Here is a 144,179-nt window from a genome sequence, read left to right on the forward strand (position 1 = left end):
TGGTACTATGCAGAGTAAACTTACTTAAATGAGATTTCATACTCTTGTCAGGTGGCTGTTGCAAGAGAGGATGAGTAAAGGAACTCACCAGAATTACACTAATCTTATCATATCTATACAGAAACATCTACATATTCAGGGACTTAGCAGTGTATACAAAAATGGCCATGCCATTTTCTAAGTCATAGTTTTGGGACATATGATAACTATTTTACTTCATAATGTAAAATCAATCATATTCATATGATATCCATTTTATTATTCATAATCAAATGTCATCATACCTTTTAATCACACACCTAAAAGTTAGACATAAGCTATCTCTATAAATTATGATTAATTACACAAAGAATCACAATAAATTAATATTATGGACTTGTGATTAAGCTCTACCTTTTGAATTTTCTATTTTATTTAAACAAAGTAGATAAATACATGCACCAGTTATGAATAAAATTCACCAGGAAAATATGACTTGTATTTCAAATAATAGGAGTTTGAATATTACCCTCACTGAATCATCAAGTCAATATAGAAATTCATTTCATGCTTCAAGATAAAACAAATTTAAGATAAATACACTAGAGTTGTCTCTAACAACAGCTTAAATCCTGAAGCAATATTAATGTATACACATGTAGAACTGCATCTTGGATGACTTTTAATATGAGATATATATTTTTCAATGTAATTTAAAGTCCTGTTCAGAGAAGAATGCTAGCTGTGTTTGTCTTGCCTTTTCTGAGTCAATCATGAAATCACCTCATGAATTAGCTGAGCAATAGTAAGAATGAGGAAATTGTTTCTTTCTGCTCTGCTCAATAGAGATAGAAAGGTGAGTAAGTTCTTTCCACCAAATGGCTCAAATCACAATGCCATTTCCTGCTTCATGCTGTGCCCATTTAGTAAAACTGAATTGGTCATCATATTCTTAGCATTGCTTTTCAGAGATGTCATACGCACTGCAGAAGAGCTGGGAAGGTAGCTGGTTGATCTCTCTTGATAGGACTTCCTCCTACAGCAGAGCTGGCTATTGAAATGCCTCCTGAAGTTTTCGCTGAGTAGATAAAGAGCAAATGGATTGACACAAGAATTGCAAAAGCTCAGAACACGGGCAAGTAAGGTGACAATCATGTGGCCTAGAGATGGGTCAATCTCATTATAATTGAAAGACCTATACATGTAGAGAATGTGATTTGGAAACCAACAGAAGACAAAGCAGCCCACAAAGACCAGCACAATTTTAGCCAGGCGCTTCCGTGTTTCCATCTGCAAATACAAGGAAACAGTCCCATTGGTTAAAATGAAAATGGAACCATCTGCATGCAAAACATCATGGTGCAAAAACAGTAAAACTTACCATGGCAAGCAAATGCATCCAAAAATACAAAAGTTATTTTCCTCAAAAAAGTGATGATTTCAACAGTTTGACAAAGCCTATTTTGGTCACTATACACTTTCATCTAAAAATACGTGACAGCCTCTACAAGACTGGATGATAAATTATTAATAAATGGCTATGTCTTCATGTTAAAACTGTGACCTATGAAAATTGTCTCTTATTTTCAACTACTTTCCTGTTGCTTACAGTCTTAGTGTGTTCACTTTAAATATAAATCATTTGTTTGTATTAAATCCACTGAATTAATGAACCACACAATATGCTTAAGATTAGATTTTTTTTAAATCAGGGTAATTGAAATACAGCATGACTTTTTAAATCCTTATTCCACAAAAACAAAAACAAAAACTTGGGATTTAAACTTCTGACTCACATAAATCAAAACCATCTGATGTAACTATCAATCCTATAAGTATTACTATGTTAGAGACCTTTAAAAATATAAAGACATTTTCTTTCTTTTCATAAACTTTACATACTGTGCTTACTGTTTTATAACAAAATCTTCAGGAATGTGATAGACAAAATTCAAATATTGGAAATAAATCTTTTAAATCTAAAAGTCATCTTCTAACATCTAGAGTCCAAGGTTTAGCTCATATTTGTCTTATTTTCTTAAATATTTAAATAAGGCCACATGAGTATGAAAACTTAATGTACCAAAGGATATTGATAGTAGGCAGAATGATATTTTCTGAGCTAAAACTATTGATAGTGAGTTAGAACATGCCAAAGAAAACTGTAGGGAGTGGTGATGCGAGAAGCAAATAGAGGTGTAGTAAAGAGGAGGCAAGCAAAATGTGGTACCCCAGATGTATCCTGGTGGCATGAATTAAGCAACCTGGCAATATCAAGGAGCTCAACTGTGAAATTTGTATTATGAAGCAGTGTCCACTCTAGCAGGTGGAGGATGGTGCAAGAACTTCACGGCAGCCTATACTTGGAGTCTCAAATGCACAGGCAGGCTTTTGGCATTGAGGTTATTTCTTAGCTGATAACAAGCCTAGTTACCCAGCCAGAGTTTATAAGTTCTAATAAAGAAATTCACAAAAACAAGGCAGCACTAAGGCCACTTTAAAACACCCAAGTGGAGGTGGGAGGGTAAGAGGAACTCAATTTTAAAAGCCAAAGCAAAAACTCAAATACCCTAATTGAGATACAAATTGGATCACAGAACAAAGGAACAAGCGCAGTGAGCTTATGACCTGAATTTTTTTTTTTGCTTCAATGATGGTAGATATTTAGATAATAAATCTATAAATTTATCTGCAAGTACTTTAGTGATTGGTTGATTTTTTAGCTTTTAAAGATGTGGATTTCTGATGTTGATGGTCATCAATAAATAGAAGTTACCTTCTTGAAATGTGATAATTTTCTGGTTTATTTGTGTTGTTTTTTGCATGAACATTTGCAGATAAGGAAAAGCCTTCAAAAACATTAAATTTTAATAGCTCTAAGCCCAGATGGGAGATAAGCTGGACTTCAGTGGACCTCTACACAGCTATAACATGGCGGCGTATTGCACATGGCTCCCCTCCTCCTCTCGGCACAACATCCCTTCTAGTTCAGGCTAATGCAAATCCCAACGCCCTGTGACTCTTCTAATCTTTCACGGTATTGAGAACCCACGAAATAGACCAGAAAATACCAGTTACTGCACCTGACCGACACACCCAGAACACAAACACACCTACCATGCTTACCTGTTTTTTAGTATGTTCATTGCATTCTCCAGGAAGATTATGTGCACTTTTAATTAAGGTCTTTGCAATATGATAATAATAAACGCTAATAACAGCAAGTGGTATGAGGAAATAGACCAAGAAGATGAGCACTGAATGAATCTTTGGGTGTAATTCATCCGTCTGAGGGTAGGGTATACATGCCGTGAAGTTGCCATTTTCCAAGCTATCGATGCGCGTTACTTCCGAAAACACGGCTTCCGGAACCGCCAGCAGCAGGGAGATCACCCAGATCCCCACCGCCTTCACACAGGTCCGCAGCACCGCTCCGGATGTCTGGATGTCCATGGGATTGACAATGGCTCTGTACCTGGAAAGACAACACGCCTCACATTACTCTCTTAGAAGGAAAATGTAAGGGGAGGGAGAAAGAGAGAGGAAGGAAGGGAGGAAAGAAGGAGGGAGGGAGGAAGGAGATCCTACTTGCTAATATTCCATTATCCCTTAGCTGTTTTGTAGTGTATGGAATACTTCAGATCTCCGATGTCTGTCTGTCTACAAGTCATTCCACTGCTTATTAGCACAGAAGACAGGAAGAGAAAGGGAAAGATTTTAAACTGTCATTCCCCAAATTGCATTGATTTGCTTACCTCTTTCACAAATCTTATTCTAAATCAATAATACTACAAAGTATCATCATTTATTGAATATTTTTATTTAAATCATTACATTTTCCAAAAAAAGCTATCACTACTGAAATTGCTATAATATACAATAACCCTAAAATATAAAATGTCTACAAAATAATGTTACTAAGTTCTATCTTGATACTCTTCTTCAACTTTTGAGCCTGAGTCACCCACATTTTTTCCTGAGGACATCAGTAAATCTTATAGACTAATCTAGACTGGGATTTCTGCCGTAATTCAATCACAAGTACTGAAAGAACTGAGGACGAAGTAATGTTCTATCTTTGCAGCTCAAATTTATTTCATTTTGAGACCTCATGAAATCTTCTCTTCCTATATAAAACTGTTGTAATGGTACAAGGAACCACACTCCAGGACACAGGGCTTAAACGATCCAAACGGCTAACTCAATCACACACTTAAGGGTAATAATAATGCAAACAAACCAAAATTATATGTGAACATCAAATCATTTGTATTTTTCTGAAAGTATTTCAGGTTACAGTGTACCTAGAAGGTTAACACAATACAGTAAAAAGTGATTTTAGTCAAATCTGAACCATTGTCTCATCTCTGATATCCTTTAGAAAATCACTTAAGGTCTTCTTCATCTGTAAGGTGGGGAGAAAACATTTCTCTTGAAGTTTCTTGATTATAAAAAAAAACAGGAAGAGCACCTCTTACTGTGCCTGCCAATTAGCAAAATAGTAACCATGCCATGATTCTATACCTTCTCCTTATTTACATTTGACTTAGTCTGGTGTCCTAAAAAATTCAGAATATTTCAAGTACCATAACAAGCAGGTAAGATCTTCTGAGGTTCTGTAAAGCTATTTCCCATTGCCCACAGGAAAGGAACAGCTCCCAGCCTGAGGGGAGCCTGTCTTCCTCCTCCCTGACTGGCATCAAGTGTCCTTCCCAAGCTCTCAATAAGAGAAAGTCCATATTTTTATCTAGAGAATCTTCTCATGTATAACAAGAAACATATAAATTTTAAAGTAGAACAACAGCAAAGGGCCTCAACACCAAATTAAATAAAGTAGCATGCATAATGCGTTTATTTTACCCAGACTTTGCACACGGCAGAACGTAGTAGGCATGTGTTCCCTCCCCATTCTGCTTAATTGTATGTTCTTAAGAAAGTAAAAGGAGAATTACAATCAGTAACTAGAATGAGCTATTTGTTTCTGTTTCTTTTAAATTTTTTATTAGATTAATACATTCAAAGAGGTTTTTGTTTTGTTTTGTTGTTGTTTTTGTTTTAATCAGAGAGCACTATGAGACGATAAAGAAAAATAGAAGCCCCTGATTTCATTTCAGGTCCTGCTCCTGGATTGAACCAATTTCACATCATTACCTCCGTATGTCTAAGAAATGTCCTTCTGCCACTGTCTCTTGAAATAAATATTATCGACATTTGTCTTGACATCCTGTTACAGAAGTGGAAAATTTTCTCTCTTATACCACCTCTATTCCTCCCATTACCAACTTCCTGATTTAGTATGCTATATTAAACGTTTATAAGAGAGTCACTATATTGTTATTATGAATAAACAAGTATCTCTCACTGCAGGATTAAGTAATATATTATGTTATCTTTCTTAAACATGTCTCTGATTTACCTAGAGTTGCTACTTGATCATTGCTTTGTTTGCACAATTTTCCATGTTCCTGAATTTACTTTTTAAAAAAATGTTCTTCTACCACCTTGCTGAATAATTGGAGTCCCAGTGCTTGAATCTCAATTCCTCTTTCTTCGTTTTTTTACTTTAACAAGCTCAGCTCCAACTTCTTTTTGGTTTTACTTTCTATGATAATTTATTAGCTTTAGCTTCCATTCTTTCTTCTGATTCTTTAAATTTCTATTCTCATATTTTTATTTTCTAGAAGTTCTTGTTTTCATGTCACCCTTTTGCATAGGTCCTATTCTTATGTTATGAATATATGTTCTTATTATATATGTATGGAAATAATTCAGAAAATTTTGTTTACTGCTCTTTTATAGTATAGTTTCAATAATAGCTAACAATAATAGTAGCACAGCTTCTCCAAAGTTTCAAGCAAAAAATTTTTTTTCTCATAATAAAATCCAAGTGAATAACTTGATCAATTAACTAGCTTTCCTTGTTAGATTGTTAGAAAACTCAAAGAATATTCTGAACTTTCCTTTATGGATTTTAAAAGGAGGAAAACAGGGGCACCTGGGTGACTCAGTCAGTTAAGCATCTGCCTTTGGCTCAGGTCATGATCTCAGGGTCCTGGGCTCAGGTCATGATCTCAGGGTCCTGGGCTCAGGTCATGATCTCAGGGTCCTGGAATGGAGCGCAGCATCAGGCTCCCTGCTCAGTAGGGAGTCTGCTTCTCCCTTTTCTTCTGCCTCTGCCCCTGACTCATGCTCTCTCTCTCTCCTTCAAATAAATAAATAAAATCTTAAAAAAAAAAAAAAGAGGGAGAGGAAAACAAATGTCACTCCCCTCCCCTTATTCCCACCCCATATCCAACCAGGTAAACATAAAGCATGTTAGGGAAACTGCGAAGAGGAATGAAAGTTATAACTCTTTCATTCTGACAAGATTGCCATAGTAGAGCTAGCAACAGGTCTAGAATTCTTGATTTAGGAGAAGTAAGAAATCTAGTGGGGGTGTAAGACATGGGTAGAGAAGGCCTTTCCAACAGGGATGATTCCTGGTCATGTCCTGCAAGAAAGGGAAATAGACTTTGGATCTTCCCCTAAATAATATACATGTGATGGAAAGGGGAGTACTGACAATTCTCTAAAGCCAGAAATTACAGTTTACAACAGATTACTGAAGTGTCATTATTAGTACTTAAACATCACATAATTGTCAGAGAATAAGTTTTACATTAATGTTTCATGTGCATCTTTGAAAGGAAAAAAATCAAACAATACAGTACAAATTAGTATGGACATGTTTAATCATTTTTCCTTCAAATACTTATAAAAATGTAGGAATGAAACAGTCCCTCAGTTTGCAAACTATGTCATTAAATTTAGTAGCATAATACATATGTGTGAAAAGTTTTTTTTTCTTTCAGATAGTCTCAGAAAGTTATCCCTAATGGAAAATTAGAAAATAATTAATCAAAAGGGATTAAAGAAAACATAATTACCATTCATGTGTTAAATATTAATAAATAGATATGCTTCTTCATTAATTTCTGTTTTGAATCTTGCACTTATCACATCTGTGTATAGTCTAAATTTAATGTAAAGGGATAATGGAATATAATCATATTATAAAATATATAATGAAAATTAGATCATTTTAGCTTATATGAAGTTATCTAAATATTTCAAAATCTCCATCTACACATTTCTATAAACCTATTAGTTATGTTATCCATAGTTTCTTTTCTTTTTCTTATCATACTTTCATTTATCAGAGGCCAACAAAGAGTTAAACGTGAACAATCTGACAAAGGCGAAAAGGTGTTGTGGAAGCAAGAGAAAGAGAAAATTTCAAAAAGAAGTATAGACCCTCTGTGACAAATACTCTAAAAACAAAAACGGAAACCTCCTTTTGCTTACCGTAGTATCTAAAGTGCCTAACACAATGCCTGACCCATAGGCATTTCTCAATGAACATTTGTTGAACTGATAAGGAAACGTGGTCTAAGCAGCAAGGAGATCACTTATGAAAAGCAGTTTTGGTAGAGTGCGGTGGTCATCGGATATTAGGTTAAGGGGAGAATGGACATTAGAGATGGAGACACAGTCTAGTCCAATAATGCCCAAGCTGGATCAATATTCAGAATCATCTAGAGCTGAAAACAGAGTATTAGGTTTCTCCCCAAACTTACTGGCACAGAGTCTCTAGGATGCAAAAATGTGAGGTTTTGCATTTTACTAAGATTTTCAAATGATTCTGACTATAAACCAGGTTTAGAAATCACCTTTCAAGAACATTGACTGTGGCAGTGAGCATCTTTCCACAAGACCCTTGTGAGCTTGTCTTGTGCAAAGGACATACATTCATCAATGGAGAGTATCTGGAATCTAGCGAAAGTTCAGTGTTAAGAATTAGATGCCTGCCTTTTATAGTATGTCACATCATGTTTTCCTTTTTTAAAAGATTTATTTGTTTGCGAGAGAGCGAGAGCGCATGCAAGCAGGGGGACGGGCAGAGGGAGAGGGAATGAGAGAATACGCAAGCAGACTCCCTGCTGAGCTTGGAGCCTGACACAGGGCTCCAACCCAGGACCCTGAGATCATGACCTCAGCCCAAATCAAGAGTCGACCATTTAACCAACCACCCAGGTGTCCCACATCATGCTTTTTTTTAATTTAAATTCAATTAGCCAACATATAGTACATCATTCATTAGTTTTTGACATAATGTTCAATGCTTCATTAGTTGCGTATAGCACTCAGTGCTCTCACCACATCATGTTTTAAACATATTTATAGCTTATAGCAATAAAACTTATTGTGAATTTATTATTTAAAAATATCTATTCAAGATCATAACAGAATGGCTAAAGCAATAATCTTTTAAACATAATGTAATAAGTGGGATGTCACTTTGGAAAGGATGAAAAATACCATATTCAATTACAGAGGGCTCAGCAATTCCATTTGTTCTCTACCCCTCTCCCCCAATTATTTTGTTCTTAACCCATTAAAGTGTATGATTTAAATGACATATGAAAGTGTCGCAAGAAGGAGAATGACAATGACAGATAATGTTGTTGAAGGCAACAGGTTGGAACTAGCCAGTCTATGATTAAAGGAATTGGAGAAGGCCTATACAAGGTAGAGAGCTCATTTTCATTCATTTTACAATAGGCTCATTTTGTTCTCCACTTCAGTGCCTATTATCTAATAATTAACTGCGTATGTGAATAAATATTGGTTTGAGTGAATGGGTTATTTGTCATCCTGACACACAGTTGACATAGTATAAGTAGTTACACAGCTACATACTGTTTAAAAATGCATATTATGTCATTTGATAAAATTATCCCGTGCAGTAAAATTAATTAAAGTACCCATTTTACAGAAAAATTCATTGAGATTAAGGGATTAAATGATGTTGAAATGATAGCCAGTAGGCAGATGACTCAGGATTCACACAAGACTATCTTGTGACTTCAGAGTCTATATTTTTTCAGTTTATGGCACATTGCAGAGGAAGCAACTGAAAAATTAAGTGCTTTATCTATTCTACTTATTTTTAGACATTTGATCTCCTTGTCCTTTAAAAGTCAGTGGTATTTTTAAATGGAAAGTCTTGACTTATGTCTGTAATCACGTTTTCTCAATTTAATGATCATTTTTATGGGAGAAACTAAGCCTCAACAGTACTAGCAAGTAACAGTTCATTTTTTTAAAGATTTTATTTATTTATTTATTTATTTATTTATTTATTTATTCGACAGAGAGAGAGAGAGAGCACAAGCAGTCAGAGCAGCAGGCAGAGGGAAAGGGAGAGGGAGAAGCAGGCTCTCTATCGAGCAGGGAGCCCAATGACGTGGGGCTTGATCCCAGGACCCTGGGGATCATGACCTGAGCTGAAAGCAGACGCTTAACCATCTGAGTCACCCAGGCACCCTCATTTCCTATTTTGTGAGTCATCTCTAAAAACTGCATTTTCATCAAATCCATGTAAATACCTACAGTCATTTCCAGGTCTACTCTCATAATCTAAAACTGGCTTCTCGTGAGATGTTTAATGCTTGGTTGTCTCTTAAAATGTGATTCTCTTCCAAAAATTAATTTAAATTAAATCACTTATTAAAATGTTTGTTTTCAAAATAATCCCCCTTAACTTCCACAAATAATAATAAAAGTAAAGAAGGTCTACATTGAAAGTTGAAACAATATTCTTAATGAAAATCTGCAGAAGACAGGAATCAAAACCTTAACGGCAAATAGCTGCATCAAGGGAAGGGCTAGGGATAAATAAGTGGTTATCATTTATTCTTGTTCCCCTTGAGGATCCATGAGTAACTGGAAATAGAAAATACTGCCTAGAAATCTTATCCAGCAGAGGGAACAAAAGATAAATAAATATTTCTTTTAAAGTTGCAAGGTGGAGGGGGCCGCCTGGGTTGGATAAGATAAGCATCGGACTCTTGATTTTGGCTCAGGTCATGATCTCAGGGTCTTGAGAGCGAGCCCATGAGCTCCGCGCTCAACGGGAAGTTTGTTTCTCTCCCTCTCCCTCAACCCCCCCACCCCGGCTCATGTGCACACACGCAAACTCTCTCTCACTCCCTTTCACTCTCTCTCTAAAATAAATAAATAAACCTTTGGGAAAAAAAAAGAAAATTAAATACTGCCTAGAACCTCAATAAATCGTAGCACTCACAAAGATAGGCTATGAACTTAATAACAATGAATATTTTGTATAAATAATTAAAACAGTAAGTTAAGAGATAGCTCATTAAGTTTGAACCTAGCAATATTAAGCTGGTTCATCACTTTGAAGCCTGGATCGAAACTGAAAACAACATTGATCAAACAGAAACAAATAAGGATACAGGAACAAAAACAACAATAAAAAGAAAAGGAAATATAATGAAGACATGTAACTTTTTGTATAGAAAATAAAGGAATGAACTTTCCAAATACCAGTGGTCAGTATATTTGGGATGTGGGTGGAGTTCTCCATAGAGCTGAAAATAATCTACTGGTTACATAAATATTATCTAAAACCTACATATTGATTCTAAAGTAAACATAATAATGAAAAGTAAATACACAACTATAGCATATAACTATCTTGTACTGAATATTGAATCAACTCCTTCCAGAAGGGAATCATCTACACCTCATATCAATATCTAATTTTCCAGAAATACAATAAATAAGCCAGTCAGGACTAATTAAAAAAGTGTAAGAACTTATTGAATGGAATATTATACAACCACAATAAAGGATAAGATCACGCCATTTGTGACAACATGGATGGACATAGAGGGTATTACACTAAGAGAAATAAGTCAGATTGAGAAAAACAAATACCATATGATTTATTTCATGTGTGATCCTGACAAACAAAACAAATGAATAAAAAAATCGAAATGCAGAATCAAACCTACAAATACAGAGAATGAGCTAATGGTTGCCAGAGGGAAGGGAGGTGAGGGGATGAGCAAAATGGGTAAAGGAGGGAGATACAGCTTCCAATTATGCAATGAATGTCACAAGAATAAAAGAAACAGCATAGGGAATATAATCAATGTTACTGTAATAGTGGTGCATTGTGACAAATGGTAGCTATGCTTGAGGTGAGCATAGCATAATATATAGAGAAGTTGACTCACTATGTTATACATCTGAAACTAATATAACATAGTATGTCAACTATACTCAGGTTTTAATTAAAAAAAAGGGGGGGGGCGCCTGGGTGGCTCAGTCGTTAAGCATCTGCCTTCGGCTCAGGGCGTGATCCCGGCCTTCTGGGATCGAGCCCCACGTCGGGCTCCTCCGCTGGGAGCCTGCTTCTTCCTCTCCCACTCCCCCTGCTTGTGTTCCCTCTCTCACTGGCTGTCTCTCTCTCTGTCAAATAAATAAGTAAAATCTTAAAAAAAAAAGAACTTTCCGAGAATGAGAAAGTAAAAATGCAATTAAAAATTTTAAAGACCTTGGAACTGGTCAACCCTCCTGAGGAATCAGCAACTGGAAGAACCAAAGTAAATTGTCATTTTTGTTCCTGAAACACACAAACAGGAACCATACTCCTGAGACAACTAACAATATGGGGAGTGCTGTTGAACTTCCCTATCTGACTTCCTGGCTCAGCCGGAGTAGATGGGCCCCTATTTAAATGTAGCACCACAGGCAAAAGACTGACAGGTACATCTTAGAGAGTCTTTGTTTCCACTGAGAAGTGGGTCCAATAGAATCAGCATAAATTATTAACTGAAAGTCTTGTCTGAGATGTTGCAACATGGAGTAGAGCGATAGGTAGAGCCCCGGAGACAGAACTCACTATCCAGCTGCCTCACCAATACTAGTGTCCCTTCCCCCTTTTTGATCTTTCTCCCTCAATATCCAGGTAGGGAAATAATAGGATCCCAGCTATAGACCCTCAGCTCTACAGTTGAGGACATTATTCTTAATTTGCAAATGAAGAAAATAGCCGCCTTATGAGCATGTGTTTTGCACCATCTTATCATCTTCTCCAACTAGAACATCTGAACTCAGCAGATGCAGGACTAGCACCCACATGCCTGGTGCATTCCTTCTTACTTACAGTGTGTCCCAAAAGTGTCAGATCAAGGTGGATGAATAATCTTCAAAAACTATAAAGTAATATATAAATTATGGCAGTAGTGTGAATATTGTAAAAATTACACAGTACCTCCAACGTGCGGGATTCCTTCTAAAGAGAAGGAAAAAGAGACATAAGCTAGAAGCATTTGAGACCAATGAATAAAAAATATCTGACTTATTGGAGTCAAATATAGCAACTTTTGTTAGTTGGTTAGGCGTCTGCCTTTGGCTCAGGTCGTGATCCCACAATCCTGGGATCCCATTGGGCTGCCTGGTCAGCAGGGAGTCTGCTTCTCCCTCTGCCCTTCACCCCCCTCATGCTCTCTCTCTTCTTTTTTTTTTTTTTAAGATTTTATTTATTTATTTGACAGAGAGAGAGACAGCCTGTGAGAGAGGGAACACAAGCAGGGGGAGTGGGAGAGGAAGAAGCAGGCTCCCAGCGGAGACCGCCGGGATCACGCCCTGAGCCAAAGGCAGACGCTTAAGGACTGCGCCACCCAGGCGCCCCCTCTCTCTGTCTCTTGCTCTCACTCTTTCTTGAATAAATAAATAAAATCCTTAAAAAAAAATCATACATATGAATTCAAATTAAAAACTAATAATGAAGAGCAGGTTATAATTTACCCTGTTTTATGACTTGATAAAAATAACACTGAGCACTTCTTATGGACAAATTGTCCTTTCTGCATCAGCAGCTAGAAAACTTGCAGACAAACCTGTGACTAAGAGTTTGTGATAGTATAGGTTACGTCATAGTCCTCAACTTTTATTTTTCCTCTACCTGGGTTTCGTCCCTTTTTTATTTCTCTCGTATGTTGTTTGCATCTTTATTTTTAAGCTCCCTTAAATTCTTTTAGAGCAAGTAGACAATAAGAAAGTCCTCACTCTGGTAAAATGCGTTATCTGTAGGGCAAGTGGGGAGTATTCTCTTAGGGAGGTATGGCTAGTCTGAACTCTCCAGAAGAGTTTAGAAATACACTCAAAGTGCTACGGTACGCACAGAGAAGCAAGGGCTTCTGGGTATACTACCCAGGGCTCTAGACCAAAGAAGAAGCATCTGCAGTTGGGGCCAGCTGGTCAATCAGTACCTGAGCTTCAGTCAGGAGTTTGGGTGAAAACCCTGGAAACAGATCATGGCATTCCTCCCCACCTCCATCACAGGACTGAGACTCATAAAAATGCTTCTGGCAGCCTAGAAAGTGTTAGATCCAGGGCCTACATTTGATCTGTTTCACTATTTTAACAAATAATTATACTGAAGAGAATATCTGTTTGCATGGGTATAATATCCAAGTAATGTTATTGATTCAACTAGCTCCATTATGGAATTAAATCTGATTATCTTAACCAGCAAACAAAAGCTTAAAACCATTTATATATTAGCACTAGAGTCAGATTTGGTGCAAAATTATTTTTGCATTCAATCCAACATTGCCTATTTAATATCAGAAAAACAACATAACCGGATACATTAAATTCATATTAATCTCACTTTTATTAATTTATAGATTTGTAATATTTAATTTATAAATGCATTTTAGTTAACACATAAAAAAGAATAAGAATTGATATCTAGTTTTACATTTGTAAATATATAAAATTATAAATAAAGTTTACAGTTCAGCGCTAAGAATTGAGAAATTTTTCCTGTAAAAGAAAAAGAAGAATTCATTCTTAAAAGTTATTTGCATTTTAATTAGGGGCTTTTAGAGGCCAAAGGTCTTCAAGAATCAAAGAAATTATATTCTAAGCTTGGAAATGAAGCTACTGTAACAGACAGTGACGGAGAGATCGAAATGCCAATCATAATTATGTTCATGGGACTTCACCCCCTCGGTATCACAGCACACATGTGAGGGTGTGAGAGTGTGTGTGCGTGTGTGTGTGTTTTGTTTTGTTTTGTTTCGGTTTTCCTGTTGCCACAACTACTACTGAATTTTGACTTTGAGATGTTTCTTTTATTTTACAATCACATTTTATGATGTTCTTTGCTTTTGTTGAATCTAATGAATCAGCTTTTGCAATCATTTTTTCTTTTTTACTCTTGGGTGCTTTGTTTCAAACTGAACTCAGTCTACCATTAGTAGGAAAAATCATTAATAATTTCTTATATTTAGAAAAGCAATAATGTGGCTTAATGGTGAAGAGTATGGGCTTTGAACTGAGCTCAAATGCTGGCTCCATCATTGTGAGATCATTAAAATGTTGCTTAATTTCAAGACTTAGTTTTCTTTGCTTTAAAATGATATTAATATTAATACCTCCTTCATAGTGTTGTGAGGGTAATGAACTCCCATACAAAAGCACAGTGCTAAGGGAGATTAGTCTTCTACTTGTTATCAAATTCACAGGAAATCAAAACATTTGCTTAAATAAAATGTGAGGAGATCAAGTACTTATCAACACTTAATTACTATGTTCTTTTTTTTTTTTAATAATTTTGTTCCAAGATTTTATTTATTTATTTGACAGAGACAGCCAGCGAGAGAGGGAACACAAGCAGGGGGCATGGGAGAGGAAGAAGCAGGCTCCTAGCAGAGGAGCCTGATGTGGGGCTCGATCCCAGAACGCCGGGATCACGCCCTGAGCCGAAGGCAGACGCTTAACAACTGCGCCACCCAGGCACCCCTAATTACTATGTTCTGGAAGAAAAGTACAAGTGTAGACAATATATAGGAAAACATTTCCAAACCATTTTAATTGAATATTGGAATGTATTGGGTCGTTTCATCACCAGTGATTCCAGTTCCTTGATTTATAATTCTAAAACACACACTAATAAGCAAGAGTAGAATCTGGACCAAGTAAAAGAGGCAACCCACCTTTTTTTATCCTTAGTAAGTTAACTGTGCTGCATTTACAGAGTACTCAACACACGTAACAAACCGAAAAAGTCAGTAGGTACACGAGGAATAGCAAGTTCTCTCAGCTTGGTCAGAGCCAATTTACCTGTGGGTCTCCATGATAATAGATTGAAAAAAAATGGTGTGAAATAAACTCAAGCCTTGGATCTTGCTACTCATAGAAATAAAAGCACAATGATAGTAATTTTAACTACTGTTAGTGATGACTATTCATTAAGTTTTATTCTAATCATTAAGTAGAATTTTTTTAACTTTCTAATTAAAATGGGTCCTATAAGGAAGGGCAGTTAAACTAAAAAGTCACATTTTAATTATAGGATTCAAAAAAAGACTTCATAAAAGTTAATAGAAATGGTATCATATTAGCAAGCTGAGGTGCATACATAACCCAAAGTCAGCTATTTTTATAAGAATGTGGTTTTTAGAAAGAATATGACACACACCAAAAAGCTGATAACACTTGGTTTAAAAAGACAGAAGCTCTCAACTCCCCAGTGATCATTGTCTTTCCTTCATTGAAAAATGGCTCTTCAATGCCAGAGTGATGGAAGGGTATTGTTACAAATACCAGGAAATTTAGATGGACTCATTTTCCATTAATAACAACATGTAAATTGAAGAAGAGGAGAGTGAACAACACCTTAATCATCCAAGTCCAGTTGTTTGTCTAAATAGCTGAAGTTCATACCCTGACCCCAAGGGAATTAGACCAGGGCTCCATGCACAGTTGCCTAATTGGATATTTTGTCTCCACCCCCATCCAGACATCCCTCCTGCTTAAATGCTTGAAAGCATGATGATAGGGAGACTGAGGTAGGGGCAGTGGACCAGGAGTCAGCAGGCCTGGATTCTTCTCTCTGTTCTGCCAGGGTAACTTACATTCCCTGGGCCTCAATATCTTCACCCAGAGAATGACATAGTTGAAATTAGCTGATCCACAAGGTAGGATAATGGACACTTCCCATGATTAAAATATGCGAAAAGCAGATTTGATATCAAAAACGTATTTTTGCAACACCATTTTAAGACACTAAAATTTGGTACCTACCTGTTGGGGGGGGTCACTTGACTTGAGGTATTAAAACAAGAATGTGAAGTCATCTGTCTGAAGAGCATTTACTATTGTAGTTGTTTGACTTCAAATAAATAACAGAATTTAGTTAATAAGTGTAAACGATATTTCCCCATTTGAAAAAATCTCAAAATCAAACATCTCCCTAATATTAAGTCAAATATTCTTACCAATCAGGTTATCAAAGTACTGAATAAGGAAAGTGCACTTCTAAAATTCTGGCACACAAGAAAAGCTTCTACATAATATTTGCACTGTTGCCCAATTATTCTAGTTTTTCTATGAAATAGATAACAAAGATTTCCAAAGTGTGTGCAGGGAAGGAGGAAGACTAGAAATGTGCAATCCTAAAACTACTTTCCAATTTTAAAAAAACAATGTTAATTATTTTAAAAGTAATAATTTTCTTATATACTTTTTCAAGCTTCACAGCTCAGTCCGTTTTAACTCCTTTTACTCCAATTCCCACATACACTCTCTCTCCCTCTCTCCTTGCCCCTCCCCAGCCTTTCCGAACTCCCCTTTTTCCCTCCAGGGGCACTCCTACCCTTCTCCACCTCTTTTCCAGACCACACCACCACCACCTGCGCCCTTACCTGTCGGCGCTGAGGGCAGTGAGAGTGAACACGGAAACCCCCACGGAGGTGAGCTGGATGACCGGGATCAGTTTGCAGCCCACCTTCCCGAACATCCACTCGTCAAAGAAGTAGCGCGAGGCATCCACCGGGACGCAGGTGAGCAGCAGCAGCAAGTCCCCGGCGGCCAGGTTAGAGATGAAGATGTTGGGGACGCTCCTCATGGCGCTGTTGGTGATGAAGATCTTCACCAGCACGATGTTGCCCAGCAAGCCCACGGTGATGATGAGCAGGTGGAGGGACGGGATCACGCAGCGGATCGCGAACTTGGCGCTGGTCCCGTCGGAGGCGGGCAGGAAGTCCCGCTCATACACCCCGGGAACCAAGACGCTGGGATTCTCGTCCGCGGTCTGGGAGAGGTTGCAAAGAGACTTGGGGGGCATGTTCTCCTTTCCAGAAGAGTCCACTGGAGTTTTCATGCGCCTGGGTGCCCTGAAAAGTGCAACACGCACTTGGGCTTAATCAATTTCCCTCTCACAGGAACAAGTTTACTGCCTGGGGAGAGCTAGTCACACTGCCGCGTCCCAAAGAGGACCGGGCCTTGGTGAGAAGTCCGTTCACGCTCCGGAGCTTCACTTCTGGAAGGGGCGCATTGGCGCCTGCTGGCTCCAAATTAAAAAAAAAAAAAAAAGGCAAAGCAGTTGCGTCTTTGTTCTAATCCTCAGTGGTTTATTTTCCTTTATAGCTAGGGGAGAACAGTCCTTTTGCGAACAAAGTTTTATCCCTCCGGAATTAATAAAAGTACCTGTCCGACGGTTCTCAGGGAGGGGAGGAAGTCATCCTGCCGCTGCCCAGCGAACCTCAGCTGAAATCCTGGGAACTAGCGGAGGGGCGGCTGGCACTTTGCTCTTTCCACAGCTTTGCTCGTGTGTCTGCAGCTCCTGCTGGAATGTATGGAATTGAAGGGGATCTGAGTCCTCTCTCTCACTCTGTGCCCCTGCATAGTTCCATCCTTACCCGCCTCCGAGCGGGAGGAGCCCCAGTGTGCGAACCTCCGAATTCAGGGGCTGAGCTGGCAAGGCTAGAACACTGAATTTGGGAAAGAGAATGAGTGACAAAGGATGGAGCAAATGAATGGAATTCCCTCCCCACTCTTCTTCCTTGATCCAATTTTTTCACCCTAAATAGGGAAACTCTTTCCAACATCTGGCATATTAGTTTTAAACATATTTTATTGAAATATAGAATGCATAAGGTACACAATTCTTCGATGTTTAGCTTAATCTAACCACCATTCAGAACCTACAATCTAACCACTATCCCTTGAAGTGACCACTATTTATTCTGCCTTTTATCATCTAAGATTAGTTTGCTGCTTTTGAGCATCTTATAAATGGAACCATTAAGTATTTAATCTTGTGTCCAGTTTCTTTCACTCAACATTATATCCTTGAGGCCCACTCGTGATTGTGTGTGTGGCATTTTTCATTGCTGCAGAATATTCCAGTATAAATGTACCACTGTATTTATCCCTTCTAAAGTTGACATTTGGATTCTTTACAGTTTTAACTAATTTGGACGATGTTTCCATTAATATTCTTTGCCTGTCTACTGGTGCACATTTGAATCCCAGGTGTAGATTTTTTAGATCACAATGATTGAATGTGTTTAACTTTAGCAGAAATGGACAATTTTCTAAAGTGAATTCCAACTATTTTTCTTTTGGAAACTTGCTGGACAATATCTACTAAGGCTGAACATATGAATGCCCATGACTGAGCAATGCTACCCCTAAATATATACTCAGTACAAATATAATGCACTATTTTTTTAGTTTCAGGTGTACAAGAGAGTGATTCAGCAATTCCATACATAACTCAGTGGTCATGATGATAAGTGTGCTCTTTAACCCCATCACCTGATAACGCTATTTTAAATAGGATGTTCCCAAAACCAAAATGACTTTCCAAATTAACACCATCTGAGTTTAATGTAAACTTCTCAGAAGTAGCACAGTTCTGAAGTTAGCCAAATAACACTCTTCATTAGAAATGACATTAGGCTGGTTCTTGGTTAATAAAGAATTTGTGTGATAAGAAAATTAGTCAAGAACTACCTACGATGATCTAGCCATGAGCTGATGAAGTGTGCCAACCCATTTCTAAAATATAAGCAATTTTTCAAATATTTCTGGCCAATAACAGCATTTAATTATCATAGTTTCATTAGACAAGATTTGCACTACAGTCAATTTTATATTTTCTAACTTGATTATAATTCCTTATCATAGTCTTCTTGGATTTCATTACTTACTTTGCTATTAGGTTAAGGTTGGCTAAATGTAGTTAAGTTTGAAAATATGTATATAAATCACTTTTATATATATATCAAGGCAATTAATATTACATATAAGTTGAGAATTTCTCCGGGAATTTTATCTTCAAAGTTATTTAAATTGTATCTTTTAACATCCATTCTTATTATGCAAAATAAGTTAACTAGCAAATCAATCTTCTATATTATGAAATCTCTCACTTTCAAACTGCAACTATCCCATTCTAATCTTTTTTATATGAAAACATATCGTAGTCTAAATTGCTGTATGAATATCTGTATTCTCCTCTGACTGTGTCTGATGATCCTAAGCATTTAGATGAGAAAAATGTTTAGTCTAAAAACTGGATTAATAAATATCCAATTGCTTGGCATTGTAGAAATGAGGTATCTAGATTATTGAAATTTTTGCATTTTAAGTGAATCCATATGTATTTACTCAAAGTCTTAGGTTCATGAGATTGGAGAGTGTAATGAATGCTTTAATAATAATAGCCTTACTGATATTTTATTAAAATATTATAAAGTTATTATACTTATGTATGTATTATTTAGATATATCACAAAATTACATATAGGTGCACGGGTATTGTCTCATTTGTATGGGGACAATTTTTTTTTTATTATAGTCAATGTTCTATACATCACATTAGGTTCCTTAGAGTTACATCTAATTTAACGTTTATAAGTATTCTATGAGGTACATATTTGAGTCTTAATTTTACATATGAGATGATCAAAACTCATAGAGGCAAGATAACTTGCTTAATTTCCTAAAGAGTTTAGTAATACTGTATTTTGAAGCTTATTAAATTTGACTTCAAAGTCCACTGTAACTCATTCTTCCAAGAGAATAAAGTGTGGGAAAAAATGTGATTTCTATATAATTGAGGGACACCTTTTTAATACTGAAGAATTCAATGTTTATAAAATATATAATATACATTTCATTGCCCTAAAATGAACAAAATCTATTCGGAAGTATATATAAACATTCTTTGTTATTTAAAATTCATGCAAATAAGCTGGAAATCAGAACCAAAAAGAAAAAAAGAAAAAATCAGTCAATGGAAACTAAACCAATAATGATACAGATGATACAGTAAATAGATAAGGATATTAAAAATGTAACTAAAACCTTATACCATGTGTTTGAGAAGGAAGAAGAAAACATTAGCATTAACACAGAGAAATAGTGACTATAAAAAGACATATTCAATTTCTACAGAGGAAAAAACAATGTCTGTGATGGGAAATAAATTTTATAGGATTAAGAGCAGATCAAACACTGCAGAAAAGATCAGTGAATTTGAAATGTAGTAATAGAAATTATCCAAAATAAAATACTGAGAGAAAAAAAAAAACTGGAAAAAAAAAAAAAAAGAACAGTGTATCAATGCACTGAGGGAAGCATTCAGTGGCCTAATCTTTCTGTAATTAGGTTCCTGAAGGACAGGAGAGAAAAAAATTAAAATAGTGGCTCTGTATTTTTTCACATTCGATGAAAGCAAATACCAGGCGGAAGAAACATGAAGAAAATTCTACGAAGAAGAGAAACTGGAAGCTTTCCCACTAAGATTGGGAACAAGGAAAGGATGATCTCTTTCACTACTTTTATTCCACATTGTACTGGAAATCTTAGCAATGCAATAGGGCAAGAAAAGAAAATGAAAGGTATACTGATTAGGAAGGAGGAAATGAAACTGTCACTGTTCAAAAATGGCAAGATTATATAGACAACCCAAAAAATTCAGCAACAACAAAAACTTGCAACTAAAAAGCAATTGTAGCAAGGTTGCAGGATACAAGGTTAATATATAAAAGTCAATTGGTTTTTTATATACTAGCAGTGAATAAGTGGAATTTGAAATTAAAAATGCAATACCAGTTACCCTAGTATCCCCAAAATAAAATACTTGTACAAATCTGAAAAAAGATATATAAGATCTATATGAGGAAAGCTATAAAACTCTTATAAAAGAAATCACATAAATAAAGGAATGAAATAAATGGAGAGATATCCACATTCATGGATAGGAAGACTCAATATTTTTAAGATATCATTTTTTCCCAACTTGATCTACAATGCAATATCAGTCAAAATCTTAAGTTAATTTGTGGATATTGACAAAGTGAATCTGAGGTTTATACAGAAAAGCAAAAGACCCATAATATCCAACACAATATTGAAAAAGAACAAAGTCAGAGAATTTACACTACCTGACTTCAAGATTTACTATAGAGCTACAGTGATCAAGACAATATGGTATTGGCAAAAGAATAAACAGATAAATCAATGGGATAGAATCAAGTGTGCAGAAATAGGTTCACATAAATATAGTCAACTGATATCTGACAAAGAAGCCAAGGTAATACTATGGAGCAAAGATTGTCTTTCAGCAAATTGTGCTAGAAAAAAAAATCCATGTGCAAAAAAAAAAAAAAAAAAAAAGAAAAAATCAAGACGCAGACCTTATACCCCACACAAATTAACCATCAACCTAAGTGTAAAACATAAAACAATAAAACTCCTAGAAGTAACATAGGAGAAAACCTAGATGACCTTGGATGCAATAATTTTTTAGATACAATATCAAAAGCCCAATGCATAAAGAAAGAATCAATAAGATTGACCAAATTAACGAGTTGAAATCATATACTTCTGCTCCGCAAAAATACAGTCAAGAAAATGAGAAGACAAGCCACAAACTGGGAAAAAAATATTTCTAAGACATATAGCTGGTAAATGATTGTTATCCAAAAATACTTAATACTCAACAATAAAAAAACCAAAAAACCCAGTTAAAAAGTAGGCAAAAAATCTGAACAGATAGCTTTTCCACCCACTCCCCACTCCCCAGCACGCCTTCTGGCTGCATACCACTTACTTCCAGCTGTGAGCTCCTGCTAGGCTAGCACTACCATCAACTCTCTCCAGCCATTGTCATGATCATCTACTGGGATCTTGTCAGCCATGATGAGCTGGGTTGTGCCTGGAGGTGGAGGGGAATATGGCCAGTAAGACAGTAACTCTGATGAGTCGCTCATTGGTGAACCTGCCTTCACTGCAGGCCCCAAGGGCAAACGTACCCAAAGCACAGGAATCACTGGTGTTGATATTGTCATGAACCATCACAAGGAACCAGAGTCACAAAAGAAACCCCCAAGAAGTACATCAAAGACTATATGAAATCAATCAAAGGCAAACTTAGATTAATGACCATAGTGAGTAAAACCTTTTATGACAGGGGCTACAGGACAAATCAAGCACATCCTTGCTAATTTCAAAAACAACCAGTTCTTTATTCATAAAAACATGAACCCAGATGACACGGTTGTTATCCTGGAGCACCATGAGGATGGTGTGACCCCATATGTGATTTACTTTAAGGATGGTTTAGCTGTGAAAAAATGTTAACACATTTGGCTACTACTTTGGATGTTATCACCTGTTGTCATAACTGACTGCTGCTTTTCATCCACACAACACCAGGACTTAGACAAAGGGACTGTTGTCATCTTGAGCTCTTCATTTATCTTCACCTTGATTTATTCAGAGCAGAGGCATTGTTTTTAAGGGGAAAAAATGTCATGTAGGTTGTCAAAAAATAAAAAGCACTTAAATTCAAAACAACAACAACAACAAAACGAGATACCAGTACACACCTATTAAAATGGCCAAAACCCAAAAAACTGATAACACCAAACAATAATGAGGATGTGAAACAACAGGAACTCTCATCTATTGCTGCTGGAAATGCAAAATGCTCCAGCCACTTTGGAATACAGTTTGGACTTTCTTACAAAACTAAATATGTTCTTACAAAATGTATCAGTTGTACTTCTTAGTATTTACTCAAATGAATTGAAAACTTAATGTCCACACAAAATCCTGCATATGGAAGTTTACAGCAACTTAATTCATAATTGCCAAAACTTGGAAGTAACCAAGATGTCCTTCAGTAAGTGGACATATAAAATATGGTATATACAGACAATGGAATGTTATTCAGCCCTAAAAAATGAGCTATGGGGGCACCTGGGTGGCTCAGTCAGTTAAGTTACTACCTTCGGCTCAGGTCATGATCCCAGGGTCCTGGGATCAAGCCCTGCATAGGGCTCCCTGCTCAGCAAGGAGTCTGCTTCTCCCTCTGCCTCTCACCCTGCTCATGCTCTCTCTCTCTCTCTCAAATAAATAAATAAATATAAAAAATGAGCTATCAAGCCAGGAAAAGATATGGAAGAAACTTAAATGCATCTTACAAAGTGAAAGAAACCAATCTGAAAAGGATACATATTGTATGATTCCAACCGTGTGATATTCTGGAAAACACAAAACTGTGGAGACAGTAAAAGGATCAGTAGTTGCCAGAGGTTACCTTATGGAGGATGGAGAGGAAAAGAGGCAGTGCACAGAGACTCTTGAGGATGGTGAAACTACTCTGTATGATATTGTAATGGCGGGTGCATGCCATTATACACTTGTCAAAAGCCATAGAAAACACAATGCCAAGGGTGAACTCTAATGTAAATTATGGACTCCGGGTGATAATGATCTGTCAATATAGATTTATTAATTATAACAAATGTATCAACCCATGCAGGATGTTGATAGTGAGGTTGTGCACACACGAGGGGAGGGAATGTAGAGAAAATCTCTGTAACTTTCAATTTTTGTGTGTGTGAATCTAAAGCCACTTTAAAAATTGCTCTTAAAGGGGCTCCTGTGTGGCTCAGTCAGTTGAGCGACCAGCTGTGGATTTCAGCTTAGGTGGTGATCTCAGGGTTATGATCTCACAGGTGGTTAGATGGAGTCTTACCTGGGGCTTTACGCTCAGCGGGGAGTCTGCTTGAGATTCTCTCTCTCCTCTCCCTCTCCCCATCCTCCTCCACACTCTCACTCTCTAAAATAAAGAAAATAAAGCTTTTTAAAAATTGCTTTAAAAATAAAGTCTTTTTAGGGGCGCCTGGGTGGCACAGCGGTTAAGCGTCTGCCTTCGGCTCAGGGCGTGATCCCGGCGCTATGGGATCGAGCCCCACATCAGGCTCCTCTGCTGTGAGCCTGCTTCTTCCTCTCCCACTCCCCCTGCTTGTGTTCCCTCTCTCACTGGCTGTCTCTAGCTCTGTCAAATAAATAAATAAATAAAATCTTTAAAAAAAAAAAATAAAGTCTTTTTAAAACAAAATAGGATAAAATCGTATTTAGTTATAAAGTGTTGCATGTTACGTAGATACTTATGTTTGTAAGAACTCCTTGATCGAATTATCTGTTCTATATTTTAATGTCAAAAGAAGTCTTATTTGGGATTGTTTTTGTTTTTTTAAATAAACCCTACTTATGACTTCAAAAAAGGTACCAAGGTACATCATAATCAAAACAGCATTCAGTGAGAAAGAGATTTTGCACAAGGAAGAGAGAAGCTATGAAAGCAGAGAAGCTTTCCCTAAGAGAATTTACTGTATCAGGAACAGAGTATGAGGAAGTTCAAGCTGAAAGACCCTGTTGAAAACAATGAAGCAAAAAAAGTGAACCTGACAGTAGTTCAAATCCACATGAAAAATCAAAGAATGTGGGTAAATTTAATTAGAAAGGACAGCACATGCATAGTCCTTCCTTTTTCTTCTTTTAACTTATTTTAAAAAGCAACTGTACACAGCAATACGTATAAAATTGTATTGTTGGGCCTATAATATACACAAATATAGTAATATTTGACAATTAATGCACAAAATAGGTGGGTGGGAACAGAACTATATAGGAGTAGGAAAAAGACACCAGACAAATCCGTAAGAACAAATAAAGAGAATCCACAAAAACAACTGAAAAGAACCAGGAATGGTAAATAGGAAAGTTACTGTAACAAACAATATTGACATACTTGCTCTTTCTTCTTCTCCCAGCATCTTTAAAAGGAATAACTACATAAAGTAAAAATTATAACAATGTTATTGTTGGTCTTTTACTACACATAAACTGGTATTAATTGAGTATAAATCAAAAATAGATTCTGATAAGATATATATGGTAAGGCCTAGAGCAACCACAAGGAAAATAACACAAAACATATAGTAAAAAAATATTGAGTAAGGGGCAGGCGGGGCTAGGTAGGGAGGGATAGATGGGGGGTTTTTTGCTCTGGGTCACAGAAATCCCAAAAATGTGGAGGTGCGGGGGAAACCAGAGATAAGGGAACAAAACGGACCACCCTACCCTAGGTGTGTGGGGTGGGTGTCTTTTTTCTGATAATCACCAGTGACCAACAAAGAATAGCCAGACCCTAAAAAGGAAGTAAGCCATTGAAGGTATTATCATTAGTCCTTGCTCAATGTCATGTTAAAAGGATTTAAGTTCCCTGGTTAGTTTTCTATAAAAGACCAAGCCTAAAGGCCCTCAGAGGCAATGCAGTCGGGACCCCTCTCACTCGAGTGCATTTTGTTTATCTTCACTTAATAAACTTCCGTTGCTTTACTCACTCTCCTTTGTCTGTGAGATTCATTCTTCGACTCCATGAGACATGAACCCAGCTCTCCTGCATCATTATTTAAAGAATTAAAATGTCAAACTAGAAAATATTTACTATATACAAAAGAGAGCAATAAAAGAGGAACAGAAAAACAAAGAAGTATGAGATGCAAAAAACAAAAAGAAAAATGTCACACAAATCCAACTATATCAGTAACAACATAAAAGGTGAGTGGATTAAACAATCCAAACAAGGGGTGCCTCAGTGGCTCAGTCATTAAGTGTCTGCCTTCGGCTTAGGTCATGATCCCAGGACCTGGGATTGAGCCCCGTACCGGGCTCCCTGCTCAGTGGAAAGCCTGCTTCTCCCTCTCCCACTGCCCTTGCTTGTGTTTCCTGTGTCTCTCTCTGTCAAATAAATAAATAAAAAAAATCTTAAAAAAAAAAAAAAGTCCAAACAATAAGCAGAGATTGGCTGAAGAGGAAAATTGCCCGGAGCAGGCCCCAGAAGATGCAAAGTTACTAACAATAAGCTAGAGATAACCAGAAGCCCCACTGGGAGCAAGAGATAACCAGCAGTTTCCGCGTCTTTAGGCAGGCTTCCCGCCACAGGCTCCCTGGCTACTGTTCCCACCTAAAGCAGCCCTGGCTCCCCCAGTTTAAACCCACCTACCAACAGTCAGCAAGCCCTTGGAAACTGACTATCTGCAGTCCTCTTTAAAAGCCCTATAACCCTGTTGCTCCGGGCCCAGAATTTCAAGCAGGAGCTTATCTGGGTCCACCAGCCTAAAACAAATCCGAGTTCTCCTACTTCTCCGAGTATCACTTGTTCTCTCGTGGGTCTGATTTTTATTTTTCCGCAACAGGCAGACTGTATTAAAAACAAGATCAGGGCATCTGGGTGGCTTAGTTGGTTAAGTATCTGTCTTAAGGAACAGAGTATGAGGAATACAATTTTTAAGCAGGGAGTCAGCTTCTCCATCTCCTTCTACCCCTCTCCCTCTGCCCCTCTCCCTCTGCCCCTCTCCCTCTGCCCCTCTCCCTCGCTTGTGCTCTCTCTCTCTCTCTCTGTCTCTCAAATAAATAAAATCTTAAAAAAAAAAAAAAGATCTAACTCTGCATGAGACAGACGCACTTTAGATTAAAAGGTACACATAGGTTGAAAGGAAAAGAATGGAAAAAGAAATATGCAAGCAGCAGCCATGAGAGAGCTGGAGTTCTATACTAGTTTCAGACAAAATAGCCCTTAAAACAAAGAGGTTACTAGAGATAAAGAAGGACATTTTGTAATGATAAAAGGGTCAATTCATTAAGAATATTTAACAATTCTAAACACATTTGTACATAACAATCAAGTCTCAAAATACATGAAGCAAATACTGACAGAACTTAAGGGGAAAACTGGCAATTCAATAGTCATAGTTGGTGATATTAGTATCTCGCTTTCAATAATGGCTAGTACAACTAGACAAAGGCGCAACAAGGAGCTGGAAGACTTAACACTGTAAACCAACTAGACCTAACAGACATCATTAGAACAGTCTACTCAGCAACTGAAAAATACATATTCTTCTCAAGTACATATGAAACATTTTCCAGGATAGATCATATGCTAGGCCACAAAACAACCTTCAATGAATGTAAAATTATTAAAATCATTAAATACATTAAAATGTTTTCTGACCACAGTGGAATAAAATTCTAAATCAATAACAAAGAAATTTAGGAAATTCACAAATATGTGGAAATTAAACAACATATTCCTTAGTATCCAATGTGTCAAATAAGAAATCACAATGGAAATTAGAAAATACTTTAAGATGAAAATAAAGATACAACAAACCAAAATGCAACCAAATTAGTGTTTAGAAAGAAATGTATGGCTCTAAACACCTATATTAAAGAAGAAGAAAAATCTCAATTTAATATCTTAATCTTTCATCTTAAAGCATGAAAAGAACAACCTAAACTAATCAAACAGATGGAAGGAAATAATAAAAATTAGAGCAGACATTAATGGAATAGAGAATAGAAAAATGAGAGTGAAAATCAAAAACATTAAAACTTCATTCTTTGAAGAGATCAAACAACTTGATAAAAATTTAGCTAGACTGACCAAGAGCAAGAGAAGACTCAAATTGCTCAAATCAAATATGAAAGAAGAGCTTCACTTTTGTGCTTTCCAGAACACCATCAAGAAAGTGGAAAGACAATACCCAGAACAGAATTTATAAATCATATATCTAGAAGAGCTCTTACAACTCAATAATAAAAAGACAACTCAATATAGAAATGCACAAAATATCTAAATAAATCCAAGGAAGATGCAAAAATCCAAAGAGATCTCCAAAGAAGAGATATAAATGGTCAATCAGCACATGAAAAGAAGCTCAATATTATTAGCAAGTGGGGAAATGCAAATCAAAACACAATGAGATACCACTTAGTACCTACTAGGAGAGCTATAATCTAAAAGACAAACAGACACAAGTGTTGGTAAGGATGTGAAGACATTCAAATGCTTATACATTGCTGGTAGAAATGAAACATGATATAGTCATTGCGGAAAACAGGCTATTCCTCCAAAGGGTACAAAAAGAAGTACCAAGCAATCTACTCCTAAGTATTTGCCCAGCAAAATCATATATTACACAAAAACTTTACGATCACAGCATTATTCATAATAGCCAAAATGTGGAAACAACTTAAAAGTCCCTCAACTGATAGATGAATAAATAAAATATATCCGTACAATGGAATATTGTTTGGCATTAAAAAGGAATCAAGGACGGATACACTCCACAGTATAAATGAGCCTTTAAAATATTATGCTAAGAAGCCAATCACAAAAGACCACATACTGTATGATTCCAATTATATGAAATGAAATGTATAAAATTTATATGCAATGTCCAGAATGGGCAATTCTAAAGGGTTAAAAAATACTTTAGTGGTTGCCTAGGACTGAGGAGTAGAGGGAGGGGGCTGGGAGAAGATGTGTGGAAAGGTTGATGGGTATGGGGCTTGTTTCGAAGGTGACAAGTTATTTTCAAATTGATTGTGGTGATGGTAACACAACTGTGAATATATTAATAATTTAATTGTACCCTGTAAATGGATGAATGATATGGTGAGAATTATATATCAATAAAGGTGTTAAGAAGAAGATGAAGAAAGGAGAAAGTAGAGGAGTCTCAGTAGCTTACTGTGTTTAACACTTAAGAATGTATAGAAAATCTATGGACCCCCCCGAGGCACCTGGGTGGCTCAGTCTTTAAGTGTCTGCCTTAGGATCCGGGCCTGATCCCAGGGTCCTGCTGGCAGCCTGCTTCTGCCTCTTCCACTTCCCCTGCTTGTGTGCCCTCTCTCCCTGGCTGTCTCTCTCTCTGTCAAATAAATAAATAAATAATCTTAAAAGAAAGAAAAGAAAAGAAAATCTATGGACCCCCTAAATTATGAAAGTTTCTAAATAGGGCAGGTAATTCACATCAATCTTCTTGACAACTTGGCTCCCATGGATAGCTCAAAATAAGTCATGTTCAATTAAGGAACTTGTGGAGACAGGAAATACATTAAGTTTTTCTCAGATAATCCTACTAAGAAATTAATTGGCTGTCTCAGCAGACTCCTCCCATTGGGAAACCATTTCAACTTGACCCTGTAACATGATCAAAGATCCTGGCTATGCCCACAAAATACGTGAATTCACTGATGCATGGCCTTTGGTTTACATCACTGTGCATGACAAAATCTTGGACGTGGTAAGAGGTCATTTTTGTTGAGAAACGGCAATGAACACAACAGTCATAATCTCTGATTTGTTGATAAAAATCAAAGTTAAATGCCTTTCCTAATGAGAAGGGGGAAAAAATGCTCTGGTTATATAATAACGTGATTTCTATGAGTTTCCAATCATTAATGTTACTTATAAAAAAAATTAACTCAATTGTCCTTTATGTAGCTAGAAGTCTCTTAAACCTTAGTCATTTAGAGGGAAGTTTTTTGTATGTATCGCTAGTTTCAAATAGGATTCACAAAAATGTGAAATTGATCACTTTATTAAAATTAGAACACAGAATTGGAATGAGATTGGTTTTTATTGGAAGAAAATTGAACTTTGAAAAACTGTGGATAACAGAAATGTCAATGACCATATAATCTGTGTACAAATGTGACTTCAGAGAACATGCATTAGTGTGTTCTTAGTAAACTCCGCTGAATTCCCCATTTGAAATGCAACTCTTTCTTTCTTGGTGAGATACCTCGCAAATAACTCGCTCAGCAACCACCAAGGTACTTCCTAACACGTGAGCAGATGTTAGTTGTGTAGCATAATTGCTAAATTGACAAAATAAGCAAATACTTCCATCCTTTCTAATTAAATAGCATTTCCTTATCCTGAAAAATTCATTTTTCCTTTATGCCACCGTATATCTGGTTTTCATTCTGAATGTTTAGTAGAGCTACAAAACAAAAGGAATTTTCTGCCTTGGAAGGCTGGGCCAATGTTGGTCTGGTAAGTAGTCTGCTAGGTATTCCCCAAAGATAAATAGGATTATGATTTCTTGGGAGTTAGTAGCTCCTAAGAATCTCTTTTGAATTTCATATTTTGTGCTTGAAGGAATAACCACAATGTGATTCATTTTGCCCCCTCCTCCAGCATTTGAAAGGAAGGACGTTCATACAGGCAAATGACTAGGTTTAGTTTTGAAGTGAAAGAACGTACTCTATTTTTTAAAAATATTATGAAGTAGGCAAGAAAAAATAAACATTATCTTCAAACTCAGTATAAAGAAGGGTTTGAATAAATCTCTAAAATCATTTGATGTGGCATCAGCACTTCTCAAATGAGAAACAATGCAATCAGGCTGTTTTTACCCCCCAACATCCTTATTACTAAACTACTAAATCTCTGGCTGTTGAAGTTGACAATTCAATATTTTGTGTCTCATTAGCGCCACCTGCTGAGTGCTGCTCACACTTTGTGAATCTCAGGAATCAACTGCTTATAAACACAAAAAGAACAAAATCAAAATGACAAAAGAATGACAATAGAATTATTATATCTCCAGCGTTTTCTTTTTAGCTGTGCTATTTGAGTATAGGTACAATAACCAGAGCAGTGAATGTCAGGTCAGAAAAAGAATCAGCTTTAAATTTTATTTAGAGTAGCATGATACTTAATTTGATTAATAGAGGCTTTACCTTGGCAAAAGCAAATATTATTAAGCCAAAGCTGCCTAACCCATGTCATGAATTTATAATATAAATTATATAAAATAATGCATGTAAAAATATTTGCAAACCACAAAACATTAACAATGTAAAGCATTCTATACAATCTAACCCATAATGGAATGGCATTTTCAGTTTTAATTATTTTTCAAAAATTTTTAAAATGCCATAGTTGAATTTATGATCCAAGCTAGGCTACTACCTTAGGTTCAGTTGATTCAAGCATTTGGAAAAGCTGAAATATTTCATTTCACTGAAAGAGATTTCCTACATTTGATGGTTTGGAACTCCTTTCTTCTAGCTTGTCACTTCTAAAAACAAAAGTAAAGGGGTTAGTCTTATAGCCTAAACTCGTATTTATTTTTCAGTTCTGAAAATGCATTGAATCTCACACACTAAACATGCATGAGAAGGCTTCCTTATCGAAAATGGAGTTGGTAATTCAAACTTCTGATTTTGTTGCAACTACTGAGTCATGAAGCCCATGAAGAACTGACTGTAGTTAAGCACTGGATTCGTTGACTTCCGACTGTTCATGAGTTGTATGAAACAGAATGATTTCATGTAAGAAAAGTTCCTCTCACAAACTTTAGTTCTTTTACCATCTACCTGTGCATCATGTCTGAAGTAATAAAATAATAAAAAACAAAACAGCATAAAATAGTAATTAATAAAATAAAATTGAAATAATTCCATATATCTGATTAAATGCATTCATTACACTCATTTTTTTTCAGCTAAATACATAGTACAGGTAAAACACCAGGATTGAGGAATGAAACAATGCTAATGTTGTTTACTTTCTTATCCACAGTATCCATTTATCTAACAAGCAGCCAACTGAATTTGGAAGCATTTAAATATTTCTAAACATTCAAATATTTGTTATTTTTGCTTAAATTGTCAATTTTTACTTGAATGTTTCCTTTTCCCACGGAGGTTTTCATATTTAATAAATATAAACATAACCTAAATATTGAAGTCACTTACACTCTCCAAATGCAAATATATGAATGTTTAACATATACCTTCTTTTGGCTCAATTCCCTCCTACATTCACATCTTCCTGGCTGTCCCTCTGCATCCCCCAGTGGTTTCTCAGCATGAAGAGCCCAATTACGAAGTAGGAAAAGTTCCACTCAAAGCCGACACACGCCGTTACAAAGAGCTCTGGAGAGGTTAAAAGACTGATATGAATTTGGTCCACCGAATATAACCTGCAGGAATATTGCTGGAGAAGACAAGAATTTGAATGAGCCTAGGTTGGGAAAATAAATTACTTTGTCGCCTTGAAGGCAATCTCCATGGGTCAAGGCTAAGGTCTTTTTCTTTGGTGTTGTATGGAGAATCATCTCTACCGCTGTTTTTTCCAGATAACTAGGTGGTTTTGACATTTTTGTGGTCAGTAATCTGATATTTTTTCACAAATTGTCTTTCAGAAAATGGAAAGTGTTGTCATTAGTTGAGTGGGAATGTTTGATCATACTAACAAATGCCTTTCTCAAAATGTATCATAACTTTAAATCAAGGTCAGGGTATTAATAAGACTACTACCTTCCTTGTATTTATTTTCTGTCTCTGGTCTTGTATTTCTGTATGTATCAAGCTAATGTCAAGAGCAGGAGAAAATAACATCTTGGTTCAAGAAATGTAGTCTTGTAAATATTTATTCAGGAGGTACTGACCTGACAAAGATCATCAGTAAACATTTCAGTCAAAAAACCAAAAGTGCATTTGTGTCTACAAATATATTTAATTTCCATACCTGAAACTTTAATTCAAGGAGAAAAACAGACTAGCCCTGAAACTAAGGATGGTAGCATAAAACATAGTAATTATAAAGGTCGTTACAATTTACTGATTAGGGTTTATATGCCAAATATCCAGCTAGACAATCTACATTCATTATCTTATATATTATTCTTAGCAATAGTACGAATTTCATATTACTTATCCCCATTTTCCAGGGAAGAAAACTACATCTAGAGAGGTAAAATAATATACTCAAGGTCAGCCAACCAGACAGTGACAGAAAAGAGAACTGAAGGAAGTCTGCAGAATCTCTGTTCATTAAGACCCTCATTCTGGTGAAGAGCAGCATCTGCAAGGATTAAGAGGTAATTTTTCCTACTTCACTTAGAGTCATAGTCTGCTCACCATGCTCTGTGCTTATGGGACTATATGTCCGAATGGAATGGGTTTTTCTAATTTGTTCAAAGATGTCAAGTGGCTAGAATTAGCCCTGTGCATTGCCAAATGTTTTGAAAATTCAGAGAGAACATTTGCTGTTAGTTCAGTTGATCAGGGATGGAATCATAGATATAGGAAATTTAAATTTAGCCCCCCAAATGGGTAGGATTTATAGTGGGGAAAAAAACAGTATGGTGGAAAGATAAAATAGGGCATTTTTAGAAAACGCAAAGGATATGGAAAAGAAACAAGGCACATTTGAGGTATAGGAGATGGTCTGGAATGGCTGAAGCATAGCTTCTTCTAGAAGAATAGAACAGACTGAAAAAGGCCAACTTGTGGAATAATCAAATGCTAAATTAAGGTGCGTTTTCTATAGTCATTAAAATTTGGGAAGCAAAGATGATTTTAGAGGGAAACAACAAAACCGTACATAGAACAATCACTCTGGCATTGGGTGTAGAAGCGTTTGAGCCAGTAAAAGAAGACGGTCTCAAACTACTGATTCCAGACCTGAACTGCACTAGTAGACGTAGAGGAACAGGAGAGGAGAGATAATCAATCACTAGCAACGCATTATTGTTCTTTCTTCCTATGCACACTTTTTTTTTTTAAAGTTCTTAGTTCTAATATTTTTTCATGTAGGCATCAAGTTAAAACACTGAGCTCTTTTGGAATTTGACATGGGGTAATGGCTGTGAAAAATTATCCAAAGATCTTGAATTGTGATTTCACAGAAATGTTAAATCAAAGAAAGAACTTCAATACCCATTTCTCTCTGCAGTCCCTTAATCTCACACACACACACACAAAATAACGCTTACCCAAACGCATATACTTTTATCTACACAAAAATGTATCTTCAGCCTACAATTACTATAAGAAGCAGTAGATAGAATATTTGGCTCCAAGGGGGTGTGAAGAGTTTTAAAATCTTGTTTGGATGCAGAGAACTTCAAGTATTTCTATATTTACAGCCTTTTATAAAGGACTCGAGGATAAATTACTAGAACCATACATCCACTAACAGTCTTGAAACCCTAATACATTGTTGATGCTTTTGAGTTCTGACAAATCAGCAATCGATGGAAGGTCTCTATAGCATATCTGTGATACCATTCAATTCCAAATTGCTCTGTCTACTAACTCCAGGGAATTTACCCTAGGAGGATCTTGCTTTTTCACAAGATCTTTTTGTGTCATTTGATAACTGATGAGCAATTTTCCACTGGGTATTACTGAGATATTCTTTTATTTTCTTATCCATTTAAGTTTCTATTCATAATTCAGTGTTATGTATTTTTCACAGATCTGTTGGCACAAAATCATCTTTCAGCTTATTGTTACTGTAAATTTTAATTGCTGGTAGCCAAATAATCCCATAATTATTATCTTTGTCCTTAATATAGTTGCTTTTAATAAATCAACTTCTAACATCATGATTAATATTACTAGAAACCTGCTACCTCACCCAAAGTAAGAAGTCCCATATTAATTTTGCAGATAAAAAGTGCTATTAGAAACTTGCAGCCACACAAACTCATCTTAAACTATTTGTATCTCAATAACAAACAATAAAAAATGGGATTGGTTTCCATTCACTGGAGTGTCCAAGAATGCTTATGATGACAAGTTCATTAGATATTCACAGGATCTTTAAATATATCTTGAAAAGTTTATACCCCTAGCGTATAAAGTTGGAAAAATCTCTCCTTCTGAAACTATCAGAGAATATGCGATGATTTTACTTCATATGACTCATAAAACTCAAATAATTATAGTTAGTAACATATTAATAATGTCATCTCACATATGGTCTCATATTTTACTAGCTCCAGTACATTTCCATCCCAAGATCTATATTAACATTTTAAAGATAAATTAGCACATTCCAACACTTAATAAGTAGGAATTCATAGAAAAATATCCGTTAAATTTTCTTTATAAAAAGAAGCAAAGGTGGCTTATATATTAGGTGTTCAAAACAGAGAGAGGCATTAATCAGCTTTCAAAAGCTAAATTTGTCTCAAGCTCATTATTATTCAAAGCAATGAATTTTCCCTGGTAACATGTCACAAAGGGAATAAGGAATGGAAATTCTAATGATAGCCCAGCAATTTAGCACAGGGTTTTAATTCGGTAATCTGGAGTTTGTGCACATAAGACTGAATATATGCAATGAAGTTTGATTCTATAAGCATTTCATAAATCAAAGGAATGCTATGTATTTCAAAAATACAAAATATAATTCAACATATACTAAAATTAAGTAACAGAGTACACCACCTTACCAAACATCGAATCATTAATTTTTCCTATACTAAAGCTTATGACAGAAGTATTTACAATTTCTCAGGGTGTCCAACATTGAAAAATTACCAGTTGATGACTTATGGAACTTATGTTGATGAAAATTGGAGTGAAATAAGGGATAAGCACCAACAAAGAGTAGTACTAATCATGAGCTTTCTGAGTTTGACTTTACAGCAAATAATTTTACAAAAACCATTTGCTATCAGGTATGTACCTCCCTACAGATACCTGGTTTACAAAAAATAAAAAAATAAAACTTGGGATGCACAAATTTAAGTTTTTTTCAGAAAGATGAAAATAACCCTCCAACTAATAAATCTAAAGCATCCAGTTATAATGCCATAATATTCACTAACTCTTTCAGCATTGAAATAATTTGCAATCACGTGAAAACTTGAGCATGTTGAAAGGCTATGCTAATGCTCATATTTGTAGTCATCACTAAGTTATTACTGAGAATATTAATTATGGGCACATAGCCAATCCTGATGCAAAAGTTTTTCATTTGCTAATGGCAATTTGTGGTAACTTCAGATAAGAGCCCTCCAAAATCACGTTTATAAGATGCAGGTTATTTCATAATGAAGAATCTATTCATTGAGAAATTACCATAATATCCCTTCAGGTTTATCTAGGAATCACTCTTAGGAGAAACGCCTATGCCTAAAGATCTTTTGGGATATAATGACTATTTAAAAAGTGTCAGGTGGCCTAGAAGCTTTTGGGGAGTTAATGTAAATCTGACGGCCAAAAAATATTCCATCTTCTGGCATGACTGAGGGACAAACACTTAGGCTGCCTACAGTGCTATTTTTTTTAAATGTTGGGGGATGAGTTGTTCTAACTACTGCCTCCCCTTCTACCTTTTTTCCATATACTTCCTTCCTCTTTAAGGTCAGGTGCATCAGGCTGGAGATTATTCAGGAACACATGTTCAGTTTAAAAAGATAAAACATTTCCACATTCATTTGGGTGGCATAATATTGTAGTTAAGAACCACAGGAAAGGGTGGCATAGGAAACCATCCGAGCAGTTTATACTGTAGCCCTTGCTCTCAATACTCCCAATTCAGACGCTTGTGTCAGCTCTCAGAGAGCCCCTGAGCAATGGGTTTTCTGCTTTAAGAATACAACAACTTCCCATTTTTGTCTGTTTCGCACTCATGTTCCGCTAGCGTCTTAGGCTGGGTTCCATAGAAACAAATTCTGAGATGATGATGTGTATGCAGGAGGTTTATTGAAGAACGCTTTTAGGAATTGACCCCAGAAAGAAATGCGGAAGACAGGACTGAGCAGATGAAGAAACTCCTACAAAATGGTTGCACTTGAAGGTTCTATCATCCCAAAAGCTGGGATGCCCTTCACAGTTGTTCTGAAATGGAATGGGAACAGGCCTTTTAGCTCTGCATTGGCCAGTTTCTGGCCCTGTGTCACCTTCTGGAAAGGAATACAGGCTCAGGTGAGACATTTCCCTGCAGCAGAGGACGATGCTCTGTGAAGGACATAGTTGTACCACCAGCAGCCAATATTCCTAGCAGTGGGGGGCAGGGGGTGGTATGTGGGAAAAGCACCATAGCCTTTATCACACCAGGTAGGGAGATGTGACTCAGCCAGGCTAATCCCATCTAAATAAGTAGACCTTCTCAGCCTTGACCTTCTGAATCAAGCCAGTCCACGGATGGCTTTGGCTGGTGCCCTAAGAGCTGGTCCCGTCAGTTGCAGCCAAGTTAATTGGTCTGCTTTCATCCAAATGGTAAAGCGCAAAGAATTTCCAGGGACTCTAGCATGGTGGGTAGTTAGAGGCTTATGGATTCATCTTCAATACAACAAATGAACAGCTCCTCAAAAACAATCATATCAATGACAACGCAATAATGTTTTATGTTAATTTGGCACTTGCAGTGCAGGATATTATGTTAAATACATAATCTATCTCATTTGATCCTAATAGCAACCCTATGAGGTGTGTATTATTATTTTATTTACAGGTGGGAAATTGAAACCCAGGGGAAAAAGCGGAAATGTATCCAGTATGACACAATTGATCAGTCACAGAACTTGAAATGAAGCATTTCAGACTCCTGCATTCTAAGCAACTGTACTAAACTATCAACACAGCCTGACTTATTGCTGACCCTATGCTACTTGACACTTCAATAGAATTCTGTTGACTTCTTAATTTTAAGTGTAAAGTAAGATCTACTGTATTATAAATACTGCAAAGCTGAAATTATATTTACTCAGAGATCCCTTGATCTTTACTCTTCAGAACATTATTGAGAACGATGAAACTAGTTTTAAAGGCTTTTGTGTTATGGTAGAAATAGAATGATACAAATTGGATGGGGTTTTTTTTCTGTTTTCTGCTTTAAACAACTAGAAAACTGGACCAAAAAAAGTAGCAATCATTGTAAAAGTTGGGGCAGCCATTGGAAAACAAGCAGCATAGGACTGAAGTCACTGAGAAGAGAGAAATAAACCAGGCAAGCCCAGAATGCATGAGCTTATTCCCTAGAGGCAGCTCAGCACCGCACCCCACCTCCCCCTTCCAGTTCAGGAAAGGGAAACCCTAACATCACTCAGTGGCCTCACTGAATTGAGGAATCAAAAATCAGTGTTTGAAGAGACAAAGATGGCTAGAATTTGGAGGGCAGAGTACTATAGAGCCAGGAGCTAAACAGAGAACTCTAGAGATCAGAGGGGCATCCATGTGAGGCTTTGACTGAGTACTGATCTGCTCCTGCATAGAAGAAACTTCCCCAGGGGCGCCTGGGTGACACAGCGGTTAAGCGCCTGCCTTCGGCTCAGGGCGTGATCCTGGTGTTATGGGATCGAGCCCCACATCAGGCTCCTCCGCTATGAGCCTGCTTCTTCCTCTCCCACTCCCCCTGCTTGTGTTCCCTCTCGCTGGCTGTCTCTATCTCTGTCAAATAAATAAATAAAATCTTCAAAAAAAGAAGAAGAAGAAGAAGAAGAAGAAGAAGAAGAAGAAGAAGAAGAAGAAGAAGAAGAAGAAGAAGAAGAAGAAGAAGAAGAAGAAGAAGAAGAAGAAGAAGAAGAAGAAGAAGAAGAAGAAGAAGAAGAAGAAGAAGAAGAAGAAGAAGAAGAAGAAGAAGAAGAAGAAGAAGAAGAAGAAGAAGAAGAAGAAGAAGAAGAAGAAGAAGAAGAAGAAGAAGAAGAAGAAGAAGAAGAAGAAGAAGAAGAAGAAGAAGAAGAAGAAGAAGAAGAAGAAGAAGAAGAAGAAGAAGAAGAAGAAGAAGAAGAAGAAGAAGAAGAAGAAGAAGAAGAAGAAGAAGAAGAAGAAGAAGAAGAAGAAGAAGAAGAAGAAGAAGAAGAAGAAGAAGAAGAAGAAGAAGAAGAAGAAGAAGAAGAAGAAGAAGAAGAAGAAGAAGAAGAAGAAGAAGAAGAAGAAGAAGAAGAAGAGAAGAAGAAGAAGAAGAAGAAGAAGAGAAGAAGAAGAAGAAGAAGAAGAAGAGAAGAAGAAGAAGAAGAAGAAGAAGAGAAGAAGAAGAAGAAGAAGAAGAAGAGAAGAAGAAGAAGAAGAAGAAGAAGAGAAGAAGAAGAAGAAGAAGAAGAAGAGAAGAAGAAGAAGAAGAAGAAGAAGAGAAGAAGAAGAAGAAGAAGAAGAAGAGAAGAAGAAGAAGAAGAAGAAGAAGAGAAGAAGAAGAAGAAGAAGAAGAAGAGAAGAAGAAGAAGAAGAAGAAGAAGAGAAGAAGAAGAAGAAGAAGAAGAAGAGAAGAAGAAGAAGAAGAAGAAGAAGAAGAAGAAGAAGAAGAAGAAGAGGGTCAGAGAAAACCACTCATAAAAAGTTGAAGTGCAAACTGGGTTGAGAATAGTTTGTGTCTCCACAGCCAGAGTGGAAAGACTTTGTAATGGAAAGACTTTCTACAGAATACACAGGATACATACTTACTTTGGTTTTAAGCCTAGATTTTTCCTACTACAAGCTAATCTAAATCCATCTTAACATGCTGAAATCAAGCTTGAAAGGTAGCCAACTGATTAATCTTCCTGCATGCCAGGATAAATTCTAACATACATAATATGAATGGGAATGGGTATGTTGCAATAAAACCTTATTTTACAAAAGGGGTAGCTGATCCATGGGCTACAGTTCACTGTCCTTTGTCCTAGAGATAAATATATACTATCACAGATGAAAAATGCTCTGAGTGGGACTCACTTCAGATGAGACCCTGTAGATGAAAATATCAGTGACATTAACACAAGAACTATTCACAATGAGAAAAAACATTTAGAGAGAGGATCAGGTACCATATCAAGCACTCTAGCATCTATGTAATTGGAGTACCAGAATAAGAGGGGAAAAGGACCGAAAAATATTTGAAGAAATAATGGCTGACTTTCCCCTAAATTTCTTGAAAACAAATTCCCAGATCCAGAGAGGTCAACAAATCCCAGCAGTTGAGAAAAAGGAGGCTTTTTGTTGTTAGCTAATTTTCCCAAGGAATTTTCATCACAAGCTGTGATTCAAATCGATGTTCACTAATTTAACTTGAGAAACATTAAACACTGTAACCTTCAAAAAAAAATTTCTACAAATCGATGTTCACTGATTCAAGAACCCAAGTTTTTACCTATTTGGTGTACTTCCTCTCAAGTTTGATACAATGAGTCTAGCCTCCATAATAAGAGCAAAATCAGTATTTATTGAGATATCAACTATGTGTCAGGCATTGTGCTAGGTATTACCTCATATATTCTCTCATTTAATTACAACATCTATTGGGTAAGAGTTGTTTTCCCCACTTTACAATTAGAAAAACTAAAACTTGCAGAGTTAACACAGAATGTTTAAATAACAACCATAATCGTAGAATAAGACACAGATTCAGGTCTTCTGGATTTATAGACTATATTCTCCTATGGGGCTGGATTGTATGAATGGAGCATCTGAAAAAGAAATAAGGCATATGTATTACATAACTAGAAATCATGCAATATAGGCATCTTGAAAATATGGAATGTACAAACTCATTGATGAAGAAGAAAAATGAGGCCTTCAATTTAAGGGATTACTGGTAACATACAAATCACTCACAATAATTCTCACAGCAAGTATAATAACTCCAAATGGTTATAAGACTTAGAATCATAAAACCATAATTGTGAAATTATTTACAGATTGTGGAATCCAGCCTATTCCTTTTGGAGAAACGGAAATGCAGCCCAGCAAGTTAAATCATTTGCCTAAAATAACGTGATTGGTTATTGACTCTTTCTGCTAAAGCATCCCCAGTTCCATTCCAGAGAATATAAATTATTCATGCAGAAAGACAAACCCAATTTTGGCAGGTCAGAGATTTCAGTGAGATGCGAATTGGTTAGGGATTGTGATTTATGAATTGAGGCAGCTGTCCAGATTGCCTTATCTCAGCTGTGCTTCTGTGAAATCTACTACTGGGAGTACCTGAATTGATCTCTATTTCATCCCATTCAACAGTCATTGGATATCTCATGAGGAGGAGAGTAAATTAAAGTGACACAATGCAAAACTCTGAGAATCAAAGGATGCCAGAGAGGAAACATAAAGAGATTATTTCTCCTTGTTTGCCAAATGTAGAGCCGAGATAGTTTGTGACCATACTCTGAAGGATTAAATATAAATCATGCTTTATTTTAAGCAAAATATCCGCACTGTAAATGTCAATCACATACATTTATACATACATACACTCATATTTATACACACAAGCACACACGCTCTACTATAAGCCCGATGAAGGCAGGGGCTCTATTATTCTCACACATTCCCAACAATGTACATAGCAGTTGATATTGCAGATACTCAATATTTACTGGGTGAATGAAAAAAAATGAAGGTGAATAAGCACAAACACATAGAAAAGCATAGCTCTAAAACAATACCTGTGACTAGATTTAAAGTATTAATTTAGAGCAGATTATAAATAGTAATATGAAAAATATTTATAGGTTGATATGTGTTAGCCATCCTGACTAGTGCTTTTCTACACTGTTATTTCATTCGATCCTGTCTTGAGTTCTGTGCAAAATCAAAGGTTTGTCCCCTTTCTGGGCTAGACCACACAAGTTTTAAATGTTTTTAATCTCAGAAATTTTAGGACTCAAAGAATATCTGGCAAAAGATTATACATGACTCCCTTAGTTTAGAGTAGTACTGGAAAAATGTAGTAATCAATAAATGCCAGCAATTTGTGTATGCATGTATGTGTGTGTGTGTGTGTGTGTGTGTGTGTCTATGTGTGTGTGTAAGCAGTGGTAGTAGTAACAGTTGTAGTAGAAAAAGATCTGAACCTGTTTTCACTCCTCTGCTGAAGTTAAAAGCTTTAAGCAAGTTTGAGCAAGCAAGCTGGTACTATTGCCTCAAATTTTGGGCCATTTACTCAGGAAATTGGTGGAGGTGACCTGGTCATTTTAAAATCTTTGGAGCTGGGAGAGAAGAGGTATGTTTTAGTGATTAAATTTACCCAAAGCTTCCCACTAGTCTTGGCATCTTAGTAGACTCTAAAGGAAGAGACACTCCCTTCTGAAAAAGATTAAACAGTGACAGAGGAGAGACACTGAAAATAGACATGCATATTTCAAAGTTGCTGAAAGAATAAATCTTAAAAGTTCTTATCACAAGAAAAAAATTTTTGTAACTATGTATGGTAACAAATGTTAACTAGATTTATTGTGGTGATCATATTGCAATACAAATATCAAATCATTACATTGTACTCCTGAAACCAACATAGTTTCAATTATACCTCAACAAAAAAATTTTTTTTAAAGTGGGATCTGCATGTTATTCATTCTTCCCAAAAATGTTCTTCGTGGCCAATACAAATGTTCTTTATGTTGAAGAAAGCAGTGACTCTTACTTGCTTAAAAATGATTATTAATTTAACATTCTGTTGTCTTCATAACTAAGAAAAAATAATAGAAAATAACAGATGATTCAGGGTCCCATTAAACACAGGAGGAATGTTTTCCCAAATACTTTAATAATCCTCATACAACAACTCTGTGAGGTAAATACTACCATCATCCCCAGTTGGAGAAACTGAGATTCAGGGATGGTAAATAATTTTCCCAAGATCTCAGATCTAACCAAGTGGTGAAACTAGGGTTCAAACATAGGTTTTCTGATTCCAGAGCTCATGATCTGTGATACCATGTGGTCCTTCCTCCTCACACAGATACCAAATGGGAAAGAAATTTAGCTGACTTCATTTCTGTGGAGTCCTTCACATTTCTCAAGTACTCCCCTGGCACATATTACACAGGGTTAGTTCTCTGCTTGGCTTTTCCTCTTCACATTGAGATCAGGCCAGGAGCATGGGAAAATGGCCAACCTCCACAGCACCAATAACCCCTGAACTTTTTGCTGGAGAAAATAAGAAAGTCTGGACATATTTCCCCTTAATTCCTCGTGCTTCAGGGTCCTAACAATCAGTGTAATAATACCCTCATGTGCCTCCAGCTCACCAGTTAACAAGAACTTCATTCACGATCTTTCACTACCTGGTTTTGCCACCTATTAACTATAACTTTGGATAAATTACTTAAATTCTCTAAGCTTCATCTGTAAAATAGACCAATAAGAGAACATATCTCACAGAGTTGTAAGAATTCAGGGAGATAATTTGTTTAAAATACTTACTAGCAAATAGAAACCATTCGATAGGCTAATATATTATTATTGGATTTTTATTATAGGAGAGTTTTTTCCCATCTGCCTAGTTCTTCTCACATCCTTTTCACATCAGGAAAGAAGGGCTCAGTGAAAGCAGACAAGCATGGCCCCAAACTTTAGTTTTCATTAACTGATTCTTTAGGAAGAATGCACATATCCTTGATTCCCAAATTGCATTTTGAAACAAGCAAGCTTCTTGAAAAGATTTCCTCACTTAATGCCCCCAGTGATGGGGTTGATTGTAAAATCACTACACATTCTTCACCTCTCCACATCCCTGCCATTGGAATGCAACTTCAGATCTTCCTACTAAGAGCTGGAATCCATCTGAGGTTGCCACGAGACTTGCTTTGGCCAGTGCGACATTAGCAACTCTGAAGCAAGCAGACGCTTGAAAAGCTTTTGCACTTTTGGCCTTTTGAACTCTCTGTTTTGGAAACTCTGTAATTCCCACCACAAGCAGAAGTCTGGGTCAGTCTCCAGAATGACAAGAGGCATGTGCCTTGGTCACTCAGATCACTCTGGCCTGAGTCCGCCAACCTCCAGACATGTGACTTAAGTCATCCTGGATAATCTGCCTGGCAGCTGACCTGTTGACTAACCACATATGCATGCAAGAACCCAGCAGAAATCACTAAGCCAGTCCAGACTAGGAACAATAACCTCTTAAACCATGAGCGAAATAAATGCTTTCTATCTTGGCCATTAAATTTGAGAGTGGCTTACTATGAAACAATTCTTAACTGATACAGATACTGGTATCAAGGGTCAGGCACTACTAGAACAAAACCCTAAAATATGACATCATCTTTGGAAAAAGGCAGTAGGCAGAAAGTGGAGAAGTAACAAAGAAACTATTACCAAAGGCAGAAAAAGCAATGCCAAACTATTAGTGAAGGCTGGAAAAGAGGAAACAATTGTGGTAGGCTAGAAATATGGTGACTCTTATGGTATAATATGAAGACAATTGGCATAATAGTCACCTGAAATAACATGAAAGATAAAAAACATACTAATGAAAATTTGGATTTGGCTAAGAAGCAATTCAGAAAGAACTCTAAAAGTAACAGTTTGGTACTCCTAGCCACATTTGATAAGGTATAAGAAGAGAACAATGACCTAGTGAAGGGACCTTGAGATGAGATTGCAGGCAAAATTTGGGGAAAATATAGAGGGATCAGGACTTGCTACATGGGAATTCCTTTTGTTTTGTTTTGTTTTGTTTTCATTTCTAGCGTCTCTGGCAAGTAAAAATTCCTAATGCAAGACTAAAAAGCAAATCAACAGTATGACTACAACATCCTTTGATAAAACTCAAAATATTTAAGACATGACTAATGACCATCTCATTAGACAAAAGTTTCCTAAAAATCTTTAAAAGCATGGTCTCAGAGAAGCTTAATCCTTTCTTTAAAATAATTGTGGGTATAACTCTTTTTCAAACTAAGTGTGCTAAAACTGATACATTGGAAACTAAGGAAGAAGAGAGTTGTACCAGCCAACAAAACAAATGAAAGCAAAACAACTACTAGTTTCAATCAAATGGATATTAGTCAAGCTGTAAAAAAGACTCCTGGTCCTCCAAATTTCTAGCAGGGAGCGGTCTGAGGAAGTCACTCAGCTTCAAATGCAACCATTTTTTAATGAAAAAGGTCAGATGTTTTTAGCTAAGAACATAGAGGATGGAGCCATAGACTATTGACAACAATGCACCAGAAAACTGCTTCGATGGAGAAGTACAATAGAGTAGACTGGGGAGCATCTTTCAAGGAGTAGTACTGTGCCTTAATCATGGGATTTTCTCTGCCTTCAGAGTAGGGAGAACTGGCATTATGTCCTATGCAAAATTTCAGAATTGCTATGGACCAGTGACAGCAGCGTGCCTCCTGTTCTTCCACTTTGGAAGTGGAATTGTCTGTGAGAGTTCTCCTATCCCTGTATCACTATTGTGCATTAACATTGTGTGGAAGATAACGTTCTGTTTTGTTTCTTTAGATTCTGGATCACAAGGAGCCACATAACAGCCGCATTCAGATTTACATGTGATGCAAATCACAAAACCTTGGACTTCAACCCTAATGCTATGATTAGATGAGACTTTCACCATTCTGGAATGAGGGTGAAAACCTGTGGGAGAGATATGAATATAAGTGACCAGAGGGCATATTGTGATAGAATATAAAATTAGTCACAAGTTTTTCCTATTTCTGTAGCCATACCTCTGCCATGTGACTGCAGATCCACCAAGAGGTCATAGATGTTTCTTGAATCTGGATTGGCACTGTAACTTTCTTTGCCTAAGGTAACATTAGCAAACATGAAGCAAGCAGAGGACTGAATAATGCTTGCACATTGGGGATTACCCTCTTTTGCTGCTTCCGATACCCTCAGCTGTTAGCATGTAAAAGGCTCAGGTTGTCATCCTAATCAACAGCCCTACCAATTGCCAAACATGTGAGGCCAGAGTCACTACAGCCACTGTCTTAGCTGGTGAGTATACCTTATATTTGGAAGGCAAAACTGAGCATTCATCATTTACTTCTTAGCATTTTTCCCTTGGAAGCCAGTTGTCCACAGAGATCAGCAGTTCTACTCTGCTCTTCTCATGCATAAATCTTAGAAAGGCAGGGAGACACTCCATGTGGTAAAGGCAGCCGTGATACAGCATTCATGAGGCCTGCATCTGTGTCTGCCTAAGAATCACACTTTCCCAAAGAGATAAACCACGTCCCTCTTCCAACATAATCTTTAGGGTAATAAGAGTATAATAAGGATAATATTTTGGCCTCCATATGCTTTATCCTTTTGTCTTATGACTCAATTGGGGATCATAACCTATAAAGGGAAGAGCAGTATTATTTATTTGGTCCCTTATAGATCTCAACAATGAAAACAATACTGCGTTTCTCCCATCTACACATGCAATTAAGGTTCAAGCTAAGCTTATTCATCTCTGAAAAAACACAGGAAGACTTTGATGATTTTTACATGTCTGACCCTAGCACATAATGGTCTAAACAAACACATTCATTGTTGCACATGGTAGAAATCAAAGCAGGATTCTTCCTGTGCAAAAGATAGCTTTGGCTTTTGGATACCCCTTCATAGGAATCAATACATAGCAAACCTGGAATGCTGTTTCTGAGAAGATGAAAATATACAGCAATTTCTCTCATCCAGCGGCTCTGAGGGATCATTACATTGTCCACGTTTATTTTCCCTATCCAGTGCAACACCTTGATTCAACAAGGCCATGGCCCCTTGCCCATTGGCTCCAATTGCATGTGTTATACAATCACTTCTCTGCATGCTAAGGAGAGCCGTGAAGTTGTCTAGAGTTACAACTTTTGCAAATCACAAAAAAAAACAAAGATGAGGAAGGCAGATGAAGTAGCAGATTTGACCCATCATTGGCTGTATGGAAGTATAGGTGGGTAGAAGACATTACACAGATATATCAGTTGGAAGGTATCTCCTTGTCTGTTTTGGCCCCTGCTGATCCCAGCACCCATAACAGTGTCTAGCACTTGATGTGCTTATTGAAGGACAAAAGAAAGAGAAGGCAGGATTGTTGACATGATTTGTGTCAGATCCTGGCCTCATCTTGGTTGGCAGTACACTATCTTTTCACTCAGAATAGAGATCTAACTTTAGATTTTTCAATGTCCACAGTAAGCATTCAGCAAAAAGACAAATATAGCAACATATCAGTAATATCAGATGTTGTAATAGCTATCATAATCTGTGTTACAGTTTCTTAAATGTCCCAGAAATTAGTCCTATTCTATAAAAGTAAACAAGAAAGAATCAGGAATATTTCCCACGTAATTATCTTTTCAGACATACCTACATGGAGCGTGGGGGGAGATCACTGGACATTTTGGAGAAAACTCTAAGCTTAAGAATGCCCTGATTTACATATAGGCAATTTTCAGGTAATTGAGAGGCATTGAGTGTTCAGAGCCCTTGTTGGACTGGACTCTTGCTTTGCTGGCACTTCTGTCTGTCTGGCTGGCTCTGCTGACAGTGTAAGTCAAGGGATTATTACATTGACCACATGCCCTCTGCTTTTCTTTGTTTTTGTTTTGTTTTGTTTTGTTTTGGGACAGAGATAGGAAAGTTGACTGGGGCCCCAGAGATCTACGGAAAAAAAAGAAAAAAGAAAAAAGAAAAGAAAAGGAGGAGGGGAGAGAAATTTGCAGTGATAAGTGTTTTCGTCTGTAAGAGTCATGAGAGAATATGAGTCTGATCCTGGCAGAAGCGAAGTGGCAATGTGGGTCAAGAATTAACCCACAGGGATGCCAGGCTAACAACTTCTGAGACATGTCTCTAAATTACATCAAAAACTTCTATGAAGGATGTGTAAGTATTATACAAACAAACAAAAAAAAAACAGTTGTTTGAGTCTTGTCTTGTATTTTAACCTGATTTGCATAAGTATTGATGAATAAGAACCTCTACATATATGGAGAATAATATAAATATCAACTATATGATTTAGGATATTCTGAATTTAAAACTATAACTAGAATAATTCAGGAAGTACTTTAAGCTGTTAGTGTTTAAAAGTAGCTCACTCTCTTCTCAATCTGATAATTAAGAAGTGGAAAATAAGCTGTAATGACAATTAAATAAACATCATTTGGTTGTTAAGATAGTGTGCATACCAATGAGTTTAATATTAGATTTGTTATCTAATTTTCTAAAAGAGGTCTTAGATATTCTAAGATTCTCTTGACTTTATTGAAAAAGAATTACAGGGGTAGGAGGAATAGTCATTGAATTCAGAGCTTTTTAAATATTTCCAAGATTATACATTTGATTAGCAACATGTCCTTATTTGACTGCTGCATTTCATATTTTCAGAGTGCAAAGGCGTGAGCAATCTCATGATGCAGAATTTACATTGGGCTTTATGAGGTCTAAAGTTATATCTTGCTTCAAAAACTCATAAATCTTAAATATTTTAAAATGTGATAATGAAAACATCCTTTAAAATGTACTTCTTTAATGTTTGTTTACAAAACATTTCTTTCTCCTAAAACCATTAACAGGTGAAGCCTCCAACCGTGATCGGTCAATTCCACACCCTTTTCTTTGGATCAGTGAGAATGTTCTTCCTTGGGGTGTTAGGCTTTGCGGTCTATGGGAATGAGGCTTTGCACTTCAGTTGTGATCCAGACAGAAGAGAAATAAATCTCTTCTGTTACAATCAGTTTAGGCCAATCACTCCACAAGTAAGTTTTTCTGTGTTCACGTAAACCTTCCTCTACCCTGGATAAAAATTGTTTTCTTTTTAAATGTAAAATAATGTCATAATAAGATGAAGAATACCCTAATAAGTATTATTTTCTAGAATTATTACTTGTTTTCTAACTGGCTGTTTATTTCAGGTAAATTAACTTGAGTTGGTCAAGAGTTTCTTCCATCTCCAGAATTCTGTTATCTATTGATGTTAGAATTATACTCTAGGCCTGTAATTAGAAAATGGAAATTAGGTAGCTACTAAAATAAAATACTTCATTATTATTTGTAATTGGTAGGTGATGACAGCAAAATAGGACTACATTTTTACAATTCACAATTTAAAAATTTAAACATCTTAGTAATATGCTCAACGTTACTATCTTCATTATATTATTTTTATTGCTCATAAGACTTATGAAAGTTAGAATTGTTAAATTTGCCTCTGTTGAGAGTCAGTCTCTTTCGTGTGTTTTTGGTAACATGTTGGCCGATTTGACTAAGATATTTCTGACATACTTTAGGTGTTCTGGGCGTTACAACTAGTGATTGTCCTGGTTCCAGGAGCTATTTTCCACCTTTACGCTGCATGTAAAAGCATCAATCAAGAATGCATTCTTCAAAAGCCTATCTACACTGTGATTTATATCCTCTCTGTTTTATTAAGAATTAGTCTAGAGGTGATAGCATTCTGGCTTCAGATTCACCTCTTTGGTTTCCAAGTTAAAGCCCTCTACCTGTGTGATGCTGGATCTCTTGGGGAAAAATTTACTATTATAAAATGCATGGTGCCAGAACACTTTGAGAAGACCATTTTTCTTATTGCAATGTATACATTTACTGTGATTACAGTAGTACTATGTGTTGCTGAAGTTTTTGAGATCATATTTAGAAGATTTTGCTTTCTAATTGGGCAATGACCAGAAGGCTAATTATCTATTGTCATGCCACAATTCTTTCTCAATCATTCTTACTTAGTTTCGTCTTATTCAGAGAGTATCTCAATTTCAAACATAAATATCTGTTCTTTAAACTTACCTCAGTGTGTCTGAACTTCATGTCTGATATAAAATATTATACTAAGTTCCAAGGCAGGTTCTCGAACAAACATTTCATTCTACTTTAATTTTGTCACACACTAGAAAATATCTACAGAACTAATATTAACTCTTTTTTAAATAGTACTTTTACAGAGTTCTCTCACACAAAACATCTTAAATAATCACAGTATTTTGTGGCCAGAGAAACTTTTATTATCTCTTTTACACAGAGTGGAAAATTGAGTCTCAGGGAGGTAATACATATGCCCAAAGTCATATAACCACATCAGGATTCAGATCTCCTAAAAGTAAAGTCTGAAGCCTTTTGGCTAAACTTTGAGGGTGTAATTATATTTGCATTCACATAAAATGTAACTTAGTTAAGCACAAAAGTTGTAAATTAATTATTAAAAGTCATTCTATAGTTTGATCATTAACTTAAAGAAATGGAGTAATTACATTTTTAATATTATACTGTTTTCTTAACATTTTTAACATTAAATTATATGATAATATAGCCACCAAATAAATTTAAAACGCTATGGCAAATATTGTGAATGGTTTCCTTGTTTCTTGTTGAAAAAAAAAAAACACCTCTCACAGATATCCTAATAACTATAGCTTTTATGTTCAAGATTATTGAACTGGAAAACTATATTTATATTAAGTTAGACTTCCTGAAAAGCTATGAAATTATTTCAGAGAAATTTATATCAGTTCAGTGTATTCTTTTTAATCTGCCTATCTTAACAATAATCACCTTAATTGATATCATTTAAAATCTTTATGTATGACTGCCTTGTACTGATGCCTTATTAGCAGAGAGAATATAGTCAGTCAAATATTGAGGTTTTCAATTTTTTCTCAAACATTTTTCAGCCTATGTTTAATATCATGAATTTCTAGATTTAGGATTTTAAATCATTGAAGCTTTCTCCACATAGAAAGTATAGGAGAAGAGCCAACTTATTTTCATTCAACAAAGTGCTGCTAAGTATCTGTTATTGAACATGTACTGCACCAAGAGTTCATAGACAAAGATAATCAAGATTTAGTACCCTTATGAGATATGTAGTGAGTGGTCCAGTGGCATCTTAAAGAGTGGGGGCTGTGGGAATAGCCCACCCTGCAAGGAAGGAATATTTATTCACTTTGTTTAGAATCACTGGCCCTACGTCCTAAGCAACAGTGACAACTTTTAGTCCACTTTATTATTATTTTTAAATTCTCTATATATAGCCCATCTTTTATTGCCTGCACCCAGGGTGGATCACTTTCACCAATCCTCCCACAAACACAAACACGTTTATCTTGGATCTATTCTCCTGCACCTTTGGAAGTAATTTTTTTATTCGATGCTAGACATTGTGTGTTTTACCTTGTTGGATGCAGGATATTTTTGTCTTCCCATGAATATTCTTAAACTTTATTCTGGGGCACAGTTAAGTTACTTGGAAATGGTTGATTCTCTGTGCTTCCTTTTAAGTTTTGTTAGATGGAAACAGCTTAGCTCTCACTGAAGGATTAATTTTGCCACCTTACTAAGGCAAATCCTTTCTGAGTACTCTATCAGATAATCCTTTGGTATTGTGGAAATGTGATGTTTCCACCACTCTCAAAATTCTATCCTCAAGCTGGTTGACTCTTAGTCCATTTGGACTGTTATAACGAGGTACCATAGATTGGGTGGCTTATAAACAACAGAAATTTATTTCTTACAGTTCTAGAGGCCGGAAGTCTGAGACCAGGGTGCCAGCACAGTCAAGTTCTGGTGAGATCCCTCTTCTGAGCTACAGACTTGTCCTGGGTCCTCACATGGTAGAAAGAAGGTGAGGGAATTCTCTGGGGTTCCTTTTATCAGCGCACTAATCCCATTCATGAGGGCTCTACCCTCGTGATTTAATCACCTCCCAAAGGTCTGACCTCCTATTACCACCACATTAGGTGTTGGGATTCTAAAATGTGAATTTGAGGGGGGACACAAACAGTCAGTTTATTGCACTCATGGTTGCTACATAAATTGCTGTAGCTACTGGAAACAGGTCTGAATTTCCCAAAGAAAGAAGGGAAATAGGTCTCTATTTCCCAAAGAAAGAAGGGAAAAGTAGCACAGGACATTCTCTTGATTTGCCTCTTAGGATGTTTCTCAGGGAAGACCTCCTCCGCACCTACTCCCAGAAAACAAAAACAAAAACAAAAACAAAACCCAGCAGCCTCCCTCTTAATATCATTGGTTACTTATAGACGAACACTGATTTATTCTTATTCTGATTCATCCTCTAGTACATTGTCAAAGTATGACTCTTTGTAAAGAGATTTTTTACCTTGGCTGTTGGGAAAAGCAACAAGTCTCAATCTTGTGTGAATCTTGGATAATGTTTCTTTTAATCTTTTCAGTAGTTCTTTTCCTTGAAAAATATTTAAAGATGTTACACTGAGCAGGACTCAGCTGGAGACCCTTTAGAGATCTCTGGAGCTCTCTTGCTTTGCAATTCTCCCCTCCAAGGTATTCTGCCCTGCAAAATCTAGCCTCCTTGGTTCCCATGGACCGTATCTCCCCCTGGACAGGCAATGGCATTTCTGAGCCACCATAGAGACCCTGCTTACCTCTGCTTCTTTTCAGCAAACAGTACATGTTGTTATGTTTAAAGATACAGATCCAGTGAGAGTTGGCTTGGATAATCTTTTTAATTCTTTACAGATCCACTATTTTATGATTTCATTTTGTTGGTAACTATATCAGGATTGTTAGCACACAGTTATATAGTCCTGAATAATATATGATATATATAAATATGACATTTACAAAGTGTAAATATAAAATATTTATAAAAACTGGCTTTTCCAACTAAAATGCAAATGTAGTAAAAATTAATAAGACTGTCAATATTTCATAAAAGCTCATGGATCAAACAAGGTAATTTAAACTGTAGTTTTTCTGTATTTATAAATGAATAGCAGTCAGAATTCTACATATTAAAACCCACGGGATAGGACCAAGTCTGTAGTACACAGAAAATTGACAGCTGAAAATACATTTATTATTAAAAAGAAATAGTAAATGTGATTTAAAAAGTAAAAATAAGAACTTCAAAATAAAACTAAAAAATACAAAAATAATCTAATAAGGATAAAGGCAGAGAATACAGTAATAAATTAGAAAACAAACATAAAAAACAAAATAAATATTAATACAAAATAGTAAAGAAAAACAATAATAAAATAGACAAATTTGGTGAATCAAATTAAGTATGGAAATATACTATTATACGATTCTTCTATGTAAAGTTGTATATTATCACTTGAAGTATACTGTGTTAATTTAAAGATGTGTATTTTAACATATAAGATAACTGGTAAGCAAAACAACAAAATTTGGGCTAAAAAGCCAACAAAGGAAATTAAATTAAGTCATAAAATTAATGAACATTCAATTAATCAGAAGATGGGGAAAAAAGAGAAAAAGGAAACAAAAAATAATGGGGCAAATTGAAAGCAACGACAAGGCAGTAGACCTAAATCTAAAAATATCAATAGTAACAATAAATATAAAAGGCCTTAGCACCCTAAACAAAAGCAAAGATTGGATGAATTTTTTTTAAAAAAAAAAAGCTAAACCAAACAACTAACAAGAACAACACTTTAAATATTTTTGAATAAAGATTTAGTGTTTAAACCATTCAAATATTTTTACAAATAGATAATGAGAAAAAATGGAAAAAGATAAATCAGGCAAAAGTATAAGACAGCTGAAGTGGCTATAATATGAGAAAACTCAAGTAGGTTTCAGGGCAAGGGTGAATGACAGGGATAGAAGAGACATTTAATAATGATTAAAGGATAATTTCATCAGGAAGCATAACAGTTCTAAATGCGTATGTCACCAGTTACAGAGTAGCAAAATACATGAAGCAAAACCTGACAAAATTCAAAAGAGAAATAAATTCAGTTACAATCAGAGATTTGAACACCCCTCTCTCATAATCAATTGACAAAGTAGAAAGTATATCAGAAAGGAGATGGAGTACTTACGCGTTACTAATAACTGACTTGTACTGAATGATATTTTAGAGAACACTTCTCCTAACCACAGCAGATTATACATTTTTTTTTTTTCATGTGCATGTGGAACATTCACCAAGAGGGACTTTTTGCTGGGTCATAAGAAAGTCTGAAGGAATGAAATCATACAGAGTATGTTAGCTGGTCACAATGGAATTAAACTAGAGATTAACAAAAATAAGATACCAGGTCAGGAATATGCCCAAGTACTTGAGAAACTAGCAATACCATTCTATTAACCCATAGATCAAGGAAGAAATTATGTGGAAAATTGGAAACCACTGTAAACAAATATTAATGCAAACACAGTTTCTCAAAATTTGTGGAAAGCAGCTAGAAGAGTGGACGACAGAATATTAAAAGTGATAAATATTGTTAGAAAAAATTAAGTTATAAAATGATTTAAACATCGCACCTTAGGAAATTATAAAAAGAACAGTTTAAATACAAATTAAATAAAGAAATAAAAGGACAAAACCTCGAAGTAGAAAACTGAAAGACAATAGAAAAAAATCAATAAAACAAAAAGTGGTTCTTTGAAAAGATTAGTAAATCTTTTCTCACTGAAATACATTTCTCACTAGACAGGTTGGGATAATAAAGGAGAAAATGAAAATGACCCAGACCATAAATGAAAAAAGGGGACATCAAGACAAAATATTTAAATGATCATACGGGAACATCATGAACAACATTATGTCAATGTTTGATACTTACATAAAATGAACACATTCCTTGAAAGGCACATATTACTAAAAACTTAACAATTAAACAGAAAATATGAATATCTTTATACTTATTAAAGAAACAACATTTGAAATCAAAAGCCTTCCCATGAAGAAAATGCCAGGCCCATGTAGCTTCACTGGTGATTTCCATCAACGCCCTCCCCTAACTTGCCAAGATTTAAGTCCCATCCTGGAGGGTGATGTGAGAGAGCTGGATGGAGGAGAGTTTAGGTCTTTCTTCATAATAAGTTCTTCATTATAAAACATCAACAAGAAGAAACAACCTGTTATTAATATTTATTTTCTTTCGCACCATAATTTTAATGTGCTGTTAAGCTAACAGTCTCTGTTACTTTTCTTCTTCGTATCGATACTCTTCTCATGACAGGAGTACAGTACTTGGAAAGAAGAGAGCATGTATTGGTAGATGGAGTAAAATCCATTTCACTTGCTTATTTTGCCCCTTTCCTCCTAGAACACATGCAAATGAGAAAGGGACCTAAGCAACCTCTAGCCCCAAAGGGAGAGATCAGGAGAATAACAGGAAGGTTCAGCCTTCACTAGGAATAGAACACATGATTTTCAGGGGCACCTGGGTGGCTCAGTCGTTAAGCGTCTGCCTTTGGCTCAGGGCGTGATCCCAGCGTTCTGGGATAGAGCTCCACATCAGGGTCCTCCGCTGGGACCCTGCTTTGTCCTCTCCCACTCCCCCTGCCTGTGTTCCCTCTCTCACTGGCTCTCTCTCTGTCAAATAAATAAATAAAATCTTAAAAAAAAAAAAGAACACATGATTTTCAGCCATAGGATCATTCAATAGGAAAAATATAAAATACAAGGATATATTGGTATAGAGAGGCAGTAAAGTCAATAGTGGTTAGATTCACAGGCTCTGAAACCAGAGCACATGGATTTTAATATCAAACACTCATATCTACTGGCTGTGATCGGCTGCAAGTTACATAACTTCTAAGTGCCTAATTTTTTTTATTTATAAAATAATGAAAATGATAATACCTTCTTCATAGGGTGTGGTAAAGATTAAATGAGTTGATATTGTCCCTAGAAACATACATAATTCATAATAGATTCTCAGGAAGTGCTAGCTAGTTATTATTACTTTGTTGTGGCAGAGGTGAGGTAAAACAATTCATATCTCATGACCTTAATCTCAATATCAGGATTTGCAGCTTCTGATCAAGGCAATCAGGGCAGGGAGTCTAGCTTAAAGAGAGTGGAAAAGGCTTGAAACATGAGCTACATATTGATGATTCACTGGGGCACTGGTCCTCAACCCTGGATAAACCATTAAAATTTCCTGAAGCCCTATTCAAAATACTGATATTTAGGCTCCAGCCCAGAACAATTACATCGGGGGGCCTGGGGGTGAGACCTAGATATAAGTCTTTGGGAAAAAAAAAACAAACTTCTTAGGTGAACATTAAGAACAACCACAGTTGACAATCAAGAATAGGAAAAGAATAAATGAGAAGTCATAAGGACAGAGAGATGACATTTACGGTTATCCCACTCTGCTTTAGTTCCTCTACCAATCCAACTATTCTGACTGGAAGATCTGGTTCCAGCACAGTCAGGTTCCAGTGAGACTGCTCTTCTAGGCGTAGAATGTTGCTTTCTTATTGTATCCTCACATGGGGGAAAGGCCAGCTAGCTCTCTGGGGTCTCTTTTATAAAGGCATTAATCTCATTTGTAAAGGCTCTGACCTCATCACTTCTCAAGGACTCCACCTTCTAATACCATCACATTGGGCATTGAGTTTCAACATATGAATTTTAAGGAGACCCAAATATTCAGTCTATAGCACAAACGTCGTCATGTGGTAGTGAACGTTACTGAGATTGGGGAGAATACAGAACTCAGTTTCTTGTTGGGTACAAAAAAGGCAGACCCAGAGTAAGGTAATGGACTCTGCAAGCACAAATAGACAAAAGATGTGGAGTAGGGCTAATAATAAGGACACAGAGCAGTTTCTGCAGGGGTAGGGGGGAATGGGGAAGATGGTTTGGTGATTAGAGAATAGCAGGCAGGACAAATTTCAGAGGTTGAGATTTTCTTCCTCGGAGATGTTGTGATTTCAATGAAAACTAGTTTTAAGATGAACCCTCAAAACTAGGAATTGAGAAAATAAAGCAATAAAGAGGAAAGGTTATTGGAGGAGGCAAATAAAGTGTAAAGTCCTGAAAAATGACAGAACGGGATGGAAAAGAGAGAAAAAAAATTGAAGTCACTGATGGCAGAAGGAAAAGTTGATGCCTACAATGGTATGAGTGAAAATACTTGGCAAATTATTGATCATTCTCCAGAAACAAATGATCTTCAGATTATTCATTCACCAGTTGAGCACAAAAATTCAATTTTCTTTAAGCTTAATGTGCTTAGTATTTAAGTTGAAAAGAGTCTGGTTATTTTATCCAATGTGTCATTATAGAAGAATTCAATATAAAATTTAAACACATCATATCTCACCTTCCACAATAATTGAATTTAAATTTTCCAAAATCAGAAAGGCTCCTAAGGACGCTATTAAAATAATCTGAGAAACTGTAAGTGATAATTTCTGAAAAATCAACATTTCTCCCAATCAACAACATTATTCTCTTCTTGCTTTCCCCTTTCTGTTCCATTTTGCGGAAAGAAGGAGGAAGGAAGGAAGGAGGGAGGGAGGGAGGAAGGAGGAGAGGAGGGAGAGAGGAAGGGAGGAAAAAAAAAAGGCATGGGGGACGCGACAAGGTAAAACAAAACAAAAGCTCTTTTCCCTCCCACCCGCAGCCAGCAGAGAGCGCTAGTGCCACAAGCGGCACAACCGCGGAGTCGCTTAACCTTCTCTGGGCTCTAACCTCCAAGAGCGAGGTATACTGAACTTGTCCCTGTTGGGAGCCCGTAGTTGACTTGCTGTCGCTGAGCAACGGGAGAGTGGGCGGGATTTGCCGTTCGCGTCCGTGCGCGCGACCTACCGGCCGGAAGCGGAAGTGTCGGTGGCGCGCGAGTAGGAAGTGGTGATTCCTGGAATAGAGATGGCCGCGCTTGCTCCGCTGCCCCCACTCCCCCCCCAGTTTAAGAGCATACAGCATCATCTGAGGACGGCTCAGGAACATGACAAGCGGGACCCTGTGGTGGCTTATTACTGTGAGTCTTTCCGAGTCGCCGTGCCCCTCTTTACCCTCCAGGACCCACACACCACCCCTTGGTTTTTAAGGCAGGCCCCGCCCCTTCAGCTTTAGACCTGAGCTTTGACCTCTGGCCTGCCTTGGGAACTCAGTGGAGCCCCGCCCTTTTCTGGGTTTCTCATACCTCACCTGTTCTCAGCCCCCTCGCAGGCCCTAGAGAGGCAAAACTTAAAAAGCACAGTTGGTGTTCGCCGCCTCTCTAGTCTTGTGTTTAAATACTCCTAACCTGGCTACGTGGGCTCATGAGCTAACACACTGCCCTAAGGTTTTCCGGGTGCACTCAAGAGTCTCGTGTCTCAAAAATAACCTGGGTGGTTAAGTAATTGTGTTGGGGCTAAAACGAAGCTGAGTGTCCCAAAGACAGTAATGATGTGGACAGAAGCAAGGTAGACTAATCGAAAACATAGTAATAAGTGCAGGTTAAGTATGACAACATGCAAGCCCATTAAAAAAAAAAACTCATAAATGGTGAAATGGAGAGTTGTTGCTACAAAACTAGCCCTTGACTTTGACCATTTTCCCAGCAATGAGAATTTTTTGTCTGACTTCTTTGAGTAATACTTGGGTTTGAGACATTTCACTATGACTTTGGTTGATTATGAGACATATAGTGTACAGTTGATGGAGAACAGATTAGGTTGTTCAAACTTTTTCCTTTGTAGTAAGTCCGATAGTCTTATGTAAACTTTAAACTTGACGGCAGATAAAACGAGTGACCAAGCAACTGTAATCTTCTGTAAAGGGTTTTTAGCATTGAAAAGCTCAATATAATGTGTCCTCTGCTGTGAACATTGTAAGGTTTGCTAAAATCTGGTGTACTGTCTTCCCTATCATACTCCAGTACCCCATTTTCATTTCTCAAGTATACAAGGCCCTTTTAAACCCCCATGTTCTTCATTCCTTGGAATGTCTTTTTTTTCCACTTGGCAAACTCATGATTCAAGATCTAACTCAAATGTAATCTCTTCTGTAGGCAGTAAGTTGATTATTCTCCAGGCGCTACCTCATTTTGTTCAAATCATACAGTATTATTTCCATTATATTTGTTCTTCCAGTTCCTCAAGTAGGGACTATTAATCATTTATTCACCTTGTATTTATTGAGCTTCTTCCTGTGTGTCAAGCATTACCAGGCACTGTGGCTACAGTTCCTGCATTCGTGGAGCTTGTATACAGGTGGGGAAGAGGGAATTAAACAATAAAATGAGTATATTATATTAGAAGGTTTTAAAGAAAAATAAAGCAGGGAAAAAGAATAGGGAGTACTAGGAATAGAGTGGTAGGGAGTGAGGAGGGGATTTCACTTTCAAGGTACGCATGGAATGCTTCACTGAGTTCACATCTGAGCAAAGACTTGAAAGGAGTGAAAAGCATCGGAAAAGAGTATTCTCAATAGGGGAAATAACTACCATATGCAAAAGTCATGAGGCAGGGCTTGCTTGAAGGAGGATCAAGGAGCCCATTGTAACTGGAGTGGATAGAGGAGGAGAAAAGTGATGTGATAAGGTCAAAGAGGTAATTTCTTATAACAATGAAGTAGGAACCCTTGTTCTTGTCTAAAACTAACTGCTATTCGTGAGCTCTGTATTATAAACCTTTGTGAGTAGCCAGGGGCTTTCATTTTCTGTGTCATCATCCTGTCCCTTTTGCTATTTCTTTCTAAACTTGCCACAGTTTCCTTTATTTAAAAAATTAAATTTAATTTTAAAAAAAGCTCTCACTGTGACATTCTCCTAAAGTTATAGTCCTGTCTGCCTAACCTCAAAGTTAGGCTTGAAATAGTTGTCTGTCTTTACCTTCTTATCTCATATTCTTTTCAGCCTATTGCAGCCTGCTTTTCATGCCCTTTATTTCACTGAAACTGCTCTCAGCAGGGCCTTAGACAAACATTTTCATTGCTAAATCCAAGTGGTACTTACAAAATATTTTTTGTTATAAAACATACACATATTAACACATACAGTGTGTGTATACAGTTTAAGGAATAATAAAATGAACACCAAGGTACCCACCATATTTGAAGTTATTAGACTTTTTAATTTTTGCCAATCTGGTGAGCATGAAATTCAAGCTAAATTTGCAATTCACTGAGTCTTAATGAGGTTGAGCATCTTTTCATATGTTAATTACCATTTGTGATTCCTCTTTGAAATACCTATTTTGCTTTGTCCATTTTTTTTCAATGTTTGTCTTCTCTTAAATGTAAATATTACTCCTTTGTTACATGCATTGCAAATGTCTTCTCCAAGTTCATAGTTTGATTTTTCACTCTGTTTATGAAGTCCTTTGATGGTCAAAAGTTCTTAATTTTAAAGTATAGCCAATTTATCACTCTCTTATAATTTATATTCTGATCTAGGACTTGATTTCTTTTTGTCTACCTTCTTTGGGACTTTGGCTTCCTGGATTTACAGATGGGTGTCTTTCATAAATTCTGGAGAATTCTCTACTATTATCTGTTCAAGTGTTCTCTACTGAAATTTTGATTAGACATGTGTTGCACTTTTCTCCTTTATTTGTCTCTTAATGGTTTCATAGTTTGTACCCCTTTGTCTCTCTCTACTACATTCTATATAATTTCTTTAGGTCTGTGTTCACCTCCATATATCCTATTGTGTCACCCATTTATTGAGTTTCTTTTCTCATTTTTTATTTCTGGTTGTTCTCTCTCTTTTTTTTTTTTTTAAATTAACCTAGCCATTTCTGATGGTCTTTTGTCACTATATTTTTAAAACAGTCTTATTTCTTTAAGTGCTTTAAAAATATTTGCTTATATTTGCTGTCTCATAATTCCTTTAGCTGCCATATCTGTGGGTCTGATTTCTGTTGTGTAACAGAAGACTGCTCATGGTGACTTCTTGTGATTTGTGCTCTCCACATACCAATCAGTGTTCTTCAAACTTCAGTAAATTCTACAGGAATCATCTCCCCAATTCTCAACTTCTGTTTCTTCTCTGACAAAGCTCCTTTGATCACGGTAGCAAAGTAGTATGCTGCCTGTCTTTTCCCACATCCTGTACACAGTTGCTCTTCTCCTACTTTAAAAAAGAAAGGCATGCTCTCGTGTATCATCAGTATTTTTATGGTGTATTGCCCTGGGAAAGAAAGCGGAAAACCTTCCAGGGTGTCCAGACAAAAGGGACAATTCAAATTACTGGTGTAGTGAAGTCTCAATTAAGGTATTAAGGAGAGCATCCTGTCCTTCCCTTTTTTATATGGAAGAAAACCAGAGCAAAGAATAAGCCTTTATTTGAAAATGCAGGGCCTGAGAAAGGAATCAAAAGCAACATTCTAATTTGGGGAATAATGAGGACAGAACATTTTATAAGGGGGAAGAGGAAGAATTGTCCTTAGGTATTGGTAGGTATTAGTAGCCATTGTTTGATAATTTGGGATTTTATCCAGAGGGGTGGAGAGGAACAGTTTGGGACCAGAGTCATGTAAAGAGAGAATGTGAAAAGGTTTAGCTGTGGGGACGAGGACATGGAAGGACCACAATGGAAAAGTCTCTTTCAGAGGTCTCTTACACTTTATCTGTTAAGGATAAAGCCTCATGTTAAAACCAGGCCAGTGTTCTGAATTCCGAAAATGTAAGAGTTTTCATGAAATTACCTAACCTTTTCATTTTCTATTTTTATTTTAAATAATAACATTCCTGATGTAAGAGCCAAGCGAAAAGAGAAATGCTGAAGTGGGTAGTGCCTTGTTTCATCCAAGTGGCTTAAAGATCTGTGGCTTACTAAAATTTTGGAATTAGAATTCAGATGAGATGAGGTGAATGGGGACATGGCTTAACATATTTATTCAAATTGGAAAATTATGTCATATTTTTCTGAGGATGAAAGCCTCCACTGGCTGGCTGGTTTGGCATTAACAGCAGGTTTTGCCATTAATGTCATATGGTAGACATTCTCAAACTAAACGAGCCTAATCCTTAACTCCTGAGGTATTTTGTTTTTTCAGAAATACATTTAAAGCAAGAGAAAAACATTTACCTTGGTTTTGAGTTTTGTTCGTTTTATTGTTTTGTTTTGTTTTCTTTGCCAGAGGATGTTAAAATGAACAGTATTTCAGTTTTCCCAATCCTGTCAGTGTCTTAGAATAATCCTGTCTCAATGTCATGAAATAAAATGATGAATCTTTGTAAGATTTTTTGGTATGCTTCACAGAATTGAGAAAATGAATAACACTAATGATGGGGTGACAAATCCTTTTCTGGTTTTAAAACAAATTTTGATTCTGACCTGTATGAAATGTCAGCTAAGAGATTATTAAAAATAGTATTTGATGATAGGTGGTTGTATGCTTTTTAGCTTATAACCCAGAAGGAATTAAAAGAATTCAGTGATTTTGCTGTGTTAAAACTTCCATTCTCATCTGCTGCTTTATGTGAATGCATTTTCTCTCATGTTAAATTTGTAAAAATGAAAGTGGCAACAGAACCAACGCTCTGCTGTGGTTCTGGATGACAGTAAATCATATTGATTCCTAGATAACACAGTTTAGCTCATAAGATGCATTTCTGATAAATTTTACCTTTTTAATGATTTTTGAAATGTGTAACATTGATACTGTTTTGATCAATTATGCATTACAATAATTACATAATTTTAACACTTAGAGGAAGTCCAGAGGAAAAATTTAAACACTTAGCATCTTATCTCGTGGGAAATTTTGATAAATTTAGACTTCAATTTTTATACATTTTTGTTGTTGCAGATAAGTGTGATAATCAATTTAGGACTTTTGAGCATACAAATACATTCTTTTATAATAAAATTCTATAGGATAAGTAAATGGAAGTATAGGTTAAAAAAGTTACAAAATGTATTATTTCTGATGCTTAAAGACAGAGCTTTTTGTGTTTTAAAATTTTATCAAATTGTTACGATACAGTTGAGAGAATGGTATCATTTTTAGATGTATGTATTTGATGTACAGAAATTAGATCTTTTATACTTAAACATCTGGTGAAAAGTGGTAGATATCAACTTAAAAATGTGTGAGGGGATACATGTCTATAATCTTAGTGCAAATAATTTTCTAAATTCCTAGAGCAAAGAATTTTTGGTGAGGAAAAAAATCAAGATCATTATGCTAAAGTACTTGCTGACTGGTAAAGCTCCATATTCTCTTTTACTTCTAAGGCTTTATGTATGCTGCTCTTTGCCTGGAATCCCTGACTTCCTCTTAACCTGGTACCTTCCTCTTACTGATTCAGTACAAATTATACTTTTTCAAGCTGGTTTTCATTACCTTATAAGGATGGTCTGGAAGTTGTTCCAGTGTGCCTTCCATCTTAATTACATTGTGTTACAAACACTGATTTACCTTTTAATCTTCTGGATTCTCCTGGACGACGTATCTTGTTTTCTCTCACCACCTGGCACGTAACTGACATTCATAAATATTTAATAAATGCCATCTCTCTGAATGTTATTAATATTTTACTAGAGTGTAAGCTCTGTGAGAGCAAGAAGTATGTCTTATGTTGATGATCTTTGAATTTCTAACTCCTAACATAGTACCTAAGACACGGTGGATGTGTGTAAATTTTGTCTGTTGATTGAATACATGAACTGTATAGTAACTATGGTAATTTATGGCTTTTTAACATGTTCTAATTACAGCGAGGAAATGCAATGGAAAGAATTCCAGTGCTCTGTATTTTATAACTTACCCTGCTGTGTTTCTGATGAGTTTTAGATTAAGTCATACGTTTGTTCTCAGGATGTACACATTGTGCCTCCTCCATTTCAGTATTATATGTATTTCCAAAAATGATTTATCTCTGGCCTTAGTGTGAATACTCTAGTGTTTTATCATTTTTTAATTGTTACCTTAATATTTCTATATTTCTTTGTTGTTTGGTCTTTTGTTTTCTTTTTAAATTAGGAATGTATGTTAAAATGCTGTGTATCAAATTACTTTTGTTACTATTTGTGCAAGTGCTAATATGCTTATGCTTACTTCTTTGAACTTACTAATGTAGTATGTAATTTAAAAAAAATGTCCTTCTGTTTGAAACACCCCTCCATTCCTGGAAAGAATCCCATTTAGGTTTTTTTTTTTTTCTTAATTAAACTTTTTATTTTGAGGTAATTGTAAATCCAAATGCGTTTGTCAGAAATAATACAGAAAGATCCTGTGCCCTTTACCCTGCATCTTCCAGTGGAAATAACTTGCAATGTGTATTGCTATAATATTATGACCAGAATATTGACATTGATAAAATCCACCAATCTTATTCATCCTTCCCAGTTTTATGTTTATTCCTGTGTATATGTTATTTAGTTCTAAACAGTTTATCAGGTATAGGTTCCTATATCACCAAAGTCAAGATAGAGAACAGTTCTTTAAAAAGAATCCCTCCTTACTCTTTTGTAGCCACACCCATCTTTTTGTAGCCACACCCATCCCTTCTCAACCCTCTGCCAGCCCTGTCTCTTAGCAGTCACTAATCTATTCTCCATTTCTAAAATTTTATCATTTAAAAAATATTATATAAATGGAATCATACATTACATACCCTTTTGGAGTTGACTTTTTGTCTGCTCATCAAGTAATAATTGCCTGGAAACTCATCTTAGTTGTTGCATGTACCAATAGTTTCTTTTTTAATGCTCGGTAGTATTGCATGCTATGTATGTACCAGAGTTTAACAGTTTAACCACTGAAGGACATTTGGTTTGTGCTTTGGTCTGAATGTTTGCCTCCCTCCTCCTCAGTTCATATTGAAATCCTAACCCCCAAAAGTGATGGTATTGGTGAGTGAGGCCTTTGGGAGATGATTAGGTCATGAGGGTGGAGCCTTCATGAATGGGATTAGTACTGTTAGGGAAGAGAGTCCACAGAGCTCCCTACCTTCCTAGTGTTTAATTTTGTAAGAAACCGGCATCCTGTTCTCAAAAAGATTGGCTGCACCATTGTATGTTCCACTGAGCAACATGAGTGGTGAGTGACCCAGTTTCTCCACATTATCGCTGGCATTTGATGTGTCACTATTTTTTATTTTAGTTGTTCTGATAGTTGATATCATGGCTTTAATTTTTATTTCCCAGATGGCTACTGAAATTAACATCTTTTCTTGTGCTTATTGATTGTCTGTATATCACCTTCAGCTAAATATCTGTTTTTGCCCCTCTGCCTTTTTGCCTTTACTTGGTTTTGAGAGTTCCTAATATATTGTAGTTACTAGTCCTTGTTTTGCAAATTTTCTCCCAGTGTGTAGCTTCTCTTTTGTCTTCATAACGGTGTCACAAAGTTTTAATTTTGGTAGTACCCAGTTTATCAGTTTTTCTTTTCTTATATCATGCTGTTGGTGTCAACTCTGTATGTTTTATCATATATTTTTCTTAATGTCCTAGTCTATTTTTTCTATTTTTCTCCTTCAAGAAGAGTTCCTAAGTAATACTCATTCAGCCTTTTTTTTTTTTTTATTGTTACCATTGTCAGATTTTTAGTAACGATGTCATGCTGGCTTCCTATATATTACTGAGAAGGTTCTCATATCTGACCTGGATTAAAACACAGATTTATCTCTTTCTTTAGATTAAAGAAAAGTAATTGATAAAGAAGAACTTTATGCTTTTGGGGGAAATTATTTTATACATTTATCAGTTTCTTCAATTTGAAATATTTTTGGCCCAGTATTGATATATTAAATAAAGTTTTCTGGACTATCTCCCATTTCTGTCAAATTTGAAAATTTATTAGCTAGAAATTACAATTTTTTAAGAGATTTATTTATTAGAGAGCATGAGCTGGGGGACGGGCAGGGGGGTAAGAGAGTGAGAAGTAGGCTTCCCACAACCCCAGAGATCAGGACCTGAGCCAAAATCAAGTGTTGGATACCTAACCGTCTGAGCCACCAGGTGCCCCAAATTACAAATTTAACCTTTTCTCACTTCCCTCATGTCTCTCACAATCAGTCATTAAATTTTTAAACTTTTACTTACCTCCTCAGTTTCTTTGGTATATCATGCCGTCATCTTACACCTAAACTACTGACAGAGCTTCCTAGTTTGTACTTCAAACAGGTAATCCCTTTAGCAGATCTTTCTAGATCTGCTTTAAGTGCTTACTTTAAAAAGAAAAAAAAAATGAGTTGACTGGAAACATTTAGAAATTCTGTATGACACAAACAGTACAATTAATTTAAAAAACATTGCAAAAGAAAAATATTTCTAGTAGATGAGACAGAGGGCTGGTATCCCTGATATATAAAACACTCACACAAAACTGTTTTATAAAAACTAAGGTCCCGGTAGATAAATGGACAAAGAGCATGTATGCTCTTTAGTAACAACTAAAGGAGGGAATGTTGATTATTAGCATTCAGCTTAATTAGTAATGTAAATTAAAATCACTTACTTTTTTTGGTTGTAAAATTTGTAACTCAGTGCAGGTAAATATATGGTGAAATCTCCATTGACAGGGCTGCGTGAATTGGTACAAAGTTTTGGAAAGCATTTTTTCAGAATGAATGGAATTGTAAAAATACCTGTAATTCAGTAATTCTAGTTTTGGAAAGTTTGTGCTTAGGAAATAATCATAAATATAGTGAGAGCTTTATGTAGAGTCCTCTGGATGATTATACATTTGTGAAAAATGCAAAACAACCAAAATATATGTCATTGTGGAAATGGTTAAGTTATGGCATATCTACTGGGTGGAAAGTAAAGTGATCACTTAAGAATTACAAAGCATCTTTTGTAACATGGGAAGTTTATATGAAAATGCAGGATATAAAATTATATATATATATAAAATATGAATTGAACTTTTTAATGTGTATATACTTGGAGAAAAGATTACGGCTTTTAGGTTCATGGATAGTGTTTCTTTTGATTGTCTTTTTTGTTTATTTTCTGTTCTATAAATGATCATGTTCCATACCATAAAAACTTTAAAAACAAAAGCTTTATTAAGGACAGATTCATTTTTTACAGCTACCTATACTAGCTCCATATTTATAAGTGCCCTTAGTGATTTGAACTCTGAATCATCTTTAGCAGTTCTAATCAAGGTGAATTTTATTCTGTTTCTGGAACCTTTCTCATTTTCTCTTGTCTTCATGCCTTCCAACATTGTGGCCCTCTGCCTTGACAACTCTTTCCTTCTGCACCACCCCCACTCCACTTTATCCTTAGGCACCAGCAAGGATTGAACAGGGAGACCTTCTCCTAAACTTCAAAAGGTGCTTTTCTGTGTCCTCATTGTGTCTTGTAAGACTATCTTAATTGCTTTTCATTTATCTATTATCTTTTCCAGAGTTTAAACTTAAGGCTTGCACCCTTCTGGATGCTTTTTATTTATTTAAGGTTCCCTGTAGTGCTAGGCCACTAGAGATTTACATAATAAAGAAAAGGTGCTCAAAAAAAATGTTTGTTAAATTGACCGGGATTTTAAGACAGCTGGTCCCTAGAGGGAACTATGGCCACACAGTTGTCACTGAATAAAGAAGCCAGACAACTAACATTCATGTAGCTCTTGGCATTTGTAACAATGCTTTCTTTCAGGATATCTGATTTGAACCCCACAGTCATCCTCGTTCTTCTCTTAGTAAGTGATGGAACCAGGAACTGAATGGTAAATGCTAGATGAGAAATAAGTTACATGGAAAATTGTTGATAGTAGGTAGTAATTAGAAAACCAGTTACGAAGTGAGTGAGGGTAAAGGGCCTAGTCAAACTTATAAAAATGAGAAGGAAGCAGAAAGGCAGTGCAGTAATCTGGGAGATTTCTAATAAATGAAGAGTAGAAATGGAGGACAGGCTTGATGTCATTAACATAACTCTGAGCAACGTGTGTCTCTCTTTTTTTCCTTTAATGAAGCCAGAAAATTTTTGAGTCTCTACTAAATGTGGACACTGTAGGATATATATTTTGATTCTATCAGGCTTGGTGTTGTAGATAAAGCTAAACCCCTGAAGATTCCTTTTGTTGAAATTTGATCAAGTAACTAAACGTAGTTTCAAGTGTGATTTTGCAAAGTTTCCTCTAGGGGGTGACAGTGTATAATTAACAGACTTTGAATGCCGTGTGTAAGTGCTCTTTGTGAATCATTTGTTCATATGATCACTGGAAAATTAAATACAGTCATTCAGGAAGTTGTAAATAGGAATGGCCATTTCAATTCTGAGATGTTACACCACCTACAGTGTAGAATTTTAATTTAGCTTAAAGGTTAAATAATATTGGAGTTTTTTAAATTGATGTGTTAAGTCAGATGGATTTTAGGATTAATAATCAGTTGCATATTATTTTTTCTGTTGTTAATCACACGGAAATTGGATCTTTTAAAGCCAGTGAGACAAACTTAACTAAACCAATAAAAGATAAGCAGTTTTCCCCCTTCTTTACTGATTTCTGGATCTCTGTGATTAATTGAAGCCCATAGTCCTGTTGTCTAAGTACTTATTTTTTATTATAGGCTGACTCAGGATACTTTACTGTAGTAATGACAGGTTAATAATGAAAACATACAAAGCTGAACGATTTATCCATTAGCATTCCATTTATTTACCTTATGTTTGTTTTTGCAGACGTGCTGCAAACATGAGTTTTATTTTGTAAAAAAAAAAAGGTCATTTTAATAGTTACTCCTTTTTTTTAGTAAAGTAAATCAGTTTTTAGACTCTCAGCCTGTCCTTAAGGTTGAAGGGACAGGGTCAGTGGTATCAAGTAATTCGTCCTTCATTGTTATTGTCTTTCTTTGGCACCCATGCAATTTTAAAGCATCTTCGGTAAGGTTTATTTTTTATGACAATTATGTTTAACGTTTAAAGTGAAAACTAACTCTTTAGCAGTATGTTATTATATAAGAGGTTTCATTGCTTAAGTTCCTGCTTTCATTCAGTGCGTCATTTATTTTTCTGTGGCTTGTCAGGGTTTTTTGGTTGTTTGATGTTTTTTAACCTTAGTTACTGCCTCTCTTTGGAAGTGCTTGGGATTGTATTGTGCCTCCACTGTGGGCTTATTGGATATTCCTCTTTGTTTTATTTTATTTAGTGGTTACTTTAGCATTTATATTAACTTATTATAGTCTACTATAGTATAATATACCACCTCACATTCAAGGTAAAAACTTTACTTTCTTTTCCCTTCTCCTGTCCTTTGGCTGTCATCATACATTTTACTTATAAATACGTCATAAGCCCAAACTACATTTTAGTTTCTTTGGTTGTCATTTTTTAAAAGAAATTTATAAAATGAGTAAATAAAATTTTGAAATATTTTCCCACATAATTACCATTCTCAGCACTCACTACTCCTCTCCTTAGATCCAACTTTTAAATCTGATATCATTTTCTTTCCTGTTGAAGAGCTTTATCATTTCTTATACAGGCTTGCTGCCAGTGAATTCTTTCAGTTTCTATTGTGTGAAACAAGCTTTTATTTCATATTTATTTTTGAAAGATAGTTTTGCTGGGTAAGGAATTTTAATTTTCTGTTTGTATTTTTCTTCAGCACTACCCGCCCCCCACACCTCTCCACCTACCCTCTGGGGAATACAGATACACATAGTTTGGAACACTTGGTATTTTTTCCTAACTCACTGAGATTCTGACTTTCTGTTTCTTTTTCTTTTTGATCCTTCTGATCCTTCTTTCCCTGCTTTGAGTGGTTTCTGTTGCTATGTTCTGAAGTTCACTTAATCTTTCTTTTGTGGTGTCTAAACTGCTATTAATCCTGTCCAGTAAATTTTTCATTTTAGGTATTTTTCATCTCCAGACATTCCATTTGTGTTCCTTTGTGCATGTTTTGTTTCTCTTCTCATTTTATTTATGGTTTCCATTAAATACATCATCATGATTTCCCAGTAATTTAATGTCACTGATGTTTCTGTTATTTTGTCATTGTTCAATCTTAATTGGGCTGTTCACATTCTCCTGCTTATTGCCATCTGTAGTAATTTTTTATTGGTTGCAGGACATAGTGGTGTTTAAGTTCTTGAATGTCTGGATATTATGGCCTTTGAACAGATTTGATCTGGCCAACAATTAATTTAGTTGCAGTTAAGTGTGATATGTTTGTGTCTTATTTTGTTTGTTTTTAGTTTGGGGGCAAGTCTAAAGTAGCTCTAAGGACAGGATAATCCTACTACTAAAGCATACCATACCATTTGGGGTCTCTACTAAATATCTTGGGTACGCATTTAGGACTCTTCACCCTGGTTGGAACTTGAATGCATCTCAGCTTTGGGGATGGTCCAGCTCACAGCTTCCATTCACTCTTTGACTTTGTGGCATTGTCATCTACATGTGCATCTTGTAGTATTCAGTTTAGCCTCAAGTTTATGCCTGTACAGATTTCTGGGATTCTTTTCTGCATGGCTTCTCTTCTTCAGAATTCTGCCCCGCCACTTATAGCTGCTTCAGTCATCCTGAGCTTTAATCTGTTTTCTCAACTCTACTAGACTGTATTCTGCCTGAGGCTCCACCTCCCCACTCCTTAGTTTCAAATGTGCCTCCAGGAAGAATGCTGGAATGACCAATGGTGTAGTCATCTCGTTTGTTTCCTTTCTCCAGGTGTCATGGTCTTCCCGTCTATTTATATTTGTGAAGAAGGGGTTCATATATTTTGTCTAGTGTTTTGTTGCTTATGGTGAAATGTCAAGTCTGGTTACTCCACCGTGGCTGGAATTAGAATCTGGTCTCATTTTAGTAATCAAGTAGTCACTTAGCTTTTGCTCCGTACTGGCACAATCTTTTAGTAAGAACTCAGGAGTAGCTTATATTTACTATATTATGACAGGAGCTCCAAAAATATTTGTTTAATGAAGGAATGAGCAAAGTAAATACCCTTTATTAGTAGATATTCGTTCATAGTTTCCTTTTTATCTTTGACTCAGAAGTCCCTTCACAAAAGCTAATACTAACCATATAGCAAGTATTTACAATATACTTATGAATAGAGCAGTATATTCAGTTCTATTTATTGGAATAAAATTTTTTAAACATCAGTATAAATCATAATGATTCCTATTTGAGTGCCATGTTTATTTAACCTATCATAGCATCACTCTTCATAATTGCTTTTATATATCTTTTTTGTGTGTTTATATCATGCGTTTCATAGTTTTATATTTCTTATGTATAAGCAAGGATGTGTTAGAATGCTAATGTTTAGATTTTATGGAACTTTGAATTACACATACCTTCAGGATTAGTAAATGTTTATCTCCTAAATACCTCACATTAAATTAAAGTTAGGTTGGAAAGTATTTAATCCTTTTGCAAATGTGCCTCATTACTCATCTTCAAATAATATTTATTCATAAAAATAAACACATTTCCTTGATGAAATAAATCAAATATATTTTCTTATAGATGATTTTAGCTACATATTTATTCTGTTTTAGTAGGTAATTTTCCATCTTAGACATTAATTTTTCATCATCCTGCTGCTGCCACAATGAATTACTTGTCTTGAGCTCTATATGAAAGTGATTCCTTTTTCTATCCTTTATGGCAAAAAAGATCTTCTAGTGTACTTGTTAATTTTCACAAGTACATTTAAGGTCTTTTTGCTTTTATTAATATTTAAAAATGTATCTCAAGATAATTTTCTGTATTTAAAAAGTAAACTGCATGAGATGTTCAGAAGTGTTAAAGCCAGGCCAGTTTTATCCTAAATATTTCCAATTCTGAGGTGATTCTTCCCCGTTTTTTAATTAGAGGTGTTATTATGTAATAAGGTCCTTGTAATTGCAAAGACTTAAATATGCATGTAAACCAAGAAAGAAAATGCATGTGGGTGAAACCAATTAACTATATTATCATTACATTGTATTTCAGGTAACGACCATCTGTGTTGAGGTTAACTTTTAAAGGATAGGAGCTGAAACTTGTTTTTATTTTATTTTATTGTTGTGAGGGAGGATGATAATGGCTGTGGTGGTATGAATTGGGAATAATTTGATTTTTGCTTCAAAGGAGATGTAGATATTCTCCATTTTTATTGTAAACAACAGAAGTAGTTAAAAATAATAACAAACTAGAAACTGAGAATTGTACTTTTTAGATATGAATAAGTCACTTAAATCACTTTCTCATGTAACAAGAAAACTGCCCGATTAATTTCTGCATGTTTGCTTAATGGTTAAGTCCTAGATGGCTGCCACTAAAGCCAATGTCAGCCTAATAATCAACCTCATTTTTTCAACCTTTCTATGCTGACTAGCCATTTATCCCCAAAGTTGGTTCACCAATTACACTCTACAGCCTACACTCCATGGATTGTAAGATTCAGTATTCACAGTGTTCACTACTCTGTTAGGAAGATAGGAGAAAGACCTAGGAACATGAAACTACTGTATTTCCTCACGTTATCATGATATCCTATTGGCCAATAGTATATTTGGGTAGTGAATAATTAATTAACGTCTGTTAAATTTTCTGTGCATGTTTTTGGGTGAGGTGGTTGTTCAGAGGTTTGACATATGTTTGAAATAGTCATTTGGGAGGTTGGGAAGGCAAGCATTAAGCTCATTTGAGGTTGATAATTATGATATTTACAATGGTCAGTGGTCACTATTGCTCATATACAGGCACAGAGAAAGAGGATAGTTGGGTTTAAATATGAGTGTTTTTTTGTCAGAGGCATTTGGTAAAAAAATTAAGGGGTAGAAGGAGATAGGGCTGTAAAGTTCTAGAAAAATACAAAATCAAAGCTGGTTGCAGAGAAAAATTACGGGGAGAAAAGACTGACTGTAATGAAGAAATAGACACCAGTGAACTGGCCACCTGTTGTAATAGGTGTAGTTTCATGTTGGAAGAAATGGAAATTGTGTTTAGTGTTGGTGATTAATATACTGATTTTGGAAGTATCACAGCTTGAGATTGTAATTTAATTATGGAGTGAGTGGCTTGTATGGGAGAGTGCATACAATTACTAGGGTTAATAAGAATTGAGAGCATGGTTCTGTGTATTAATTAGGATTAGATTTGCTTTCTTATTGCTGAAAATCCAAAATAACAGTAGCTAAGTCAGATAAGGACTCACTCCCTCATTTAAAACAAAGTCTTATGTTGTCAGTAACCAACGTGTGTCAATTCCATGAAGTCATCAGGGACCCAAGCACTTTCCAATTTCAAATTTTCAAGCCAACACACATGATTACCATTTCCAAGGTTGCCTTGTGGTCTAAGATGTCTACTAGTGTTTCAGTCATACCATTTCTGTTTTAGGCAGCAGGAAGGAGAAGGGGGAAAGTGTCAGTAGGATCTTTCCCCTGCTGTTATTTCTCCTTTAAGATTACTTCCAGAATTCTCTCCCAGCAACTTCTGATAACATGGTACCAGTCTTAGTTGAATGGCCATATTTGGCTTTGAAGAATGCTGGGAAATGTACTATTTTGGCTAGGTACATTACAATCCCCCCCCTTTAATAATGTAGGGGTCTCATTAGCAAAAAAGGTAGGAAGAAAGAATGTGGGCAGGCAGTTAGTAGTCTCTGCCACAAGTATTAATTATCCATGTGAACAGCCAGATTTTCAAGATTATGGAAGGACAAGGAAGGACCGTGAGGTCCTTGGTCAATTACGAGCATTAACAAGATCAGGTGGAAAAGAGGGACTTGAGCTTTAGACCAGTGTGTTTAGAAGACATTGAGAGAATACTGTAAGTAGCAGTGGGATGCAAAGAAAAAAACCAATCATACTTTCCAATCCTGACATACGAAGAATGTAAGAGAATTTCTTCAAGTGACATATAGGGCTTAGTTAAGACAAAGAGGGAGAAGGAATCTGAGGAGATACAGGGGATTTTGGTGATTATAAAGCAGTAATTCCAGGGATTATGGTAAAAGAATGGGGGGCCCTGTGGAAGACGTATGGGCTAGGTTGGGGTAAGAAAATACAGTTTATAGTTGAGGGGAGTAAGGATGTAATGAGTAGTGATTCTTAACCTTATGATCACCTATCCATATGAGTTAAAGAAATTAATCTCTAACATATTATGCAAGTTCTATATTATTTACATATTGATATACAAATACTATATTCTAAAAATACATGTATTATTAAAGATACAGAAACATAGAAATTTTTAAAGAATGATTAAAAATTATCAGTAGAAATGTTAAGATTTTCTTTTCCACATCCTAGCCAGTTATCTTGCCAATCCCTGGGATCATGGAGGTACCAAAGGCCACGGTTTCAATATAGCATAGGGTAGGGACTCTATTTGGGGAAATATGAGTAACCTGGCATGGAATTGATGCCTACTCTTAAGCAGAAGCCTTCCTCTTAAAAATAAGTGCAAGAACATATAAAATTCTTGGTAAAATTTTGGTAATACAGTAAGACATAGCAAGATTAAATTTGGGGGAAGAAAAAGCATATTATCACTTAGAGATACTGTTATGCTCTAGAGATGGCATTTGATCTGTGATCTCAGCAAATCAATTAGCCAGGAAACATAAAAAATAAAATATGCAGGGGTACTGGGTGGCTCAGGCGGTTGAGCATTGGACTCTTGATTTCAGCTCAGGTAATGATCTCAGGGTTGTGGGATCGAGCCCCAGGTTGGGTTCTGTGCTCAGTGCTTAAGTNCCTCCTCTCTCCCCCCCCCCCCCCGCTCCTTCCCCAGCTTGTGCGCACACTTTCTCTCAAATAAAGTCTTTTAAAAATGATTTTTTAAAAAGTTAAAATATATTAAAGAGGGAACCACAAAATCATTAGAGAAAGGAGGGATCATTTATTAAATGTATTTGAGATAGGTGCTGGTAACTTGTGGAGGAGAGGAAATGCAAGTTAAAGAGTTAAATTTGAAAAATTAAAACCATAGGAAAAACAAGAAAAATCATGTAACTGAGTATCTAGTCCCTTAGAGATAAAAGAACTTTTCCAAGCTTAATATTTACAGGGAAATAATAGCTTTGAGCACATAAATATTTCAAGTCTCTGTGTTTTAAAACAGCATTCAGAAATTGAAAGATGGGGGCGCCTGGGTGGCTCAGTCATTAAGCGTCTGCCTTTGGCCCAGGGCGTGATCCCAGGGTCCTGAGACCGAGCCGGCATCAGGTTCCCTGCTCCGCTGGGAGCCTGCTTTTTCCTCTCCCACTCCCCCTGCTTGTGTTCCCTCTCTCGCTGGCTGTCTCTCTCTGTCAAATAAATAAATAAAATATTTAAAAAAAGAAAAAAAGAAAGTGAAAGATGGCATGATATTTGCAGCCAATATGTTTATTTTCCAAAGAGCTCATGTGATGTACCGTAGAAGAAGAAATGCAACAAAAACATTGGGAGAAGAAACCTGAACAGCTCACAAAGAGGAAGTGTTGGGGAGTTCAGTCACAGTTATAAGAAGAAAAGGAGCAAAGACAGGCACAGATCTTGAACAGCTCAGAAGAGATGTGACTGGTTTAAAAGGAGAAGGTGTTCAACCATGTTTTAAGAGGTGTGGGGGTGGGGAGAGATGATTAAAACCTTAGAGACAAATGGGTAAAGGACCTAGCCATGTTGCTAAAAAAAAAATATGACTGGTTAAAAAAAGGAAAAGGAAATTTGGTCACATTTGTTATCAAAGCAAGAGACATTTAAAATGAGCGGGTTTTTTTGTTTTTCAAATTAGAATTTGGTTTTGGGTCAAAGTGATACCCAGTGCTTGCTGGTGTGCAGAGAAAACAAAAGCAACATGCTTTTCATACTGTGTGGCGATGTAAATCTGTACAGTACTTTTGGAACTCCATTTTTTTTTCTCTCATTAATAACTAGATGGATCAAACCCTGAAATTTGATATGTGAAAATAAATCCATTAATAAGTTAAACATCAAACTCTGTAATATGAGATAGTCCTAAAAGCCTAAGTAGTAAAAAGTAGTTTCTTCAGATAAAGCTTTTAAAATTAAAAACAAAATAAATGTGTATCGTGTATCTTAATACATTTCTAAAGAAGCTACCATTGAGTAGGCATAATTGGAAATCTTGAGAGTAACTAACAGATACCAACTTATGTTATAAAGCTGTAGTAAATAAAGCGGTGATAGGCTAGTAGACTAATGAAGCAGGATAGACAGTATACAGAATTGGGCCCTTTTATCCCATGGAAGCTTAATATATGATAATGAATGATAAAAGTAGCATTTAAATCAGAATGAGCTATTCTTTCATCCATGTATTTATCTATTCAGAAAATGTTTATTGAAGGCCAAGCACTATCCTGGATGCCAAGGGTACATCAGCAAACCAAATAGACTAAAATAGTCATCATCACAGAGCTTAAATTCGAGTTGGAGGGGCGCCTGGGTGGCATAGCGGTTAAGCGTCTGCCTTCGGCTCAGGGCGTGATCCCGGCGATCTGGGATCGAGCCCCACATCAGGCTCTTCTGCTATGAGCCTGCTTCTTCCTCTCCCACTCCCCCTGCTTGTGTTCCCTCTCTCGCTGGCTGTCTCTATCTCTGTTGAATTAAAAAAAAAAAAAAAATCTTTAAAAAAATAAAAAATAAAAAATAAATTCGAGTTGGAGCCGGTGGATAAATAAGTAGATGATGAATACCTGTTAAAAGAACAGGAAAGCAGGGAAGGGGGATAGTGTTCACAAGATGCTGTTTGAGGGGAAAAACATATCCCTCCTTTATATTATATAAAGAACCGCCACAAGGCAATTTGTTGAAAAGCAAACAACGCAATGGAAAATTTGGCAGATTTTTTCTTTTATTTTGATAGCTACTCCTAATTCATAAAGGTGGATATAGAGCTATCCAGTAAATATGCAGTACTTTTTTAGTAGTGAAAAGGAAATATCACATAAAATCTTGAGACTGAGTAGTAAGTTCAATAATACCAGTTTTGATTTTTGTTTTTTGTGCTTTTTTTTTGTGGGTTTGGGGAAATGGTGCTTGCAGTATGTTGGAGATATAACTGCATATTGGTAATCTGTTTTGGAGGACAGTTTAAACAAAAACAAAAACAAAAAAACTGTTATCATCATGAATCTGTTACATTCTTTGGATAATATTTGTGTGTTCTTTATTTTTGCAAATAAGATCCATAGTAAATCAGAGTTTTATTTCTAAATTCACTTAGATTTTAAATCATTTATTAGACAGAACATGTATTTTAAACATTCAGTAATGGAAATTGTTCAAGTCATCTCATTTTTCTTTTCTTTGTAGGCCGTTTATATGCAATGCAAACTGGAATGAAGATTGATAGTAAAACTCCTGACTGTCGTAAATTTTTATCAAAGCTAATGGATCAGTTAGAAGCTGTAAGTTAAACGCTGATCATTTATTTCCTGATTGACGTTTAAGTGGCATTTTATTGTATTTGTGGATGTGTATTTTGCCATTTTAGTTCTTCCTCTTGGCAGCCATCAAGCAATGTCATTACAAGTGAGGAAAAACTAGACACTTTTTTTTTTATTTACATCTTACTGCTAAGGGAATTGTAAGCATAAGTTAAAGTAGATTTCAGTGTCTTTGCATATACCATTATATCTTGTTATTGTAGATGTTATTATAGATGACCTTTGAGTCGTTCTTTCATAAATGACAAACCCTTTCTAATCTACTTCATACAATCACATGGATGATTGATTTGGGAGTTCTTAAATAGCTCTTACAATAATGAAATGGGCTATTTATTTAGTGAAAGGGACAATGCAGGGAATGGTATCAGTTGCCTAATTTACTTTGTCTCACTCTTGGTACCAGGACAAGATAATTTTATGGTCCAGGCATTCTTCCCTGCTAGCAGAAAGGTGGTAGGTGACTAATGTATGAGTCACCTTCTTGAACCATGGTATAATTTTACAGGTTATATAGAGGCACCAATCCAGGGAAAATTGAATGGGTTAGATTGGGTGCCGGTGCAGGAAGGCAGGGGTAGCCATAGTAATACAACTTAATAATCAGGACTCCACCCTGTGCCTCCCCTGCCCAGCTGTCATGGTTTTTCTTTTAAAGTGTCAGGGTCTACTCATTAATTTATCTCTTCGAGTCTGTTATATTGATAGCTACAGCTTTTTTTTTTTTTTTTTTTTTTAAGATTTTATTAATTTGACAGAGAGACAGCGAGAGAGGGAACACAAGCAGGGAGCCCGATGTGGGGCTCGATCCCAGGACCCTGGGATCATGACCCGAGCCAAAGGCAGACGGTTAATGACTGTGCCACCCAGGCGCCCCTGATAGCTACAGCTTTTTATTTACTTTATTAGTTATGTGACCTGCTCAAGAGAATTAGAAACCTAAATATTTAACTAGTTGCATTAATATATGTAGAGCGATGAAATTTTAGATATATTAAAAATCAAAACATTTATAATAGCCCAGAGCTTTTATAAATATTGAAAGTTATTCAGATTAAAACCTAGGTACATTAGACAGCCATGGGCAGTAGGGTTCTAACTTGGTATGGATGTCTGGCCTTCTGACCCAGAGTCCCTGTCATTGCTACTATTAACCACCCACTGGACCTAGTGGCACCACTGATGGCAGTCCAGCTGCCCTTGAAGCCTCTCTGTCCTTCCGCTTCTAACGTGGCTTCTGTAGGAACAGGAAAAATTTGAGTACTCTTTTTTTTTTTGGAAGGTGAGGTTAGGGGATGAGAGGAGGAATGTGTCTCACACATAGTAGTACATTTATAAAATCATATTGCTAACAGACTTTGTATAGAATATATTTCTTTATTAATTTCACAATATAACAGTAATAACTGAAATACCTTATGGATAAGACAGAACTCAAAATAGTTCTTTATAATAAGCGAAGTCTAAAATCACATTTGTAAAGGAACTCAGCAGGAGTTTATTATTACCTAAAATAATGGGTAGAATAAATCTGTTCCATGGTGAGTCTATCCCATCTGCCTGTGCTGTAATGTTTAGATTAATTACAGTTGGAGAACTGAGTGTATTATGTTTTTGCTGCCAGATATTTCATGTTGCAGATGAGATGAAGTGACATATTCCGACTTTCTAAAATTAAATCCACTTCTAGAAGTAGATCTAGAATTAAAGTATTTCATGGTGTGGATATAGTAAACTAGTGTTACATGTGGGGTTTTTTTTCCTGTTTTTGTTCAGGAAAGCATAGCTAAAACATCCTTAGATTCCAACATTAAATCTCTTCTGGAACTTATATTTCTGTTGTATGAGAATATTTATTTTGCTGATTTTGTGAAGAATCCTGAAGCCTTTTTGAATTTAATTTTTTACTTTATAACATTTTCAAGAAAAGCCATTTTTAAACAGTAGTGTGGTACTCAGATCTAATATTCCAGAAAGCCATTTCATTCCAGTACAACAGTCTGAGTAAGATGTAGGAACTTTTAGTTTGTTGTGTTTAAAATATCGTGTAGGAAAAGGATGTACTGACTAAAAATTTACAGTTGTGAATTGTGTTAACGAGGTATATATTTGTCTAAATTTTAAAAACTTCTGTAATCCTTTTCTGAGTTTGTAATGTCATACTATAGAATTAGATCTGTGTTTTTACACAGTATGCTCTGGGCGATACTATTTTAGGATATAATGATTTCTGTAATCATATTTTATATATTTGATAGAAGAAATTGAAATGGGAATAAATTAAAATTTTACATTATGATTAGAGATTTTCCTAATTCCATTTTTAGGATACCTGATGGTATGTTGGCTATTATTTTGAAATATTTACCTGATGCTTTACATAGATAGTTGGATGTGTTATCTTTTTATTGTTGGTTATTTTGATTTTTAGAGCTGAATTATCCTTTTAGGTTATCATGACTGTGTTTCTTCAAAATTTTGTTAACACTGGATTTTATTCTAAAAACCCTTGGGCTGCGGCAGAGCAATTCTTGGGAGATTTCTTTGATACATCTTTTACTGAAATGAATGTAAAATAATTTTTAAAATTTTAAATGATTCTTAGGATTATTTGTATTTAAGCATACATTTCTGTGAGTCCAAAATCTTAAACTTTGTATCTGATTTAATTTTAGCTTAAGAAGCAGTTGGGTGATAATGAAGCTATTACTCAAGAAATAGTTGGTTGTGCCCATTTGGAGAATTATGCTTTGAAAATGTTTTTGTATGCAGATAATGAAGATCGTGCTGGACGATTTCATAAGTAAGTAAAGCAAAAGAAAAATTAAAATTGTAAGTTTAGTTACTGTGTAACTGGAATTATCCAATTTTCCATTGGATACTTTCAGACTTCTTGAATAATGATTTAGATTTTTTTTTAATTACTTGTAGAATGTCAGAAGAATGATTTTTGGTTTACAAGAATAATCCTGTCTTTTTAGAGAAAATGGCTGACAGAAGAATAGCCAGGGTAGATTTATTTTTTCAGTAATTATACTCCAAGTGGCCATTCTTTAACATTTGGTAAAATCTAAGAGTTGATTTTAGCCAGTGACAGCCTGGTACAATGATACTGATTTTTTAAATTATCGCAACCTGCTAATTCAAATGATTTGTTATTATTTTAATAATACTTAAATGCAAAGAAACGCACATGGCTTGATACAGATTTAGATAACACTGTAATTGCTTTTTTTTTTTTCCTTAGGGCCTGTGCAAGTGCTGGTGGGGGTGGGGGAGACGGGACAGAGGGAGAGGGAGAGAGAGAGAGAATCTTTTTTTTTTTTTTTTTTTTAAGATTTTATTTATTTATTGGACAGAGAGAGACATAGCGAGAGTGGGAACACCAGCAGGGGGAATGGGAGAGGGAGAAGCAGGCTTCCCGCTGAGTGGGGAGCCCGATGCAGGGTTTGATTCCAGGGTCCTGGGATCATGACCTGAGCCGAAGGCAGACGATTAACGACTGAGCCACCCAGGGGCCCGAGAGAGAGAGAGAGAGAGAGAGAGAGAATTTTAAGCAGACTCCATGCGTGGATCAGGGCTCCATCTCATGACCCTGAGATCACAACCTGAGCCAGAATCAAGAGTTAGACACTTAATCAACTGAGACACCCAGGCACTCCTCTTAATTTGCATTTTTTAATAAAAAGTATACTATAAAACCTTGCTGTAGTATATTTATTTATAATATGAATGTTGTTACTTTCTCCTAATAACAGATTACAGAAGGAGCTTCATTGTGTTCTTGAAATCTGATTTTATTTAAAACATTAATTACAGAGTACTTTTGTAAACACTGGAATTTTTTTTTTCTTACAGTTATATGACTAATTCTGCAGCTTAATGTTTTTCATTTAGCTAAACCAGTTTTCTCTTCTCTTTTAGAAACATGATCAAGTCCTTCTATACTGCAAGTCTTTTAATAGATGTCATAACAGTGTTTGGAGAACTCACTGATGAAGTGAGTGTACATTTTTTATTGTTTTGTTAGCCTAAGCTCAATATTGTTGCTCTTTATGAGTTTTGTAATTGCATTTCTTCCTTAGAGCAGCATGCCTGTCAGAAATGTAGTATAAACAAAAAATGTAATTTTAAATTTTCTACTGGCCACATTTGTAAAGTAAGATGAAATAATTCTTAATAATATATTTATAGTAAGTTCCTTAAATCTAGTGTGAATTTTACAGTTAGCAAATGCACAGCTACTTTGTTGGGCAGCACAAGTTTAGGGTTTGATTTTATTAAGTGCTTAAATATTACTATTCCTGTATGCTATTAAATTTCTACACTATTATTTGGTAAATAATTGGAGGCAGGGGCTTTTAGGACTTCGTTTTCTTATTTCATTTTTAATCAAATATTTTGATTTGTTTTATTGTAAAGTATACATAGAACTTGATATTTTTGAGGTACTTCATATCCATTTTAGCATTTTGTTTTTCATAACCTCTAAGATAAGTAGAGCATATATTCATTTTATACACGAGTAAATTGAGGCTAAGTGACAAACAGTTTATTGCTCTGAATTCAGTGTTGTTTTCACTGTAGCATGCTTTACCATTGGCATGGAAAATGTGTTTTTTGAGAGAGGAGATATTAATCTGAAATAGAAAGAAAAAAAGAGCTACAAATGAAGCTGATAAAGGCATGTTATATTAGTGATTTGAAATTTATGAAGAGTGTTGCTTTCTGTGACATGATTTTTTCCTAAATGATGAGCAGTTCATAGTGAAGTTCCAAACAAAGCAAAGTATAATCTATGTATGAGATGTTTACATTTTCATAAACAATACAGCAAAACTGCAAAAAATTTTTTATGTTTAAAACAAAGTTAGACTCTGGGCTTGATGATTATAAGCTAGGTTTTTGCATTACTGCAAAAGAGATGTGTAGGACATTTCAAGGTTGTGCCCAATGAAGAACAATTTTTTATTATGTGGGACTGTCCCTTTTGTTTCAAAACATCAAGCATCCCCAGCGTTGCCCTCACAGCATTTCCCAATCATTCTGCTAACCAGAAACCACCCCCAGATATTTCTAAAACACCCTCTAGGGTATGGGGCAATGCCCATTGAAAAGTCATGTTTTCTAGTTGCCTTGAGACAGAGTAGTATAAGAGAAAACTGAGACCTGGAGCATGAAACCTAAAATGCTTCCCAGTGGTTATACCTTTTTTTGTATTCTGAAGGCCCTGTGAATCCACTCTGTTTAGCTCCCTCTCTACTCCCATCTTGTGTTATGACTGATTTGGAGTTCTTTTTCCTCTTTTTCTGGTGTGTGGCACTATGCTAGCTACTTGAAGATACAGAAGTGGTTTAAACATGATGAAGGACTAGTCCTCTTTGAAGTTTTAGATAGTTCGTATGGTTTTAGAAAGTACCAGGTAGGGTGAAGGAGAATAATGAGTTCAGATTAAAAAAATAAGTCGTAAGACAGATCAGACAGACAATAAAAGGCCTGGAACCTTCAGTTAGTGGATTTTTTTTTTTTTTTTAAGATTTTATTAATTGGACAGTACAAGCAGGTGGAGAGGCAGAAGGAGGGGGAGAAGCGGGCTCCCGGCTGAGCCTGGAGCCCAGTACAGGGCTCAATGCTGGGCTCGATCCCAGGACTCTGGGATCATGATCTCAGCCGAAGGCAGACGCTAACTGACTGAGCCACCCGGGCGCCCCATTTAGTGGGTTTTTTGAATAAAGAACTATATTCTGGTGTGCTTTCTGTGATAGGAATCTGTGGAATGAACTAGGCTTAGGCTGAGGAAGAACTACAAGTCATTTGACAAAAGAAGTAGTTAATGATTATTGTAGAACTTTGTACAAGGTGGGTTTTTTATTTGAGGAAAAATAGTATGTGCAGACAGATTGTAAAATCTGAGGTGTAGGTATGGCATCCAGAAATAAATCAGCATGAGACTCTTGGAAATAAGACTAGAAATCTGAAAAGCAGAGATGACAATTCAAGTTAGATTAGACACACCCTCACGTAAGAGGACAGTTTTGAAAGAGAAGATGGTCAAGTAAACATCCTGGTAAACACTTACATTGAAAATGCAAGAGGAAGACGTGAATACAGAAATAAAGAAGCGGAGATACTCAGGATATCAGAGAAGATTATGATACAGCAGAGTGACAGAGTAGCAGATCCATTTGCGCAGTACTTCCAAGAGGGCTACTCCTTGCCTCCTCCCACCTGCTCCTACTTAGGGAAGCTGCTCCCCTATCTCAGAAGGAAGACCAGGGTCCTTTGAACTTACAGATGCCAACCACGAGGACCCCAGATAATAGGTAAAGTAATAGATACAGGAAAAACAAAATGTTTAGAAGTCTTAACTGAGTAATGCAGGTTTTGCTTTTTTTTTTTTTTCTGATTTAAAAGATACATAGGTAACCTGCACACATAATTAGCGTGAGGTTCATCTGCATTTCAGAAAAAAGTCTAGGTTTATATTTACATATCCTTAACAAAGAACAACTTCCTTAGTTACTCAAATGTTGCAACTAGGGCAGGACTCTGAGTAGGGCAAAGGAAAGGGCTTCCAAAGGAGTGGGTGAGATTGTTTAGAGACTGAGGATGCTAAAGGATGTATGTAGGAACAGAGTAAAGGGTCATTTTCCCAGAATGTTGGCACTCTTTTCTTTCCCTGTCTCACCACCCAGCCTGCTACCTGAGCTCTTCTGCCTTGCCTGGTACTAGACTACAGTAGGAAATAGCATCTGTGTTGGTGGTTAAAGGACCCAGCTAGCTGGAAGGGTCTGAAATGGTACAGAGAAAAGAAGTTAGGCATTCTAAGGCCAGCCTGAAAGGGAAGTTCTTGTTGTTATTTGATTGGGTTGAGGTTATTCCTTGGGTCTTCATCATGTAAGTCACCATGTAAGTCATGCATATTTCAATCAAGGAATGTGTGTATGCACAATTAGTGTTTAATGATCTGTAGGTGCTTTTCACTAATTTACACATGTCGGTTATAACGTGCAAAATTTGGACATTCAGTGAAAGTTGTGTATATCAAAATTTACAAACTGCTTGACATACAGTGCTGATGCTTCTCATATTCAGTATCATACAGTGATCTTATCCTTACATGACTTACGAACTGACTTGCCGGTGAACTAAGGTTGACTTAATACATAAAGTCAGCCAACAAGGAAAGTAAAATATGGGTGAGACTGTTGATCTGCCACTAACATAATCCCTAGGCCAACCAGTTTGTCAGCCTAGTTACAAATTCTTTTTTTCTCTTACTTTAATGTTGTTTTTTCTAGCTGTGATTTACCAGCTTGTCTTTGGTATAGATGACCAGGATGGTGATGGGCATCAACCCTTTCCCGTAGGTCCTCGTTGCTGTCTTAAGAAAATCTAGGGCTTGTACTTATTTTCTTGTGATTTAAGCCTGATATGCCTAAAACAAGGCACAAACTCTTATAACATTTTTTACTTCAAAATAACTATTAAAAAGATGAGCTGTTTAAAAACTGTGGGTATAAACTGGTCACTCAAATCATTTAGCAGTTTTAACTCATTCCCTCCTTTCCGCTTCCACTATAGTTACATCCTGTACTTGGAAAACACTAGCAGAGACACAGACAGGAAACAGAAAGGTGGGAAAAGAATGAGTTTAAGGATTTCAGGTAGGCAGATTTTTTTTTTTTTTAAATATATCCTCCTGTGGGTATAGTTCAGGACTCTATAACTTATTCATTCATTTATAAGGTAAGTATAGTGCTGCATTTAACTACAGAATACACCAGAGCTTCTTAACAAAGCTAAAACATTCCTCAAAAATAGTTGTTTTCCTTGCTTCTCAAAGAGCGCTCTTTTGAGAAACACTAAAATCTTTAACAACAGAAAATGGGAGGGGAAAGGCATTATAATTGTCTCGTAATTTTTTGTGTATTTTAAAATACTCTTTAATTTTATCGTCTTGATGAACAAGGGAATGGTGGTTTTTAAATTAACGTTTTCTAAAGTTTTTAAAATACTCATTTGTTCGCTATCAGCTCTGAAATTTATTTTAAAAGGAAAGAGAGAGTGATTGTCAGAGGCAAGCCCCACTGAACTCTAAACCAAGAAATCATTTTACTTCTTTGGACTTGGTTTTTCTTCTGTAAGGTGGGAAGCCTGGATGAGTAGGTCTCTGAGGCCCTCTGCAGCTCCACCAGTCTCTAGGAGTATATATTCCACACGGGGGAGAGGTGATGGGAAAGGAACAAAAGACAAAGATGAAAAAGCAAACAGAAAAAGAAAAGGAGAGAGACAAAAATAGTTTTCGGCTAGAAGATACAAAAGGAGGGGTGAAAACTCTATAGGAGGTTGTATAAACGAAAGTAAAAAGTAGACCCACTGAAAATACGATCACACAGAACAAATTTCTAGTAGGAGGAAGGGAGAAGAAAGCTAGCATTGCAGCGCGGGGAGTGGGCAAGCTGAACACCTGGGGCCTTCTGTATGACATTTGTATGTGAAGATTTTGAATCTTCTAATTAAATTATTTTTTAGTTAGCATTCTAGTTTTTTTGTTGTTGTTTTTGTTTTTGTTGTTGTTTTACTAGGCCACTGGTTCACAAGCTGCATGACTGCAGTTTACCTAATTTATTTTCCTATTTGGGCTTCTTCTTCTCTACAATATATTTTCCTCTGTTACTGTAACACTTTCTGGCATTGCAAGTCCAGGCTCCTGCCTGTGGTACTTCTTCCCAATCCTCTTTTATGTTGTTTCGTGTTCGTCAGACCAGTCTCCTTACTGCTGTTCGGTTTCTACCATTAATAACTGTTGTGTGTTTAGCCTGCTTGCCTAAGCCTTACCTTCTCTTCGAGTCTGTTACATTACTCTTGCCCATTCTCTCAACTGTTCCACCTCTAGAGTATGAATATTATACTATAATATATTGCTTTAAGTTTTATAGATTATATTTTGGAATAAATTATAGCACAAGTCCTTGCAAGAGGGGACTTTGTCTCATTCTACTCTTACATCTTCTTTGGCACTGAGTGTAAATTTTCACCCTGAGTAAAATCTCAGAGTAAAAAACAATGGCTGATAGTTGATGTTTCAGATGTTGCTACAGTTCAGCTTTTCATTTTTCTATCTGTAGGTGGAGATGATGTTCAGACTCGTTTACACAGAACTTATTTCTTAAGTCTTCTAAAATGTACTAGCTCTCATTTACTCACAGGATTTTTCTTGGTTATTTCCTGTTATTTTTCCTTTTAAATTCACATCATTATTCATAGTTGCACAAAAATAAAGTCTGTATTTTCTTTAGTCTACAATTGGTTTTTTAAAATATTTTACCTGCCACTATTCTGTTTTTTAATTCTTCTATCTCTGTTTTAGTTATACCTATTTAACTCTTTTAACTGTGCCTTGTGTAATTCCATCTCAGTATTTAAATATGTTGTATAAACCTCTAGCATTTCTATAGCTATATAGAAATCAGTGTCCCAGTTTTAGGGCTAGAATCACCAGAATATATATTAACATTTTTAATTTTGTATTTTAAAGCAAGGGATGTTCAAAACAAATACTTCGTTTTCCTCCTTTAGCATCTTTTGCAGTCTGTTCATGGCCAATACTGTTGAAAGACTTTTATTGTATTTTAGTTTGTTTCACTTCTAGCATGTTGGGGAGCAGACAGCATTTTGCCTTTTTTCCTTTGTAGTCTTTCGTTTAGGTTTAATAGTGCTAATTTAGGAAGAATATAAAAATCACAGGTAAAAGATGATAATACTATTCTTATCTATTGAGTTTCTGCTAATTTGGAGGGAATCAAGTGAATATGGTGTGCTTTTCTGCCCTCACAGAACTTGTGTTCTAATGTGGGAAGAAAAGCAAAAAACTAATCATGAAGACATATGATATAGTAATGATAGAGTATAGGCTAGACATTTCACTCCTGCCATTTGCCTGGCAGTATGCCTAGACAATTTAGATACACCTTATTTCACCTTTTACAACTCTGAATTACAGTAAGAAAACCAAGAGTCTGGAAAATAAATTAAGTACCTTGTCCCCAGATGCTATGGCCCAGAACAGTGTTCTCAAACTCTGTGTGATGAACATCCAGGTTTTTTTTTAATTTGTAATTTCCATTCTGTTGCAGACTGATAGTTTTGTAAAATACAAATAATTATTGAATTATTTAAAAAGTTAAAAAAAGACCTGTAAAATCCAAGCCTAATTTGTTGTTTTCTAAATACTCTCAGTTTCTGTACAGTCTTGTCACAAACTCATATACGGTTTGCACACTGGGCCTGGGACCGCATTTTGATTGGCAGTGATCTGGAGCCCTCTCTGGAAGCCCCCAGGGAATCCTGTTTATACCAGTCTGACTTTCCCTGCTCAGAAAACAGCTTTGCAGATCTCTGCAGTGATTATGTATGTGAACAGCAGGTTGGGAAGGAAGTAATCTGTTTAAAGTATCCATTTGTACTGAAAGGTTCTGAATTAAGCAACATCTTATTGATAACCTAGGAAGCCATGGTGGACCAGGAGAAGATTCATGCGCTTACAAAAGCATGTGTTCAGGACATACACCATACCTTAGGTTTTCATGCTCTTACTGTATGTACACTGAAGGTCTCATTCTTAGCAGTTACAATAACAGAAAAATATGAGGATCGTCTCTCTTACTAGAGTAGGAATTCCACATACTTTAAATTCATTTCTGTGTAATGATTGCCAAGAACAGTGTCTTGCACCTAACAATCAATTGTGAATGAGTGGTGTATGTTTGCATGCAGTGTTAAGATAATGTGACTAATAATACTACAGGCATTGGCCTCAGAAGTCCATACGCCACTTCATAACTGTGTGACTTTGGTAAGTTATTTGAATTATGTAAGCCTGTTCCCACGTCTATAAGGTGAAGAAAATTGTAGTATCTGTTTCGTCAAGTACTCCTAGACTTCAAATGAGAAATGTATGTAAAGCTTTTAGTAAGTAGTAGATGCTTAAAAAAACAGGAGTTCTTGCTTTTACTAGTAGGTGGATAATGGTCTAGTGTGCTATATTTACAAAGGGCATCAGCAAATACATGAAAACTTTAATGGGAACTATCCTAAACTCAATTTTATGTACTTACTTAACATGAATCTGTTAAAAAAAATAGAGAGCCATTATATATTACTACCATATTTGGAGGTCCAACATGTGCAGTTGGAGTCCCAAGAAAGAGAGTGGAGGGAGAATGTAGAAGAAAAGATATTTGAGGAAATAATGACCGTAGTTTTTCTAAATTGGATCCAGCAAATTCAGTGAACCCCAAGTAAAATAAATAAAAAGAAATCACACCTGAGAATATTATAGGCAAACCAGTGAAGTTCAGTGACGAAAGAGAGAATCTTGAAAGAGCAGTCTTGGCAAACAGTACATTATACACAAGGTAACAGTGCTTTGAAGGATGGTTGACTTCTCATTTTTTAAAAAAGTGGCAAAATGATAATGAAATTGACATATTTAAAGTACTGAAAGAAAAAAGAAAGAAAAACAAGCAAAAAAACCCCCCCATAATTCAGAATTCTATATAGACAAAGCTATCCTTCAAAATATGAAGGTAAAATAAGACATTTTCAAGCAAATTAATTCATTGCTAGCAGATCTGCTCTAAAGAACTAAAACAGCAGAAACAAAGTTTTTTTTTAGACTGAAGGAAATGATACCAGATGGCAACTTGGATTTATAGGAAGGAGTGAAGTATACTGGACATAGTATGTAGGTAGATAACATTTTTTAAAAAGCTATGTGTTTTCTCTTTTCCTTCATTTCTTTAAAAGATATATGCCTATTTAAGTAAAAATTATTATAACTGTACATATTTGGTAAAACCAAAAGAAGGCAGAAAAAGGGAAGAGAGGGTAACAAAAACAGATGGGACTAATGTAAAACAACTGGCAAATTTGAATACAGTTATATCAATACATACTATAAATGTAAATGGACTAACACTCTAAAAATAGAGACTTTCAGACTAGATTGAAAAACCAAGCTATAACTTTATACTGTTTACAAGAGACACCTTTTAAGTACAGAAACACATATTTTGAAAAAGAAAGGCTAGAAAATATTCAACACAGATACTAAGTATATAAAAGTCCAAGTGAACACATTAATATTAGACAAAGTAAACTTTAAGAAGATGTGTTAGTAGAGGTGAAATGGGACATTTAATAGCAATAAAGGTTCAGTTCATCAACAAGATATTACAGTTATAGATGTACACATAATAACAGTTTTATATGAAACAAAAATTGATAGAAATAAAAATACAGAAAAATTCATAATCATAGTTTGAGATGTTAACACTCCCTCAGTCGTTAGAATAAGTAGTTTAAAAACAGTAGTTAATAAAGACTGGCCAAATATTGGCTAGAATGTGGAAAAACGAGCTTTCATACATTGCTTGGTGAAAATGATAAATGGTATAACCGCTTTGGGAAAAGATTTGGCAGATTTTTGTGAAGTTAAATATACACTTACCCTTTTACCCAGCAGTTCCTCCTTGGTGTTTATCCAAGAGAAATGAAACTTATGTCCAGAAAAAGACTTGTTCAGGAGAGCTAATAGGAACTTTATTCATAATAGCCCAGAGCTGGAAACATCCCAGATGTCTACTGACAGAGGACTTGATAAATGAATTGTGCTGTACTGAATTCTAAAAAGGTAGTACTGATACACCCTACAACATGGATAAATCTTAAAGGGATTATGCTGAGCAAAAGAAGACTCAAATAATACAAACTGATTCCCTTCACACAAAATACTCCAATATACAAATTTATTCTATTGAAAAAGTTAGGATTTGTATCTGGGCGGGGATGGTGCAAGAACAAATTGATCTGAAAAGGGTTATAAAGGAACCTTCTGGGGAACTAGAAGTGTTATATTTTTGATAGGAATATATTTTGTATAGGTATATCTATTTGTCAGAACGACCTAACTTATACACAAGATTTATGCATCTCAAGGTATAGTATTACTGCAAAAAATTAAATATTGAACTGTTTTTTGTAGGTTTGATTTTTCTTAATGCTGTTGGGTTGGCAATTCTAAAACTGCTTACTCTGTATTCTAGGATTGAGCAAATGAGTAAATACACTGAGAGAACTAGGTTTCTCACTTATGGGGAAAGAATTACAGTAGGATGCGAGAAGACTAGATTGGATTATGGTGTTGGATTGGAATTGGATATGTCTATATTATTCATACTTTTAAATATATTAGATAAATAGAACAAAGTAGATACATGTGGTAGTATAGTGATTATGTAGTAGCATAGGTAGTATGTATGTATGCTATAACTGTATATATGTATAGTATGTATATTTGTATATATACATAGAGCATACATATGTAGATGAGTGTATACATGCACATAAAATTTAGTTCTTATATCTCCGTACTGAAGGGACCTAGAAGCAGTGATGCACCAATAGCAGTGAGAGCACCCCAGTGTCTGATTTTGGGTTCTAAATACCATTCAGCTATGAAAGGAACCAGGACTCTTACAGAAAAGGCTGAATTTAGGACTGGGTCAGGAAATGTACTAGATGAATTGGACCTTTGTCTTGTGCCAGAAAGTAAAATCTTCATATGGTCTTGGGGACATGTCAGAAGGATCCAGAAGCCAGCTGGAAAGGGTTTCCACTGTCCCATGTCAAATTGTCAGGGACAGTTTGAGCATCAAAATAAGGAATGATAGTAATAGATGAAAACTCATCAAATAAAATAAGAATCAGTGGGTCTGAAACATACAGAGAAATACATGAATGAATGAATGAATGAATGAATAATAGAAAAATAGAGAATCCCCTTTAAAATAGAATTCTAATAAATACAGAAATAATGATGGAGGTAGAAATCATTAATGGGGCTTAAAACTAATAGGTGGGAAGTTTGATGAAGAGCAGGATATTTACTTTAGTCTCTAATGTCTTCCCTCAAATTGCTTATTAATTTTAAAGGGGGAATAGTAAGTTTCTACTGTAGAAAGCTGTCTGACACCACTTTAACCAAGTCATCAAACCTGACACAACCAGTATTGGGACCAGCCAATACCATATGACTTCTAATAAGGCGAAGTGAGAAAGACAAACATCACTTCAGTGCTAATCCTGCTAAAAATGCATAACCTGAACCTAATCATGAGGAAACATCAGATAAATCCTAAAAAATAGATGTTTTACAACTAGGCTGGGTTTTTTTTGTTTTTATTTTTGTTTTGTAATGTTAAGGTCAAGAAACATTAACAAAGGCTGTTTCAGATTAAAAACTAAAAAGACATGACAACTGAATAATGCAAACTTCTTAAATTATTTAACCCAAGGGAGAAATAACTACTGGGGACACTATTGGTACAATTGACAGAATTTGTTGGAACTGTGGATCAGAGAGTATTCTTGTAAAAGTGTTAAATTTCCTGATTTTAATAACCCTTGTGTATGAGATTGTCCTGGATCCTAGAAAATGCGTAAAGAAAGGGTAAGAGGCACAGTGACTTCCAACTTAATCCTAAATGATACAGAAAAAATGCATATATAAATAAGCAGTTTGCATATTAATAATGCATAAATATGTGTATATTATTGGATCAATAAAACTGTAAACTTGGGGACTCTGAAAAGTATATGGCAGTATCTCGTACTCTTTGTAAAACTTTTTTCTATGATTGATAAAACGGTATAAAATAAAAAGTTACTTAACAGAACTATAGATATATATATTATTTTATGTATTTTTTAAATGTTGAATAAATCTCCATTAGGAAAAACACGTAACTTCTGACTATAAATACTTCAGTATTTGAGTCATTGTGGTAATAAATTTGTTGAATATATATTTTTCAAGCATTTCTCATTGTATTTTGTCCATTGTTCTGGGAGTTTAACAGACCCCTTGTTTGTATACTATATTTGGGGGAATTGAGGGACTAAGAATATAAAAGTATTATCTTTGATGTTACCACCAAGTTGGAGATAAGTCCTTTCTTTTGTATCATTAACTGCTTTGAAATGTTATGAAAACTGTGGATTCTCTCCGATGCATTTATGTATTGCATTTTTGCATATAATTGAGAGGGTTTCACAGACACCCTCAACTCTAACCACTGACCCTTCTTTGCGAGCCTAAGTCAAAACTGTGTACAAGTGTAATATTCACATTTATTCATTAGGAAAAATGTTGTACTCCAGTTCAGTGTTTTTCAAAGTATGGTTCCAAGACAACCACCTTCAGAATCATTTGGGTTATTTGATTTTAAAAAAAGATGGATTCCCAGAATCTACTATCCTTTCCTTCATCAGCAAATATTGTATTAAGCTCTACGATACATCAAGCATGGTTCTAAGCACAAGTAATGTGGCAATGAATAAAATCCCTTCCCTCATGGGAATCCCAGTCCTCTGGTGGGGACAGGGAACAAATTAATAATTTGTTAACTGTAATTTGTTAATAATTTGATAAGTGCCATGGTGAAACTCAGCATAGAGATAGGAAGGTTCATTTCAGTAGAGTGGATGGGGATGGCTTCACTGAGAAGCAACATTTTAGCAATGCCTTGAAGAAAATAAGGGAATGAAATGTAAAAATGTTCAGGAAGACGCAAGACAAAGTGCAAACCTTTTGAGATATCGTAAAGAGGGTCTGTTCAAGTTTAAGAAGTATCATTGAAGATAGTGTAGTTGAATCTAGAGTGAGAGAGGAGATTGATAGGTGGTGAGGGTGAGAAATTGATGGGACTTAAGTGCTATTTTTAAAGTACTTCATCAACAAATAAAGTAAAAAGTCTTTCTTTCTAATGGTCAAGGATGGAAATAGGGAGACCCATTAGTTCATTTTTAAATAATCAAAGTGAGAAGTAATACTGGCTCACACCAGAATTTGCAGGAGAAGAGGTGATGAGAAATAGTTGGACTCTGAATATATTTTGAATGGAGAGCTGACAGACTTTAAAAGATTTGTTGGTAGATTGTAAGAGAAATAGAGAACTAAAAATGACTCCAGTGGTTTGGGCTTGAAAAACGGCAAGAATGAAGTTGCCATTTACTGACATGGAAGAACAAATTTAGTGGGAGAGGATCAGACGTTGGTGTTGAACTTTGAACGCTTTGAACTCTCAGCGTACAAGTGAAACGTTGAGGTGAATTGAAAGTTCACAAGAGAAAGCTGAGCAGAAGATATGAATTTGGGAGTTGGCAGCATAAGGTGATATTTAAAACCGTTATACTGGATGAGATTGCCCAGGTAAAGTGGTAGAAGAGGGGAAGTCCAAGAACTGAAGCCTGCAGTGTGTTCTCCACCCTGTAGATAAATAGAATCATGAGCACCCAGCAAGGCAAAGAAAACCAGAAGACCTTGATAACCAGGAAACCCAGTGAAAGGACATTGCCAGGAGGAGGAAGTGCTCAACTTTTCATGCTGATAGTCAAGTAAGATGACCTCTAAGCTTTGGATTTTGCAAGAGAGAAGTAATCTGTAACCTTGACAAAAGCAATTGTAGTGTATGTTGGGGATGAAAACTTGACTAGGTGGGTTCAAGACAAAAATCCAAGAGGAAGAATGGGAGCATTTTCTTGCAAAGTGACTTTTTTTCATGGCAGTAGTAAATGATTTTCATCAAATTTTCCATAGTTTGGGCTAAGAATTTATTTTTTTTTTTATTATATCCTGATGTGATTCTTACATGCACCAGGGGTTTGAGAACCCCTGCGGTAACCTGTGTTTGGTGTTTGCTAACCAGTCATTCTTCAGTGTAGCAAGTGCACGTGATTTAAAAATTAAATGAAAATTCTTACCACTGCTGACTCTCCTGGCCAAAATTTGCAGTTGTCAGTGATTCTCATCAATCCAGTTACAAAACAGGAACTTAGAGGCCAGGGACAAAAGTAAAAGTTCTTTTTGTAATTCCTGTTTCCCAGAAAGGATGTCTAATCAGCCAAAAGAAGTTAAAAGATCTCAAAAATATTGACATCTTGAAATTTTCCTCTTCAAATATTCTTTGATATCTAGCATCCTTTATTTTAAAGAGAACAAAATCAAAAGGCAAATTAATTTTGAGTTACCACTGCCAAAATCTTCTGTGAAGTATAAGCTCCAGTTAGCGGGGGTGTCTTGTAAATAGTGTGTAATAAGAAAATAAATGGTTGTATTGATTTATCTGCTCTGGGGAAATTTTGTAAAAATGTATTTACTAAAATGAAGCCATCTTAGGTTAGAGTAACGTTTGTAAACTTCACATACTAATGAAGGAACCCAACGTGGTTTAAACATCTTCATACTATTTTTTACCATGAAATTAGTAGTGAAGGAACATCCTAAAGTTATCACAATACAACTTAACCAAACTTAGTCTTTAGACGGTGTTAAATTATTTTGGGCCAAGAATAATCAGTACTATTTTTAAAGATCCCAAAAGAAGGCAAATTAAACTTTCCTAAGCAATTTATTCATTTTCTTTCAAAAGGGTCCTCTTATGTATACGAAATTATAGCCTACATTAATATGCATTAAGTAGCTGACCTTTTAAAGCCAGTTTTACCTTATTTCATATATTTCCACCTGAGTTGCAAATTGTAGTATGCTAATTATAGCTTATTAGGGTAGCCCTGAATTGAGTGGATAGCTTCACTGCAAAATAGTGTGACCTTGGGTAAGTCATTTAGTTTTGTACTTCCATTTCCTCATATTTATAATAATGGAATTGCAGAATCCTAAGAGAGAAAGGTGAAGAAAATATCATAGACTTCAGGTAATACAGATGCCACATTTAGTGATGGAAATTATTGTGTTGCTTTCAATTTGGACTCTAAAGTCCAGACTTATTTTGTTCATCCTGTTATCCCCAACACTTAGCATCTGTAACTGACTTGAATAAATGATGAATTCACTTGCTAGTCGTCAGGGAGGTTGATAAGAGAGTAAAGATTTGAACTGAGCCTAAGGAGACTTGTCAGAAGAGGAAGCCATGTTCATAGGAAGACTAGCATGAGAAAAGACTGCAGGTGAGACAGAATCTCATCTGGAATGAGGGGAGATAGTAGGAAATAGAGTAGACGGTAACAGTATCCACAATGTGGAAAGACCTTGAATGTGAGGTTAAACTGTATTTACATTGACCCAGTCTTTTAATGTCTCAGAGCCTTGGAGTAAAATGTGACCTGCCTAAATTTCAAGGTTATTGTGGGGACCAAGTAAGAGAAAAATGTTTTAAGTGCTTCATAACCTGTAGGGTATGGTAAAGATGTTGGTCCACAGCTTTACTCCTGTCTTGGATTTATCTTATTTATCCAATTAGTCCCTAATATGTATCTTCCACCCATGACAAATTTACTTATTCACCTTCATTCTCTAAACATTTACTTCTGCCTTTCTGTCTTTGCTCATTCTTTTACTTCTCCCCAGAATAGTCTTACTACTACTTTCCGTCATACCCATCCTGTAAGACCAAGCTGAAGTACTATTTATTTTATCAGTTGTCCATTATGAACTTACTAAAGAAACAAGTCCAATACTTTCTATGTACTGTATTTTTATAGTAATATTCTTTTGTGTTTTAGATCTATATCCATAATAAGATGATCAGCTCTCTAAGGGCAGAAGTCAATGTATTGACTTGCTTTATATCTATTATATCTATTGCCTATCTGAACGCCTTAACTAATAGCAATTATTTATGAAGCCTAAACATGTTGAAGTTATCTGTATCTTAGGTTTTCCCAAAGATAGGGAAACTTTAAATCACTGGAAATTTGAAGTAATTCCCTTCATGAGTAAGTGACTTTCCTAGTATTTAATTATATAGAAACATAATTCATATTTAAAATTGCATATGAATCCATTGATTGAGCCTACCCATTTACAGTATCTGCTAGGACTGGGTGTGTAAATTTACTTGGAGATGAGATAGAGGATTAGTAGCCAAAAATAGGGAAAGCGGGAGAACAAGAGTGTCTCAAACACCAGTAATAGGGAATGTTTCACAGAGTTTGGCGTAGTTTGATGTTTTATATGCTGCTGAGAGGTTTGGTGAGATGATGCCTACAAGTGTCTGTTGGATTTGCCAACGTGGAGAGGGCTTTTGGTAACATTGAGCACATTCCTTAAGTGAACTAACAACTTAAGTGAGGTGGGGGCTGGTACAGGTGGGCTCACTGCCATTGAAAGGCATGGCACATTGAATTCTCTGACCTTTTATGTGATGAAAATAAGAACCAAATGAAAGAAACATTTTTCTATCTAGAGTGAATTAACTGGTGAAGAAGTGAAAATGTTAAATATGGATGCTTCTTTTGAAAAGCTTCTTTGTGAAGTAGAATAAATCATAATCATAGCTGGAAGAAAATGGAAATCAATGTAGAAAAGTTGTTTTTAGTGGAATATAGGAGAGGATTGTTTGATAAGAAAAGGGAAATTAAATATACAAATTCAGTAATTTGGGGGTTACTTCTTTTAGGTTTCCAAATACTTATTTGTAGTAGTATCTAGATAATTTTGCATAAAATACTCCACTAAGTATCTGTGCTGTATGCTGTATTTGTAATTATTGATGACTTAGTGAGTCTTTGCAAAAGGCGCATTACGGTTGTTTTCAATATAATGAAAAGTGTCTGATCTCAAAATCTAATGTGCATACAGATCACCTGGGGATCTTGTTGTAGGGCAGGTTCTGATTTATGAGGTCTGGGATGTGTTTAAAGGTTCTGCATTTCTAACAAGCTGCCAGTTGATACCAGTACCACTGGTCCGTGAGTGTCATAAAGGTCGATTGAAATATAAACTGAAAATTACTAACCCCTCCAAAATTCTAACAGATTTTGTTTTTTTATATTTTTAAAGTAAATTTTTGTCTTAATTTTATAGTGTGTAGCATCAATTTTAAGGCAGAAAAGAGGAAAAAGCAACTAGCAGGTTCTTCACTGATATTTTCAGTTCTTACAACAACCCCGTGAGGTATTATTTTCCCCTTTCTGGAATTGAGGTAACTGAGATTCAGAGCTGGTAAATAGCTTGCTATGAGTTAAAAGGTCGTTTGCTTAACTATCTGTCTAGTGTTTGTTTTAACCACTGCATCATCTTAGTTTTCCTTTTGTTTTCACAAATGTGTTTTCATAGATTGGTACAATATTTTCCTCTTTGGTGGAAATAGCTCAATCTACTGTTACTATCTTTTATATTTAATTTTAGAATTCCATTTAGCCTAGTTCTCCCCTTGCATAAGAGTTACCAATTTTGCTGAAGGACACTCCCGTATTTCCATTGCAGACCTTTTCTGAAGTACAGAATCATAAGAGAGAACTAGGCATGTTTTGAGGAACATAGCTTTTTATGGTCTTTTGAGCCCTAGACAGTTGGTAGAATCTAGTGGTAGGATGTGGAGATTTCCAGATTGTTTCAGAGATATAATATGCAAAAATGGGTTTTATCTCAGAAATACCATATAGGTTATCATAAATGTATATTTTTATTTGACTTCTTACTGCAATTTAATATTGATATAAAAATATTCCTTCTAGAATGTGAAACACAGGAAGTATGCAAGGTGGAAGGCAACATATATCCATAATTGTTTAAAGAATGGAGAGACTCCTCAAGCAGGGCCTGTTGGAATTGAAGAAGATAATGGTATGTATTTATTTATTTAAGTAAAATGATTTAGTAGAATGATAGTTGTTCAGAATATTATCCAAGGTTTTTGGAAGAAACTGTAATTTTTGTTTGTCCTATCAGGTCCAAAATCCATGAAAATAAGGGGTAAAATAAATTTCAGGACAGGGTGAGATTAGGGCCAAACTGCTCTACTGTCTGTCTTTGTCAACAAGATGGCTTGGCCATCTCCTCCTACCTGTAATCAGATTTCATTCTTACATAGAACAGGTAATCCATTTACAATTTATAAAATATTTCCAAACCACAAAGAACACTATTTTCTTTGTTTGTTTGTTTTTTAATTTTTTTTATTATGTTAGTCACCATACAGTACATCCCCGGTTTCCGATGTAAAGTTCAATGATTCATTAGTTGCGTATAACACCCAGTGCACCATGCAATATGTGCCCTCCTTACTACCCATAGAACACTATTATTTTTTACGTATCTATTTGAGGTGAGTTATTTTTGTCAGAGGGGTAGGTAGTACATTCACATGGTTCAGAATTTATAGAGGATATAAAAAGTATGAAGTGAATTTCTCGTTTCCACCATATCCCTCATTTGGCCAGCTTCTACCAAAACCCAAATAAGTACAATTTTTTTTTAGTTTTCTGTGTCCCTTTACAGATGATTTCTTACGAATTTACAAATAAAGAGGAATACATGTCCTCCTTTTTTTATACAATTGGTAATATAGACACTTCTGCATCTGAGTTTTGTTTTGTTTTGACTTAATAAATGCATGAAAGTTGGGGCGCCTGGGTGGCACAGCGGTTAAGCGTCTGCCTTCGGCTCAGGGCGTGATCCCGGCGTTATGGGATCGAGCCCCACATCAGGCTCCTCCACTATGAGCCTGCTTCTTCCTCTCCCACTCCCCCTGCTTGTGTTCCCTCTCTCGCTGGCTGTCTCTATCTCTGTCAAATAAATAAATAAAATCTTAAATAAATAAATAAATAAATAAATAGATGAAAGTTTCACCGTTACATAATAAGTAGTTTTATAAAATTAAATCATGAAAAAGTATCATTTTGCTTCACCTTTCAGTTAATGTGTAATTGGAAAGAAAAGGAAGGACATTTTTCACTTACTTGTTTTTATTGATTAGACATACAGGAAATTGTTAGGAGAACAATCACTGTACTCTGAATTAAAATTCTAGGTGATCCTTGCATTTTGTTATGCAAATTTTGGACATCTGTGAAAATGATCATTGAATGCACGAATTGGTGAACTTTTTCTTAAATGGTCAGATAGTAAATATTTTAGACTTCTAGGTCATAAGGTCTTTGTGGCAATTTCTCAACTGCTCTTGTAGTGCAAACGTAGCCACAGACAATATGTAATCAAATGAGCCTCTGTTCCAGTAAAACTTTACTTACAAAAATAGGCAGCCAACCTGTTGGCCGGAGTTGGCTGATACCAGCCTAATGCATCTCCTTAGATCTGTTACTATAGCAAATTCTATTAAAAGATTGCCTGATACTGAACCAGCTTTACATTGAGTAATAAACCTCACTTGGCTCTGTTTTTTGTTTTTTGGTTTTTTTTTATTATATTGATAGATTCAGTTCACTACTACTATATCATTTAGGATTTTTGCATTGACATTCTTAAGTAAGATTGGTCTACAGTTTTACTTTTTGGTGTCAATGTTCTGCTTACTTCATAAGTATAATCTGAAGATTTCTAGTATTTTTTTATGCCTTGAAACGTTTTGAATCGCCTTAGAATTTCCTTTCCTTTAAATGTTTTCTAGAATTTTTTTCATGAAACCAGCTGGTCCTGGTTCTGGGGATGACTTGTTGGCACTACTCTTCTTTGGGAATTAATCCTCTTAGATTTTTTTTTTTAATTTTTCTCATGCCCAATGAATGAATGCGGTGATGAAATGAATATTTTAGTTCTTATAAGCTATTTTAGTGATTTCTGCATATATGTGCTGTCCTCACAGTTTTTCAAATGACAATTATATTGCAGTTCTGCATAGTGGTAATTTATATGTACATGTTGTGTAAGTATTCATAACAAAATAAAACAGCTATGTTGAGTATTTCCATATATCAGGTAAGAATGAACGGGTAGCAAATAAGCACGTGAAAAGATGCTAAAATCTTTAGTCATTAGGGAAAAACAAATTAAGACTATAGCAAGATACATCATACCAACTAGAATCGAGGGCTAAAATTGAAGAAACTGATAGTCCCAAGTGCTGATGAGAATGCCAGGTAACTGGAACGCTCATACGTCACTCATGGGAAAAGAAAAGGAAAACAGTATGGCAGTTTTGTATAAAATTAAAAATACGCTTGACACAATATCTAGCAGCCCCACTTCTAGGTATTTTTTTACCCAAGAGAAATGCAAATATATGTCCATACAAAGACCTGTATGTAATTGTTAAAGCAGCTTTATTTGTAATTGCCAAAAACTAGAAATAATTCAGATGCCATCAGCTGTTGATATTTGCAACAATATGGTATGTACTGATTTCAGAAGCATTATGCTAAGTGAAAGAAACCAAACACAGAAGGCTACATATATAATGTATGATTGTATTTATATAACTTCCTAGAGAAGGCAGTGCTCTAGGGACACAAATCAGGTATGTGAGTACCTGGGGTGAGGGAGGGATTTACTACAAAGGAACATGGGAAAGGTTTGGGGATGACCGGAAGTAATGGTTATACATTATATAAGCTTTATGTCAAAAATGTATACCCAAGAGGTGTGAATTTTACTGTATGTAAATTATACCTCAATAAACCTGCCTTTAAAAGAGCAAAGGAGATGGGAGAGAGAACAAGTGGGGAAGACAAGAAAACCTTTTTGTTCTATTTAGTTATTATTCAGAAGACTGTTTAGAATGTTAAAATGCCATTTGGTGAAAAAGGGACACTCCAGTTTTATATTTGAATACTCAGTTTATCTCCTAGAGATGTAAGTTTTCATACAGTATTTCAAGTTAAGTTTGTCATCTATTCCTGAAGCACACTTCCTGGTATGTCCTTATCTAATGTTTTAACAGTCTTTTTCACATAGAATTCTTTTTACAGTCATTTTCTGTAGTAAATACCTTGCATTTATATAGTGCCTTAAAGCTTACAAATCATTTTCCCTTATCTCATACCCTCGGAAATCCCTTGGGAATCGTGTATGTTATTACTGTTGTACACAGGAGGAAGTTGAGGTTCCATATGGGTTAGGGCCTAAGGACATAGGATCACAAAGGAGAACTAGAGCTTGAGTCCTGGCCCTCTTACTCTGATTCCTGTGTGTGTTTGGGTTTTTTGTTTGTTATTTTATACCCGGTGCCTGTGTTTTTTACATACTTCCTTTCCTACTTTAATACTGACTATAATCAGGAATGTTTTATGTCTGTCCTACTGTTAACAAGTGTCCACCAGAAAATACCCAAGATCCTCAGGCTTCCAAGCAAGAGTCACCACAATGTGGCATCAACCTACTTTACCAGTTTTATTTTCTGTTCCTCTCTCATATTGTCTTGCTTGGGTCAGGCTGCCATAACAAAACACCATAGTATTTATTTTCTCAGGGGTCTAGAGGCTGGAAAGTCCAAGAGCAAAGTGGAGCAGGGTTCAGTTGCTGGTAAGTGCCTACTTCCTGGCTTTCAGACATCAGCCTTCTCTTTGTTCTCATATGATGGAGAGAGAGACAGGTCTTTCCTTCTTCTTATAAGGCCACTGTTCTATTAGAATAGGACTCCACTCTTATGACTCATTTAGCCTTACTCACCTTCTGAAGAGCCTGTCTCCAAATATAGTCACATTGGTGATTAGGGCTTGATCATATGAATTTTGGGGGACACTGTTCATTTCATAGCACCTATATATTCCCTTTATTATAGTCATAGATGTTAAGAGCTAGAAAGTACCTTTGTCTCTTTCTTTAATTATAAAACCATTTCTCCATCCTAAATCGCTCTTTTTTTTTTTTTACTTACCTGAATCCTGCCTGTGATGTTTTCTCCTTCATCTGAATTTCTGCAGAGCTATTTTCTGTATGTATTTAAAATCTTATAAAATATATAGCACTTAATAAAGTATCTTCATAATTTATGTTTATATTTTTACTTATGGAACACTTGGTATAATTAGGAATTGTGCTAAATATTTCACATATATTAGCTAATTTAGTTCTCGTAGCTTCTGAAGGTAGGTGGGCATCCCTGTTCAAGCTCTAATAACTAGTTAATGAAACTCAAGATTTGATCCCAAATCTTCTAATTCTTGTTCTGCATTTAAGCAGATGCATTTTTTTTCCTTCAACCAGTTTGATATTTGATGCTAATATGTATTTGTCTTCCCCGTTGAGTTTTACAAGATTTCTCAGCCAGTCAACAAAACTATTAATTTCACATTCTCTTGAGAACATAGTACCAATATTATGAGGAACATTTCTGTGCTTTAGACATGATGTAGAGCCCTTAAATTTGGAATGAACTCCCACTTCCCAGGACATATCCTTGTTCTTGCATTTTTAAAATGTAATCGCTTTTCATTCATTTTTAAAGAAACTTATTTTTTAAATGCCATTTTGTCAGCGTTAGCTGCATACCGGGGATGAATAAAAGATATGATCCTTTACTTACAAGAGCTTACATCCTCATGGGGTACAGTAGTTTTGACAAGTAGTTACAAAACATGATAGTAAGAGATTGTGCCTGAGCTGAGTCTCAAAGAGAAGTTGAATTAAGTCAGGTAAACAAAAAGGAAGGATGCCACAACTTTAAAAACAAAACAAAGTAAAAACACTTCAAAAGCAGCAGGGAGGCAGAGAACTAGCTAAGACTGTAAGATCAGTGTGTGGGGAGGTGATTTTTGAGAGCGAATTGGAGAAAGATAATTCTGCAGATAGTGAGATGAATTCAGGGGCTATTAGTGACCTAAATTATAAAAAACTAAAGCCTGGGTGAGATATCAGCCATGGGGATAAAGAGAAGGAAATGTAATCAGTAGAACATAGAACATTTTAATGAGGGAGGAAATGGAAGATGATCCCTAAGTGTCCAGCCTCTCAAAGAAATGACTAATACAAGATGAGCAGGTTTGGTGGGAAAAATTAAGAAAAGATACTGAGATGCTTATGTGATTACTACTTGCAGAACTCCCAACTGGCAATTAGATACTCTTCCAAAGATTGCAGGAGAAAATTCTGGGCTAAAAGTAGAACTTTGGAGTTGTCAGCCTAAAAGCAAGAGATGAAGCCAAAGTAAAATGTTTCTTCACCCAAGGAAGGTGGATAGTTTAAGAACTAAGGCCAAAGATGGAACCTTTCTTCACATTTAGTAATTACATTAAATTGGAAACAGAAGCTGAACCACTTCTATTACTTGATTATATTTAAGTTACCTTTTACATACACATATTTGTAGTAAATATAGTCATGTTGTATTTTTCATTACCTTTAAACGTCTGATTTCTTGTATATGGTTATACATTATATTCTTAAATATACCATGAAAATAACATTTTTTGTTTTAAACATATTTTACTTTCAGTAGCATTTCAGATGTGTCATTTTAGGTGCATTGATATGCCTAATAAATGATCAGTGTTTTTTTCCTCTAGACATTCTTTCAGTACCATTGACTTCTCTAATTTAACATTTTTAACTTTTGCCCTTGAAAGTATTACATTTTGATTATTATCATGATCTCTTTTGTTGTGAAGTGGTTATTTTAGGCTCTTTATAATATATATATATATATATATATATATATATATATATATATATATATATATATATATATATATATAGTTTTTGTTATGTTTTTCAAAAATTAGCTTAAGTGGAGTTTGTAATTTCCATTCATTATTTTTATTCAGTTTTTATAGAGCCTCTAGATAGTGGAAAATTGGGAGTTATATAATACCAATAACCCTTTAAAATATAAAGGAGAATATTTCACTGTATGCTTTTTCCAAATAACTTAAAATGTAACCTGGTGACTTAATCAAGTGTTAATGTCATAACATCTAACAATGTCTGCTCAGAAGTGGTTTATGGGTCTAAATGTGAACGTGTAAGAGAAAAGTCCTCTTTAAAACCTTGATTTTTTTTTTTTTTCTCAGTATACAATTATATTCTCTTGTGTTCTTAAATTAACTCTAGGGGTAAAAGGTATTATGTTTAACAAAAGTCTCATTCTCTGTTATTCTGGAATTGAATTTCTAGTAAAACCATTAAAAAATAATAGATACTACACCTTAGAGTAAGAAAAAAAGAGAAAGATACTTACTTCTGAAAATACTACTATGTGAAATTAAGTCATATTGTCAAAAAGTACATAAGGAAACCGTATGATTAGTACAAAAAAAGTGTTCCAGGAAAAAAAATAAGGCTCAACTGAAGGGAATTCTGTCAGCATTCAAACGCTAGGTTTGCATATCTGTTTCAATTCAGGATCTGCAAAATGGTATTATTTTTAAGTGGTCTATTAATTTATATTCAATAAACGCTGAAGATAATTTCTTATATTTTTTTTTTTTTTTTAAGATTTTATTTATTATTTATGTGACAGAGAGACAGCCAGCGAGAGAGGGTACAGAGCAGGCGAGTGAGAGAGGAAGAAGCAGGCTCCCAGGAGAGGAGCCCGATGTGGGACTCGATCCCGGAACGCCGGGATCACGCCCTGAGCGGAAGGCAGACGCTTTAACGACTGCGCTACCCAGGCGCCCCTTCTTATATTTTTATAATTTAAAATTTTTTCCCTCTTTTGGGAAACCCTAATATACAGTTAACTTCAGCATTTTCATCTCAATAAATATTTGCTGCTAATTAAGACCTGTAGTTGGAGAAAGTAAGAGATATAAAATAAGTCAACACATTATTCATCTAAAATGTAATTTTAAAGTGCCCTAATCTAGTGTTAATGTCATAACTTTTAACAGTATCTCCTCAGAAATGGCTTATGTGTCTACAAAAGGATACAATTTTACATATAGACATTTTTTGAAGTATGAAAATTAATTGGAGATATGCTCTTTTGCTTCTAAGTACTTCATTCAGATGTGACCAGTTGATTCAATATCTCCTTTGTGACTTTTTGTCCCTTGTCCACGATACAGTCCAGGATTAACCACTGCATCTAACTTTCGTGTCTCCTTAGTTCCTTTCACCTGGAATGGTTCTTCAGCCTTTCTAGGTGTTTCTTTGCCTAGTGTTTTTGAAGAGTACAGGCTAGTTAGTTATAGACTGTCCCTCAATTTAGGTTTGACTACACTAGGTACCTCGTATATGTGGTACATACAGTATCTGTCCTTTTGTGACTGGCTTATTTCATTTATTGTAATGTCTTCAAGATTCATCCATGTTACAAGATATTTTAGAATTTCATTCCAAGGGCTGAATAATATTCCGTTGTATGCCTACACACACTGTATTTATTCATCCGTTGATGAACATTTTGGTTGTTTCTACCTTTTGATTGTTGTGAGTACTACTGTGGGCATTAATATACTTGCCTATTTTTCATCGGTTGTCTGTCATTTTATTATTGAATTACTCATTATGACTAGAAGTCCTTCATCAGATACATGTTTTACAAATATTTTCTCCTAGTCTGTTGCTTCCCTACTTGTTTTCTTAACTGTCTTTTAATTACCAAAAATCTTTAATCCTGGTGAAGTATAATTTATAATTTTAAAATTTTTATGGCTACTTCTTATGTCCTGTGAAATCTTTATCTACCTCTACCTTAAAAATTTTTTTCATATTTTTAATCCTGAAGGTTTATCGTTTGAGCTGTTACTTTTAGGTTTGTGAAAGACCTTTAATTTTTTCATGCATATAGTGTGAGGTAGGCTAGATTCAGGATTCTTCCCCCATAAGGATAGCCTATTGTTCCAGCATCATTTGTTATGCATTTTCCTTTCCTTGTTGAATTTCTTTGGTTCCTCTGTCAAAAATTCAGTTAACCATGTAAGTGTGATTCTATTTCTGGACTGTGTTCAATTACATTGGTATTTTTTTCTGGTCTGTACTAAGAGCACACTGCCTTCCACTTTTTTACAGTAAACCTTGGAGTTAGATCGTGTAAGTTCTCCAACTCTTCTCTTCTCTCTCCAGATGCTCTTAGCTATTCTAAGTCCTTTGAGTTTCAACATAAATTCAGAAGTAGGTTTTCAGTTTCTATTAAAATAAAAAACAGCTAGCTGTAATTAGAATTGATATTGCATTGAATTTATAGATCATTTTAAGGAGAATTGATACCTTAACAAAATTGAGCCTTTCATTACATGAATGTGGTGTATCTTTCCATTTATTAAGCCTTCATTGATTTCTGTCAGCAATATTTGTATTTTTCAGAGTTGAGATTTTGTGCCTCTTTCGTTAAATTTATTTCCAAGTATTTGGTTTTTTTCATTCCCTTGTTTACTTCTAGTATATGAAATACAATTGATTTTTGTATAATAATGTTGTATCGCACAGCCTTGCTAAATTTACCTATTCTGGTGGTTGCTTTATAGATTCTTGGGCATTTCTGTGTAGATAATCATAATCATGTTATCTGCAAAGAGAGACAGTTTTGCTTCTTTCTTTCCAGTCTTTATATCTTCTTTTTCTTGTCTGTGGCACCAACAATATTCCGTGAAATGAATTCTATTGTGTCTGTTACTGGATTTAGCTTCTTCAGCTTTTGTCTGCTTGATACTTACATAGTTTGTCTGTGTTCATCCTTTTACTGTAAATATATCTGAGTCTTAAAGCATATAGGTGTTCTTTGGTTTGGGTTTTGTTCATTTGTTTGTTTTAGTCTGTGAACCTCAGACTTCAAAATAGCATTTGGTCCATTTAATTTAATGTAATTACTGGTATGTCCATTGTTTTGTTTGTTTTTCGCCGTCTCATACTAAGGAATTGTTTTTTGCTTTTGTTTTGTTTTTTTAATTTCCTAGGGAGCTGAAATCTTTTGTCATAAATGGATATTAAATTTTATCAAATGCTTTTTATGCATTTATTGAAGTTATCATATGTTTTTTCTCCTTTATTCTGTCAGTATGAGTGACATTGATTTTCATATGTTTAGCCAACTCTGCACTCCTTAAAAAACCCCATTTGTCATGATGTATAATATCCTTATATGGCTAGATTTGATTCTGATACTAAGGATTTTTGTGTTCAAGTTTATGAGGTTTTGCTATCAGTTACATTGGCCTCATAAGTTGACAGTGATCCTTATGCCTCTGTTTTCTGAACATGTTTGCATGAAGTTGACATTATCACTTAAACTTTTGATAGAACTTGCCACTTGATTTGCCTAGGTCAGGCATTTTCTTTGTAGGAGTTTTTTTTGCTATGAATTCAGTTTCTCCAGTAGATAGTAGAACTGTTCAGATCATTTCTTTTGGGGTAAATTTTGGTAGTTTATGTCTGTGTTTCATGATGATAATCCTACAGACATTGAAAAGATAATGACGTTTCTCTTAGGTCGTTCAATTTATCAGCTCAGTATTTCCTTGTTATCCTCATTATCCCTTTCATATCTGTAGATGTGTATTAATAGCACCTCTTTAATTACTAATATTTATAATATCCATTTCTCCTTTTTCTAATCTCTCCAGTTATTTTTCAGGTTTTTTTATTGTTTTAATAAGATTTTTCTTCTTTATTTTCTATTTCCTTTATGTTTGCTCTTTATTATTTTTTCTTTCTTTATACTTGAAGTTTAATTTTCTTTTTTTTTTAAGCTTCTTGTGGGAAAATAGGCTTTTTATTTTAAGTCTTTATTAATATAAGCATTTAAAGCCACCAGTTTCCTGCCCTCTAGGCACTGATTTAATGGCATTCACAAATATTGATGTCATTCAATTCAGATATTTATTTCCTTTGTGATTTCTTCATTGAGGGATTATTTACAAATATATTGTTTAGTTTAAAAATATTTGGGACTTTTCTAGCTATTTTATTGTTACTGATTTCTAATTCAGTTCTCTTTTGGTCGGAAAACTTAACTTTGCAAGATTTCAGTATTTCACAGTTTACTAAGATTTGTTTCATGGTCCAGAGAATGATCTATCTTGGTGAATATTACATGTACATTTGTAAAGAATGTATTCTGCATTTATTAGTTGTGGTGTCCTATGAATGTGAGTCATAGAAGCATATTAAAATCTCCAGCTGTGGGGATTTTACTAGTTCTGTCAATTTTTATTTCATTTGAAACTTTGTTATTTATGTTATGCACATTCACCTTAATAATTAATTTTTTTAATGACTTGACCTTTTTATCATTATGAAACATCTCCTTGTATCTCTAATATTCCTTGAAATGAATTCTATTGTGTCTGTTACTGGATTTAGCTACTTCAGCTTTCGTCTGCTTGATATTTACATAGTTTATTTATGTTTGTCCTTTTATAAACATATCTGAGTCTTAAAACATATAGGTGTTTTTTGGTTTGGGTTTTGTTCATTTGTTTGTGTAGTCTGTCACCATCAGCCTTCAAAATAGCGTTTGATCCACTTAATGTAATTATTGCTATAGCTAGATTTAAGTATCATTTATATCATTTGTTTTCTGTTAGTCCCATCTGTTTTGTCTGTTCTTACAGTTTCTTTTCTCTGGTGGTTTTTTTTTTTTTCTCTTTCATTCATTGTGACTACATTTTTCTCTGTGGCCTTGAACATATTTAATGTTGTTTTGTTTTTTAACCAATTTTGTTATCTGGGTCATTTGGGGGTCTTCTGTAGACTCTTTTTTTCTTCTAACTCTGGTCACATTTTCTTCCTCCCACCCCCCCATATTTCTATTAATTTTTATTATTGATAACGTCTTGTAGCTCTTCTGTATTTTCTCATCTTCCTCTGCAAGTTCTTGATTCTTATTCTAGCAGGCAGTTAACATGCCTGAACTCAGACACTGCCTGTTTTTCTTTCAGCTTTAAAGCTATTGCTTTCACCAGGACCCTCTAGAATCTTCCCGGAGTGTGCATGCATAGTTCAGGGTCATAGAGTAGTTGGGGTTTATACATTTCAAGGCTCACTTCTCTGCAGCTCTCTCTTGCACATACTGTTTAGTGCCTGCACGTGAAAAGCCACATGAAAGCAAACCCTACCTGGTGAGATTTCCTCTCCAAAGGGCCATCTTCACTGTAGTTTCTACCAGCTTTTAGTCACTTTCTAGTGCCTTTAAAAAGTGGAGGGAGGGGCTCCTTCCCAGGGTGTATCAATGTTATAGTTCTCTAATATAAGAGAAAATTATTTTAGTGTATATAAAGTATAAATACATCTACAAGGTTACTCAGTAAAATGTGTATCTCAGAGTAGGTAGGGTGGTTTTTTTTTTTGGTCATTTAAAATTATCCACATTGAATATATAATATAGTTATGATCAAACAAAAAAGTTATTTAAAAATTTGATAGGAAATAAATCGATTTCGGAAATCTCTTGCTCTTGCTTACATTTGAAATTATGAAGATTCCCAAAAGTGGCTATTTGTCGTTTTAAGTAGACTGTCAATATTTAATTTTCCCAGAGTAGCTTTCAAATTCAGCTAATAATATAGTATATTTTAAGTCTGTATTTCAGAATTTATCAACACAAAGTCTCCACACTTGATCTTAGCCAAAAGGCCAAGAAGCAATTCAACACAAAGTCTTTTATTACTCCTTTCTTTGCAGCTAGCTTTGTGAAATTTCATTCCTTTGTTTTTGTTGATTAACCTAATCCTTTGAACAACAAACACACAGGTAATCATTTAATAGCTGGTGTGAACAATGAATACTGAGGAAAAGGCAGCTGTCAGAAAAATAAAGTCTGTGGTAGCATAAATGTGACATGTCTTGCTTAAAATACCCTGTTTATCATAAGTTTAAAGAGCGGGTTTAAAGAAAATTTATTTTTAAGAATATACTATATGCAAAGGTTTTATAGAATTGTAAAGTATTAACTTGAAGTGACAATCATATTGTCAGGTACAATTAAGTGATTTAAGAAAAGAAAACAAAACTATTATTTTAAGAGCTAGAGCCTACTTATCAGTTGCATTAAATAGAATTGCATTGGAAGGTCCATTTGTCATGTCTGTATAGCAAAATAAGAATGTTTGGCATTTTTATTTCAAAGTACCTAGTTTAACTTTACATATATATTATATAATAGATGTTGAAGAAAATGAAGATGCTGGAGCCACATCCCTGCCTACTCAGCCACCTCAGCCATCGTCTTCGACTTACGACCCAGGCAGCATGCCGTCAAGCAGCTTCACTGGAATACAGATTCCTCCCGGCGCACACGCTCCCGCTAATACGCCAGCGGAAGTGCCTCACAGCACAGGTAGGAAATTAAAGTTGCACAAGTTTTGAGTTCTCCTTTCAAAAATGAGGACTGCACTTTTTATTGTGTTTACGCCTGATAATGATGGTCATAAAGCCTGATAAGACCTTTAAATTCTCTTTGAACCCACAAAAACTGTTAAATCCTTTCTGTTGAAGTTTTAATGTTAGTTGTCCTTTAGTTTTTTGAGAAATGACCAAACATTTACATATGTTACTATTAACTTTATATTTTGTTACTAAGAACAGCATCTGTGCTTTTTGTATGTGGTGCTATTTTCTTTCTTCCCCTCCCTTTCTTTGCCCTTCACTGTTCAAGATTAGCACTGAGGTGCGTGGGTCTGTTATAGTATGTGTTTGTGAGTGTCCTACTGTGTCAGTAAGATTTGATTTTTCTTGCCTTATTTCCTTATGACATGACCTCTGCCCTCAACATAGATATTATTGATGAAGGGAGCTGGCATTGAGGCACAAAATCTCAATAGCACTGGAATCACAGACAACTGAAAAGAGGATGTGTGGATTATTTCTTTTAATATTATAAACAGTTGACAGAAGGGAAAAAGAGGGAAGTGATAGCTACTATCTTTGAATAAATCAGTACTGTATGTCTGTGTTTTCATGAAAAAGATCTAATAACACTAGTCTCTAGGAATGAGTCAATGTCAGTAAGTGAAAGATAATTTTTAAAATTGCAGACGGATACTCTTCCATTTACTTGTTGACAAAGTGTCACCCTTACCTTCAAATAGAAGGGCATTTAAAGCCATAATTTACATCTTGAAGTTTTTCCAAAAATCGTTCTTAAAATACTTCTTTTATCTTGGCATAAATGTAATCCATGGTAGTAAACCATATAAACATTTCAAAATATTTAATTCATAAGATAGAAGTCATCCTTTGAACCCTAATTTCTACAGTTTCTGTTAAGTACCACGCCATTACTTCACTGACTTTCAAATTTTCATCCTCAGTTTATCCAGACCATTTTAGGTTATTTTGCATGAGTTGAATAACATTTAAAAGTTTTCTGTTTGACAATTATAGCACCAATTATTATTAGTTTCTTTTCTCCTATTTAAAAATTTTTAACTTTATATTATCTACAAATACTGCTATTATTTTTGTCTTGAAGAATATTGATGAATATGATTATATTAACACTGATCTCTTTTGTGTCATCATTCTGTATATTTTACTCTGCTTTGCGTTATGGTCTCTTATGATGAGTTTAATAGACAAACCAATTTGAGTTTGTTTTGTAAGTAAAATTACACAGAACACTGTTATAAATATTTTATTTTATTATAGAAAATTCAGTATTTCCAATGTAGAATAATATAAGCAATACCAGCTACTTAGAGTATTTGCCTTAGATAAATACTACTCTATTCTAGTGAATTTAAACACTAACCCGGAGCCTCTGACACACCATTTTTATAGAAGGCAAAGTGAGAATAAAATGCATTTGAAGTCAAATAGTATTGGTTATTAGTTCCTGTCCCTTGCTAAACCACAAATTCAGATGTTATTCAGCTTCTCAGCCTAGGTTTTGCCTCTTTCTAAAATGAAATTTGTCATACTTCTCATAGTGATTTTAATTATTAAAGGAGAAAAAGTTTGACAATTCACTATTACTGTGCCTAATCACAAAATCAGTGTTCAGCAAATTAGCTTCCTTTTCCTTTTTTTTCCCTCTTCCTTCCTATCTCTGTGCCAAAGACAGGGTATTTAAGAGTAAGCTCATGAACACTTAAAATCATTTTGTGAATCAAGGGAAGTGTCAGCTTTGGGGGTAGGATATGGGCCTTAAAAAAAAGTTGCCTAAGCGGTACCATGTTAGACAGCATACCTTAGGGCAGAATTCCGGTACAGATGCATATATACATACATTTCATGTGTAGTCATACAGTGTGTATATAGAAGAGAGAAAGCTTACTTCTGAGAGGGTTGTATTTGGTTGAACCATATGAAATTGCTACTTTTATATAAGATGAGTGATAAAATCTTAGTAGTTTCATATATTCAAACTAACCGTATCTCTTGCTTAGAATATCTTTGGCGTACATAAACATAGATATTAAGGAGGTAGTCTTCTATTAGAAAGTTTTCTGGCATGAACAGTTCATCTTGCTCCAGTTAACTCTGACATGAGCCTTATTTTTTTTTTTTTCCTTTTTTGTTCCTCAGAGTGAGCACATAAAACCAAAAACCTTGGAACTATTTTAGGATGAGGTCCTATCTTGTTACTTTATATACACTCTTACAGACTTAACATTTACAAAATTATCACAGCTATTTCATAAATTAATTCTTAGAGCAACTATATTAACTATATTCGAGATTGCTGTCCCTAATTTACACACTATAAAGAAATTAAGCAGTTATCCCATGAAAATAAACATAAACGTATCTCTTAGTGACAGAACCAGAGTTTGAATCCACATCTTTCTGATCTCATGTTTTTGGCACCTCCTTTCTATGTCTCTTCCTCTAAGGAACTAAAACCCTGTTAAATCAAAATATACTTTTCTCACAATATTTTGCCCCTTAAAATTGGTTTGAGATATTGGAATCTCCTCTTAGCTGGCAGATTTTTTTTCTATTATATTTAAAACAGTAAAAAAAAAAAAAAAAATCAGTTCATAGTTGGCTAATAGCAAATTAAATAACATTTTTAGTTTATAAATATAGCAGATGTTTCCCCTCTTACTCACTTTAAGATTGATTTATTTTCCCTCATATAAAGATCCAGGATACACTTTTATCAAAGGGAAATCCTCAAGATAGCTGAAAAGAATAGTATGTACTAATATACGGTTTTTAGTTCTTCCACAAAAAAGCACAGGGGGTGTGGAGGGCCGCGAGAGCGATTGTTTAAGCAGGCGGAGCGTCTGTGGCTGTGCTTTAACCAGCGTGGGTGGTCAGGTGGAGGTGATAGAGCGGATGCTCTGTCCTTTCTCTTGGAACATCTGCTTTATACAGCCTATAAATATTGAGGAAGAAGATCTCAGTAATAAATCTAAATAGATTATTAGAATTATGTTAGAATTAATGCTAGCCTTTTGATTATAAATGCAGCTCCTCACATGCAGATCAGAAACTTAGCTCTTTTATTGTTGTTCTTTTACGTATTTTCGTAACTTTGCTTATAGTGTTCCTTGTAGATAGCATGGCTTCCTTTTTCTCTGCCTCTCCAAATGCTAGTCCCTTAAGGGTTCTGTTTAATTATAATTCTGGATAATCTTCTCTGGTTTTCTAACCAGCACCCATTTCTCCCTTCTCAGAATCCCCAGACCGTGTAGGACAATTTAAATTCAGTACTTAATTAGAAATCTTGTAATGTTTAGTTCTTGAATGTGTATTAATCCCATTTAGTAGGCTATGTAACCATCTACTTAGAAGTTAACCAGAAGTTATTTGTTGACACTTCTTTTTTGTTAAATAATAGAAAGGAAGAAATTTCCAACACAGTTCTGCTTTCCCGAAACCATGAATGTTTTTATGGTCACATCAGTCCCAACATAATCCCAACATATTGCAGTCTTCAGGGCTGCAGTTCATTTGTAAATTGACAAGTGAGACCTTTCCAAATCCAGAAAGAAAGAGAAACAGATTTGAGCATCTCAAAAAATAAATAACATAAACTAAATGCCACTTTTACTAATTTAACGAGTATTTATGAGGTTGTATTGGGCCTGCACTCTAGACCCGCGTGGGAACTTGTCATGATGGCTGCGGAAGGGACAGGCCTTGGCTCATACATCAAGACAAATGGAAACAGCGTCTTCTTACTGCTGCTTGAGGCATGTTGAATGGCCTGTGCTGTCAGTTCAAGCCTTAGTTGCATGACTGTGACCAGAAGTTCTTAATAAAATACAGACTACCTATTTTTTAATATTGCTCAAATAAAATTTTACTACATAACTAAATTTTCTCCCTGTAACTTCTGTTTTGTTCTGGTTAATTAATATTGCCTACTTAATCATATGAAGATGTACTAATAAGCATTTGAAAGTTAATACAAGATACTGATCAGTAAAAATACTCCCTTTTCCATAGAGAAAGGGATTTGTTTGGAAAATTTTAATTTAGGCAAAAACACAAATTACTTAACAAGAAATGGCTTGATATCTAGATTGATCTGTGAGCAGGCTGTAGACTTACCTTTTTTTTTAACATTATATGAAAAATATATAATCACCTACCTATGCTTTAGGTAGAGCTGCTTCAGAGTACTAGGCTTGACTAGGTCATCTCTGAAGATCCCTGTCAAGTCTTGCATTCCCTTTTTTTTTTTTCTTAATGTAATTATGTGTCTTTAAAAGCAAGTTTTTTGAGGACAATTATGTTGGTTGGTGATACTTTAATATATTTGGTTAGCACTTAGCAAAATCAAGGAAAAGATAGTCATTAAATTGGTCAATTTAAAACTTGTATGTCACCTGATTTTGCAGTTACACTTCTTTAAATGTTTCCTATAAATGAATTCATATATGTATGTGTATATATGCACGATGTGTAAGATTACTCACTGTAGTATTATCTGTAGTAGCAGAAGATTGGAAACAACCTAAATGCCCATCAGTAAAGAACTGCTTTATAAATTGTGGTTCATACATGGAATGGAACACTATGTAGCCATGTCAAATAACAAGGTAGATATATCTATGCCTATATATATAGATATATCTATACCTATATATAGATATATCAATCTAGAATTATTGCTAAAACATATTAAGTGAAAAATGCATGAAATAGTATAGTATGCAGACATACTACCATCTGCACTAGACATGTGTGAATGTAAACACTCAGAATATATTTTCCTGCATATTCTCTATACCAGCCTCCAACATCATATAAGTATGTCAAATTGCAATTCATTAAGATTTCAAAAAAATAATTAAGAAATGAAATTCTTTCATGATTCGTCAAATATTTTCCTAGTATATAATTAAGAGGCATAACTTTTATATCCATTTGTGGTTTTCTGATGCAGGTGTAGCAAGTAATACTATCCAGCCCACTCCACAGACTATTCCGGCTATTGATCCTGCACTTTTCAGTACAGTTTCCCAGGGTAAGTCAGCCTACTGTTTTTTGAGATATATTGTATCTCTGTTTTGGGTGGTGTTTTCTGATTGTACCTTAAGAGTATTATATATTGGAATGTTTACACATTTCTTTCAATGTCTTTGTTCGCTAGGTTCTCCAGTGAACCAAGATTGTTTCATATTATCAAAAATATCTAAATTTGAAGGCATCTTCCCCCTTTTTTTACAGTTCCTTTTTTTGTATACTGCTGGATATAGTGGCACAAACTTAGAGCTATCACGAAAGGTGATACTAGATTACTTTAGTTCAAAATTCCCATGTCTTGTGATTATGATCTTCCTTATCTATACTAAATTATTAGATTATCCAAAAAGAGGAACTGACCACAGTTGAAAACAAAAACAAAAGGGAACCTGTAATAAACTGGCAAATTACCCAAGAACATAGTGGAAAATATTTGTGTTAGTAGACAGACCAGATAACCTGCCCAATGAATACTATATTCCTCTGTTAAACTTGGTTTCCAGACTCCCCTCTGGAGTCCCACCCAATTTTAAAAGCTCCGTCTAAAATCTGATGTGAAAATATCTGAAGTAGATAGATCAATGAAACAGAATAGGGACTCTGGAAATTAGACCACACATTATAGGAATTAAATTATGATGAAGATGGCATTTGGATCAGTGTGGCAAGAATATATATTCGAAAGTGATGTTAGAACAATTGGTTATTCAGGAGGCACCTGGGTGGCTCAGTCAGTTAAGTGTCTGACTTCATCTGGGGTCATGATCTTGGGGTTTTCTCATAACAACTGGTTATGAGAAAAAAATATATATTAGATACTATCTCTCAATACTTGTATCTGATTTAGCTGTGTCTTAATAGGTTTGACTAATGAAAAGTGATGAATTCATACCACAGAAGACTCCTTCTTCCCCATTACATTGTTAGAGGAGGAAATTGAAATTTAAAAATAAAGAAGTAATGTCCAGAGCATATATAAAGAGCTCCTACAAATGAATAACTGAAACTCAACTTGGTAGAAAAAAACAGGCAGAAAATATGATAGGTGATGCACATATGCAGTGAACACATGAAAGCTTTCCCAACCATGTTAATAATCAGGGAAATTGAGAATTAGAATGAGTTTGGTTTATGTCAATAGATAAAAAATATTTTAAAAGATCAATAATCTATAGTGTCATTGAAGACCTAAGGAATGACTCTCGCATGCTGTTAGTGGAAAATGTACATGAGTAAAGTGTTTTCAGCAGCATTATGTCACTCTCAGAATTGCAAGTGTAATTTTTTTGAACCTGCTATATTCCACTTTTAGGAATCTGTCTTAAATACTCAGACATGGGCACAAAAATTTATAAGGATATTTTATTTCAACATCATCAAAATAGTAGAAAATCTTTTAAGTGCTTATTAATGGGATATTATGGTTCAGTCGTCTCATGGGATACTGAGCAGATATTTAAAAAAAAAAATATATATATATATATATATATATAGCAACTCTGACATGAAAAGATCTCCTAAGCATATTAAAAGTAAAAAAAAAAACAAAAAACCAGTGCAGAACATTATATGTAATATGACCCTATTTAGGAAAAAAATATTAAAACTATCTTCCTGCATGTATGTATGTGTTTAAGTACATAGAAAAATTCTAGATAATACTCAGACCAAAATTAGTTTTATAACCATCACTGTCTTCACCACCACCTCTAATGAATACTCCCTGCACCACTTTCTTGCTACATTTTTCTCTTTAGTCCTTAGTACTTATCACGTTTAATACACATAGTTTATGTGTGTTAGTATTAATATATTAAACATTTCTGTAGTGAATTTGTGGCTAACTGTGGAAGAGAGAATGGAATCAGAAAGATGGTAGGTATTTGAAGCAGAACATTTCCTTTTTTAACTTATGTATTTCTATATAGTATTAGAGTCTGAATAACCACTTACCTCATGAATATTTTTGAGAATTAAATGGAATATCTGAAAAGTATTTAGCACAGTGCCTGACCTAATCAAATTCTACCTCTAATCATTCTAGTATTGCCATCTCTAAGGAACATATCTTGGCAATGCTTGGTTATAAGGCTTCGGTACTGAGCTTTATTTTTACCCTCAAGATTTACGCAAGATTTTGCGTATCAGATGGTTCCCCTTATGATTCTGCCCATGCTTTCCATTCAAATCAGAGGATAATAGAGTACACTAGGATCAGATTATTCAAGGTCCCTGACATGAATTTCTAAAATCACCTAGGTAAGTAGGAAAGAGTCTCTAAAGACCCATTTTGGAAATTTTTACAGTTAAGTATTCTATGGTCTATCATGACGTTAGATAAATCAGCCTTAGGAATGGATACTTAATCAACTGAGTTTGCAGGGATTTCTCTTAATACCAAAAATGTTATCTTTGATCCAGTGCTGACCCAGGCTCTTGCCGCTGTAGTAGGGAACTTGACTAATCACTTTGGCTGTCTTCTGCCAGCCCTGGGATAAGGACGGTCTTGTCTGAAGCCATCGGCAACATATTAAGCATAGAGTTCAGAGATACTCTATTAGACAACCTCTTTAGTCCTTCAAAAGCTTTTTTATTTGGGTACACTAAGCAGTATTTACTATTTTGTATATAACATCAGATACTGAAATTGAGTAATTGTTCTCTTCCTGTTCTCTTCTTTTATGTATTTTCTGCTTTATCTAGTTTTCAAATGCTAAGTTAAAAGAATCACAATTGGATATACTGTATGGTAACTAATATAACAAAATAAAAATTGAAAAAAAGAATCACAATTCGGCAGATTTTCTTTTTATTTAATTAAAAATTTTAATCATATGTTTTATTATTAATGACTCTTAAACGATATTTGTGAAATGAAGGGAAGCCTGAAGTATTACAAAATAGCAAAAGTAACTATTTGACATGGCTTTTTAAGTTCTTTATATTTTCAGTTAATAAGTCTAGCATCTCTATTTAAATCTATAAGTTACATTTTGTATCTGAGTCTGTAAGTTGGTTATTATCTAGTTATGTTTTATATGATAGTTATACAATTTCATACATGTTTATAAGCCGTATATATATTACATATCTGTAATGATATTTTTCTGTTAAAATATTTTCATTCACATTTTCTGAATATTGAAATTGTTATTTCATGAAAAGTGCAATATAATGTGTTTTAAAATAGTTCTATCTTTGGTGGATAAGTTTCATTTATAAAAACTAAAATAGTAATGGAGTTCTTGCCACTACATACATCTCATTAATAAATAAGTGATACATCAGGAAAACATCGCTAAGGCTAATGCTATAAAAATAAGATTAGTTCTGAGCATTGGGGCTTTCTTCCAGCAGGTCCAATAAATTCTGGATGGTTGCCCTACGTATTTAAAGATTGCCCTGAGATAAGAGGACAGGCTACTAAAGCATGAAATGAGTAGTGGGGTAAACTCAATTTTCAAAGGTGTCTCCCCCACCTAGATAGGATATATAGCTTTAGATGGTTAGAACCTCTTACTTTCTTGGAAAAACCATTGAAGAATCTAGTAGGTATTTTCAAGAAGAAAAATACAACCTAAAGTGTTCTGACTAAATTGTCAACAGAACAACTGCAAGATAATTGTTTTTTAGGTTTAATGTGTTTGTAACAAATGCCAAGGCACTAAAATACTAAAAGATATGTGGAAAAACTTTTTTATATATCTGTAATTGCATTTTACTAGTTTATTGATTTGTATTTTTTGCTTTCTAAGCAAGACTGAAATTCAAGAAAATTGAAACAAGGTCTGTCGAAATTGGAATGTATAATCTCTTATTCACATTAAAGACCAACCATTGTGAACTTTAATAATATTCAACAAATTTTTGAAGACTTTGTATGTAACACACTGGACTAATTACTATATGTAGGTCTGTGTGTTATTTTAAAATCTGAAATTTCATTAATGTTTAATTCTGTAAGAACTTTATTTTAAAATATAGGAAACAATGTACGGACAGCATTTTTATATTCATTAATCAAAGTTACTCAGTACTTACGGGTGCCTGGCATTGGCCTAGAAACTTTAGGATACATTGTTTCAGAACTCTTGAAAATTTTAGAAAATAATGATTTGGATCAGAACTTAGTATCTGGGTACCTAGAGTCACTACCTACTTTGAAGTCCTTACCTAAGTAATATCAAAGTTTTAATTATATGCCGTATGTGTGTGTGTGTGTGTGTGTGTGTGTATGTGTGTGTGTATGCATACATATATATAGCAAAATTAAAAGCAACTAAACAAAGGTAGTGTGTTTATAAGTTCATGCTTATAAACAGAATTGAGATATATTATCTGTTCATTTGTAAACAGAATTTGAAATATATTATTTGTTTGTTACATTCTGTGCCCCCGCCTTCTGATCAGTTCTTAATATTATAAAAAATTCTAAAGAAAATGGTATTTCAAAAGTCGACACAAAGTCAGTTTTTAATTTCATCTTTAGAAATATATATTCAAATCTTAGATTAAGTGAAGTTTTTAATTGTCTTTTTGGTTTTACCCAGATTATTTAGTTGTGTTCTACCCATATTAATCATATGTGTAACTGGAAAACTTGATGAGAATAAATTTTGGACATAATTTAAAGGTTGTTCATATGTTTAATTTTGTAATTTAATGATAATTAAACTGTAGAGATTTTTGTATGGATGGCACAAAAAACATTTTCAGGCTAAAAAAGTTAAATGACTTATATAATTTTTTTCAATAATGTTATTTATTTTTTCATTGAGAATTTTATTTATATTCTAGCTCAAATGAGGGTTGAATGGTTTAGTCTGTGTGTATTGTTCCATGAAGAGAGAGGCTCAGCATTTCTAGTATAAACACCAAAGCTGCTGTCCTTTTTTTACACAGAACATAATTTTTTTGCAATTAATTTATCAAAATATAAAGGCTTCTAGTTTATTACTTCTGGAAGAAAAATCTTTTTATATAAGTTATTAGTATTGGCATATGTATGGTTTATGTTTGTAAGAAAAAAGGTGAAAAGCATGGAAATACTTAGTTAAATATTTACACCTAGGATTGAAAAAAAACCTTCATGTTTTTATATAACCTTAAATATTTTCTGTAATCTGAAATGTAAGCATTTACCTAACGTAACAGAACACTTTTTAGATTCCTACAAATATCTTACTCTGTTTTTCTTCTAGGGGATATCCGTTTAACACCAGAGGACTTTGCTAGAGCCCAGAAATACTGCAAATACGCTGGCAGTGCTTTGCAGTATGAAGATGTCAGCACTGCTGTGCAGAATCTACAGAAGGCCCTGAAGTTACTAACTACAGGCAGAGAATGAAGCCTTTGTACAGCAGATCCATGCATTTTTGGCTTAAAGAACTAACAGTCCATTACTCTCTCTTCAGCCTATCAGGAGCACAGTTTTAAGGAAGACTTCAGTTGCATTGACTATAACAATGAAATCTGTGTCTGTGTATCAGATTCCTGTTGAAGCATTCAGCAGCAGCCTCAGCCAGTTTTCATTGTCCATTTAGTGGATCCAGTAATCTCCGGGTACATAGGGCTGATGTGAGCAAAATCCTAAAAATGCCCATTGAATCCTGCTTCAGAAAACGAAAACATGCTTCTATAAAATGTATTGGGGTTTACACTATATCTTAATATACATAAATTAAGGATTTTTGAAATCATAATTTGGACACACAGACTATATTACTTTGCTATAAAATTCTAAATTTAACCTTTAATAAAAATTGCCAGAATATACTAGAGATCATGTTTTTGTTTTCCTCTGGGTTTATAAAACAAATACGAACATCGTAAACTGTTAGGTGAATCTGAAAGGGATTATGTTCAGAATTCAATTTATGTTCATGTTTAATTTAACTACATTAAAAGTTAAAATATTTGTGGAAGAAAACACAAGGAAAAGAGGTGGAATCACTTTTAGACTTAAGAATAATATTTGTTTCCCTTCTCCATTGAAGCTTAAAGTGAATTGGTATTTATTCATAGGCAGTTTGACTGCATGTACTAGGGAATGAAAAAAAGATACTTGTAGTAATGCCTGGAAACTTGGTGCTTAAAGTTAAGGTTCTCCTCTGCTGCTGTGGAATGGATTCCATACGGTATATAGCTAGGAACGATGCAGAAGATTATAAGAATTTAGAATCTCAGTTGTTAAGTTTATAAGTTTTGTGGGAAATTATGGACTTCCTGTGTGTCACCTGCGTTTGTGCTGTGTAAAAAATAAATACAAGGATTCTTTTAACTCGTTCAGCTTATTACAGAGCCAGATGTGTTTTAATTTGCATGCTACAGTTTGTCATTTTTTTAAGGCATTATGTTTAGTACAGGAATTTCTATAGTAAAAAAAACAGTTTTTAAAAGGAAAGAGGTAAATTTGCCAAATTTACCTGGAATTTATCTGGTCCATTTCGTTCATCCCACTGAGATGGGAGTCATTTAACATAGGGGTCCACAAACTGTATAGTCAGTGGGCAGACCACCTGTTGTGTAAATAAAGTTCAACTGAAACAAAACCATACCCATCATTTATGTTTAATCTGTGTTTGCTTTCCCTGACTGCAGAATTAGATGGCCTGCAAATCTAAAGTATTTATTATTTGGCCCTTTCAGAAAAAGTTTGCTGACCGCTGTTCTAACGGTCTCTTTGAAAAAAAAAAAAAAAGAGTCATTAACTCATCATCATTTGTCTTTTAATTTTTCTTTGCCTAAGTGTTAACGCTATTGCATAGGGTTTGATAGAATGAACATTCAGACAGAGTAAACTATTCTAAGGTATTGCAAATACAAGCCCCACAAACCATGCCTCCTGAAAAATGTGTTCATATCTTTCACAACTAAATTCCTATAACATCTGTAGAGTTCAACATTTGCATCTAGAACTCCAGTGCTCTAATGCATTCCTCTAGACTTTTATTATAGAAGAGAGTCTAGGATGATCTTTAGTGTTACAAGAGGTAAATAAATCCAGCAAGTTTTATTCAGATCCTAACATGTCTGGACACTAGAGAGAAAACTCTCACCTCCCATTTCACACCCTCCTTTGTTGCTCCCAATTGGGAGAGCACATTGGGGGGAAAAGATAATGTGGAAACCCTGGAGTTCACTGATAAGTGGGCTGTGGTGTAACCAGCACTTATCTATAAAACAGAAGCAACATCGCTAGCTTCCTCAGAATTTGTTATAAGATACTTTACATGAAGTGCTGGTGGCAGACCACAAATGCTTATTGTTACTAACCTTAATGTTAAGATAATAATGTCAATTATTAATAATTTATCTCCCAAATATCAGGAAATCCCAGTTGTCTCTGTGTCCTGTTGCTTTAAAATGCTTTCTTGCCTGAGAGGATTAAACTTTAAGTATTTTTAGCTTTGTATTCATACACATTCTGGCAAGATACAGTTAGAAATTTTTTGATGTACCACTAGGATAAGCAATTTTTAGTCATTTAGCATGTATTTATCGAGCAGCTGCTATGTACCTGCTTTGTCCTTTGCATGAGAACACAACAGAAGATAAGGAAAAAATTCCTGTCTCATAGAGTTTATATTCTTACAGAAAGGAAACAGGGAAACTTAGTAAAAAATGTATCATTATATTCAACCAGTGCTTTTCAAAGGGTAATTGTTAGAAATGCAAATTGCAAGCTCTTGCCCCAGTCCTACCCAATCAGAAAAAAACTGTAAGGGTGGGGCTTGTCATTCTGAGTTAAGAGACACTTTAGGTAGTCTGGTGGTCCCTGAAGTTTGAGTAATTTAGCCCTACCCAAATCACAAAGGATGAGAATCTGGGAGAAAAGATTCTCCTGAAGCAATGGTTCCCAAAGTGTGGTTCCTGGACCCCCAGCATTAGCATCACCTAGGTACTTGCCAGAAGGTTCTGGGGATCATACTTAAGGAGTTTCTGTATTAGTGATAAATTCAATGGGGAAAACTAGAGTTGGATAAGAAATGCTTAGGTGTGTGTAGACATGCATATTTAAGTAAGATAGCCAGGATGGGCCTCACTGAGGTGACTGCATGAAGAAGGAAGAGGGAGGAAGAGCATTCCTGGCAGAGGGAGGTAGACAGAAGAGGTCAGAAGGTAAAGTGAGGAAGGCTGGTGAAGGGAGCCACAGGCTTAGGACCATATGATGGCTTTTTGTAAGAGACCTGATTTTTATTCTGAATAAGGGATCTGTAGAGAGGATTTGAACAGAAGAGTGGCCTGATTGTGACTTAACTTTTAAAAGGATCATACTGGCTACTGTGCTGTAAAGCGGGTAAGAGTGGAAGCTGGGAGATCAGTTACAAGAGTATTGCAATAAGGAAGGTGAGATACAGTGGCTTACCCCAGGGGTAGTGGTGGAAGTAATAGGATGTTGTTGGTTTCTGGCTGTTTTCTAAGTAGAGACACAGTATTTCCGATAAACTGGATATGAGGTATGAGCATAGGAGGAGTGAAGATTGACTCCCAAGTCTTTAACCTGAACGCCTGGAAAGAATAAGTGGTGGTTAATTGCAGTAGGGATATATCGTTGCTGAATTCTAACATTTAGGCTGAAGTACAATGTTCCCAGGTTCTTGTGACCATCCTGAGTAAAACTACTTGATAACATTGTTTTGCCAGTGCAGACAGAGGGGGAAGAAAAAATAAGATAAAGTTCTATCTACACTGATTGTCACAGACATCTCACCAAATCACTGCGAAACTGGAGCTAGAAGCCAAGGACAGTTCCCCTGGTTAGCATGGCCAAGGAAGCATACAGGCTTCGAGATTACACCAAGAAAAAGACCCCAGTTACAGGTCTTGAAAGTTAACAGCCTACGGTATTCATATGAATTGATCTCTCTTTTGCTCTCTCTCTATATATATACATAACTTGTACTTCTAGAAATTTGAGGTTACTGTATATGCATTAAAATTAGGTTATATGCTATTCTTTCTAAAGAAACTTGCTCCCTAATAGCAGTGTTGTTAATAGATGTCTTCAACTCTGAAAGAACTATAACTGACTAGGGGTTGAGGAGTTTTGGTTATCTGCACAGCTTCCCCTACCCCTCCCCATTTTATTTTTTAACTTTACTCATGTTATGTATCACAGCAATTGGATCAGATCATCTACTTTGGACCGTAAGTAAAGCTCCACCAGTAGAAAAGTTCTGTTCTTAAAAGAGATACAAAATTGTAAGACATCCCTCGTATAGAGGTATGCTTACCTGGTTGATTGTATTCTCTGATGTCTGTATGGAATTCTGAGACCAAAAGCTCATTCACTTGGACTGTATTTAAGTGGGACTAATTTCCAGTAAGCAATACTTTAATAATAGTAAAGATAATAGCTAACATTTAGGTGCCCACTAAGTACCAGGCAGTGTTCTAAGTATTTTACATGTATTAATTCATTTAATCCTGCCAGTGATCCTGAGAGGTGGGTCCTGTCTTTGTCCCTGTTTTATAGGTGAGGAAACTGAGCCACCAGATAATCAATGTGCCTGAAGCTGTACAGCTAATACTGAAAGTTTCTAAGCTCGGGCTACCTGTTTCATACAATGTGTATTATCCCATATAGGTAAGTCACCAGTTAAATTATTGTGAGTGTAGTGAGATGTTCTAAGTAAACGCCTCATTATCAAGGTCATGGGTCACAATCAAGGTCACGATCCCTATTACTAGTGGCAGGTGTGTCAGCTAGATTTTTCTGTTATCTAGGCAATGTGTCCCAATTAACTGTAGGTGCGAAGCAGTGAATAAAGAATATGAACACACAGTCTGGAGCCGATGACCTGGCAGTAAATGGACTGAGTCCGGAGAGAAAATAAGTGGGTTTTGAATGGTGCAATGGATTAATATATCATCTTGGAGAGGGTGTCCCACATTGCTAGGGAGACCTGAATTTCCCATTCTTTCCTTTTTATTTTAAATAACATTACTATTTTTATTTCAAATATGCAATGTTTATCTTAAGTTTGTATTTTAAAAATACATTAGACTTTACCTTCAGGAAATCAGATTGGGATATGAATGTCAATGTAAAATTAACAATAATCTTTATAATTAGTTATTTCCTCAAACTTCTATTTGAAAATCTGAGGCAAGAGCACCTGTTCTTTCAGAAATCCCTTGAAGTTTGGACGGGGAAAGAGATGATTGTATAAAAATAACTTACGATAGAACTTCCTGAAGAACTAGCTTCATAGTTCAGCAATATTAGGAGATCTTGTAAAAATATTTTTAAAATATTAATATGCATTCAGTGTCCACGGTCAATTAAACTTGACATGCTAATGCTGTATTATTGGCGGGTATATAAAAGACAGTAATTTTTCCTGGGAAAAGTCAGGGAAGGCCTTGAAGAAGAGTTTGAACTGTGTGTTTGCCTGGCAGACGAGCAGGGAGAAGTGAGCAAAAATAAAGTATGCACAGTAGTATGAGGGAAAAAATATGTAGAAAATTAGGGGAATTTGAAGAATTTAGTGTTGCTATGGCAGAAAGCCTATGAAGAACAGGAGTTGTAAATGTGAGATCACACAGGTGGAGAGGTGTTAAGCACTGAACTATGTCCTGCCAAACTTCCTACCTTAAAGCCCTACCCCCGACGTGGCTGTATTTGGAGATGCGGCCTTTCGGGAAGTAAGTAAGATGAAGTGAGCAATGGGGCCCAGATCCCATAGACTGGTCTCCTTATGAGAAGAGAAGAGACACTAAAGCTCTCTCTCTGTCTCTCTTTCTCCTTCTCTCTCCCCAAGCACACAAAGAGGTCATGTGAGGACACAGCAAGAAGGCAGCCATCTACAAGCCAGGAAAGAGAGGCCTCACCAGAACCCAACCCTGGCAGCACCTTGATCTCGGGCGTCTAGCCTCCAAAACTGTGAGAAAATAAATCTCCCTTGCCGAAGCCATCTGTGGTATTTTGTGATGGCAGCCCAAGCTGACTAAGACAGAAGGCAAGAGGATGAAAGCACCAATAGTCCTGCCAGAGAATTGACATTTTCGTTTTGAAAGTGATGGAAAGTATGATTTCAGTTCTCAATTTCCTCCAAAATCTGTGGCTCAATTTGCCACTTGTAAAAATGATCTTTATCTATGTATCTCTGAAGGCTTTGATCCCCTCAAATATGCCCTGGACCATACAGATTGCTTGGTTCATTGGTAGCCCATAGAATTATTTTTGTCTTCTTGGCCCCTCAGCTGTGATACTTGTGTTGCACTATGGGGGAGAGTCAAAGTCCCTTAAAGAAGGAAGAAGGATATTTAGGTGTGTCTGTTGTACCACGCTTCTATACTTTGTCAAAAACTAATGACGCCCCTCTAACTGTAACTTGACAAAAATTACTATTTACCTCTTCACTTTATATATCATGTAAGCTAAGCTTCACTTATACAAATCTCCCTTCATTAAGATGCTAAGCTCCCTAATGGTGAGAGTGAGTGAGTGAGTGAGTGAGTGAGTGAGTGAGTTATTTGACATAGAGACAGCCAGCGAGAAAGGGAACACAAGCAGGGGGAGTGGGAGAGGAAGAAGCAGGCTCCCAGCGGAGCAGGGAGCCCGATGTGGGGCTCGATGCTAGGACCCTGGGATCAGGCCCTGAGTAGAACACCAAGCTTACTGACTGAGCCACCCAGGCACCCCTGGTGAGAGCTATATAAATCTGTAAATCCTTAGTACTTTGTGTGATGCCTGATGGCAGACTAAGTCTCTCTAACCAGTAAAATTAAGGACTTGGTGAGGACTGAAGAAATTATATGGAAATCATCAAATAAAAGTTAATTATGTTCAGAAAACTCTGTTCTCTAATATTGTAGTGTGAGATAAAAATTGCCTCGAAAAATTCTGAAATTTAATCATTGTTATCTAAAAAGCCCTTCATTACGCAACATCAGAATACTGGGATATTGGATAGAGTCCATCCACACCACCCAGAAAGTCTTGATTCCTAATTCAAATGCATGGTTCTTTATCTGTTGAGATTGTGAAGGGTAACAGTGGATCAGATGTGCTCAGAAAATTCTTCTAGTATAAACTAATAACATCCTAGTAACAACGTACGTGTTCTCTGCAGGTATATGTTCTATGTTCTTGGCCTATCCCTACTCAGAGATTAATATGTTCAAGCCATTGCAATTACTTAAGAAAAAAACCCGGACATGTTAAAAACAGGGAAAAAAATACCCAGATTATGTTGAAGTTGAAAATAATTATTGTGTCTAAGGAAATTCTAACCGAAAGATTATTTTTATAGGTGAATGGACAAATAAATGGAAGTTTAAAATATAGAAGCTGCCCCTGAGACCTGAACACTTTTGGGGAAGTCAGAACTCATTTGAATTTTTTATTTCTCAATGTATATACTCTTTTCTTCTGTCCATTGCTCTAAAGACAAGCAACTGAAGAAAAAGTGTGAAGATTATAAAGCCATGGTCATAGGGTGACATAATGTAAAGAGTGTTCTTTTCTGAGTCAGGAAACTGGGTTTCTGGTCCCCTTGTTGCCATAGTCTGTTCTATCAACTAAGAAAATATGCCCTTCCTGACCCTCCTCTGAGCATTAGTTTTCCCACAAATAGCAGGAGTGGGCAGGGCTGGATATCTAACATCCTTTGAAGGTCTAAGATTCTTCAAGTCTCCAAATAATCCTTAGGCTTCTACAGACACAATTTGAGGTCTGTGGTCCTTGAATCACTTCTTATTTGAACTAGATGCATCATTACATTATGTTTTCAAAACTCAAGTCCTGACATCCATCCTATTTAATTAATAAATGTCCCCTGTTTTGTAGTGTGAGATAAAAATTGTTGTGTCAAGAATTGTTAATATGTTATGTTAATATGTCAAGAATTCAGTAAGTACATCCCTTTGAATAAAGTTGAAACCAAGGACCAGGACGGCAAAATAATTATTCCTTTAGGTAGGGAGTTTTCTTCTGCCAATGTGAAGATTGCCAGTGAGCAAAAATCTGACAAAGATTTCTGAGCAAAGAATATTCCTAGGGATAAAGAAAGTCATTTCAAATGATAAAGTGGTCAATTAATCAACAGAACATCACAAACCTAAGGGTTTATGTGCCTAGGAAGAGAACTGCAAAATACATGAACCAAAAACCAATATAATTGCAAGGACAAGTCTACAATTATAATCAGAGTAACACCCATCTCAGTAATTGACAGAACAGTCAGAAAATATGACTGGTATACTAAACCCTTAAAATTTGTCCTTATGACTTTGAATAAAACCAATCCATCTTTTTTTTTTTCTCTTGTTACAGTGGGTTCCTTTTTTTTTTTTTTCATTTAGAGTGACTTTTATATAGGATGATAGGAGAATGATCTGCTGACCCTGTTTTCCTCATGATTGGAGATTTTATTTCTACATGTGTGAAGACTGCAAACATGTCTGCCTTCTTTGATGATGAGTTAAAATAGGTGTGTTCAGTTATTTATAAATGAGTGTATATATTGATTATATACTTATCGATTCTTTTTTTAATACCATCTTGAGATACTGTTTATAAACATCTCCTGGTAGTCTAAGTATTTTCAAAACGAATTAGTCTGAGAGCTTTTGCTGTAGTGACTTGGAATAAATTTCCAGCTGCAGCTTGGGAAAAAATTTATTCCAAGTCACTATAGCAAAATCTGTCAGATTAATTTATTATTTATTGGTATCATTTTTGAGAAAAATCCCAGTATTACCGGTAGAATAACATAAAGAATCAAGTTAAATATGTGTGTATTATATATATATATAACATATATATCATATATATCTCATATATACATGTGTATGTATATTTATCAGATAATAGTAATCCTTTTGAAAATACTCTTTAGAATTATGTGGAACAAAAAGCAAAAAAAATTATAAGATAACTTATTTTCTATTATTGTAACCTGAGGGCACAAAGTTTTATTAGAAGTCTCAGCTGCTCAGGAGCTTAAAATCTATGTAGGTCGCAGATGTGCACAAGTAAACATAACCAGAGGCATAGTTTTAAGTGCCATAACGAAAACATTCATGAATTGCTATTGAAACTTAATAATTTGTTTTCCCCCAAACTGAGGAAGCTGGAACAGGACATTTCCCTGCGATGGTGACATTTGAGTTGCACCTTATTCCAATAAAATGAAGTGGGTAATTAAGGTAAAGGGGAAGCATAAAAGGGAAAAACACAGCAGTGGAACAGTGCATGATAACTTTTTTCCAATTATAGCAAAATAGCCATAATGAGAAGCCGGCTAAACAGTAGTCACCTTGAATGAGTATAGTCACATTGTTCCAGTGAGATAGACAGCAATCTTGTAAAGATGGAAGAGATTCCAGTCTAAATCCTTTCCTTCTATATAAATCCCAAGTAAATTCTAGATCCTTCGAAATAAAGTATCTTTATTCTTTCTGAAGCTGAAAGTGTATCTACTTGTAGATCCCAACTTTGTATAAGCCCCCGTCCTCTTCACGATCTTCATCCACCCTGCTCTAGGGTTTCTCAGAGATCAGAGTGAGGGGTCGGTTCATCATACGGAGGAGACTGACGTGGAGCAGACAGGACAGAACAGGGTTGGGGGGAGAGTGAGGTGGGCAGAGGAACTGGAAGCAGGTCAAAGGGTGGATATTTTAAGATCTTTAGAAGACAAAAGTAAGGGGTTAATGGAGTCTCAACAATTCACAGGAAACGTCACTGAAGTCTAGCTCAGAGACTCGCTGTTGGTTATTGCTGCTGTAACTGTCTGTTCACCTGTAAGTTATCAGGATGTTTATGTTTTTGTAAGAAAGTTATGGAAAAATTCCGAGCACGCTCTCATAAAAAGGTTTCTGAGGAACTTACCAACTAATCCCCTCTTTCATCCGGGTGTGAAAGAGTCTGAGTAGCATTAGAGATATGGCAAGTCACGTCAAATGAGTCTTTTGACAAGAACGAATAAATCTTACGAGTGTGTTTGATAGCATCACAATTTACCTTTTCAGGAAAGTCTCAGTCCTTAGACATTTAAATTCTTAAACTGCTTGGGGAAATGGAATAATCTTGGAAACTTGAATTCAGTCCTAATGAAGTGTTACCAACTTTAGTAATGTAACATAAACTCTTTGATTCACAAACTCTTCAAGATGGAAGGGCCCTTGGAAATGATCTAATCCAATCCTTCTATTTTATGAAGGTTGAGGCCCAGGAGGGCCTTGAGGCCCAGGAGATAGGCTGTCACTTGCTCAAGATCATGAAGCTGGGACAGAAAAAGAAACAAAACAAAACAAAAGACCCCTCCATGTCTCAGACCAAGGATCTTTTTGTATAACATATCTTGTTCTGAGGCCTAGTTCAAAAAAACCCGCCACTAATTCTTGATATTTGCACATTTTTCACCACAATAGACATGTAAGTTCAGTGAGGGTGATTAATTGGATAGTTGGCCAATCACACCGTAAATATTCACCCACTTGTACCTTAAAAAGCCCTCCTTGCTGCCCTAAAGAAGGAAGATGTGTATCACTTTTGCTTACAGAGATTCAGAGTGATGGAAAACATACACGTGGAAAGACGTCCAGCATCCCCAAGGCAACGCATGACAAAATGCCAAATGAGCGGGAGAGGCAAGAGCCAGGCGCAGGCCATGGCATATCTGGAAACAACAGAGACGTGCTGTGGAGAACCGAGTTGAGAGCCCGACCAAGAGCAGCTCCAAGTGTCCACGAAGGCTTTGTGGGGAAAGCAGAGCTTGAGGATGATAGGCTTTTTCAGGCGTTACTGAAACTCCTGCTGACCTGCCACCTTCTCTCAGGCTCACTGTCCAGAGCAATTTCAGTGGCCAGGGGAGGGGCTGTGTGCTTCCTGCCACTGCCGGCAACATCAGGGTTATCATTTCTTGACGGCTCTTTAGCACAGAGCTTTTCACCCTGAAAAAAGATCTGTGGTTGTGGAGGAGAGAAAAAAAAATACATCTTTACTTTTTTAATCTCTAGCTGATATGTAACATTTCCTACAATTAAGAATATAAACAACAAACCGTGGTAGAATTAGCGCTTCTTGTGACTGTCACCAATGAAAACGACAGATGTTTTCTTCCCTCATTACAGCCTTTGCAGTTGTTCCTGATAGATTGAAGAGTCATTGATGGTTATCGTTATTTTCAACATGTGGACATTATTTGATCTGCTCTAGATATTATTGTGTTAATAAAGACAAACGTATATTATTACATTGCAGATTTGGATTTTAATATGATCCTATGTATTTCCACAGGATTATTGCCATCCATAACCCTAATTAGGTAAAATAATGGCCTTCAAGGATGCCCAGACGCTAACCCCCAGAATCTGTAAGTATGTCACCTTGTGGGGCAAAAGGGACTTTGCAGATGTAATTAAGGTTAAGGACTTTGAGATGGGGAGATTATCCTGGATTTTCCAGGTGAGCTCAGTGTAAGCACAAGCATTCTTGAATGCAGAGAACCCCTCCCAATGTGGTCAGAGAGGAGAATGTACAAAGGACTTGATTAGCCTTTGTAGATTTTGAAGATGGAAAAGGAAGCCAGCAGCCAAGGCACGTGGGTGGCCTTTAGAAACTGCATAAGACAAGGAACACAGATTCTCCCTTAGATCCTTCAAAAAGAAGCGCAGCCCTGCCAACACCTTAATTTTAGCCCACGGAGATCTCTATCAGACTTCTGACCTTCAGAACTTTCAGATAATATATTTGTGCTGTGAAAGCCAACTAAGTTTATGGGTATTTGTTCTGGCAGCAATAGAAAACTAGTACACTATTAATTTTATACCTTTAAAAATAACATGCTGAGAAACTTCTCCAAAGGCGTTCATGCACAAAAATAAGTTGAAAACTCCTGCCTAGCGCTGTCTGTTGTTATAGTTAGAAGGAAAACCTTAGGTAGTTTGACAATGACACCAAGCAGTACGTGGTGGGGCCTCAGAGGTAAATTGTGTATTTTTTTTTTTTTGACAGTTGTTCAAATGTTTCAGTAAAACATTTTGTAGCAAAATCATAATTATAGTTCTTATTCAAGCTTTACTTTTTCTCTCACCTTCTTTCTTAGGGGTTCTTATTTTTTTCTGGCTTCCACCATTTCCAAATCTGGATTACATTCATATACGCAACTCATTCATGCAGTAATGAGAGCCAAGGGAGGAGTGATTTTAATCCTTTTAATCGGCATTATTACTTTATGAGCTTCCAAATGGACGCAGCAGCTGCTAAAATATCATGCTAGGGAATTGTTGTAGGAAAATGAAAACCCAACAAAGAAGTCCTATGCCAAAGGAGATGTATTTTCCATTCTCGGTTGTGATAGAATCTCTGATGATTCTTTATTGAAATTCTTGAGGATCAATGCCTAATTTGTTATAACACATTAATGCAAAAATGATTTACAAAGGAGTCTCCATTATCCTACTTGTTAAATGTAAATGGCACCTTTTGAAGTATCAGGTTAATTAAAATTGGTAATGATATTTGGGTTCTGTAAAGTTCTAGGGAAGCACCTAATATAATTGTTACCAGTGCATTCTTATCTGCTATTTTGTAGTCTATCCGAAAAAAAATCTTTCTATGTGATTCCAAAAGAGATGTTTCTTCCCTCATAGAAAACCACAATCATGTAGTAACTAACATGAGTTTGTTAGCAGCACGATCTGCCTGCTGCTGGGCATAACTTGCAACACACTTCTCAGCGTGTCCACATTCTCTTATTACAAGCAGTCTTTCTAAATGAGTGCATTTGGTCTTAAGAAAATAAAAAGAAAATTACAACTGCCAATGCAAACATTATAAAATTCTAAATTATCGATCAATTTGCTTTTGAAAATATGTATAAAACAATCGAATCCTTCTTTCCTAGGACTAGCTCCTTTGAGTAATTAAAGACAGACATGCTAGTTTTGCTGAGGTCAAGTACATACAGTATATAATAAAGTATGATATCTGGACCTTGGACAAAATGGAATGCCGAAACTAGAATGTTGCCAACTTCCCACTGCGCAAGGTCTAATTTAGTTGATACGTCTGCTTTCCATACTCCATGAACCCTAATGCATTCTCAGGAATTCAAAGCTAATATTTCTCTTTACTAAAGATGCATAGTCATTCTGGCCTCAGGAACATAAAGTTGTGTTAAAACAACATAAATTTTTACATGGAAGATTTTTGGAATGCCTTGCGGGGAGTTTTCTAAAATGTGAAAAAGTAAAATGATGCTAAAATTTAGCTTAACAATGCATAAATATTTAACTTGTGCTTTATAGCAAGTTTTTTCATTAAAGCACCTACATACTTTCACACCTGAGAAACATCTCATATCTCTAATCGCAAACCTCAACTAAGACTAGCATTTTGTTGGTATTTTCATATAACCATACACTTCCTAAATGCTTGTGTATTGTATGGTAAATAGTGACAAAAGACAGAAAATACACATTGGTGATACAAACAGTTTGCACATAGCAGCTCTGATTTTTTAAAATTAATGTTTATCTCATAGAAAGTAGCATACTACCAAAACCAGACAAAGATGTCATAAGAAAAGAAAATTCCAGGCCAATAGGATCCTCTTCTTCCAGCCATTAAAGGTGGGGTCCCTCACACCGCTGCTCTGGGCTTTTCTACCTCTCTCCCTATTCTGTCTCATCTGCCAGCCAACCTTCAGTTAACTAACCATGTGCTTGCTGATGATTTCTAATTGTATTACTCAGGCTTGGTTCTTTCTTCTGTATTCCAGACTTCACTTGACATTTCTATTGGGATGACACTAAAGGTACTCAAGTTAAACATGCCCCAAACTAAACATTCTCTCACACCCTCCACCATCCAACCCCTCACCAACGTCTCAAGGAATTCCACATGTTCTGTTCAGCTTATTCAATTGTATATTCTAGAAGTCATATTTGACTCCTACTTTCCCTTATTCCCCACATCCAGTCGATTAAACGCTGCGAACTTGAACTCCTAATATCCAGTTCATGAACAGCACGTTCTGTGATCCCTACTACCATGACTCTAATCTAAGCTACCGGTCTCTCTCACCTGGACTATTCACCTGGATTCACCTGGAGAATCCAATGATTCTCCCTGTGTGTTCTCCCTCCCTCCCTCTTCAGTCCACTTTTTGCCACAGAGTCACTTTCTAGAACCTTAGATCTGATTCTTCGGTACCACTGTTCAAACACCCTCAGTATGACCCCTTGCCCCCTGGATAAAGACCAGAATCCTTCATAGTGCTTCCCAGGTGCTCTGTCGTCTGATCCACACCTGCCTCTCCAGTTGGCCTCGTATCACTGTCTGCCTTGTTCTTTGTGTTAAGCCACCCAAGGCTTCTCAGAGGTCCCCCAAAGTCATTGCTTTCTCTTGCCCCTGGACATTCACATACACTGATGCTCTATCTAGAAATACTCTCTGCCCCAACCACAATCCGTACTTAACCTCATTCAATCTCACTTATTTTTTGACATCAAATAGATTGAATGTAGAAACAGTTGTGTTTTAACATACTTTTGTAAGAAGAAGAGATCCTTAAGTTCTAGATGTTATGGTTATTTGAAAAATTAGTAATGAAAATATATTTTATTAGTAGTTTAAGTGTTTCTCATACTTCACTACGTATGCAAGTATAGTTGACAATTCATTGTGAGAATTAAGAACACTGAGAGTATATTTGCCTACAGAAGATGCCTCCCTTCCCTGAAGCAAACTGGCACGGATTCTATCAAGGTATTAAACAATGTTACCCATAGGAAGAAGCCTCCGGATTTTATATCATAGAACAGAGGTCAGCAAAGTATGACCTATGGGCCAAATCTGGCCCATCACCAGATTTTAGCGATAAAGTTTTATTAGAACATGGTCATTTATGCATTGTCTGTGGCTGCTTTTCTGACACAATACAAGTCGTTGACTAGTCATGACCAAAATTGTATGGCCCAAAAAAGCCCCAATTATTTCCTTTTTGGCCCTTTAGAGGAAGTTTCCTGACTCCTGTCATAAAATATAATGACAAGGATTTTAATCAAGAGAGTTCAATGTCAGGAAGTACCAGTAATCCTGAAAGACATTAAGTATGAATTCTTTAGAAAACCTAACATAAATTATACTCTATTCTGATGGACCTGACAGGAAGAGTTGTCCTCAAAATGCACCAAAATAACACAATCCACTGATTTGTCTAAAGAGTGACTAGGAACTGTATATTTGAATGTTAGAAATTTATGCCAAAATTTGTGTTTGTGTGTGTGTGTGTGTGTGTGTGTGTGTGTGTGTGTTTGTAGAAGTTCATGTTATGATGGTGAGTTGCTCTAGGAGGGAGTAACTAGTCATCAGACCCTACTTTTCAGGATGTCTTGGTTTATGATAGGAAAAAGCCATCATCATTGAAGAAGTGCTTTTTTCATTATTATTATTATATTAACAAGTTGGTATGTGTCCAACTCATCTAAAGACAAAAGCATGTAGAAATGTTAGCAAGAGGTAAGCATGGCTTTCACCAACCTCTTTTCTGTCACTTAGCATTGTTCTGATCTGCCAAGAGAATATTTCTTAAATCTCCAAATATAATTGTAATATTTCAGTACTCCCTTTGAAACACTTGGTCAAAGCGTGTCTTCCACTCTCTCAGCCTCAATAGAAGCAGTAAGTGCATGCTTATATGCATAAACTAATCTGTAATTTATATTCTGGGTGTATGATAAATATTAAAATTATCTCCCCGTGGGGAAAAATAAGCAAATAATAAAGATACAGGCCCTGAGGTCCAGTCACCAGAATAAATTCAGGTTCAGCAACTTACTGGCCAGGTTGCCACGGACAAGTACCTTAAAACAACAAAACTTCTATTTCTTTTTTATGAAATGGTAGAGATACTAGTACCTGCCACGTAAAGTTTGCTTGAATAAAAATAGACTATTTTTGACGCACTTATGTGATGTCTTGTGTAACGTGTAAACAGAAGTGTTCCAGCCCATGCTTATGATGAGTCACGCAGGTGAGCCTATCAACTTTTCCCACCTCTGGACATTAAAGCTGATGATAAACCAACACATGATGCAGACTCCCAATCAGTGATGGTGGGAAAAGTACTACATCTTTGAATCTGTTCTCAGTGAGAGGAGAAAGCACAGCAATGAGCAATAGTGGAAGAGCTATACCTAAAATCCACTTCTTCCCTATCCAAGGTATAAAATTGACATATCCAAAACTCTAGTATCTTAAGGAAAAAAAGTTAAAATATGAAGAAACGTCTAAATAAACTGGGAAGTGTACTTCGTAAACGGGAATTACATTTTTGAGCGTACTACATAAACGGGAATTACTTTTTTGAAAATAGAGTAAATTGATGCTTCTCGAATGCTCCTCTCCAGAAGACAGAGAATGAAGAGAGACCTGCCAAGTGTTCTGGAGAGAAGAACAGACATAGCTCTGAAGTCATGAGCTGTAACTTATGATTCATAGAAATGTTTTATTCTACATCTTATTATCTATATTTGTTACTTTAAAAAATCCTTTAAGTCTCAATAAAAAGGTGCATCTTATCCATTTGAGGGCTTCCCTGCAACTGCTCCTTATCCGGTAAGAAGCACAAGTTGAACAGGGGTTCATCTCAGGTATATACACCTGCTGAGGGAATTCTCTTTAAGGAATAAGTTGATTTAGGAAGGAAAAAAAAAGCTATCACCTTGAACAACATCTAAACAGTTATTATAATTTTTCCCTTAGGCCCTATGAAACTAAAGTGATACTGGAGAGTCACTATTTAAACAATCTTTTGGGGCAATTATTAGATTTGTATTCAAGGGAACCCAAAGCAATCTTGATCTTAGGAAGCTAGTTACGTAATGGAAAAAAATGAGAATTTTGCAATCAATGTATTACAAACCTGGGCCTGCCACTTACTACTTCAAGGAAAGTTATTTAACTTCTCTGAGCCTCCATTTGTTCAGCTGCAAAGGGAAATAACAATGCAGAGTTGTTTGAACAACGAGGAAGGATGGGTATGAAATGCTTGGCTTGATTACCACATGGAATGGATGCTCAGGGTAATAGAGGCTCAGTGTAATACTTTATGAGGTCTTATTCATTCATACATTTGTTTATTCATTTTGGTAGAACAGCGTGTCATTGAGACAAGGTGAAAAGTAATAGTCTGAATACTATTCTTGACATTTTACTGATGTCTGCATGCAGAGGCTTCTCCAGGTACGAGTACGGATCCCAGTGTGCATGGGCTGCTAAACAGCCCACAGCACTGGAACAACTTGTCTATGTGCAAGCAAGGAGGTTATAATTCCATTAGGGTGAGTTTGCATATAGGGTCACCTAAAAAATAGTGATTGAGCTCTCACTACGCAAAAAGCAGCATACTAGCCATAAAATGCAAAGGACTGGCATAAAATGGAAGAATAAATTATAAAGGGAGCAAAAATTGCTGTTCCTAACTTCTAAAGAGCTCACTTCTAAAGGAGGAGAAAATGATGAACAAACATGCAATAAGCCCAGTGTATTTGTTTTTGGAAACACACAGTGAATCTAGGCTCGAGAAAATATATTCTTAAAGCTTATGAATAAAATTTTCACATAAATGGAATACTTGCTAGAGGCAGGAAGCACTCCAATAAAACTCAGCACAGTCAGCTCCAAAATTGCTATGTAGTTGGGGCCTAGGGGCCATCTAATTGCAAGGGGAACCAGACAGATCTGCTTGGAAGCTTCATTGGCCTGTACTCCGATTTTATTTAGGGTGCCTTTGGTGGTGATGAAGAAGATTCTGAAGAATGTCTAGCCACAACCGCTACCCACCACTCTGACCCAGTGTCCCCTTTAGCACCGTCTCAGAAATTTGGGTTTTAAAACTTGTTTTATCCTTACATTTGGAACCTAGAGAGAACACCTGTCCTTTGAATATATATTGAGTATCTTACAGGTACTCTACCAAGTGCCAGGCAAAGACACAATCTCTTTTCCCAATGGGCTCAGGGTCTAGTTCAAGGGACAGAGAGTCCAAAATTAGGAAGTACAGCTGTGTGATAAGCATTCATCTGGGCTTCATTCTTTCCAAGGTGATATAAATGCGGTGGAAATCAGGCTTCCATCCATAATAGGCAGGGCTATCTTTCCAGAATTAGGGTTGTTGGACATAAATCCAACAAGATCCAGGAAATCTTTCTCCACAAGCCAAATTCTAAAAAAAAAAAAAAAAAAAGTTTATTTTCGAAACTCATGTTTCCTATAGATATTATCTCCACTGGTAAATTTTAAAAATGGCCCCAAATACAAAAGATTTACCCATAACTCTCCTGAGGAAGCCAAATATATATAAAAAAAAAAAATTTCACTAGCACTTTAATGTTGCATTGGGAGAAAAAGGAAGGTACTTTGGCTGCTGGTTGCTAATGTGGTTAATTAGCACTCAGTGAATGTTAAGCCTTGTTTTATAAAAAGTTGAATATATTGAGCTACTCTCTTGAGCCGGAGATGGTGCTACGTGATTAACAAGTATTATCTCTGCTAGAATTCCTTGGAATAGTCATCATCTTCTTCTTCTCCTCCTCCTCCTCCTTCTTCTTCTTTTCCTCAGAGTAGTCTTCTTAGACAAATTTATATCCTAGAGCCCTGAATTACTCTTCCCAACAATATTTTGATTTCTAGGAACATCCTTCCCTTCATCTACCAAATACCACTTCAAGGGCAGAAGCCGAAAAGCAAGGCCATAAAGGCTTAATTTCCTTCTGATTTTGGTCTATGTGGGATCACAAATATTTGGTTTAGAATTGACCATTTCTACAGTATGCCTTAAGCGAGCCAAATTCCAATGTGGCTCTGACTGAAATATTTGCCAAAGTCTTGAGGCTGTCAGGAGAGTATTGACTCTATAAAGAAATGGATTTCATCTAAGTATATTTAAATGTGCTCTTCTCCTTTGCCTAGAAGTAGTTAATGAAGAAGATGTTTACTATGATATTAAATAAAATATTTCTTTATATGTTGAGTTTATTCAATACCAAATCATGTACACTTCCGATCACACAATGCCATGACTAGACACATAGGGTGCAGCTAGCCCAGGCTGCTCACTTCCTGGATGAGGAAGCTGACTCCAAAGATGAGGAGTCTCCCTTGACATCCTGTAGCTTGAAGGGAAATGCAGGTCAGGATAAGATGAGCCTCTGCTCACTCCGTCTCCCTGCCGCTCCCACTGTACTTCTGCATCTCTCGTTGCTGGCATGTGTGGTGTTTGTGTGTAGAGTTCCCAAGGAGTGCTCCCCCAATGTGTCATTTCGGTACATTAGTTTTCTACTCATCCACTATTTTTCTTAAGTACCTCTGAACTTAAAAGAAGGTTATTTAAGAAAATAGTCTTTCATAAGACAATACCCAGTTGTAATAGAAAAGCATCCTGGCAGTTTGCTATGTCAGGAACCCCCTTCTTCTGTTGGATGCTGTGGAATGCAAATTGGTAACAACAGTAACAAATAAGTCATTGGAAAACCAAGATAACACATGACCAGAGTTTAGCGGAGAGGCAGGCATGTCGAGTGTGGGAATGGCTAAGGGGTGATAATGACATTAATGCAAAAGAACATGTTCCAGTTTCTGTTAATTAGTAGGAGCACAAACTTTCTTGTCTTTCTCGCAACATTTAAAATCTTCTCTTCTTTTGAAACTGTTTTCCATTGGCTTCCAATACATTGTTCTATATTAGTTCTCCCTCTCTCCTTCCATCTCTCTCTCATCTTTTTTTTTTTTTTTAAGATTTTATTTATTTGAGAGAGAGTGAGAGAGAGAGAGCATGAGAGGGGGGAGGGTCAGAGAGAGAAGCAGACTCCCTGCTGAGCGAGGAGCCTGATGAGGGGTTTGATCCTAGGATTTCAGCTCAGTCCCAGGACCCTGGGATCATGACCTGAGCCGAAGGCAGATGCTGAACCAACTGAGCCACCCAGGTGCCCCTCTCTCTCATCTTCTAGATACCTGCTTCATATCATCCTTGTATGACACTCATGTCTCTCTCTCTTTCTCGTCACTATTTTTCTATGGACCTACAATTCTGCATTTTCAACCCTCCCAGAGAGTTTCCACAATTTATTTCTAAGACATCTCGAACTCTGTGTCAAAATGAATTCATTTTATGTACAAACTTCTCCTTCAACAGAGTGAAATATATTTCTCCATTCCTATAAGTGTGAGCTGTGCAGAGTGACTTCCTTTCAAAGAATATAGTATGAAAAGGAGGTGAAAAGCATAATTTCACAGTGGAGAAGCTGCGCAAACACTACCTCAGCCAGATAATCAACATCAAGCACCATGTTGACAGTACATACCCCTAATATGATGTGATGAAAATGGTACTTTTCCTCTGTGTTCTTCCTCCCAAAATTCATAACCACAGTCAATCATAAGAAAAACATCAAATAATAATTGAGCGACATTCTACAAAATACTTGACTAGTACTCCTCAAAGCTGACAAGATCATCAAAACCAAGAAAAGTCTGAGAAACCATCACAACCAAGAGGAGCCGAAGGACACATAACAACTAAATGCAATGTAGTAACCTGGAAGGGATCCTGGAACAGAAAAAAGACATTAGATGAGAACTAAGACAATCTATATGTATGGACTTTAGTTAACAATAATGTATAAATACGTGATTATTAATGGCGACAAATGTACCACACTAAGATAAGAGGTTAAGAATAGGGAAACTGAATGTGAATAGATGAAAACTCTCTGTCTGATCTTTACAATTTTTCTGTGAATCTAAAATTATTCTAAAATAAAAATGTTAAAATAATGAATTCATAATTTTCCCTCTCTTTTTTTCCCCTTAGGTTCCCTATTTTTGTCAGTGTCGTTGTGGTAGGACAACCAGAACTTTGCCCCGGCTATCCACATTTATAAGGCACACAGCTATTAGTGAATGTTTTATTAATTTTGAAATTTAATATCTGAGTTTAGCACCTACATATTGAGAAGAAAAATAGCTAAAATAGAAAGCTGTCAGATAGCCTCTGTTTGTTAATGACACAAATCTGGGCACTGCACTATAAAGTTCAAAGTTGATTTGAGACCATCTGTAATAGAGAAGTCAAAAGGACCTACTTTGACTCAGATTCAGGAAAATTAAAACTGATTTTTCTACAAATTGTCTAAACTGCCTCATACGAAGATAACCCCACATGACCTTCTGCCTTTTCTGCTTGCGAATTTAATTTTATTAACATCTTTCCAGTTTAAATCCTAGAATAAATTTTGACTACTCATCCCTCAACTGTTTCTCCATCTTCCCCTTTCTGCTTGTCTGACCAGAGCTGATTTAATATCTCACACAGCCTATGTGCCCTGTTGCATGAAGAGGGAAGGAGCACCTAGTCTGCCACCATCCCCTGCCCTACTGGCCTCTTCTATGCTCTAGGTTGACCCCATTGGTCACTAACATGTGCATGGGCTGCCATCCACACCAGGTGGCAGAGCTAGGCCCATCCTGTTCTTTCAAATTCCATTTTCCTCCCATGTTACTGCACAGCAATGGCCTCTAGTGATGCTGCTCCCTCACTCTTTAGCTGCTGCTTCCTGACCTCTGGCTTCTTCTGGTTCTATTACCACCTCTCCATTCCTTTCCAAGACATACAGAAGTTTTGGATACCTTCCAGTCCACATACAGGCTCTGGGAACCAGGAATGACATCGAAGGCCCATCCACCTAAACCCCTTCTTTGTCATTGATAATTACTGTTTTTGTTCACTGCTGTATACTTGGGATGTCATGCTGGTCTGAGATTATGCTGAATGTAGGTCTTTTCATTGGGGCCATGCCACAGGAAAGAAGGAACAAGCTCTCTTCTTTGGGATTTTCCCAAACCTACTGGGGTTTTACCACCACAGTACCTAGCACCAGATCCTCTCCTCCTTCAGCTTGGCGAGGTAGCAATGGAGCATGGACTAGATCCCCCAGTTGGCTCATCTCTTGCTCTTTTCTTCATGCTTCATTGTGTTCATGTGCTCTCTCCCTTCCTTCCACCCTCTCTCTCCCTGGGACACCCCAGCTCCTTTCCTTAGACATGGAAAGAATTTTTATTTCCTTTTCCTCCCTAACAGGAACTGCTTTCATGTCACAGCCATATCCTTCTTTGTTCTATAATATATAATAAAGCTTTATGCTACAGTCCTCCGTTTATAACGTTTAGTATTCAAATCCTAGCTTTGGAAATTCTAAGAAAACTCTCTCTCCAATAAAGAAAGTCTCTTACAAATCATAAGACTTCTTTTCAAACTATCAAATTGCCAGGGACTTCAAAAGTCTCTCTTTGAAATTCAAAGCAGAACAATGATTAATGTTTAAAAATGTCTTTGTCTGGACCTGCCTTCTGCTACCTTTGGGCAATAAGATCAGGTTTAGGTCTTAGACTTCTTGGCAGAAGGACTGCCAGGGACAAATCTCAGTTACTCAGAGGAAAAACAGAATGCAACAGGTTATAGTTGAGTGGTTATCTCAAAGTAAATATTTTTGCTCTGCTTGGCTTCAATACCAGCCAGGCCATGGCTTTCATGGAACTCTCATTTGCCCTTGTCACCAGCACTTGGAACCAAGATATTTCTTGATCTTTCTTGTGCCTTCACAGTCAATCAAATATCGAGTGTTGTCAATTATGTCACGGTACTATTTCTACTAGTTTCCCCTTTTTCCAATTGCCACTAATTCACCCTTTACTTCTCACCTGGTTTATTTTTGTCAACTTCTAACTTCACTGTTTGGTTTCTCCTTCAGTTTTTTTCAGATATTTTTCCCTCAGGTTGCAAATCTGAAGCTTGGACTGATGTACACCTGAGATCCAATTCTTCTTGGATATTGGTGAATTTGAGCAAGATTTGAAAACGTCTGTCCCCTCAACCTGGGATAGATGCAATGAGATAATATAGGCAGAGCGCTGAGCTTCGTGATTGGCTGATGCAAAGCAGGCACAAAGGTTGCAATTATAATATATTAATATTAATTATTATAATACTCCAATGTCTGAAACGTTTTCAGAGGTTCATAGATGAGAGATAGACCAAAGGTAGAGTAGGCTTCAGGGCAATGCAGCAGTGGGAAAGATGGTGAACACAGGTGTGAGGGCAGGAAGGTGCAGAACAGTAAGGAGGTGGCAAGATGGAAGCAGAGGGTGACAGGAAGCTAGGGAGGAAAAGGTTGGAGAGGAGTTACAGAAAGGTTAGGGATGACCATAGTTTGTAAGGTTAAGAATTGTATTTTATTTCATAGGCACTGAAGAAGTTCTTGCGTTATCCTCACAGTAAAGTCATTTGTGTAGGGTGAGCACAGGGATTCATCTGCATTTCTACAAGGGAAAATCCGAATGCTCAAAGGATAGCGAAAACCAGTGGATCTGCCTGTTGAAATAAACATGCTCACATTCTCTGAACAGTTAGGTCCGAGTTTTTTTTAAAGAGATGAATTCTTACAAATGAAGTTTAAGTATCATAAGCTTTCACTCCCATTCTATTAGCCAAATACATCATCGAGTTTATAGATAGTGTTTGTTAAATAGTCTAATATTTTTTAGCTTTAGTTTTAGTTTGGGAGTAAGGCGTTGCCTTTGGAAAGGGAGAAGAGAGAGCGATGTGGAGGGAGAAATGAGAAATGGGAGACAGCGAAAGAGGAATGTGTCAGGACCAGGGATAAAGAGAGAAGGAAATTAACGATGTAAGATTTGGAAAAATTCGGGGACACAATCTTAAGTGTGAGAGCCTCATGGAAAGCAAACTTGATTAAGCGAAATGGCAATAAATGAACTCCTATATCTAGAATAAGTATTCAGTAACTGCTCCCCCCAAAAATAACCCAAATAAAGGAATAAGAGATACCACTAGGCAGGTAAGAAACGGAATCTATTTTATCTTCAGAAGCAAAAGGCCCCACGTGAACCAGTCAAGTTGGGAAGAATTCAGGATTCAGTTAACAGGTGATCAATTGGCAAGCTCTTAGCAGGAAGGAACCACGCCTGGGTATTGTATCAGCTCCTGTCGCTAATACATAACTGGCCTTCAGTAAGTTTATTGAACTGAAGTAAACCGAGTCCCTGAGCATTGAGAATATGAACTCCGGCCATTGGTTTGGGCTGACTCTTCCCAACCTTCACAAAGAGCTCTGTATTACGCTCTGTTGGCTACCTGATACCCGGCCTGTAGAACTTGTTGAGTCAAGTCTTATTTAATTTTACGTTCTTACCGGAGACTGTTTATTGTCCCTTCAGTGTAAAGAGCATTTACATATCATGATTTCAATTACACTCAAAGATCCAATAGTTTCCTTCTACCTAGGTTCTAAGGAGCTGCACAAATGGATCAGTTCCCCAGAAGGATGTAATTTAAATACGATCCTCATTCACTCCATTTTCCTTCCTATCAAGTCCTTCCTAAAGGACCATGTTCTGCAGGGACTTCAGAAACACTAACGATAACTGAGGAAAAGGAGAGACGTTAAGAATGCTAGGACTGGTGGATTAATAAATAAATAAATAAAAACTTGAAAGAATGTTCTGTTTCCTTTACCCCATGTCCTTCATGCTTTTAATTAACCTCTCTCTTCAATGTACAAAAAAATAGGGCCTTAACTCCCAGTGGGTCAACGTTCCTTGAACCTTTATGGTGCACTTCAATTACAGCTATTAATAGTGAGATCACGGAAGAATGAGTAAGGCATTCCTACTCATTAAAGAGCTCCCAAATGATACGTTCAAAACTTTAAGTTCCTTAAGTGGCTGTAACTTTCCATTAATAATGAAGAAAGATGCCTTGTTTTAAAATGTCTAGAAATTAGAGCCTTGAAATACATCTACCACAAAAAAGGTCAATTCATTTGTTGTGAA

General features: G+C 35.8%; 3 protein-coding genes and 1 pseudogene across 3 annotated transcripts; 3 read left to right on the forward strand and 1 right to left on the reverse strand.

Annotated features, from left to right (window-relative positions):
• Positions 1 to 867: 867 nt before the first annotated feature.
• On the reverse strand, positions 868 to 17,834 carry NMBR (neuromedin B receptor). Its single transcript, XM_008695050.2, has 3 exons — positions 16,548 to 17,834; positions 3,106 to 3,454; positions 868 to 1,269 (listed from the first exon to the last, which is right to left on the reverse strand). Exons 1-3 carry the CDS (start codon positions 17,003 to 17,005, stop codon positions 868 to 870), a joined length of 1,209 nt encoding a protein of 402 aa, XP_008693272.1. The 5' UTR covers positions 17,006 to 17,834.
• A 2,555-nt stretch (positions 17,835 to 20,389) lies between these two features.
• Positions 20,390 to 22,415, forward strand: LOC103666983 (annotated as a pseudogene).
• A 24,419-nt stretch (positions 22,416 to 46,834) lies between these two features.
• On the forward strand, positions 46,835 to 48,920 carry GJE1 (gap junction protein epsilon 1). The gene is made up of 3 exons (XM_008695048.2): positions 46,835 to 47,103; positions 47,796 to 47,978; positions 48,510 to 48,920. The coding sequence occupies exons 1-3, from the start codon at positions 47,065 to 47,067 to the stop codon at positions 48,903 to 48,905; spliced, it is 618 nt and encodes a 205-aa protein (XP_008693270.1). The 5' UTR covers positions 46,835 to 47,064; the 3' UTR covers positions 48,906 to 48,920.
• Positions 48,921 to 56,804: 7,884 nt separating this feature from the next.
• On the forward strand, positions 56,805 to 120,609 carry VTA1 (vesicle trafficking 1). The gene is made up of 8 exons (XM_008695047.2): positions 56,805 to 56,960; positions 76,121 to 76,215; positions 78,930 to 79,057; positions 80,179 to 80,254; positions 96,799 to 96,907; positions 109,059 to 109,232; positions 114,237 to 114,317; positions 119,518 to 120,609. The coding sequence occupies exons 1-8, from the start codon at positions 56,849 to 56,851 to the stop codon at positions 119,661 to 119,663; spliced, it is 921 nt and encodes a 306-aa protein (XP_008693269.1). The 5' UTR covers positions 56,805 to 56,848; the 3' UTR covers positions 119,664 to 120,609.
• Positions 120,610 to 144,179: the final 23,570 nt, after the last annotated feature.

This window comes from Ursus maritimus, unplaced genomic scaffold (assembly GCF_017311325.1).
Source record: "Ursus maritimus isolate PB19 unplaced genomic scaffold, ASM1731132v1 scaffold_13, whole genome shotgun sequence".
Classification (NCBI taxonomy): domain Eukaryota; kingdom Metazoa; phylum Chordata; class Mammalia; order Carnivora; family Ursidae; genus Ursus; species Ursus maritimus.

What these genes read in the sequence shown, in the direction of transcription:
- NMBR (XM_008695050.2), bottom strand. Translation starts at nt 17,005, where the DNA reads ATGAAAACTCCAGTGGACTCTTCTGGAAAGGAGAACATGCCCCCCAAG. An exon ending in ACTGCCCTCAGCGCCGACAG is followed by an intron (nt 3,455 to 16,547) that starts GTAAGGGCGCAG and finishes TTGTCTTTCCAG; the next exon opens with GTACAGAGCCATTGTCAATC. An exon ending in ATGAACATACTAAAAAACAG is followed by an intron (nt 1,270 to 3,105) that starts GTAAGCATGGTA and finishes TTGTATTTGCAG; the next exon opens with ATGGAAACACGGAAGCGCCT.
- GJE1 (XM_008695048.2), top strand. Translation starts at nt 47,065, where the DNA reads ATGTCTCTAAATTACATCAAAAACTTCTATGAAGGATGT. An exon ending in AAAACTTCTATGAAGGATGT is followed by an intron (nt 47,104 to 47,795) that starts GTAAGTATTATA and finishes AACCATTAACAG; the next exon opens with GTGAAGCCTCCAACCGTGAT. An exon ending in TTAGGCCAATCACTCCACAA is followed by an intron (nt 47,979 to 48,509) that starts GTAAGTTTTTCT and finishes GACATACTTTAG; the next exon opens with GTGTTCTGGGCGTTACAACT.
- VTA1 (XM_008695047.2), top strand. Translation starts at nt 56,849, where the DNA reads ATGGCCGCGCTTGCTCCGCTGCCCCCACTCCCCCCCCAGTTTAAGAGC. An exon ending in TTGGAGAACTCACTGATGAA is followed by an intron (nt 80,255 to 96,798) that starts GTGAGTGTACAT and finishes TATTCCTTCTAG; the next exon opens with AATGTGAAACACAGGAAGTA. An exon ending in TTTCAGTACAGTTTCCCAGG is followed by an intron (nt 114,318 to 119,517) that starts GTAAGTCAGCCT and finishes TTTTTCTTCTAG; the next exon opens with GGGATATCCGTTTAACACCA.